Here is a 143,160-nt window from a genome sequence, read left to right on the forward strand (position 1 = left end):
GAAACAATGAGTTCAGAATGTTGGCTGATTTCAATCACTAAACAACCACATAAAGAATAATTATTTTAACACATACTACACATTTAAATATTCAAAGGGAAAACATGGCACTGGGTTTCTTAGGCACCAATTTAGTAAACTACCAAGAGATTATTTTTAAGGGCAAGGCAGCAATACACCCACCTCTGTCTAACTCTGCTGAAAAAGCAGCAACTGGTGATGCTGGAATGAAGGCTCAGATAAGAGGAAGTAGACCCTGAGAAGGCCCTTTAGTTTAACACTCACAAGAATGAGCTTGCTGCTTTGAAGCATTCCAAAAATGGGGACCAGATCCTACAGATCTATTTTTCAGCAGCTTCACGTAGCTTGAATTACATTTCTTCTTCATTTTTCAGTTTTAGAATTTCACCTGTGCAATGCTACGTGTACTTCTGGATTTCCAGTGCCATAACATTTTTGGCATAGGCAGTCCTACCTGATCCAGCATGTTTCACTGTTTCAGGAATTTTATTTTTAAAATTTATTAACATTTTTAAACTGCCCAATAGCTGAAGCTCTCTTGACCATTTATAATAAAACACAGTAAAAAATACAGTATGAAGAAAACCATATACAATCAAATCAAATCAAATGCAAAATAAGAACACCATATGATGTGCATTGATAAAGTACAGATGGCTGGTGAATGTCCATTTAGGAGCCAGAAGATTTAGTGATGCATGTTTAATCATATGTCATGCCCACTGTATTTACTCTCAGGTAAGTTGCACAGAGTTACAATGTGAGACTAGAATTCCACATGCTGAATTCATTACGTTTATGTACTGCTGGGCTCAGAAAATTACTCCTGGTGGTTGACATCATAAAAACACAATAAAAGCCTAAAAACCAGTAAAAGCATAAATGTACCATAGTACAACTGCTACTTGTTCTAGAATGACTCTGCCTTTAACAGTTTCCAGAACGGCAACAATGAGGAGGCCAACCTGTTCTCCCTGCAAGGGAAAAGGAAGATCAGCTGCATTTGAAAGCAGTGCATTTGCTTATAAGTAAATATGCATACATCATACTCCTAATTCTATTTTTTTGAAGCTCATATAATGCTGGTTTGTTTCATCACCTTACTCCAAAAGGATGCTGTAAGTGCACAGTCCAAAGCCATGGGTTGGGCTGGATTGTGTGGCCAATCAATTGACATCAAGATTAAACAGTTGTTTAAAGAAGGTAACATCCATATGTGAACTTCCCTCCATCTCTTTCGCTCTCTAAGCTGCAGCAGAACATAATGCATTTGCTTTCCATTTAGGTGAAATGCAGCCTGGGAATGAATATTGTCAGCTGCCCCTTTGCAGTATTCGAGATACTGCTTATTATTGCATATTATAGACTAGTGCTATTGAAGCCCTGTGAAAAGCAAGACGCTTTTACGTGTGAAAGAGGGAATGCCTTTAAATTGGTAAGTGCGTGTATTTGCCAGAAATGCCTTTACCTCCCAGATCTGTATTGGTTTCAATTCCCATAGTTCTCAGCCATTATGGCCACTGCTGGTGGGAATAATGGGAATGCTGAGACCAGCCATTGTCCCTTCCTCAGTGCAGTCATGGATGATGTCCTCCTCTCGCTCCCAGCCCATTGCAAATGCACTCCCACCTGGGCTTTCCAGTTTTGATTCACAGCTGCTGATTCCTGATCTGAGCTGCCTGAAGTGGATGGTCTCCAGCACTTCATTCAGTTCTAGTAGCAGCCCCAGTTCTGATTGGCTGCAGGGCCTGGCACACCCCCTCCCCACCCCTCCCCTCCCCTCCCGTGGCTGGTCATTGCCCGGACAAGCTATTTCATCCTTGGCTGCGATGTTCTCTATAGATCGACAGGTGCTGTTTTTTTAATAATTCTGTGATTGAGCCTGTTAAGTCACTAAGCTACCCTCAGCTGTAGAAGCTGACCATATTCCATTCAACTGTCCCAGTGGTACCTTTCCATGTCTGCTTCCTTTGCTTTCCCATCCCCTGCCCGTATCTCTGGAAAGCTCCCCTTCCTTTTCCTGCATTTTTAAAATACCTTTGAGTTGCAACATAGGACCATCACTACTTCGTTTCTCTGAAGCTGAATGATCAGTTCCTTCTTGTGGCAAATTTCCATGGACCTACAGAGGAGTGTAGAAAGAACAACTTGTTCCCTTTGCTTTGATTATTGTAGCATCACAGCAATGAGGGTATGATAAGAGGAAAAGAGAGAGAAAGGGTCTCTGCTAGTATCAAAATGGATGATGTGGGAAGGGAGGGTGAAGGTATCCACGTGTGTCAACATCTGGGAAAGCAAAGAAAAGGCACAGGGACCAAGGAGAAGGTGTCAGCCCTTTGAGGCAGGCCTGGTCAAGAAACAGGAATTCCAGGGAGGCGACTTTATTGTTCTTATCTAAAAGAACAACTATACTCAGGTTGCTATTTCTCATCCATATACAGCCAAGTTCTTGTTCTTCAGTCAAATAAGAATAGATGAAGGAAAGCATGATGCTTCTCAGAAAAACGTGCTGGTATTTTATTCATAAACTCAGATTCCTAGGATTAATGCCTTTGCATATTGTGCCAAGCCAGCCAATTGTAAATTTTTCAATACACCATGGTTAAATTTACTTGCTCATTTAGACCTGTTTAAAATTGTAAAAATGTAGGGTTGGCAGGCACTTGGCAAGTCACAGCACAAAGCAAGGCATTGCTTCATTGCTCCTGTGCAAATCAGAGATGTCCACAGGGTATGGTCAAAAAAGTCAAAATGGCAGCTGTGATCTTGTAGTTCTGCCTCGTTTTTATGTGTAACGCTCATCTTGACTTTTTTGACCATACTGTGAGGTTGTCCTTGGCAATACTGGAATGAGGGGAGAAATAATACTTTAACACTGATACAACTAAGGATGACTTAAACCTGTCTCCCTCACAGGCCAGGGATGAGATGAAGTCAGGGGAGCAAGATGGGGAGTCGGGGAAGAGGCCACCAAAGCATGTTTTTTTCCCATGATTTTTATCATAAATCAGTGACTTATGATCCTTGTAAAATCTTGTGTCTTTCTCACCCAGGGAGTTTCAACCTACCTGATGCTGTTTATTGTTTTGGAAATTGGTATTGTTTTGTCAACTTCGGCATTTGCCTGCAAAGTACTGTGTTGTAACACTGGCAAGGTAAATAATTAGAATATTACCAGGCTTTGGAGTGGGGTGGGGGACTTAAACTTGTATGTTTTTGTTTGTGAATCTCAGCTATGGGTGACTACATCTCGGGATTATCTGCATTTAATCTTTTCAAAGATAAAATGTTAGGATACCTTTACAATAACTAGTGCTAACAAGGGCTCTTCCCCACAGCACCATTAAAGTACCATCCATCAATCCTTCAAGTGGCAGAACATTATGCCAGCATATTTGCTGCCCCTCCTGTCAATCCCTAAAACCCTATCACAGGAAAGGTACTGCCAAATGTTGGTGTCCTTCTTTCCTGTCTATAGAGCAGTGTTTCTCAACCATGGCAACTTAAAGCTGTGTGGACTTCAACTCTCAGAATTCCCCAGCCAGCCATTCCCCAGCAAGTTTTGGAAAGGGGTTGATGGATTTCCTTGGCTTGGCTTCCCTCCCATCCTCCCTCCCTCCCATCCCACGAAACCCCATTCACTCTCCTTAATTGGAATGAGACACAGGCTGTGGCAGAAGTGAATTTGGACAAATAGCTAGATTCCCAGATTTAACCACCTGTCAAAACCCACTCCAGGTTTTGTACAAGCTCCTAGCAACTGATCACCAGGCTGGGAGAGGTGGCAACAGAATGGGAAGCTTTACCTGGAAGCTCTTAGATCCCAGAGAGCTGATCCATGGGGGGCTCTTCCTATTTCACCTGCTTTCTCTCCCAGCCTGGGCAACACTGGGTGGCCTCCCAGGGCCAGTCAACAAAGCCTCAAAATTAGTGTCGGTTGCTGGGAGCCTACAGAGTCAGCTGCTTTGGGGGCTACATGTAAACCCAGATTTAATCTTCTGAAAGAGCACTAAACCCATGTTCAGGCACCTTTGGAGCACTAGCTTAGCACTCTCTGAAAAGTGCTCAGTCAGTTTTTAGAACAGTTGACAGATTTGGGGTGGTAGTAGTGATGGTGGGGTTGCACAGTGCAGCAGGAGAGCTTCCTGGCATTTCACGATCTAACCTCCTCCCACGCTGTGCACCTGTTAGCTATTGCCAGGCTACTTTAAGCACAGTTTTAGCACAGGCTGAAACAAAGTAGATAATTTGCAATACCTTGCAGTGAAACATGTCTTAACCTGGTGATAAAAATATTTAAATCTTACTGCCAATTAAACCTGTAGGGAGATCATTCCACTACAAGATTCTGAAAAACTCTCTCCTGATATTGTCCCATTGGTGTACAAACACCTGTAACTTTTCAGAATGTTTACACTATAGACTAGTGTTTCTCATCCTTGGCAATTTTAAGATGTCTGGACTTCAACTCCCAGAATTCCCCAGCCAGCCATACTCAGATTGATTTATTAATCATCTCTTCTTTCCAGTAATCCTGGGAACATTTATTGTATGAGCAGGATGCAATCTTGGCATTCTTATCCAAATTTCCAGCATTTTTGTCAACTTACAATTCTTTGAAGGAAACCAAGGGAAATTAAATTAAGTCTTCCTTGAGTCAAGCTTCTGATGTCTACATGGATTTGTCCGTGTTGTTTTCTTGTCAACAGTGTGCAATAGTTTGCACTTGCTTTCTTCTCATATATTTTCCAATTGATTGATTGTATTTCTATGCCATTCTACTCCACCACAGTTGAGGTGCACTTTATCTTTAATTGCCACAGAATATTTAAAGTAACGTTAATGTGGGTGTATGTGTGAGCGTTTAGTGTTTTGTGTGAACCCAACTAATGTGTTTTATGCAGTAAACCAGAATTAAATAAACCATGGCTTAGTGTAATCCATGAACCCACCCTCCTGGTTATTCAACACACCCTACACATATACTTTATTCACAGTCTTGATCCTCCCCACGTTCTTCACCAAAGCAGTCAGGCTTTAAAATGTTTTGTGTTGAAAGTCCTGGGTGAAAGTAAGTCCCATTTCTCAGGACAGAGAGAGAAAAGGATGGGATTGTAAGATATGTATGAACAATGGTCAGTAGAGAAAGAGAAGGAAGATAGGATTGCGATCAATGAAAAATAATTTCACTGTGTTTTGCAGCCACCTGTTTCGTTGCCTCTGGAAGCAAGTCAAACAAATTCCTTAGCTATACTTTCTGAACAACCATATGAAGTTTTGACTTCTCCTCCTGCTGAATACAGTACGCTACAGTAAAACACAACAGAGGTTTTAAAGCAGTGTGATTTACATTATGGCTTAACTGCAATCCCAGGAAATACATTTACATCTCTCTTCCTGCACAGGCTGTAGAAGGCCCACACCGTGTAGCCTCATGTCTTCATCAAATCCTTTCAGCATGGTTCAGTTGTTGGTGACAATCATTCTGCATTGGCGTCTGCATTCTGTTTGCTCACAGATAATTCTAAAAGGAATCTAATGATAGGTGGGTTTGTTTCTGGACTTAAACCTCTCTATGACTGATGAGAAGGACTGAGAAACTGAGGACACGGAGCCTGGGGAAAATTTTCTCTGATGGGCCAGCTGAAGAAGAACCAACATGGAACCCTTTTATACAGGAAATTCCATGGGTTTGAAAAGGGAAGACCTCCTGCAGGTCAGGGTCTACCAACTCTGCTGGTGTTTTCTTCAACCAATACCTTTGAATATCAAGATGGATACCTTCCTAGATATTCAGAGTCCCTCCTCTGGGGGAAGATGGGCAGTGGCAAAATTTAATAAATAAATAAATAAATAAATAAATAAATAAATAAATAAATAAATTATCTCAGCTCCACCACCCCATCTTTACCACCATGCCAGTCCCAGAGGTGACAGCAAGTACAGGTGACAACAAATGCACCAGAAGAACTGCAGGGCTAACAAGAAATAAGAGATCTAATACCCAGCAATTAGATACAATATATGAACTATTTGTTTTGATAAGAAACAAAGATGTGCATAGGCACTGGCCTTCATACTTGATTTGGTGTTATAGAAGCTAAGGCAGAGCAATCCTAGTGATGACAATGGGAATGCAAATGGCAGATGTGCTGCTTGATTTAAAAGCTTTGCTCGACTTATGCTAGCAAGTTGAAAGGAGCAGGGACAGGGTAGTAAGTTTTCTCTCCAACTTTTCAGATGTTGATTTCTCTGTTGTAATGATCTTCCTTTCCACTAGCTGCAGGGCCGCAACTAGGGGGGGCAACTGGGGCATGTGCCCCGGGCGCCACGCTGGGGGGGGTGCCAAAATGAGTGCTGGGGGGGCGCCAAAATGGGCGTGGAATCCATGTTTGCCCCAGGTGACACAGACCCTAGTTGCAGCCCTGACTAGCTGCCCTAGATTTCTATTCCCCTTGGAAACAAAAATGATCCATAACCACCTCCTGATCTATCCCCGATATTTCCATAGAGGGTTTGCATTGATATCTGAAACATAAGGATTATTAGAAGTTTCTGTGGTAGCTTAGAAGTGATTTGAAGGAAAGCTGTTCTAGCTAAGTAAAAGCAATATCCATCCATGGCTGAGTCAGCAGAAAATAGTACCAGGTTGAAATTTGTTATTCTAATTGCTAATCCTCATCCTGCTTGTATTACCTCTATTCCCAGTCCCTGTCAGTCGTTGACTTCCTTAGAGGGTAATAGTTCACACAACATAGCAGATGTTGTGTCAGTCCACTAGGTAGACCAGACCAGGAAATCAACTCCACATAGACACTAAAACTGTGTGTTTGTATGTGTGTGTGTGTGTGTGTGTGTGTGTGTATACACACTTCAGCAAAGGATTGTTACCTTGTCGTGGTGCTGGAGCTTGAGCACCTCAATGATGCCATGAGCTAAACCGTGAAGGGCCACCCAAGACGGGAAGGTAATGGCAACCCACCCCAGTATTCTTGCCGTGAAAACTCAGTGGATCAGTACAACCAGAGATATGTCGGTATACCATTGGAAGATGAGACCCCCAGGTCAGAAGATGGTCAAAATGCTACTGGGGAGGAACAGAAGATGAGTTCAACTAGCCCCAGACGTGATGACGCAGCTAGCTCAAAGCCGAAAGGACAGCTAGAGGCCGACGGTGCTGGTGGTGAACGGCGAATCCGATGTTCTAAGGATCAACACACCGTTGGAACCTGGAATGTAAGATCTATGAGCCAGGGCAAATTGGACGTGGTTATTGGTGAGATGTCAAGATTAAAAATAGACCTTTTGGGCGTCAGTGAACTGAAATGGACTGGAATGGGCCACTTCACATCAAATGACCACCAGATCTACTACTGTGGACAAGAGGACCACAGAAGAAATGGAGTAGCCTTCATAATTAATAGTAAAGTGGCTAAAGCAGTGCTCGGATAGAGTCCAAAAAACGATAGAATGATCTCAATACGAATTCAAGGCAAGCCATCTAACATCACAGTGATCCAAATATCCGCCCCGACCACAGATGCTGAAGAAGCTGAAGTAGAGCAGTTCTATGAGGATCTGCAGCACCTACTGGACAAAACGCCTAAAAGAGATGTTATTTTCATCACGGGAGACTGGAATGCTAAAGTGGGCAGTCAAATGACACCTGGAATTACAGGTAAGCATGGCCTGGGAGAACAAAACGAAGCAGGACATAGGCTGATAGAATTTTGCCAAGACAACTCACTCTGCATAACGAACACTTTCTTCCAACAACCTAAGAGACGGCTTTATACATGGACTTCACCAGATGGACAACACCAAAATCAGATTGACTACATCCTTTGCAGCCAAAGGTGGCGGACATCTATACAGTGGGTAAAAACAAGACCTGGAACTGACTGTAGTTCAGATCACGAACTTCTTCTTGCACAATTTAGGATCAGACTAAAGAGATTAGGGAAGACCCACAGATCAGCTAGATATGAGCTCACTAATATTCCTAAGGAATATGCAGTGGAGGTGAAGAATCGATTGAAGGGACTGGACTTAGTAGATAGGGTCCCGGAAGAACTATGAACAGTAGTGCGCAACATTGTTCAGGAGGCGGCAACAAAATACATCCCAAAGAAAGAGAAAACCAAGAAGGCAAAATGGCTGTCTGCTGAGACGCTAGAAGTAGCCCAAGAAAGAAGAAAAGCAAAAGGCAACAGCAATAGTGGGCAGGCAGGCAGGCAGGCAGGCAGGCAGAAAGAGAAAAAGTTTTGAAAACAATAAAGAGCAAGGAAAAAGAAAAGGAAAAAAAATACAGTAGACTCTCAGTTAACCGGCACCCATGGGGATTGGTAGATGCCGGATAAATGTAGTTTCTGGCTGCTTGAGAGTTACTATTAAACCCTAATACCCACTAGATGGCAGCAGAGAGATAGAGATTTTTTTGCCAATTGCTTGAGAGTGCCAGTTGCTTGAGTTCCGGTTAACCGAGAGGCTGCTGTACTTAAAGAAGCGACTTCCGATCTTCTTTACAGCAGTTACAACATACTTGATACCATTTCCCCCCTTCAGAGTTACATAATGTAATTCCCTTCTTCCCATATACAGCCCCTTTTAACTGGTAAATCCAGAAATCACCAGTTTACTTGAAATGATGTTTGCTGAGATTGGCTGTAATAACAGAACTTTGCAAGTCTGATTGTGCTGTACTTCCTCCTCCTCCTCCTTATAGTTCAGTGAATTAGGGAGGCATCTGCCTGAGCCACTTCCAAATGTTATCTTGTTGTTTGGGATGTAAAAAGCGTTTCAGCCCCTTTTGCCTAGGTAACAGTTCCTTCATATTTCCATCAGGGTCATCTTCCTTACTTTCTACACCTTGTGGTTCTCCTTAGATGGTGGAGGAATAAAGAGATTAACAGTTCTTTATTTACTGGTTTAGCTAAATGATTTAAGGCTCTTTCTCTAATAGACGGAACTGGAGATTAGAACAATGCCATGGGAACAAAGAAGACAGTAAGTGTTGCCAGGCACATTTGTACCATGGTTAGATGCAAGTGGAGACATGACCTAAGGTGGATTCTTTCCTCTACCCTTGGAGAGCTGAAATCTCCTACGGACTTAGGAAAGCCATTCTGGGGAGTCTAGAATTGTGTCATTAAAGAGAGATTCGACTTAGACATTTTATCTGATCTGTCTGAAGTCTAGGACTTGAGTGCTAGATGCCATCAGACATTCCATAGTATAAAACATGGTTGCACAGTGTAGACAGTAATGCTGAAGTGATTAGTAAATTGCAGAGGATTTGGCGATTTGTCTGGGGGTCCATGCACATGTCACCCAAGACATGACAAGGCTGATGAGGCTCCACAGTCATCTCTGTGGATTGATAGATCCCACATCCCATCTCAGCTCCCTTGCTGATATGCATTTTTGATAGAGATCAGTAGTGATCAGTAACTTTTAAGGCTTCTAGTCTTCCATTTGTAATCTGTTCAGCCTGAAACCATCCTTGAGACCTGAGGTTTTCCATAGGACAGCTTGAAAACTACTGTTCCAGAATATAAAAGATAAGTTTCCACAATTTACATTTTTGAAGAAGACACTTGATATATCCTGCAGACGCCAGTTTTACTTATTTCTTTAGTTCATTTTGTCTACAAGTTTACAACCTTCTCCTCTTCCTCCTCCTCCTTTATCTTATTACTGCATGTCACTTTTCTAAATCTAGAAGCCTTGCTGAAGAGCCGAAAATGATGATGATGATGATGATGATGATGATGATGCCATGTGGTAATACATTGGATGGGTTGCTCTTCCTGCCCAGAATCCCCAGAAAAATTTGTGTGGGAAAGAGAGCCAGATTATTTTTCTGTGAATGGTTCTTTGGGTTCTCAGGAGCCCATCATCATCATCAACATCATCATCTCTTGCCTTTATTTTGTACAACTCAAGGCAACGTGCATAATATGCCTGCCTCCTATTTTTCCCACAATAACAGCGTTGATGTGTGGGTTGGGCTGAGAGAAAGTGACCTCAGCCAGCTTTCAGGCCTGAGGGAGGACTGGAATGCCTGGTCTCCGGGTCTCTAGTCCGGCACCTGAACCACTACACCGAACTGGCTCTCATTTCATGCACCTGTTGCAGGTTGCAATACCCTAAGTTAGCCTAAGCTCAGACTCTGGGAAAAGGCTGGAGCCACATTTCCTGTTTGTAGCTCTGTATGCTCTCATCCAATCCATCCTTTTGCTCAGAATATCACCACGTTCTTGGTGGTTTTTCCCCATTAACACCCGTTGACAACACTGTATTGGTTTGTTACAGCCCAGAATGCAGCTCACTATATGGATAACAATAACTGAAGAAACAGGAAGCAGGGAGGAGAATAAAAAAAAGGAGGGGAGAATGGAATGCTTTCAAACCTTGGGGATCCAGCTGTCAGCCACGCCTCAGTGGCTAGTGCTTTTTTTAGTTGCACTGATTCCATCTGTGCCTACTTATAGTTGTGCTTGTTTGCTTTCTACCTAGAGAAAAACTGCATGGGGATGAGTCAGTCTGCATTCTGAACCCTCATGTGTCTTTGTGGCTACAAGCAAGGCCTGAACTTGCCCACTTCCCTAATTTCTGCAACAAGCTCGGGGTTCTGCATTTTCTGCCAGGGTCCTCCATGACTTCTGCACACTGTCTCTCTCTCTCTTTCACCTTTTCTTCTCATTCCCTCACTATTGGAGCTCCGACAGTCTTGCCTTTCTTTCTGTGACCTCTACTCCCAGCAGACCATGGCTTCTTGCTGCTCCCCAGTATTCTCCTGTCCCAGAGTGATATAATGGCCACCTGTTTCCTATCTTTGTACTTCCAACCATCCAGATCTCTGCATTGATGTGATTATAGCACACCAGACTTTACTCTGCAATAAGTCTCATTCACCAACCCCTAGCTACTCTCCTTTGGAAGGTTGAAAGTGGCAATTCCTAGAATAAGTGAAGCATTTTTGTACAACAGAACCAATCCTTTCCATCAAAAGGGTAGTATCTGCACATTCAGTCTGGGTGAAGCCTATAGAAACAGCAGTTTCCTGCATTGACGCCCCATTGGCTCAATGTTAGATAGTGTTTCTTAAACACAGAACATCAGACAATATTTTTAAATGAGGTACACAGGTTACTTTTTAAAAAAATATAAAGGAAGATACATAAAAGGAATATTGAAATAAAACTTGTTTTAATAATGTTCACTATTAACCCTTACCTTTAATACATTAACTATTAAACTATTAAACAGCCCAGAGTCCCTCCCTTGGGGGGAGATGGGCGGTGGTAAAATTTGACAAATAAAATAAATAAACTTAATGGGTTGTCTGGATTAAGATTTGTTAAAGTCTTTTGAGGTATTTTACTCAACTCTATTTCAATATTTGCTCTTGGTTGTAGCGAGTGCTAAAATATGTTGAAGGAAAAGGCAGTAGGACCTTCAGTATTTCTGAAGGTGCTCACAGAAGCCTTTTAAGCTACTTGGGGGACATGGACATTGCAGACCTAGGCCACATCCTCACAGCCCAAAGACTTAGGCCACATCCTCACAGCCCAAAGACTTAGGCCACATCCTCACAGCCCAAAGACTTAGGCCACATCCTCACAGCCCAAAGACCTAGGCCACATCCTCACAGCCCAAAGACCTAGGCCACATCCTCACAGCCCAAAGACTTAGGCCACATCCTTACAGCCCAAAGACTTAGGCCACATCCTCACAGCCCAAAGACTTAGGCCACATCCTCACAGCATAACCTCTTCCAGAGAGTATATCTTTATGCAGCCCCTGAGGCAACCCAAAGACAGTTTTAAGTGCTCCATTTTGGAAGTGATGTTTTCCCTTTTCTGGCTCAAGATGTCCCATTTGGACAATCCATGTACATGGAAGAGAGGGTTTGAGGAAATGCAGCTGGGAGTGGTGATATCCTTGCTCCCAGTTGGTCTGTCAGATCTGCTGTGAGACTTAGTCCCTTTGGCCCATCCATCTGGCCTCAGTGACTGTTCTGAACCCTGGTGTCTGCAGCCATTTTTTTCCTTTTTTAAATGGACTGGCTGACCAGTCAGCCTAGAGGATATGAAATTCTGGAAATAACTAGCCCATCTTTGGTTCGTGCATGTAATTGAAAGTGTAACTGACATAACTCCAAGAGCAGAAGAAGGGAAGTGCCTCTGTAGACTGTGAGGTGGTGAATTCCCTTCCCACTGGCTGCTGTTCCCAGAGAAGCCCTGGTTCCTTTTCTCTTCTCCTTAGGTAATCTTCTTAGGTAAGTTAACAGCATCCACAACAATCCCCTTTCTTAAATTCCAGCTCTTTGGCAATGCTCACCCAGTGACTGGATTTTTTTTTGGGTCCCAGTGTTGATTCCTGGTAACTGCCTGGACAAGTCCCTGCAGTTTTCTTGGCAAGGTTTTTCAGGAGTGGTGTGCCACTGCCTTCTTCTTCCTAGGGCTGAGAGAGAGGGACTGGCCCAAAATCCCCCAGCTAACTTTCTGGCTAAGGTGGGACTAGAACTCACAGTCTCCCAGTTTCTAGGCTGATGCCTTAACTGCTACACCAAACTGACTCTATTACATTTTAGCCACACAAATGCAGACAGCTATTGCCTGGCAGCCAAGAGATTTAAAAAAAAAACCTCTAAGACTTTGCTTAGTGGTTGATTGAACTTTAAAAAATCCTTATACCTAACTGCTTGTCTGTATGAAGGGAAAGGAAAGAAAAATGCCTTGCACGGAGTGACCAGAGTGTTGTGCATGCCAATTGATAGAGGACTTTTGCATGGTACCCAATAGGTGGGGCTGAAATTTCAGCCACAGGAACCACAATCATGGCCCTTGGAATGTTGCACCTGAAAGCTGTATGTGTTGGAATTATCAAGGGTCAACTCAGCATTGTCTTACAAGCATAGTAAGAGTGTTTATCTGGTAGGTGTGTCTCTATTGTGCTTGTGGGATGCCACGTGGGTCACCTGATTTCCTCTTCCTCCTCCTTCTTGAGTCTGGGGGATTCAAAGTCTCCATTACCTCGTGAGCAGACATGCAAGCAGGAGGGCTGCAGGCTTGCAGCCCCTCCTTTACCATCTCGCTTGCACACAGACTTTCTATTCCACATAGAAAGTGTCTGCAAAGAAGCAGTGATGATTAAGTGCTTTCTGCTATGAACCTACCTGTATCCAGATCTACTGAATAAAAGTAAGCTATCTCTATTTTTTCTTCATCTAACTACTGTGTGAAGACTGAATTTATTTCTGAACATAATTAAGCTTGATTTGCAAGTTCTCTTTTTGGTTCACGCTTCTACTCTGCAAGATTGCTGTTAGCTGCTTGGAGTTGTTTTATTAGCATTTAAAAATTCCATCAGTATGAACGCCACTTTCTGGGTGTGCAGTAGGGGCACCCTGCAGGGCCAGCAAGGTTTAGGGTGGCATGAGCTCCTGCTGGCTGCAGGATTGGAGGCAAACCCAGCAAAGCGGTTGTGTGGGTGTGGTCAGAGAGAATCAGGAGTTCAGTGTAGGCAGGGTTGCTCACAAGGGATCAAGGCCTCAGGGGTTCTGGCTTCATGACCTACAGCTTAGCATCTTTGTTATTGCCAGAATAAATCCAGTGGTCTTCTCATGTGGTCGTAAATCCAGTTCAGGATTTCTGATACAACTCAGGGCATAGAGAAGCAGATTCATTGGGAGAGTTGTGTTCCAAGAGTAAATGAACCAGGAAAGTCAGAAGAGGAATGGAGTTGTATGCTAGGTTTGTTCAGGAAGCTACGCGGTTGCTCCTTGGGGGCCCCAGAGGCCTTCAAAAACCTAGCACCTATATGAGAGCTGAAGGTCAGACTACCCAAACTGAACTCAGTGACTTCAGAACTTGGCAAATTCAATTCAGAAGCAAAGTGGGAATGTAAGGAACAGAAAAGCAGTGTCCAAGAAAGCACTCAGCACAGCAGAACAGGAAAGGCCTGAGACCCATGGACACGACGCAATATCTACAAGCTAGAATTCACATCAGCCAGTCTCTTTCTGGTCTCTATTCAGTTATTAGGCAACATTTACACAGAGCTCTCACTGAGTTTATATCCTGGAATGACCCCTACTGTTGTATATTTTGAAGGTTCTAAGGTCAGTTCAGGTGCTTGCTTGCTTCTTGGGGGGATATCCTGTGATTACAATTCCAGCATGTCTTGTTTCCTCACTTTAAAATGGATCCATCTATCAGTCCAATCCTGGGTAAAAGTAAGCACTAAATCCAAGATACCCAGATGGGATTTGGAGGATACCATTTCATATCCCATTTCCTCCCACAAGCAAAAAGCTTTGTATAAAAGACCAATGGGTTTTAAAGATTGAGTTTTATGATAATGCTCCATAACATTTATTATATGTACAGCAAAACATGCATTTGTAATGATGCATATTTTTAGGAGTAATGTAGTACAACGTTACTTTTAAAAAGAAAAACTGATCAATTTTCCTCCCAAAGCAACTAAAAGAATTTCAAAATGCTTTACAGTACAGATTCTACTTTAATGACTGGGCACATTTGAGAAAATGAGCATTTATCTGCAGTCTATTTGCAAGTCCATTAGTTGAGAGCACTTTTTGCTTTTTCTCCTCTATTAAAGATTATGTATTTGAACTGAGAAAGGTAGAAAAATTATTTCCCACATTTTGGGGTGTGGGAGAAGTGATGGGAATTGGACTGCTTTAGTTTTAGTCAACAAGATGGCTGAGAATAGTGCTGTTCATTCTCTCTTTCTCTTTAAGAATAAGATGGAAATAACATTAAGTTTCGCATATGAGCCATTTTCATACACTATTGTTTCAACCGCTTAAATGCTGGAGGCACATTCAGTTTTGCTTTGCTTGAAGAGAGCTATACATATTTGGGTCCACTTTCCAGATATAGATCAGATATTACACCCAAATAGCCCTTTTCCTATCTGCACTTAACACCAATGCACATCTCCCCTGGATCTCATGAAAGCGTGCTGTACTCTTTTCCAGGGTGCCCACTCACTCTGTAAGTCTTTGCTATTTTCTTCCCCGTGGGGAGAGAAACATATTTGATCACTGAGGTTCTGTCAGCCGGATGTAAAACACTCAGCTCCACTCCAGTACATTGCATTATACATCACTGCTTTCCTGGGCTTGTGAACAATGCGGGTGAGTGTCTTTTGAGAAGAAGGCTTTGCAAGGATGACTATGATGCTGAAAGGCCTTAATGAGAGCAGGATCTCAGACACCACAGTGTTCTGGCTTCCATAAATACCTAAAGTCTCCCTCTGCCCACAGCATATGTTCAAGGGGAGAGGCTCTATAGTCCATAGGATGGAAATTGGTTGAGTGACTTAGCTTATACATTCCTGGAATCAAAGTAGGAATGAAGCTCTCAGTAAATTTACAGCTGGACCATAGGGAAGGCTGAGCGAAGGAAGATAGATGCTTTGGAACTGTGGTGTTGGAGGAAAATTCTGAGAGTGCCTTGGACTGCAAGAAGATCCAACCAGTCCATCCTCCAGGAAATAAAGCCAGACTGCTCACTTGTGGGAATGATATTAAAGGCAAAACTGAAATACTTTGGCCACATAATGAGAAGACAGGACACCCTGGAGAAGATGCTGATGCTAGGGAGAGTGGAAGGCAAAAGGAAGAGGGGCCGACCACGGGCAAGGTGGATGGATGATATTCTAGAGGTGACGGACTCATCCCTGGGGGAGCTGGGGGTGGCGATGAGCAACAGGAAGCTCTGGCGTGGGCTGGTCCATGAAGTCACAAAGAGTCGGAAGTGACTGAATGAATAAGCAACAAACAAAGTTACAGCCCAGCCCTGCATGTGGTTATTCAGGAATATGCTTTGTGATATGTGTGCATAGCATTTGTTTGTGCTATGCTAAGCATCAAATTCCTCAACCCCTAAATTTATTTCTTCCTCCTCCCCACTTTCAAGCATATAACTGACCTGGGCTATCTTGAAAACTAAGTAGGATCAGACTTGGTAGGTAGATCATTGGGAAATTGCAGGGCTGCAGGCTAGATCTGGAAACCCCCTCCCCTCCATAGAAGTCCTAGAGGAAGCCAGTTGAAAAAATTGTCAAAAAAACCTACATGGGCACATCCATGAAGGCACCAGAAGTTGAGTTCAACTCAAGGGAGCCTTTACTTTACACATTCATCATGGCCCATTAGCCAGATAATTAGGATACACTTCGAAACATCATCATATAACAGCAGCAAGTCTCTTATATGCCCAGAGATGGAAGGATACACAAATTCCCTCAATAGAGGACTGGATGATTAACTTAATGGAACTGGTGCAAATGGCTAAACTGACAGCATTGATAAGAGAAAATACTGTAACTGGATTTGTTTCTATCTGGAAACTGCTTTTGGACTATTTGCTCGTAACAAAAAAAAATGAACTTTTGATTTTGGGTTTTGATGATTAAAAATAATAATAATAAAAACAAAATAAAAACAACAAAAACAAAAACAAAAATAAAAGCCCTAATTCAAGGTTATGTTCATCACTGGAACTTTGTAGTCAAGGTCCTTGCTACTCAGCAGCTTCAGCTATTCAGTTTTCGTGAGCAATATTCTCTTGCCTTTTCCATGTGTGTATGCGGGGAGGGAGTTTCCAACTATTTTTGATGTTGCTATGGAAATATTGAATTCTGAAATATCATGAATCATATCTGTATCACTGATGTATGATCCTGATTTATATTATTATTTTATTTGATAAATTAATACACACATGCATCTCAGCAGCATTTGCAGCCATCTGTAATGATGCCAACCTGATGATATGCATTAGGTGACATCATTCTACCAATGATGCAGCACCATGTATTTGCATCCTGACATCTGATGCAGGTACTTAAGTCATGACATTTGCATCATAATGTTGCAACACCCATCATTTCCCCCCCACCCAATCACGTGCACATCCATGGCTCATCTGCAAATAAGGAAAACTATATGTCTGTCTTCCACCATTCTTCCAGAAACTCAGGGTGGTTTAATGGGAATCTCCATTTTATCCTCACAACAACATTCTGTGAGGTAGATTGCACTGAGAGAGAGTGGCCTAAACTTATCTAGTAGGTTCTACACCTTTAAACATCTTTCTCAGTTTAAAGCTAAATTAAAATGAGTAGAGTTCAAATGGCTCCTTGCAAAGCTTATTCAGAGGTAAAGATGTGAAAGGAGCTGAAGGCATTGACACCCCTGAAGATGCTTCCCTAATGCTGCTTACAGAATAATAGAGTCAAGTGAGCTGGTTTTCAATCTATCATCAAAAAGGAGACACCATTCACTGAATTTATAAAAAACTCCAGTAGTCATTGCTCCACAGGTCAAGTATAAAGCAATCTCTACAAGTAACACAAAAGTAAGATAAGCTCAGGAGTTCGAAGGTGCAGGTGATGCTTTCAAAAAGCAAATTGGAAATATTGCAAAGAAGCATAGTTCCATGGCAGAGGTTGCATGAACCTGACCTCCTCTGGTTTTAGTCCATCAGTAACCTGTGGATAAATGTAAGGGGTGGGCAGTGCAGGAAGGAGAAGGAGGAACATAGCATACCACCTACACTGATTTTAGTGTCCTGGAGGGAAATGTGTGCATAAACTCAAACCAATCAGCAGCATTTTCAAATGTATTAACACCACCATGGAGAAGATTCAGGGAACTTTTCTTTGCTCAATACACAAAAGGGTTTCCAGCCACTTCCTTGATAACTTGTGTTCTCCTCTGTCTGTGAAAGGGACATCTCTGTGAATGGCTGTTACAGCACAGACTATCAATGAGATTTCTTCAGCAGCTTTACCCCTGACTAAATCTCTTAATTGCTCAGAAATCCAATAGCTTTGGGTAAAAGGCACCTCTGGTGCTGCCTCTCTGCTTGCTGAGAAGGTAGTTTTGGAAGAAGGTGGCTTTACCTACCAGCCAGAACTTTTCCCTCCCCACCCCGTCAGTCTCTTGCAGCATCTCTGACTGCAAGTGACATCATCGCTGACAGAAGCCAATAAGACCACTTTCCCCCTTTCTCTGGAAGAGAACGTGTGCTGGAGCTGAGCAGCCAGGCCGAGCGAGCTGTTATCCATGTTTAGCCTGCCTGGCTGATGCAGCGGAGTGTTCAGTTGCTAGGGACCTGTAGGCTTGGGAGCACACACACCAGCCGGTTCCCATGCAGGGAATGGGGAACTTCCGGCTGGGGAGAAGGACTGTGATGTACACAGTGGAAACTATTCCCAAAGGGAAGAACCGAGTGCTGGGGGTGAGTGACAGAGGCTTGGGAGAACCCTCTGGGGAGGGAGCTGGGTTGGGCAAGGTTGGGGGTGGATAGAAGAGTTGAGGATGGGTTTCTCCAGCATGGTACCGGATCTCTTGATTTAGGCTAAGCAATGCGATTCTCTGGTGTATGTGCATATGTGTGAATGAGGGGTGTAGATGGGAAGAGATGGAATCAGAGAAATGCTTCAGAATGAATCCATGTAAAGAACCTGGGAATCAGTCATGTCCCCACTTAGGGGAAATAATGACTCATTTGGTTAGAACATCTTCCTGAGAATAGCTCGTTTTGTTCATTTTAAGAATGATCTTCTGCCAATATATGTGTGGGTTTGTGTGCATTCCTATACTAAATATTCCCAGGAGCAGGAACAAAATCTGCTGCTGGCAAGGAGAGTAAGAAGTCCTGCTGATCCACAATTTCAGAATGGTCCTTTCCTGTGGACACTGGATCCTAACTTCAGCATATGGTTTGGGACAGCAAAACGAGCTGTCCAAAATTAAACACTGAAGTCAGTGCCCTAAGTACATAGGAGAAGTGGGTAATGTTATTCTAGGAAGAAAATGTATTAAAATACAGTTGAAAGCTGTCAACAGAGACACTGTTCACAGCTGAGAATTACTGTATTGTTTAATGGAACCTCTATGTTCAGAGGTGGTTTAGCTGAATACCAGATATTAAGCCCAACCATTTAAGGAGGCCCATCATTTCTATGCCTGCTTATTAGCTTCCACAAGCATTCTTCTAATGGAAAAATTAGGTTACATGGGTCCTAATTTGGACAACATTTCCAGTAGTAGGTTGATCAAGGTCCTGGACTGTCCAGAAAGCTAATCCCAGATTCCCTATATCTGTGATTACTCTGCACATGCCCAGAGGGATAATTTTTATGTTTTTAATCCATATTGTCCAGCCAGTGCTCAGTCTACTTTTTAGAACAGGCTGCAGTCAGAACCTAGTAAATTCTAAATTAAAAAAAAACCCTGATCTTCAAAGCACAGAGACATGGCTTGTACAAATCTGCCATAGCTTGTATAAATTAAGTCAAAAGATGCTTGTGTGGTTTTTGCAGTTAGAGGGAAATAGCAGCACATTCCCTTAACCCTCCCCCGACCTGCCCTCCATTTTTCTCCATGCTCCCCCCTACAGTGATAAACAATTGGGGGAAATAAAAGCATTTAGAACTGTTCTCCGAGAGCACATCTTAAGTAGCCGTGTCCAATGCTGCGGCATTGTCTTCCATCGTGTAAATCAGAAGGTTTCTTCTTCTGTAGACAAAATATATTTAAAAACTGGAGCTTAAGCACAGACCCATGTCCATTTGGATCTGTATAGAAATTGCTATGCATGCATTAATGGATCAGCCATGCAGCAATTCTGAATAAACCAATGGCTACATTTACAAGGGAAATCCTACAACAGTCAGTGCTTTTGTGCTACTACAGAAGCACGTAAAGGGACTTTTCCTAAAAATAGGTGTGGTATTCTGCTGGGATTGCCCAGATCACAAACACTAAGTCCCTTCTTGAAGGCAACAGAGCCCCTAACTGGAATGATTGGGCTTGTGAAACATTAGATAGGCTGTATGACTGCTCTGGATCCAAATACAAAAAAAGCCTTGGGCTGGAAAAAATCAGTGACAGCACATCGCCCTGTTTTACAAAGCTGCACTCAGATGGAAGGAACTATATAGTCACTTTTTCTTCCCAGCTGATTGCAGAAGTAGACTTGTTCTCTCTTTCAGTGCATCAAAGCATTAAAATGAAGATGAGGTTCCCAAAGAAATAAGGGATACAGGTTCTTTAATTAACAAAAAGTAAAAGGAGACAATAAATATCATGGTCCTTTTAAAGAAAATGCAGAAATTTTTACCAGGGTTACCCTATTATTTTTCCCAGTAGGTTCAGTTATGCAGGTGGTCATCTGTTGATGGCAAATTCTACCTGTCTTTGAACTAGATACCTCTAAGGGAATGAAGAAAAATAATGTTCCACACACACAAAGGAGATAGATCTGCATAGGCAAAAGCGTATTATACAATCACATTTAGCAATAATCACTTCCAGAAAAACACCAGGCATAGTGGAGAAGATGCGAGCAGATGGCTTGTGTTCCTGCACAGTTGACGTTCCAGGTCCTCTCTGCTGATGAGCAATGTCAGGGCCTCAGCCTTGGCCCTCCTAGTGGTTCACTGTCTTTCAGCTTGCCCTGGACAAAGAAAGGCCTTCTTTAAAGACACCTGCATGGCATGTGACCACTTTAGATGTGTTCTGACTGATTTGTTTTGCCTGGCATTTGCTCTCCTAGGCAGCTGCCAACCTTATCGGATGCATCAGTATCCCTTAACTTTGAAAAATTAATCAAGCAATCCCAAAGGTGCCAGACTCATCGTCTGTCACTTGGTGACTCCAGTATCTTTTGCACATTTTACCATGAGGATAATGAGAAATTTTCCCATATCGAATCCGCCCAAACACTGTTGTCAGCCTGTCTGGCAACACAACAGTAACTATATAGCTTTTACCCAATCATTGGACTCTCTTCTGAGAATTCTGACCTCATCTTCCTCCTTTCTTTCTTTCTTTCTTTCTTTCTTTCTTTCTTTCTTTCTTTCTTTCTTTCTTTCTTTCTTTCTTTCTTACAGGGCATCAGCAAAGCACTGAAATTTTTTAAAAAGCACAATAAGCAAACAAAGAAACAAAAACCACAGCAGAACAAAACAAAATAGGAAAACAACCCATTTAATTTCCTATAAAAATTCATTTTTGACCTTAAGGAGAGAAATGGAATTTTAAACACCCATATTCAGTATTTCTATCCAAAAGGACACTTCTATAGATAGAGGTAATAAATTAGGAATTCCTTCACAAAGATAAGTAAAATATAGCAACCAAATATAAATACTGTAAATATTTCCTCTCCTTAGTACAATGCAACCTTGATTCAACTGAATAATCCAGAGTTTCTCAGTTTATGTAATTAACTTTGGATGCAACAGATAAAATTTCCATCCCATTATCCCCTGAAATAACAGGCAAGGCTGTTGCATCCAAAATAATCTGGTCATTTAAATTAATTTTACTTTAATTTGATGATATCCATGGCAATTTATATCCGTTGCATATTGATGTTTTTATGCAGATGACATAGATTGACACAAATGGTATACTTTGGGTTTTAACAGATATTTGAGAATACCGCACACTCCCTCCCCAATTATAGTAAATCAAGGTCTTACTATATTGTTCTTCGGTATTTGTCTACTCTGGATCTTTGATTATTGTCAACTGAGGCTGAAAGTAGAGAAAAGAGTGCTCAAATCAACCTAGGCCAGGTGACAGTAACAAGCTGCTCCTGAAAAGTCTTCTCCTTGAGCCTTCTCAGAAGCTCCAAGTAGTTACACCCATTGTTATGACTCCAATGTCTCCTCTGTTAGGTCTATATATACCACCAACTAAAATGGAAAGGCTACAGTTTTTTTCAGATATGACTGTATGATGGGAATGGGATCTGTTCCCATCCCTCATGTCCTGAAAATATGAATACTGTATTTGTGAAATCCAGGTTGAATTAAAATCTGGATTTTAACACAGTCCTTATATTCTCTATGGCAGGGTTTCTCAACCAGGGGTCTGTGGCACCCTAGGGTTCTGCAAGAGGTTACTAGGGGTTCCTTGGGAGATCACAATTTATTTAAAAAATTATTTCAAATTCGGGCAACTTCACCTTAAAGAAATAAGTTTCATTCTTTAATTTCAGTTTAAGAACACTCTTAGTGCAGATATACAGGCCTACTCATGAAACCAATATAATAATTTGGTAACTTCTGGCCTATATTTGAGCTTGAATGTGCAGGGGTTCCCTGAGGCCTGAAAAACATTTCAAACATTCTTCCAGGGTCAAAAAGTTGAGAAAGGCTGCTCTGTGGCAACCTTCTCCAACACAGAGAATTACCTTGCTTGGCTACTTGAGGAATAGTGATGACAGAAGCTGTAAACCAGGAGGGACCAGATTGGGACTGGTTAATCTATGGCAACAATGCCTCCAATAAAAAGGCCCAAGCTGCTCCCTGCGTGAAGAGGATCTATGCTTACCTGTCACAGTCCAGATCCTCATCCACAGCACTGGACAACTTGTGATGCATCTGAAGACAGTCCATCAGGCAGCTACTGCTGCTGGCTAGTTGCCAAACACTCCAAGCAGACAGCAACACCAGAATGCTCCCATAAATTCCTCCTGGACTTTCATACAGACTGGGTGACTCCAATATAACCTGTCAGGCACACATAATGCAAAACTGTTCTGTGACCTCTGGCTGACCCAGGTTGACCTGAGGACCATGCGAGGAGGAGACCAGAGCACTGGGAGCCTTAGAAACAGTTCAACTCATCTACAAACTGCTCTGGCCTAATGAGCATCTCCCTCCCCAACCTTAGATAGAGTCACTTGGATTTTTTTATTTTTTTACCAAATCTATATACTGTGACTGCCATCTCTCAAATGTGACTCTAGGTGGCATCCAATTAAAACAGTCTTAAGTAATCTTTAAAAAGAATTAAGCAGAAATATAAACAAGATTGTGGGAGAGTGGGTCAGAATCTCACACACAGTACAACCAACTTGTGGGTTCCCTGTTACCAAGGGATCCCCAGGCCTGCTGAAAAAGAAACTCATTTTAAGAGATTTCCAGAAGGTCAATAGGGTTGGAGTTAATTTTGGAGGTGGTATTGACTAATCTAGTTACTGGTCAAAATAAAGGATTAATTACAACAGATTTATAAACACCACTAGCAAACATACATTATTCTTTCCACTAGCAAACATACATTATTCTCATGAATATAGATTTCTTTCCACTAGCAAACATACATTATTCTCATGAATCTTTAGGAAGCTCTTAGAAGTTGAAGATCTGCAACATAAAACTGAGGGCAGCTGTGGGGAGAGAGAAGTACCTGATCTGTGGAAAGAGGCTCCAGAGCAACTTCCCCAACCTTTGGCTAAACTGGGTGGGAGATGAGGGGTGGGGAGATGAACTCCTACACAGCTGAAAATCTCCAGGATGGGAAAGGCTGCTCTAAGACAAAATATGTGGTAACCATACAGTAGATCCTCTAGTGCCAATGCTTTGAAGTCAGTATAATCATTAAGGGGTGTATGTGTGTGCATGCGTGAATTTAATCCATCAAGTGCCGAGCATTATTCCCCTGATTGTTCCCACAGACCATCCAGATCATGACTGGCTTCATACACATTAGCTTTGGGATCATTCTCAGCACCCTGACCAGTGTATATACCTCATTCTTTGTGTCTGGAGAGATCCCCTTCTTGGGAGGAGCATCTGTGAGTATCACACATGGGACTAGAGAATACCCCCTTTCCCTCCCGGATAGGTGGGGAGAGAGGTGGAAGAGCAGGCAGAAAAGAGGCAGAGAGATTATATGAAGAAGGAAGGATGGTGGGATGTCCTTGGTGAGAAGGAGACAGGGCATCAGCTGCTGAAGGACATAGTCCCTGGACTGCATGATTAGCAACATCTCCTCCTCAGTGAGTTCAGTGATGCTTCCTCCCAGCTAAACCAGGTTTAGCTGAGATGTCTGTCAGTGTTGTGGAACCAAACCTTCAGCTGTTGTTTGATTCCTTCAAAAGTGTGTGATCTGTTATGAGTCATCAATAGCTCTTTTGCCAAAAACTGTCCTGTCTGTTCAAAAAACATGTTATGAGGTTGGATGTCCTTCCTTCCCTCCTTCCTTTGTTTTGAAGTGTCCAGAATTTTGGTTTGTAATTTTTTAAATTATGTTCCTACCATGCTCATACTAAAATGAAGTACTTTCACTTTTCCCCAAATGTCTTTTTCCATTTTGTTAAAAGCATCTTTACTTTAAGGGGAAAATATTCTCCTTCTCCTAGGAAAGGGAAGAGGTATAAATTATAAATAGAATCACCATTGCTCTGAGATTCTAGACTGCTTCAGGTCAAAGATCATTCACATCAGTACAGTATTAGGATGTTGGTTCAGCCAAAGAAAATATATCCTATACTACATGCTTGCCATTTGCTTTTAAAATACAACTTCTACATGCTGCATGAATCAAAGAATCATACAATCATAGAGTTCAAAGGGACCTAAGAGATCATCAAGTCCAACCCCCTGCATACTGCAGGATTCACGACACCATCCCCAGTAGATGACTATCCAGCCCCCAACTGAAAACCTCCAGTGAAGGGGAAGAATCTTATCCCACTGACTGACAGGTTTTTACTGTCTAGCAGTTCTTGTAATATCTAATCTGTATCTAAGTCCTTGAAGTTTCATCCCATTAGTCCTAGTCTTTTCCTCTGGCACAGGTGAGAATAAGTCTGAATCCTCTGCAAGCTGACAGCCCATCAGGTATGTGAAGGCAGCCAACATGTCCCCTCTCAACCTTCTCTTCTACAAGCTAAACATACCTAGGTCTTTGAACCATTCCTCTTGGACTTGGTTTCCAGTCCTTTCACCAACTTGGTAGCCCTTCTCTGCACTTGCTCCAGTTTATCAATGTCCTTTTTAAACTGGGGTGAGTTTAAGAGGCAGGTCCCAAACTGCAAAATTACAATTCTTTTTCTTTAGGAAAGCTTATTTCACCTCCCAGAAGATTGTCACTTAAAATACTCTTCTACACACACCCACACACATTTGTATCAATTAGGCATCAGTTGTGGTTGTATACTGTCTTCTGGAGTGAGAAGACCTAACAAATCATCGCCATCATCACCATCACCTATTTTGGGAGCTGAATAAGTTTGCTCCATTTTATTGAGGATAGCAGCAAAGCTGGTGGAATCAGTGTGGCTCTGCAACCCTCATGGGCAGTCTGTTTCCGATTGGCAAGAATTCTCCTATCTTCCATCTTCTGGCGTCAAACCACCACCCATTGCATTTTCTCACACCTCCCATTCCCATAGCAGTACAGCATCCTCTTCCTGGAACTTGTCTCTATGCAGTGTTTATCGTTCTCCCACTTCTCCGACCCAGCCACCATAGCAACCTGCATAGCAACCATGGTCACTGCTATTGGGAAAAGTGCCCACTTGCCAAATTGCCAAACTGAAATCATTTCACACAGCAGAAGAATGGCAGTATGGCAGTTAAGAAACCTGGGGGGGATTTCAGTACTTTGTTTACATTTTTTGAAACTCAGATTCCCTTTGCATAGCTTCTGAGAACAACCTCTCTGGGTTTTTCCCCCAATTCACTTGACAAATGTGCACTGAAAGCCATTGGGGGAGAGGGTTGCAATTCATTTTATTTAAGTTCTGAGTGAAGTGAGAGATGAGAGCATGTTGTTATTCCACAATGTGTGATAGCTCAGGGGTGCAACACTGGCTGAATGAGATTCTCTGCATTCTTCTTTTGATCCGCTGGAAGGAGAGAAGATGAGCTGGGACTGGCTCATGCTATTCTCTGCATGTCGAGGTTGGCAGAGATCTGCTAATTGTGAAAATATTCTTGGGTCAATGTCAAATTGTGCTATGAGGGATTGGGGTAGAAATACCGGTGTGGTAGATTTGTCCTTTGTTCACACACAGAAATTCATGAACTGTCTGCAAACTTTATCCCTAACCTTCCTCAAAAGTGAACTATCTACTAAATGCATTTGCATTTCAAAAAGTATTGCTAGTTGGAGCTATTTGGGGGGAGGGAAAAAAGCAGCCCTGAAAGGCTATTTTTCAAGTCTATGTATGGCAGGAGATTGTAGGAGGAAAACCATGTTAGTCTAAGGTGGCAAAACTTCAGGAGTCTGGTAGCACCTTTTCTTTAATACTAAATACAAATTTCTTTAATAAAACAAATTGTATGAAAAGGCACAAGCTTTCATGAGCTGCAGTTCACATCATCAGATGCAGAAGTCTCTTTTCTCTTTGTCTTCTAAACACTTGTTTCGTGTTCAGAATTATCACTTCGTTTTGTTTTGTCTTACAACAGCCTTCCCCAAGTGTTAGACTTTAACTTCCACAACTCCTGGCCAACATACCTGTCATTTATCCTGGCTGGGAGTTTGGGGAGGTGTCATCTAGCCTGCATCTGGATGGCACTTAAGGCTGCCTTACACATGTCTAGGTAGAAGCAGACAATGGGAACCCACTTCAGCACCTTGTAGGAAAGGGGGAGCTTTTTAAAAAATTTTTAAAAAACCTTTGGCAAACAAGGATGGACTCACAGAATTTCCCCATCCCTGCACTCCAAATTAGTGCCTTCAGCAGCTCCTTTTCATTTAACAATTTGAAAACACCAGCTGGGGGTTTGTTACACACCATTGGGTGTAATGTGTAGTTTTCCCCCAGTTCAAACCTGAAATCTATTAGGAACAGATGCAATAAACAAACAAACAAACAAATGATCAGCAGCAGCAGATTTATCAGATATAGTGTAACTATTGGGAGATGCATTAAGGGGAGACAAAAGCTTTATTCCAGTCTAAAAAATTTATATTTCCAAACATTTTTGGCAAAGATATTCAGAGTCAGCTCAGAGGATATGAGATGGATTCATGCATTCAGCTGAATGCATAGAGGGCTTCAAACTGGGCAGAGGATAGGAATGTGTGCATTGGCTCATGTCTCACTTTCCCCAACATCCATGTATTTGGATGAAAATTTCAAGGGTACCCATATGTGCATTCATCTGAATGCAAGTTACACTTTTCCATGCGATACAGGGCACTAATAAAGCTGGATGCCAGACTATATGGAGAACTTTTGACCCGCTCAAACCAAAGCAAGTTTCACTCAATCTCCTGCTGATAGCACGAAGGTCAGGGAGAAGAAAGGGATGTAGCCAGCTTACACATTCCATTCTGTACTGAGTTTCAAACCTCCACACTTTCAGTTTAATTCCTAAATACTGTAGGACTTTCATGCTTCTCTAATTTGGATTTTAGATTTATCTGCGGTTTTGATGAACCCTGTGGAATCAAACTATCCTGAGGAAAATTGATGTATATTTGAAAGATACATAAAAATATACCATATGTAAAAATAGTAAAATGTGTAAAAAGCCAACAACTGGTCAGAATGACCTGCCATAATTAACTTTGAAGACAAACACACGTTCTTAGCAACTAATGCAGTGGTTATGACAGGGAGGCAACTGCCAGGCAGATGAAGATTTGGCTCTACCACTCTGCCACTCACTTAATTCTTCCAGGAACAGGAAAGGTATAATATTAAACATGCCACTGGGCTTCCACTTCCTGTAGCAAGCTCTCTTTCTCACAGCTGCAATGTTGATAGTGCTTTCATACATGGGGTTACGGCCAGACCAGATATGGTGCGCATGATCTCTGAAAGAAACAGCCACATGGCATCCATTCTTTCCTGTGTAAGCCGTTTGCTGATTCTAAGAGCCTTTCCCCATGTGCCTCTATGTGTGGTACAGACATTCCCTAGGGAATTCTTTTTTTCTGCCAGGTTCCCATGACATTGCCTTCATCTTGTCCCCAATCCATTTCTGAGGCACATTAAAGTCATCCTTAGCTGTTACAATATTAAATCTAGCATTTTCCTCTTAAACAGCCTACTTTGTGGCAATTCTACTATGAGTACAATCTGTACACTTCACCAAACAGTTGGTGCTGCAGTGGGGGACCTTGGGGATTGGAATCAGCCCAGCACTCATTCACTACTTGAGGTGTGGGATATATACATCTGGGTACTATTGCCCAGGATTATTCTGTTTGGGGCAGTGGGAGAGTCCAGATCTTACAAATTTGCCGCTCACCTGTCCCCACTGGGTCTCTGCACCAATCCTGCACTTGGAGACCTGGCTTTGAAAGAAGAATCACTCCAACTCACAGGAAGAGGGCCTTTGAAGGAAGGCTGTGCCATGAAATGGGAGAGAGACCTTAGCTGCATCAGACAACCCCCCTGCAAACCTGCTAGTCATTGCTTTGAGCTCGGCTTAGCAGTCTTAGCAAGTTTGAAGAGCTCATGTTGTCCTTGCTCTCTACAGGTAGCTGATGCCCAGGCTAGGAGAGGTAGCAAGAGGGAAGGAGCTCTAGATCTAGGGTCTCTGATCCTATGGAATGGTGTTCTGTGGGATCAGAGGCAGCTGACTCCCAACCTGGGATAGCTGGAAGGTGAAGGCAGGAGGGTGGCTAAATCCACAGATCTAATTGTTTAGTCATCCCAGTCATTCTCAGCTGGCTCACAGAGCGGTGGAGAGTACTGTCCTCACTTGTGCCAAATCTTAGCACAAACACACTCTGTTCCTATGACACTGCCTTTGCCTCATAATCAGCCCTGAGTGACAGATCTAACTCATCCTTAGCTGCCTTTTGTTCAGATAGTTTCCTCCCCCTTATTCCCACAGTATGTTCAGGGTGTGAATGTCTGTGAGGCTTTCTCACCCATTGTTCAGGAGGAATCAGGTGATGGCCGTGAACTGAAACAGAGGCAATAGAGGCAGGATAGTTATGAGCAATGGGGAGAGCAAATCTGAGGCCAGTATAGTTTTCTGCTGCCTCAAGGATGGGTGGAGAACACTTCAATTCAGTAGTGTGAAAAGGTCTTTGTCACATTTGGATCGCAAATGGTGCCAATCAGTTTGCAATACGAACAGAAAGTTCATTCATACTAGAAATGTTTCTGGGTCCCCAGTAGGAATATTAAGCATTAGCCTAAAATTAGCCTTCCCTAGCTAGCCACCTTGCTGATGTCTTGAGACTCCTGGCATTTGTAGTCAGCATGAATTTATTATTTGCCTATCTCCACTCACAACTGGGGAGAGTGTGGGATACTGAGAAGCCACAAGAAATACAGACATACAGAAAGGCCACAAGAAATACAGAAAGGACAAGCAGATGTTTACTTGATGAGCAATCTTCATTCCCCAAACAGTTGTTGGCTGATAACATACAGCACTTTCACACAGGGATAGTGCATCAGATTGGACTTCAATATTCCCAAGATGTCCCCAGTGTTGGAAAGCTGGCTTGATTGATTCCTGGTTCAGTTGAAACTACCACAACTCTCAGTTTCTGTACTCTGAGGCTCCATTTATTTACTGGAGGAAATCTTGCCTCATCTTCCTCCCAGTTCCTGAACCCCTGTTTTCAAGAAAAAAGGGGTACATGGCCAGTTTTGCAGCTCCCCGCTGAGAGGAAATGAACAGGGGGAAGGCTGGGAAGTTTCTCCCTCCTCTTCAGCATTGGACAAGTTGACTTGCTAAGTGTCAGGCTTTTTAAAGTTGGCAGAAGTGAGGACACCCAAAGATCACCTTTGAACAGCTTTAGAGGGTTCGGGGAATAGAAGTTATGGTGGTGCAGAAATGACCAGACATTTTTATTGCCATTCATTTTGTGTGTGTATGTGTGTGTGTGCGTGTGTTGGTTTGACTCATGTTTGTAACTCACAACAAGAATTCATTGGATTCCTGGATCCAATTCAAGGATCAAAAGAAGTGGACTGTAGTTCAAGAAAGTGTGTATGTCTTAATAAATGACCTTAAAGTCATTGGTGCTTACTGAAACAGGTTAACCTGGGTGCCCCTGTCAAAGCTGATGCAAAATCTGGCAAATTCTTACCTCTACCACCAATTTTTTGGCTTTCAGACAACAAAAATAACCCTGGAGAGAGCCCATTGGTGTATAAAACCAGACTGGTGAGGCAGAGGACAGGATGTTTTCAAGGAGCAAAGGGGAACTTCTTCTCTACTCCTTTTCTTCGGAAAGCCTAGACCCTAGACTATGGTTATCAATACTTGAGCTGCAAAAATCTGGAAAACCACTAAGTGGTCAGTAAAAGGGTAGTGATTTCTTCATTGTTTTGCCACCATCTAGTGGTCATCCAGATTTATCACCCAGACCATAGGCTCTCTTTTCCCTTTTGGAGAGGTCACGAGTCTTTTGAAGAGCTCACACTGCAATTTTCATGTGTTTTCTACTGGAAAATGAAAAATGAAACTGAAGGAAGACATTTTTTAACTTTGTGATTACAAAACAAAGATAATGGGGGGGGGGGGGGACAGTCTCTAGCTGTACAAGAGCCCTCTGTCAACCCACCTTTCCTGTTCTGCAAGAAAGCCATATCTGTTAAATGGGCAAAATAGGCCAAGGAACAAAAATGACCCAAAATGGCTCAAAGTGGCATAATTGCCTTTTCAAACTGCAGAAAGCCAGATGCTGACATCCTGGGTCACAAATCATTTCTGCGGTACTTGTCAGCCCAAAATCTACAATACAAAAATGTGCATAAACTGAAAAAAAATTAAATATAAATCGTTGGTTGGATTTTTGCTGCTGCAAGTCCATAACACACTATAAGAGGAAGGGAAAAAAATTTTCTTAAAGCATATGACAAGCCACTGCACATTAATGTTTATATACATGCACACACATACACACATTTTCCTGAGAATAAATCCTGTTGAGCACAGTAGAGCTTATTCCTAAGGACTGAGGAACAATGTACGGACCTACCTTTGGGGGTCTGTAATAAATCAATGAGAGCCAATTTGATGCAGTAGTTTATGGCACCAGGCTAGAAACCAGGTGTCTGTGAATTCTAGTCCTCCCTTGGTCACAAACCCAACTGGGTGACTTTAGACCAGTCACTCTCTCTCAGCCTTTGGAAGGAAGCAGGGGCAAACCACTTACAAAAATAGCTGCAGGGACTTCAGCAGGCAGTCATTAGGAATCAAGAATGATTTGAAGGCACATTTACTCTTCCATTTTTGTCTATTGTTGTATTTTTCCTTGTTTTTAATGTATTTATTTGTAACAACCCAAAGTTGTTAGGAGTCATGGCATACATATTTAAATAATAATAACAACAGCTGTAGTAGTAGTAAAATAAAATATTTTTTCTATAATCTATTTTTTTTTCTAATCATCAAAACAATATACCATAGGTTCATTTTTTTCTGTTTCATGCAAAAAGTCTATAAGGAGTTTCCAGTCAGCAATACACTGGAAAATTTTGGACTCAAATGCATATACTAATTCAGAAGATCTTAAAGACTAATATATAATTGAAACCAGAAGCTTTCCTTTTGGGACTGATTGATAAACAGTTAGGAAAAAGTCATGGAACTTTGTTTTTATATATGATAACTGCAATGAGATTATTATATGCACAAAGGTGGAAAGATTCAACATCACCCGCAATGGAGGAATGGATAGTGAAGATGATGGAACTTGCTGAAATAGCCAAATTGACGTCTTTGATAAGAGAAAAGACATTATTAAAGTAGTAAAATAAAACAAAACAAATCAATTGATTTAGTGACTATGCTTAGGATATATAGTTTCTCTTTCACATGCTTTCCTCTGCAACAAGATAACAAAAAATCATTTTAATCATCTTATTCAAAAAAGGGGTTAGCTCAGTGCTCACATGTGCTATTCTATTTTCTCCTATATTGTGCAGGGTAGGGAAGGAATCTGAGAGTGTATGATGGGGACATTCACAAAACAGCTGCCATAATGGCTTTCTGGACAATCACAAAGCCCCTACTTACCAGAATTAGCCCTAAAGGAAGCTGTCTACTATTCCAGTGAGACCTTTATGGGATCCAAGGGCATTCTTGCAAATAAATGGGATGCTAAAGTCTGGACTTTGCAGCATGCAGCTCTCTCTCTCTCTCTCTCTTATCTATCATCCATCCATCCATCCATCCATCCATCCATCTATCTTGGAATTTTTTTTAAAAAAGTCTGGTGGCACAGGGAGCCAGAACAGGAGGTTTCTGGAAGTACATTAGTGCTTACAAGCACCACATTTCCAATCCCTGGTTGTCTGACATGCAGGTGAGCCAAACATTCACTTCCTGTCCTTGCTCAGACTCTTTGCCAGGCTTTGACTAGTCAGTGGCCTGGCTCCCCCCAAACAGTTTGCCTAATAATGCCCTTGCCAATGCCCACTTCCAAGACAAAGTTTGAACTGCTGGGGTTTCCAGGTGTCGATAGGATCATCTGAACCAGAGCAGGATCATACATGTAGCTGGGCATGGAGTGTGAGGTGGGGATTCTTCACCCTACCTGGTCTGTTTCCTTGTGTTTTTTGCCAGCCAGATTTATCAGCTGCCTGTGATTCATGGTAGTGGTTTTATTCATGTGCAAACAGAGCACATACCTGGAAACTGCCAGAGAGAGAAAACATAGCTGCAAAAGTTTATATGGATGTATGAGAATCTAAGAGTTGCATTGGGGTCAAACTTCTATTTATTTAAAAAGAATCCATACGCTGCAGGGGTGTATATGTCCATCAGCTGTTACAATTCCATCTCTTTGTGAGAATATTAGAGTCCTTGTGTTAGAGACTGCAGGGCAGCTGGCCATTTATGGGATGGTGTTGCAGAGCAACGGATTCCAAACTGGAAATTCCTTTTGCTTGAAAGTTGCTTCAGCGGTGCAGACAATTAGAGTCTCATAGACTGAGCCCCCGAAAGCTGACTGGATTCTAGTCTGGCAGCACCTCAAGACTAATGAGTGTCCTTACATTTCCCTTGCTTGTTCCATTCCATGTAAGGAAGGAGTAAGGAAGGCAAGAGTTCACAGAGGCTTATTGTCAGATCTTGCTGCCATGGGAAAAGGAACTTGAGCACATTGTAGAGCGCATTACCGAAAATTGGGCTCAGTAGATAATTCCATAATGTGAGCATTGTCCTATATGAAGACAACAAGCACATCGTCTTATCCATACTGTCCCATGAGAACTCTCTGGGTGACTTTGGGCCAGTCATTCCTTAACCCAATCCAGCTCACAGGCTTGCTGGTGTGGGGATAAAATAAAGGGAAATCCCTATGTAAGCTGCCTTGAGCTCTTAGAGAAGAGGTGGGATATAAATCTAAGAAATAAATAATCATGATTTAGGGCTCACCTCTGGGATGCCCAAATCTGAGTGGTCACTGTTGTTGTTCAGTTGTTCCGTCACTCAGACTCTTTGTGACCCAATAGGATTGCCAGGATTGTCTGTTAATAATTGCTTGTTTGAGTTCTGGTAAGCTCTTGCTTGTGTCACCAGAGACCCTATCCAACCACCTTGTCTTCTGTCAACCAGCTTGTTTGAAGCATCAGGGTCTTCTCCAGGGACTCTTGCCTTTGGATTAGATGTCCAGCATAGCTAATCTTTAGCTTCATTATCATTGTTTCCAATCAGCAGTCTAGTTTAACTCCATCCAACACTGAATGGTTTGCTCTTCTTGCAGTCCAAAGTGTTCTCAATGATTTTCTCCAAATCACAATTCAGAAACATCCTTTTTCTTCATTCAGTCTTTCTGAGAATTCAGCTTTCATAGCATATGTTTCAGCTGAGAAAACCATGACAGTAGAAAATGAAGTTTGACAATTCATCCTTTTGTGGTATATGGGACATTTCTTCGCTTTCATGCCAACTAAGGTGATTATTGGAGGCCAGCAGAGAGATACAGAAATTGTTGACTCTTTGCTGCCATCTGCTTGTCTAAATTTTTGCAGCCCAGATATGGTAACTCTAGCACTGCCTTTTGGTTCTGCCACTGCAACTCTGGGACCAAACTGGCATGCCATTTGTCTTCTCTACAGTGAATGGGATGTCAGTATGCAACCATCCTGGAAAAGTGTCAACATACTGTTCTCCCCCTCTTTGGATTTTTTCTTTCTTTATTTGCTTTTCACTCATATAGAATACAAGATACTTTACTCTGCGTTAAGGGGCTGTGTACTCTCAGCATGTGAGGGCCTTCCAGTTATTTTGTTCAGAAAATGGCTCATTCATTTGGGGACAAAATCCAGTCAAGTCTGTAGGGCAGCAGGAAACAGAAAGCGGCAAAATGCCCTCTTACCAGATGCTTATTTGCCATACTGCTTGGGACTAGCTTGTTTTGCGGCACATACACACTCTCATATAAATATTCCCAATTCTTTTTTTAGTCTTAGGAGGCATCTAAACCAGAACTGTTGTCAGCATCCATTTCTTATTTCCTTTGGTTCCACACTGTTTCAGTATTTCCTCATTCCTGTTGTACCTTTTCATCCTAGAAATGTGAGTGCAGCATTTTGTTCTGTTTTATTAAATAGTGTACCCAAAAGCATTGGATGCAGGGAGAGGGTGAAAAAAATTGAGAAGGATCTGCCAGATAGTGTAACAGATATGTTGAGTATCCTCTAAACAATTACTGGAGAGAAAAAATGACCAGTGACCTCAGCAAAGTCTGCATGGGCATGGTGATGCACACCTCCCAATAGAAAGATATAAAAATACACTAACAAATATTGAATAGTATTGTGTGGACAATAGGTTATAAAAAGGGAAGATATACCATGGAAGATTTGTCCAAATCTTTTTGTGGATAAGTGTTTTTATAATGAAAACTATATGTTCATATCTTCATGCTTAACAGTCAAGGCAGTTTGCATATAATAAGACAAATCTGGAAAGTGCAACCTCTAGCAGATTATACATAAACCCAGAGGTTTCTCTGCTCTCTTTAGGAGAACTGCATCCAGCAAATTCAGTTTGTGTGTGAAGCAGCAGTGTGATGTACCATCAATGCCAAGTCTGACCCCTGTCCAGTTCTGTGACTGTCTTCTGAACAGTTTCACCATCTACTTCCTGTGTAGATGTCCATGTTCTAACACACCCATGTTTATGTAGCTGTCTCTGTTTACACAACTTCATTTCTCCATATGCCTCAAACCAATTACCAGTCTGATCACCCTAGCTCATTTTTCATTAGGATCCTCCCAGCATTCTTCTGTATTATTGTACACATTCATATATGAGGCTTAAAATGAGGTTTGCTCGTTTTAAGCCTCATATATTGATATGTGACGTGAGTCTGAAATCAAAACTGTGTTTCTCTCCTGCTTTCCAGCAACTAACAATAATGCTGGTCCCAGGTTTGATGGAAGCTGTACCAAATGCCCTGTCTTGGGCTCCCTCCTATTGTATGTCAACAGGACTCTAGCTGTTGGCTTACTTATAGACCTACAACTTCACACTTCATAATGGCAACTGTGATGGATATTAATTGGCCAAGGAGGCTGACACTGGATCTGATGATCACAACTGTGTATTTATGAAAAATAGCAAGGGAAGAACTCAAAGACTATTTAAGCCTCATATACAAAAATACTCAAAACTACGTACATCTGTAAAATCACTTCCCAAAGTTCATTTACTTCCCTTATCTGATTATGGCTGCAATGAATATTCTTTATATATCAGCACAAATTATTGATAAAAAGATTATTCTCACTGAATAATCACATTATTTTGTCCTCACTATCCATGTCCTCACTTGCTGAATGCCACTGAATTTTTGCTGTGATGGTCTATGTGCTCATGTTGAATAAATTGAATGAGATTTTTTTCTTCATGACAGTTTTGATAAAACTATCAGATTTACTACCACAGCCAGCAGAGTTAAAGAGCAGTGTTGGCAAATGAAGGCAACAGAGGTTAGGAAATTGGCTTATTTTAATATAAAATATAAAAATATGGCAAATACTTTCATCCCAGCGTTAAAATCAGTCATAGTTGAGCACAGACTGTACTGTTCTATGGCTCCAAAGCGAAGAATCCATAATTTGAAGGCATGAAAGGGCCTCATAACTTCTGCCTACTGTCATGTTTACTGTTTCAATGTACTTTATACATCGTAACGTTTCCCATGCCATGGCGCTGACGCGCGTTTCTGTTTGGGAAGGAGCTGCTGTGAGACCTTGTACCAAGCTCTGTCTGTGTAATCAGTGCGATGGAATGTGTTTGGGTTATGTTCTCTGTTCAAGGCCTTTTCCTGCAGACCATCAGAGACCGTTAGGAGCACCTGGGATTGTGAACTTGAGAAGATTCTATGGGGGGAGGGATTTCGTTTGCACCGAGGGTTTTTAGTTTGAATTTGGCGCACTTTCATCATTCTCAGCTTTCTCTGTGATCCTGCATACTATTCTTTAATAAATCAGATATCTTTGAATTCCTGCTCATGAGTCTGATGGTGTTTTAGAATAGGCAACCATTACACCTACCAAGAGACAGAGGAGAAACAGCCTTATTTTCAAGGCCTTAGGAAGATGGAAAATTGGGATGTTAATAGATAGATGTTAGACTGAAAGGGTAGACTTCTCAGATATCAGGGCTGGGCAATATCTTTTCATAATCCCTTAGAGATTTGCATATTAATGGAAAGTGAAGTTTAAGCAAATAATGGAGCCAAAAGTGAAAGATCCTCCCCACACCCATTCTTACTGATGTCCCCTCTCTCCACTCATTTTTTATGGGATCTATTCTTTTCTTTGTCTCTCTGTCTTTCCCTCCTCCTGTGCATCAGATTAGACCTGAGTGTTTTTGCTGTAGATTCAGATGGATTATTAGCAGAAGGTCCCATGTGTCCCTGTGGGTTGCCCATTGCTGATTAAATGCCTGATCTCTAGGACAGATATTGGGTTATATCCCATTGCTTAGTTTACTAATAGCCTTTCTTTCTTGACAAAGCCTTTTTAACGGTACCAATCTTCCTCTTCATTTCTATCACAACTTCATGAGATTGTCTAGTGAGGGCTGGAAGGGAAGCTCTCTTAACTGAGATGTAAATGTTTACTTGTTTCCTTCCTCCCACACAGTTCATTGTTTCTGGATGTCTCTCCATTGGTGCTGAGAAGAGCCCTACCGAATGTGCAGTGAGTCTGTCTCACATTCTTTCCTCTTTTGTGAACTGCAGTTTAATGCTTTGTCCCACCTAGAATTAACAGTGGACTTCATGCATGCCTGGAGAACAACCATACGCTGCTGTAGCACAATGACTGGAACAGCCTTCTACAACCTGGTGGTCTAACTTCAGTTCCCATCATCCTCAGGCCCATGTTGACATTGGAGGCAGTAATTTTAAGATATAACAATGCAAAGTGGAATAAAATGATTTTAATGGCCCTGGCTTAAATTTAAGCAAAAGAAGGGGCAGTCCAACTCTCTCACAGAGAAAGACTTACATAATGAGATGCCACTCTGAAAACCCTTTTCAGTTCTCCCACTATTTAACCCAATTTATAATGGGACGTATGGAAAAGAAATTATGGGCAGGTTCATGGGGAAGGGGGAAGTGGTCTGAAAGTGTACTAGCCCCAAACTGTGTCATTAGAGGAAAGGTAAACAAACAAACAAACAAACAAATTGGCAATCAGGGCAGTTGATGCAAGGTTAGTATACTGTAGTCATGCAATGTCCTGTAAAACAAAACAAAACAAAACCCCATTAGTTTGGCATTTGCTGCAGTTTCCAAATAATCTTCAAGGTTAGACCCGTGAAGAGCATGTTGCAGAAATATACAAAGGAGGTGATTAAGTTGTGGATTAATGTAGCTAGGTCAACCTCCCCTAGGAAGAGGGACAATTGATGCACCAGTCACAGCTACGAACAGATCCTGATCATGGGTGCCATTATATCCCATGCTGGTCACAACCCAGAAGGAAATTATGGACTAGCCAGGACTTGAATTATAGCAGAATCCACTAAGGCTTCAAACAACCCTTCAAAGCTTAAAGCTGCAAATGATGTACACACACCCTTCTAAAGAGCATGAGAAACTGCCGCCTTGCTTCCCTTCATGGGTCTCCTTTGGCACTTCCAGCAGTCAGGACAGGCTTCTGTGCATGTGCAGAAGCATCCTCCATCAAGTGGAAATAGTAGAAAAGACCTAAGAAGTGATTCAGTGCACCTTGACGACCCAAATCGCATTATCGCTGCACCTCAGTGAGACAACTGCACTTGCATCCATGGGGGAAAGGTGTGACCACATCATCCCACAAATGCTACAGCTTACTTCTGCTGGACATTGGGATACAGGCACATAAGTGTGGCATTTGTATGATGATCTCACTGCATACACATTATTATTTTGAAATCATAATGTACTGTACATAATCTACAGAAGCTGCTGATTGCCTCCAAGGTGCACAGTGCCTTAAACCAGATGCTTTAAGGAGGTTCAGGAGCCACTAAATGCATGTGTACCACTTAGAGGAGGATATTTGGGGAGGGGGGAAGGGGGGAGCGTCAACAGAGTACATAGGCACTGCTCATTTGTCCTATTAAAAACCCACTGCGTTTCTGGAGGAGATTTCTTTTTCCATTTGTGAAGGACTTTAACTGTCTTTCATACAATGTTTTCATATGACAACAGCTGTTGGAATCAGCAGCACTGTTCCCCAAAATTGCTTGTTCTGCCCAGGGCATTCCATTCCATCTAAACTGTATTGTAGATCTGTGACAACAATGTGGCAGTTCTATGCCTCTGCATTTATCCACACAGAACTCAGTGGGAATTACTTCTGAGTAATCCTCTATGGCAGTGTTTCTCAACCTTGGCCACTTTAAGATGCGTGGACTTCAACTCCCAGAATTCCCCAGCCAGCCTTGGGAGTTGAAGTCCACACATCTTAAAGTTGCCAAGGTTGAGAAACACTGCTCTATGGGATGGAGATGGAAAGTTTCTGAGTTGCTCTTAGTTGCCACTTTCTGGAAAGAACTAAGCAGGAAACATTTATAAGGAGATTTTGGACCAATGGGCTCACAAAGGGAGCTACAACTGAAAGGGGAAGAGATTCAGAGTGAGGGTACTCGCTGGTTCTTTGTTCTTGGGTTATCAAACTTTGGAGGCTGAGAATTGCTTTCTGAGAGACCAGAAGGTAGCATTCTTCCCAATATGCCAGCTCATCATACTGCTGATTTTGCAGCTCAGTGTATATATGTGTGGGGAGTATTCTACCTATTTCAAACAGAGGTGAGAGTAGGACAGAAGAAATTAGAGTGCATGCCACTGGAAATGGTGTCTCTATCATCACCTTCAACTTTCTAAAAAGTGTCTGTCTCCAGTCTAACCAACATCTGTAGGTGGCAACAGTGCTTGAAACTTCCCAATTTTCAATGCGAGGGTTGAATTCCCAAAGATATGAGATGCAGAATTAGAGTTTAAGCAGCTCTTCACATGTATTAATATTCTAAATCAACCTTTACTATCCTTGTGCTCTCCCAAATGTCGGATTACAACTCCCAAGTTCCCAGCCATGTGCTCTGGAGATTTTGAAACAAGTGTCCATCTAGTGATTTTGAACATCTTCTAGCATCGCCCATTCATTATTAAAGCTCTGTAAAGCCTATAGCTGTTATTATATCAGCGCTGCAATGGTTGATGACTCTAGAAGATGCTGTAAGTCACTAGGGGAGATTCTTCCTCAAAGCTGTCGTCCCAACCCATCAGGTGCCACCAGAATGGGTAAGACTGTTCTAAAGTTCTCAATAGAATTTCTTCTCCCAGGGATGACCTAACATTCAATATTTGTGCATTTTAGGTGAAAGGCTCACAAGCCATGAATATCATCAGTGCCATTTTTGCGTTCCTTGGAATATTGGCCTTTATAGTAGATCTGAGCATAAATGGGCCATTTCATTCAGATGATAACTACGTGTATTTGTTAGTGATGGTAAGTTTCAACAGTTTAGACACAGTGTAATTCTGTCTGAAAACTGTGTGAAACCAGCAAAGGAATTAGAAGGGTTGATGGTATAGTTACGGTATATCTGAGAAGGAAAACATCCACTTTCACAATATTAGGATGTATCCAGTTAAAGAACATTTCACATGGGCAGTCAAGTATGTATATCGAACATGCCTGAAACCCAGATGATAACTTTCTGAATCCAAACTGGCAACTCGGTTCAAGCTATGGACAGCCTGGTTCAGAGCCATCCTTCTGTAGCACCAAGCGGTGCTGTTGGGCATGATTTCCTGAGCATGACACCTGTACTGCTTCTGGATTGGCTCTCCAGTGTGAACTGGAGAAAGCTGCCCTTAGGGTTGCATGATAATTTAATCCCTTCACAACGGAGAAGAGAGTGGATGTGACCCACGATGCAGCATGTTTGCTGTCCAGCTCCTCTCCAGCCTGACTTAACCATGGTTATATGTTACATCAGCATTGTTTACTACCCAGACCATCCTCCTAACTAAGGTTCATTAACCACCTTCAAGTCCTAATTTGAAATCCTAGTTAAGAAGGGACCTAAGGCAACAGATATTGTAGCACTGCTTCTTAGCAATATATCTTGAAAGGTTCCTGCTGAGAAAGGAATGATTGTTCTAGGCAATTGTTTGCTCTCTTTCCTGCCTTTAACATTTTCCTCCCCCACTTCCATGCACACATCTTCTGCCTTCTCTCTTTCTGGCCCTCGTACGTATAGCCAAAGAGCTTCAAATAGCTTGTCTAAAACTGATTTCTCCAATGAAATAATTTGGGCTAAGAATACATACAACCTGATCCTATGTGCATTCATGGAGAAGTAAGTGTTCTGAACTCTATGAGACCCTAGTTTAGTACTGAGTTTTACAATGAGAGTCCCATCACTGGTCAGCAGTAAAAGCCTCAGACCTGATGCATCCCAGATTGGACATCTCCCCCAAATGATGGTCTGAAAGAAAGAAGCCTCCAGTGACACTTGTTTTCAGTTTGAAGAGGCTTTTGTTCACTCAGACTAGAGCAGGAATCCCCAACCTTTTACCTCTGAGGGGTACATTTGGTGTTTGGGGAACATTTTGTGGGTGCTCTTACAAAAGGCTGAATGGCAAAAGGGAAAATTTCCCAGTTCTTTTATCCAAATGTGATCTGCCAAGCCCTCTAGCATGCACGCATGCACACGTGCACACCCACCCACCCACACCCACCTTTCTACAGGACATCTCTTCTCCCCCAATTACTTTTTCCCTCTTTTGAGCAGCTCAGCTGCTTCTGGACTGCTGTTGCTGCTGCTCATCCCTTGATTCTCTAAGAAAGTTTGCAGGGCCATTTGGGGTACAGAAACATTCTTGGAAATGAAGATGCTGCTGCAAGCCCACAGTGTGCAAGACTCATACTATGCATTATAGCAACTCTTCTTCTTTTTAAATTAATTGGGTTTAGATGTAAACTGGTAGGACAAACAGCCAAACAGTTCTAATGGGAGAGTCCTGCAAGAGTACTGGAGTTCCAAGGCACTAAGTAGGGGACCCTGAGAATTATATGAATCTAGGCAGCCCCCAAGAGAAGATAAATGGATAGACTCCCATTTGTTAATTGGCTTGTATCATTATGTTTCTGTTTGGGAAAAGACAGGCAATAGGATCGCGATTGTGCTGTTGACATTCACCATTGTGGAATTCTGCATTGCATCTGCAACTGCATATTTTTGGTGCCGGGCAACCCGCTCTGACTCCAACGAGGTGAGATTTCTTACCAGAATTATAATTGGTGCTGCGTCTGTGAATTGGAGTTTGGTTATTATTTCTGATTTTGATTAAAGTATGTTAATCATTGCATTGCATATGCAAAAGGTTGTGACAAAAAAAATGGCATATAATATTGTAGCTAGGATGGACAGATAAATGGGTGTGGATTAAAAATAATCTGGGTTGGAATGAGATCAGAAAATGAAAATATTAAAGTTAAAAATGATCCAATCAGTGGAGTTTTGACCTTTGTGGGAAGAAGAACCAATTTCTCAGATGAATGTGGGAAAAGCTGGGAAGAGAAGCAAGTCTAATATTGTTTGTTTTCTAGGCCATATTGATTGACCCAAACACCATCAGGACAGATAATGAAATCCCTTCTGTAGAATCTTCAATACATTGTCCACCAAGCTCTAATGATGTAAGTTATGATCTAAAAGTTGAGGCTGTGTAGAAGATTAGACTGGAGGAATCTGTACGGAGAAGTCACATCAGCTGAACTTCTTTTGGGGCATAAAAGTTAGCCTTTTCCTGCATGACAGAGTTCCTTCATTTATTGCCAGTATTCTAGCTGGCAGGCCAATGAGGGCAAAGGGACTGTCTCTCTACTTTCTCCTGTACTGTCTCCATTTAAGCCTGGAATAAGAGATATGTGATGATATTCTTTGCCTTGGAGTAGAATGTAATGCTCCATTTTGCATGGGCTGTGTATGGAAATAACCATAATCTGACACGTGGATTGCTAAACTGTCAAAATGTGGTTAGAAGACAATCATGACACCTTGCTGGAAATGGTCACAAAATAGTTGATGACCCAGATTGAGAACATGGAACTGAAGCCAATAGATGTCCAATCTGGACATTAATGCATCTTTTCAGCTCTGACGGGCTCTGTTGCTGACCCAGTACACTTTGAAACAGAAACCAGTTCATGATGTTAATTTCTATTGGTCAAAGCCCTGTGTTGCAGCTGGTTCATCAAGACTGTACCATTTTTAGGTGTCCTGAAAGTGGCCACTATATGAGACTGTCTGGGCCTCAGTCTCTGTAATTGGTTGCCCCTTGTGTTTCCTTACGGAAGCATGAATTCAGAACAGAAAGCTGCACCTGGAGATTAATTTGAGCAAAGCTGGTTAGTTTTATATGAAGCATATCAGCAATGCTGGATGCTCTTCATACTGTCTGCCATTTATATTTGCATTTACTATATCCCATTAAGATATTCATAGAACAGCCTTGGGAAATGTTCCATCCTTTATTCTCTGGAAGAACCACCTGTTTGTGACGGTCTCACCTGCAGCTTTGCTGAACCAAAATTGCTATTTCAGTTTCTTTTCACTGGCCCTGACTTTGCTCGACCTGCTGGACCACATAAGAAGGCTCTCTCGGAAGAGAAAGAGCTCGCATCCGAGAACACAATATCCTAGTTTAGCTTTACTTATTCCAGAGTTGGACATGCGGTTTAATATCTCCCTGCCTTGTAAAAAACAACAACACATATTTTAATGGATTATCAGAAAACCTTTAGCAATGTTTTGTACTAATTATTTCTAATGCTGAACTACTTCAGTTTTTTATACCACTGAAGGTCAGCTATAGCAGGGCCAGAAATACTGGAAAAGACATGGGACTAATTTCTGGTGCTATGCTGATAACCAGATTGAATCAGTTCTGGGTTTAGCCTACCCTTCTCAAAATAGTTCCCTCCAAATGTTTAGGACTATAACTCTAATTAACTGCAGCTAGTATGACCAGTGTTCAGGGAGGATGTGGGGAGAGGCAAAATTAAAAGAGACCTAAGCTTGGAAAAGCTGGCTTAGAAGATATGTCTTTTCACTTAAAAGTGTCTGCTGCAAGAAGGAAAGCGTTTATATTGGAGCCTGACACTTAGCTATGTGTGCTTAGAATCTCAACAATCTAGGTGCAATTTCAGTGGGTGTCACTGAATGCAGGGCTGCTACCTAGTCCACCAGAAAATTCTCCTAGTCACACAGCATTGAAATGAGTGAGAGGTTCATAAAACATGTAGCACATGTCATGGAGTTTGCAAAAAAGAATTTTTGGTAGACCCTGGCCCTGGCCTCTCAGAATGCTGGGTTGGGAGGTTTATTTTCCCCTTTGTTTGTTTGTTTCTAGCTGCATATTATGTATTTTGTACTGTTTTTAGAGTTTGGAACTGTCTGGCTTGAGATCAGTTTCCTTGGCTTCTAAGCATCTTGACTAATGTTTCTTCAGAGCATGTTTCACGAGAAATTTCTACTATTTTAATGCCTGTCTGTGAAACAGGGATACCTAACTTGGGTGACCTCACTGAGGTCTGATTCTTGTAGCTGTTTATTTGATTTTAGAAAAAAATAGGTTTTGGATTTCTGCAGTGATTCACTATTTCTAAATTTGACCTTGTTTTTCATGAATATGTTTTTAAAAACTGTAATAAAACATGTATTTGAGACAACTCATGTCTGTCCTTTGATATTTCTTTGGTGTTTAATAAAATAACCCACCTTCATACAGTTGAATATGAAGCCAGCCAGTGTCCTGCTAGGACCACTGAATTGGAGCAGAGTTTAACACAGCACAGAACTGTGCACAGAAAAAGAATATATCTTAGATAGCTTTAAGCATGTCAGAGAAACACAGGTTATAGATCTTACAAATTCAGCCCTCCCCAGCATAAAGAATTATATGCTTAGACATAGTAAGTTCAAAAGTAAAGTAAAAGAAGTCTTACTGACTTTTACTCTTGGTTCTGTTACATCCATCTCTGGTGGGAAAGTGATGTTCCTTGTTTCTTCTGTTCTTTAACTATACTTAGTGATCTCTTAGCCCCAGAGTTGCTAAGAGCTGCATGGAAGAAAGGGCTAGGCACATGGCTTTAGGTCCAAGATGGAGACAGAGGAGAGCAGCATGCTTGCTACCTCCTCAGTAGGTGGAAGGAGGAGGAAGAGGGAGAGAGCAGGTGGTGGGTGTGGCAACAAACAGCTTCCTCTAACAAGTATGGGGAGAGCTGCATCCTGGGAAGAAACTCAATTTACATGCTAATGAGGCATGCTGGATTTGCCAGGACTTCCAATAGAATAGTCTTAGCTTCTCCAGAACATAATAAGCTAGGGGAACCAACCCCACTCCTGTTACTTTCCTCTGTAAGCGGTCCGACAGACAGATGTTAAGGGAATGTAAGAGGAAAATATATTGGTTACTTCATACACTTCTCTTAAATGTCACACACACACACACACATATCTCCATGACCACTTCCAAGTCTTACTTATGAAGAAGGGATGGAATGCTAAAATGTAGTCTCAAATTATTGAATAGGATTACACCTGAGCAGCCTCTCTTCTGTGCTGATCATGGTGGACTTACCGGTTTTTGGAGAAGTTCTGGGAAATGAAGCGTCAGGAGAGACACATCTTCAAGCACTGCTGGAGAAAGATGACGAACGAATCTGGTCACACACAAGTAGGAGCCCATATTAAGGCTTACACAGTGGTAAAAAGGGTAGCAAAGTTTAATTATTCCCCCCTTCCATATTATATGGGCAGAATATGCCCAGTGACCTGGTCTCTCATGGGGGCTGAGGGATAGGAAGAGCAACCAAAGGGCTGGTCTGAGAAATATTCCAGGCATCTGATGGAAAAAGTCATGGGTTCATTCAGAAGTGCACTCTGGCTGAAGCCAATAGTCCCACTTCATTCTCTAAAGACCTTTCCACACTACTGGATTAAAGTACTATACACCTGACCTTGAACCCACACAAAACAATGCCATTGTCTGCATAAAATGTGCTGCCCTGTTGCCAGTCCCTGTTGTGCCTCTCTTCCTCTCCTCTGCATCTGTTCTAAATCACTGCCAAACGGTGCCGCGCCTGTCCTTATAGGCAAGCTGAATGCCTTTCTTCACTAGCCTTGCTGCTTTTAGCACATCACTAACTAGCAGGGAAAACAGCTGGGCACTGCAGCATGACAAGGGGTGGGATCTGTCTTGGGACTCTACCTGGGCTTCTCCGCCCCGTCTCCCATACCCCATTTCGGCATCTCCCAAGTTAAAAATTGTGTGAAAGAAAGAATGTATGAGAAGATTCCAGGGGAGAAATAGATCCAAAAAAGGAGGAAGCCAAACCCTGTTGTGACTGTGCAACTAACTGGGTCCTGTAGAGTGGGAGAGCTAAAACTGATTAGTTGTTGGACATCCAGGGCTCTTCTGACACAAGGGGCGGGGAGGGGAAGTGATTGAAATGGATAGATATAGGGAAAGTTTCAGACATGATCTCTCTTTTCCTCTCAATGGAAACAGTAGAGATTTGCTTTTGTCTCCTTCACCTAACTGGAAGCCTGGAGAGAAGTTGGTCTCGAAGGTAGGAATATAAGAAATACAGTGCCAATGCAGAGGACAACTGTGAAAGGTGAAAGGTCCCCTTTGCAAGCACCGAGTCATGTCTGACCCTTTGGGGGGACACTGCTTTCATGACGTTTTCTTGGCAGACTATAGAGTGGGGTGGTTTGCCATTGCCTTCCCCAGTCGTCACCTTCCCCAGCAAGCTGGGTGTTCATTTCACCGACCTTGGAAGGATGGAAGGCTGAGTCAACCTGAGCCGGCTGCCCGAGAATCCAGCTTCCACTGAGATCGAACTCAGGTCGTGGGGAGACTTTCAGTCGCGATGCTGCTGCCTACCACTCTGCGCCACACGAGGCTCTTCTGCAGAGGACAACTACTGGGAGAGAACTGACTGAGAGGAAGTGACTTGAGGTCAGTGGTCAGTGACTTGGGGGGTGTCTGAGGGGTTCTGCCTGTACCTCCCAATGCTCCCCAAACATACCACTGATCATGTCCATGCCTGGTTACTTAACTCTACCTCCCATGTAACGGGTGGCAAATCTAACAGATTTTAGACGAATGAGGGCCCCCTACCATGTCAAAGGAGGGTACAGCAGCATGGTTTGTACTCCATAGGATGAAAGGCTGGAGGCCTCAAATCTCTTCTCCCAGAAACCCTCTGGGTCTTCATACCCTTGCCCCACCACCTATCTTAGGGTAGCACTGGTAATTCCCACAGTCACCACCAATCTTCCAAGGGTGCTGCATCTGGCATTCTCCCTCTAACCCTGGTGTGTAAGAGAAATAGAGCTTTCATCCCTTGTACTGACTTTCTGGGGATAAAAGGTTAAAAATGGAAATAGTACAGTAATTCCTGGCCTTGTAGTTCAGCCCTTCCTCCCTGCTTTTCTGGGGAAAAGACCAAACTCACAAACAAAGTAATTTTAAAACAGCAAATGCATATGAAACTCATCAGTAGTTGTATGTGACTTGAAGGAGATTTGGCTTGACTCGATTTTGAAAAAGTATGTGCACTTGCTTAAAATAGTGCTTATTTTAATTTTAATTAAACCTAACTCATAGAGGTGTCAATGTTTTCACTGGCTCCGTTCCTTTGTCTTTAACAGCAACCTGGTAAGCAGAAATTTCATCAGCATCATAGAACAATGAGTTGTGTGTATATTACAGGACCACTAAGAAACACAATAATTTCTCAGCAGAGAAAATCCTTCTGTGAATGTAAATATTCACTTAGCCGCAACCATTAAATACAGGACTTCTGACAAAGCAATGGATGTGCGTGATATTTAAGATAAAAACTTAACTGCATTTAATGGACATTGGGCTCTTGAACTGTGTTTCCCATTATCCACATGATACCCCAAGACCTTTAAGAGAAGAGGGGTCTGGATCCTGAACAGAGCAGCTCTTGTGAACTCAGACTGTAAGATCATCTCAGTGGCAGCTGTGCAGGTGATGCAACTGCATTTTAAGTCTTGTGCTTCGTGATTATTATCTAAATATTCTACTCACTGGCATGTCTGCTACCATATAGTCCACAAGGTGAAAAGGCACCTTTAAAGAAAAAATAGCTGACCTTCCATTTTCTAAGTGTGAAGATAATACTGGGCACCTGAACCAGTTTTACAATTAGGCTATGTGATTTATTGGTTTTGTCATCCTTTACTTTGAGAGAAGGTGGCTAACAATGATTAGGGTTAGATAGTGGCAATGGGCAGAACAAATTCTGTGCCAGTATAGTCTTCTGCTGACTCAAAAATGGAGAGGTGTCCCTTTAATTCAAAGGCAGGGAAAGACTTAACCCCATGCTAGCAGACAGAGGCAGGCTTTTTAATACACCATGTCTGTTCCTGTCTGTCCTCCGAACAGCAGAAACATTGATGCCCACTTTTGGCAGATTAGTTGAGGGGGGCTCTGGGAGTCTAAGAAGGGGGAGAGGTCAGAAAATATATGCAGCCCTGGCTGCTGCCTCGCTCCACATTATCAATTAAAGTTGATAATTGACATCAACAAGGTTTTAATTATGTGTCCATCTGTACTGCAAACTTTGTTTTAACTATGATGGTTTCATCTGCCTTAGACCGTGCCCAAGATTATTTATTCACAATACGATCCTTTGCGTGAACACTTATTTAACAATTGGCATTGGTGGTACAACAGATGGAAGCTTGGGTGTGCCATAGGCATTGCACTGGAATCCAATCCTTAGCACAGCAAACGGGCTGGAGGAGATGAAGTGTGACTTTCAGGGATGACAAGATATTAATAGATGAGAAACAATCCATGAGAGAGACACTTCTTAGAAGGTGGCTCCAGGCAGCTATGCAAATGGAAGGTTGTGCAGGGGTGGTAGGTGGTGGGGAGAGAATGCAGTCCATTTCATTGCATCCTGAATTCCCATGGTGTTCTGCATTAAGGGTATCTCTGAATTATACTGCTAATCATTCAGAGCATTTTGCCCAAAGTCTGTTCTGCGACAGGCTGATGCATAATGCAGAGCCCTCTGCTTATCCCATTCTGACTTGAAACAGCATCTGGCTTCCAGTCACAAAAACACTGTAAGGCGATAGTTTTCATTATGCCAGCTTCAGCTGGTAAATATACATAGTCTTTTCAAAAGGTCAAAATTCATTATTGGGCTTCTAGGGATTTATGGCTTTACAGCTATGCAAGATTCATTACGGGGTTTCTATGGCTGTAGTCTAACCTGAATGAGAAAATATATTATTCTTATTATTCCATCTCCCTGTGCTATTTTGAACAATCTAAAACTTAATACAAGATAAGGATGCATAAAATTTATTCAGTAGAACTAAAGACTAGAAAATACAAAGCAACTGCATTATAAAGGACAGGGGTGTTTTAGTGTTTGCTTTAAAAGGGTTTGATTTTACCATTATGCAAAAGACTCTCATCTTTGCTACCTCCTGAGGAGTATCAGATGATGATGTTATCCTTAATAGAGCCCTCCGGGGTAGTTTTAAAATGCTGCATTGCTTTTCTGACAATGGCTTCCAAGGGTTTTATGGTCAGTCTCCACCTTCACTATTTTCCCACAAACAAAATGATGGTATCTTGTACATCATGACATAATGGCTAAAACTTCTTTCTATTTGAGAGTAGTTCTGTTGTCTTGCTGAGCATATGCCACTGGGAACATACCTTGAAGTATTGCTGTTCCTGAGGTTGTAGCACTAGCATCTGCGAAACAGGAACCCTTTCATCAACATCATAGTACCTCAGAACTGAAGCTTTAGTTAACAAACCCTCAAGCTCTGCAAATGCCTTCCCATGTATATCCAACCATTGAAACTCAACATCCTGCAATAACAATTGTCACAAAGGTGTGCTGTGTCCATATTTCATATAAACGAAGCCAAATAAGTAACCATCCTTAAAAACCAGGTAATTCCAACATATTCTGTGGACCATGCATTCAGTAATAGCCTCCATTTTAATTTCATCAGGTTTTCACCATCTACGGTAAGAATATTTTATCCAATCCAGATCTACATTTTGCTGCATTTAGTTTCAGATGTCTTTTTCTTCATCTAGTCAACACTTGGGTTACTTTTTTATTACACTCTTGTTTATTCTTTTCCCAGATCAATATATCATTAATACAACGCATAACTTCTTCCATACCTTCAAATGCCTGTTATATCATTTTCTGATACACTTTAAGAGCAGGTGAAGTGCCAAATAGGAGTCTTTTAAAATCTGTATTTACAATATGTACGTACGTATGTGTGTATGTGTGTATGTATGTGTGTGTGTGTGTATATATATATATCTTCAAAGCTTTGAACTATTTTCATCCAGTTGTATTTCCCAAAACACATTGCTAGCAACCAATGCTCTAAATAGCTTTATATCTATGAGTAGAGTAGTAATTTCATTTACAGTAGGTAAATGAAATTATTCTCCCCAAATAGCCTTATTCATATTCTTTGAATCTAAACCAATTCTAATTTGTTCTCTTCCTGGGTTTTCCACTATTGCGATAGAATCAACACCTTCTGTTGGCTCTGCAACTTTAATTATCACACCCAACTCCTCCATCTGTTTAAGAACTAAGGTACCAACAGAGCTAAGGCATAAACAACATAGGGGGAAGCTGTCTATGAGCACAAATCACTGGATGGGTCTGTGGATTTAATTTAATGGAATAGTGGCCTGTAAGCTCTCCAAAAGTACTGTTGCTCTTGTTTGGCTAACTTTATACATTTCCCCAAGTTCATTTCTGTTACTGTTTGAAACCTAAAACACTTTTGCATCAGAATTCCAGTGTGAAACTTTTATTTCAGAGTCACAAATAAGCTCACATCTCTCTAATAGTCTTACTTTCTTTCCATAGCCATGCAGGCATCTGATTTTTTTTTTCACCTTTTGCTTGCAAGATTTTACAAACATTTATAGAGATTGCATTAACTTGTGATCCAGCATCTATTTTACAGGTTACCATCTTAAAAGCACTGCTATTTAAAGCAACATGCCCATTTTTTTTCCAAATGGATTTAAATTAAAGCCCCAATAAAACATCCCAAAGATGGCCTTTTCCTTCTTCCTATTCTTCTGTTTTCTCTTTCTTCAACCATGAAGCAATGTCTTTAATTTGCATCTTTTACTCTTAGTCTTACACATATTTGCAAAAAGATTAAGTACAGTATGCCACATTTTCTATAGTCTGTTCCATATTCTGGATAAGCCTAATCCATGGTAAATACTAATACCACAAGATTTCATAGCTTCTTTTCTTGACTATGCTACAGTATTTGAAGCTGTTTAATTCTCACTTTCCTTGGCTAACTTTTAAGATTTATAAAGTTATTTCTGTTAAGTCCCAGTCATTTCAACTGATTTCCTACTATTTCTTAATCAAGCATCTCTAGCTTTCTCCAAGATTAAATGTGCTGTCTCAGTAACTTTGGTCTTTCTTATTTTCTTCTAACTTAATTCCACAAACAATGCAGTCCTTGATACAAGTCTCTCTCAACTGTTCAGATTCACAAGTCTGTACTAATAATTGTAACTCAGTTATATAAGGAGCTGGATCTTATCTTTCCCATTGTATCCTTGGAAATACGTATGCCTTTTGTGAGTGTCCTTCTGATGTACAATAGGCTTCAATCAAACAATGTACCTTTTATCTGATTCCTCATCATGCTGGAAGAAGTTATAAGGGATAAAAGAAAAATAATGCCTCTGCTTCTATACCTTTAGTTTAAATTGGGACATTTAATAAATCGGGGTGTTTTAATACCCAGGGAAACAATCCTTGAAATGAGCTCTTTTGTTTCCTGTATTTACTTCTCAACATAATCACCCCCATTCACTGCATACTTCTGCCAACGATAGACAAGCTTCTTAATGACCATCACTTTGTGTCTTCAAAGTGTAGAGTTTTTGTCCTGACAGTCTTTTCCATCTGTTCATCTGAGCCAAGCGTGTGCCCATGAAAGTACTCCTTCAATTTGGGAAAAAGGTGGAAGTTGCATGGCACCAGGTCTGGCAGATGGGGTAAGACGATGAGATCCAAATTTGAAGTTGCCTCTTGTGAGATATGAAGATTACCACTGTCATGTTGCAGCAAAATTTCCTTCTTGCACTTCCAAACCCCTCTTAATCATTATTTCAAAGTTTTGAGTGTTGCAGTGTAGTGCTCTAATTTAATAGTGGTGCCAGGTTCAAGGAAATCCATATAAATAACAATACCTGTCCAAAAAGTCTGGAACTTTTCTTACCAAGGCCTACATTTGGATTTTTTTCCTTTTCTTTCCTTTTTTTGCAGGTAAAGCTTTGTGATTATATTCTGTGGATTGATGCCTTGTTTCTGGTCCTAATGATGAGCCCACATTTCATCCACTGTCACAATCATGTGAAGAAATTCCTCACCTTCATTCTCGTAGTGTGACGATTGCTGGCAAATTTCCACTCCTGAAGCTTTCATCTCTTCGGTCACCGTGCAAGGAAACACCTTGTGCAAATCTTCCAAGATTGGAGAATATCAGTAATATGACTCACATGTTCCTGTGCAATGCCAAATCTGACAGTGATTACTCTTTGAGTGATCCACCAATTGGCAGTTCATCAGCCTGTCTCATTTGCTGTGACAGGTCACCTACTTCATTCCTGATCACACAAATTAGATATTCCCAGTTCACCATCTTAACATGTTTTGACTCAGTGACACATAATATCCACATCAACACAGTCATCATAATAAACAGCCTGTATTCAGTGGTGGATTTCAGTTGGAGGGATTCCTCTGGCAATCAAAAATTCAGTCAGGGCACATTGCTTAAAGCACACTGTAGGTTTCCACATCATGAACCACAGCAATACAGTTTTTTCTCACAGCAACTTCCCACCAACTGAAGTGAGAGAACAGATGCTATGAAACATGTTGGAGCGTCTAGCATATACAGTAAGTACTGCCATCTGTTGGCAGATTGTAACACTGGAGCCATTATTTTTCATTTAACCTTTGTAAATACCTTGTCTCTCAGCAGCATGCGGGAACAAAACTGATAGAGGTTTTACAGTCTTCTTATCATCTTTATTAGGCACACAGTACAACTCAAAGCTTTGCTTCCACCTTCCCCAGATTTCTGCAACATTACTTCCAGACTCCAACTTATCTAGAGGTTTCAACTAATCTATCCCAACTCAGTCTGCTCCAAGCACCAAATACTATGTTTTTTCCTTAGACACTAAAAAAGCACATCCAAGCACAAACATCTGTAGCAAACCAAGATTACATCCAGATGAGGACACATTGATAGTGATGTCATGATGCAAATCCTGTCCTTACTTATATTCTGATCTCTGACACAAATAATAAGCTATAGGTTTTGCATTATGACGTTATGACACATTTTGTCTGTTGCCTTCCCTCTCCCCACCCCTGCCCGTGGATCCAAGAATAATATTTATTCTTTGATTGACAACGCCCCACTTCTTCGTTAATAATACACTGGTCTCCACTTATACATCTTGAGGTACACTGCTGCTAGTAACACAAATATCATCACATTGCTACAATAATTTACACATTACACTTGAGTAGTCCATTACTGAAAAGTAGTGTTATTTTTTGACATCCACTTTTTTATTTTGCTTTGATACTGTTTTTGCATTATTTCTTGTTATACATTATCTTGAAATTATATTGTGGGGCAACTAGAGTTGAAATGGAATTGGGTGGCTTATAAATCCAATAAACAAACAAACAAACAAATCCAAAGGTAAAACTGGAGCCAGTCTGGTGTAGTAGTTAAGGCACCAGGCTAGAAACCGGGAGACTGTGAGTTCTAGTCCTGCCTTAGGCACAAAGGCAACTGGGTGCCCTTGGGCCAGTCCCTCTCTCTCTAGCTAAGAGAACCAATAACTCATTGCAGAAGAAGATTGCATGGAGTATTGTAAATAGAATCCAAATCTGAACAAATTTCTCTATATCCCTGAAGGAAAATGGAACCCACAAGTTCAAAAAAGAGAAACAAGATGATTGCCACCACTGTGGGTAATTATTATCAGAACAATAATAATAATTACCCATACTGGTCATTGGTCATGTTAGGGAATATGGAGTCTGCTCAGTTGTCATGAGTGCCGTTGAGCTAAAGTCATCAGCGCAATGGCACTCATGACAATGACAAGGAAATAGGTGAAGGGGTACAAGTTAAGTAGCCATCAACCTACAACGACTAACGGCCAACAAACAATAGCCAAATGAATCATGGAGCCACCCAAACCATCAGCGGCAATACAACGGGGATCACCCAGCTGAAAGCAATCAGCAGAAGAATGGAAACCTGATGATGGGCGATCCCGGAACCCTCACCCACCGGCAGGGCAACGCATGGGACAAAGGGGGGTGACGTGACCGTGAGCGAGGGGGCGCTGACCGGCGCGGGGTATTTAAACCCCGCACCGGCGCGCTCCTGTCACTCTCAGCTTTTTTCTACCAACGCTGTACCTGCCCTGCAATAAACCAGAGCCTGATTCGCAAAACAGTGTCTGAATGTTATTCAGGGGGAGGCAGCGCATGACATAAAGCTGAGAGTCATAAACTCAGCCTCGCCGAGCCCCACCGGACGACAACGAGCCGCGGGAGGAGTAGACGGCGAGAAGACCAGCAAGATGAGGCCGGAACGGCGCGGGCAAGGAGGGCGAGCCGCGCGGCAAGAGACAGAGGAGGACCGACCAAGGCCAGAGGCACTGCGGACTCCCAGAGCCATGGACGCCCACCCCACCCGACCCGAGCCTCAGCTCCAACCCCAAGGGGAGATGGCGACGGAGGCAACCCGACCGCGGGAGGGAGCAGCACGACTTCCGAAACCAGCGGAGGACCCCGCGCCCCACATCGCACCCCAGCAACGGGCGTGGAGCGACAGCCCCACGGTGCTCGACACGGAGGAGGACGACGGAGACACCCATCAGACGGCGGAGGAAGCGGACCCGCGGCAGAGGGACGATGAACCCCGCCGGCAACCCACCCCCGAGGACGCGCCAACGGAACCGGCCCCAGCGGCGGCGCGGGCTGTGGACGAGGAGGCACGAGCTGAACTCGCGGCCATGCGGGCTCAGCTGACGGAACTCCGGACCATGCTCCAGGCACTTATGCCCCCCGCGCCACCCAACGACGTCCCCGCACAAGCCCACACCCCGAGCGAAGCATCGAACCCACACGGGCCAGCGGAGGGCCAGCAGACGGCACAGGCGGCCGACACCACACCCCGAGAAGCGAGAGGCGGGGCCGCACAAAATGCCCGGGCCCCAAAGGACTTCCCCATCTTCTTCGATGGGACCCCCACAAAACTCTCGTTTTTTGTGACCAACGCTAGGGAGTTCATGGGGAGGCACGGACACTCCTATGACTCCGAGGCCGACAAGATCGCCGCCGTGGCGATCAAACTCCAAGACAGGGCGGCGGACTGGTACGTCCAACTGTACGAGTCCAGCTCCCCCGCCCTCGCCACCTTCCCTGCTTTCATCAAAGAGATGAAAGACTACTTCGAAGACCCCCTAGCCAAAGTGCGGGCGAAAAGCGCACTCCAAAGACTTAAACAGGGCACCCGCACGGTCCCTGACTACGCCCTGGAGTTCAAAGCCCTCGCGGGGAAGGTCAGCGACTGGTCCGAGACCACCCTGCTGGAAATCTTCAAAAGGGGGCTCAACCGCGACGTTCTCCAATGGGCCCTCTACCGCGACGACCCAGAAACGTTACACGGGTGGATCCACCTCGCGGGGAAAGCCGAACACGCGCACCGCACCTTCCTCATGACAACCACGGAAGACACAAACGATGCCGGGAAAAAGGTACCCGCACCACACAGGGGGATGGCCGGCCCCATATACCCAAAAAAGAAGTTCAACCGGGAGCCCTGCGGGAGGTGTGGCAAATTAGGGCACAAGACGGCGGATTGCTTCGCCAACCGACCGCCGACCAGCGCGCCCAAGCCCACCCCGAAAATTAGCCCCAAACCACCCAACCCGGGGCCGCCGCCTCACCGCCGAATGACCGTGGCCACAGCGACACCGAAAGAGAGCTGGGACGCTTACTGGGGGGAAGAGGACAATACCGACCCCGACCAGCCGGCGGGAAATGCTCCCCGCCTGCTCTGAGACGCGTGGCGAGGCAGGCGGTGGGACAGCAACGCGGACCACCTCAACGAAACGACAAAAGCTCCGTAATATTGGCAGCAATTCAACTCTCTGCCGGCAACGGAGCCACCACGGCCGCGGCACTAGTGGACTCGGGGTGCTCAAAAAACCTCATCCACCCCGACCTAGTCGCCAAACTCGACCTCCGCTGCTTCCCCCTCCCCACGCCGCTGGCATTCCACCAGCTGGACGGCTCTACAGCGGGAGGGAAACCAGCCACGCTACAAACCGAGCCGGTCACCCTGCAAATGGGCACTCACACCGAGCGCACATCGTTCGTAGTCACGCCCATCGGACGGCCCATTGCAGTCCTGGGGATGCCATGGCTCGCGAAAAACAACCCGCGGATCAACTGGGCGACCCGCACCTTCACATTCGGCGACGGCGAGTATCGAGCACCAGTACCAGCTGGCAAAAGCAACCCCACGGTAGGACGAGCGGAGGCGACCACACAAGACAACGCCGCTACCACAGCAGACCTACCAGAACAATACGCCGACTTCTCCGAGGTCTTCGGAGAGGCAGAGGCAGACCAACTACCCCCCCACCGCAAGACGGATTGCCGAATCGACCTACTGCCCGACGTCCCCCTACCTAGACCAAAGATCTATTCGATGACCCCGAAGGAGATGGCAACCCTCCGGGAGTTCATCGATAAAAACCTAGACAGGGGATTCATAGAGCCAGCATGCTCACCGGTCGGAGCCCCCGTCTTATTCCGGGAGAAGAAAGACGGGACCCTACGGCTCTGCACCGACTACCGGGGCCTAAACGCGGCTTCCCTGTCCAACAAATACCCCTTACCCCTGGTGAAGGACATGCTCGCCCACCTGTCCACGGGCAAAGTCTTTTCCAAATTGGACCTTCGCGAGGCGTACTATCGCATCCGAATCAGGGAGGGGGACGAATGGAAGACGGCGTTTAACTGCCCCCTAGGCGCTTTCCAGTACAAGGTACTGCCCTTCGGACTCGCGGGGGCCCCTGGGGTGTTCATGCAGCTCATCAATGAGGTACTGCATGAACATCTGTTTAAAGGGGTCCTAGTCTACATCGACGACGTCCTCATTTACACAAAAACACACGAGGAACACGTAACCTTAGTCAGGCAAGTCCTCGACAAGCTCAGAAGGGCGCAGCTCTATGCAAAGCCTACAAAGTGCGAGTTTCACAAACAGCGCCTAGACTATTTGGGGTATCGAATTTCCGGGGACGGCATCGAAATGGACCCCGCAAAAGTCGAAGCGGTGCTAAACTGGGAGCGGCCCCGCAACAGACGGCAACTACAGAGCTTCCTGGGATTCGCGAATTTCTACAGGTCATTCGCCCGGGGGTTCGCTGAGATAGCCCTCCCCTTAACGGACCTCCTCAAAACCAAAGGGGTGGGGGACACCCGACGCGCCAAGAACCCAGGCACAGTGCTGAATTGGACTCCCGCGTGCCAGACCGCATTCGACAAGCTGAAAGCGCTGTTCACGACGGAGCCAATCCTCGCGCACCCGGACCCAGAACGGCCGTTCGTGGTCCAAGCCGACGCCTCAGACTTCTCCCTGGGAGCCATCCTGCTACAAAAAGACTCCACGGGGCTCCTGAAACCATGCGCCTACCTGTCAAGGAAGTTCTCCGAGACAGAGAGGCGATGGCACGTCTGGGAGAAAGAAGCCTTCGCGGTGAAATCGGCACTAGAGACATGGCGACACCTACTCGAGGGAGCCACCCAACCATTCGAGGTCTGGACGGACCACCGGAACCTCGAGGCCCTACGAACGCCTAGACGCCTTAGCCCAAAACAGGTCCGATGGGCCCAATTCTTCAGCCGCTTTGATTTCCAGCTGAAGTTCATGCCGGGCAAGAAGAACTTCCTGGCCGACGCCCTCTCCCGGCTGCCCCAAGACGAAGAGCCCGCCCCAGACACCATTGGGACGGTCCTATCCGCCTCGCAACTGGGGATGGCCGTGACCACCCGAAGCGGCGCACGGAGGCAGCTCGACGCTACGGCGCAGCCGACGGCGGGACAACCGGCGACGGAAAGAAGCCAACCGCAACTACCAGGGGGAATGCGCACGGACCTCGCCGCCGCCCTCAAAACTGACCCCTGGTTCCTGGCAAACCCCGACAAGGTAACGATGGCGCAAGACCTGGCATGGGGGGAAGGCAGAATCTACGTCCCGGACTCGCAACGCCAGGCGATCTTGCATAGGTCACACGACGCCAAGCAAGCGGGACACTTTGGGTTCCTCAAGACCCTACACCTAACACGGCGCCAATTCTGGTGGCCCGCGCTCAGGCGAGACGTAAAAACCTACGTGGCGTCCTGCCCAACGTGCGCTAGGGCCAAACGGGCACCAGGCAAACCCGCGGGGCTATTGCAACGGGTGGCAGAACCCTCCCGCCCATGGGAGGAAATCTCTATGGATTTTATAGTGGACCTCCCACCCAGCCAGAAGAAAACGGCCATTTGGGTGGTGAAGGACTACTTCTCAAAGCAGGCCCACTTCATCCCCTGCACGTCGGTCCCATCCTCACAACAACTAGCCAAACTCTTCCTCATCCACGTGTACAGGCTACACGGATGTCCCGCACGTGTGGTGACCGACAGGGGCACACAGTTCACCTCCAAATTCTGGCGGGCCTTCCTGAAGCTGACGGGGACCCAACAGGCCCTATCTACGGCTTGGCATCCGCAGACGGACGGAGCCACTGAGGTTCTTAATGCCACCTTAGAGCAATTTATACGATCATATACGAACTACCACCAAGACGACTGGGCTGAACTGCTCCCGTTCGCCGAAGTCGCATACAACAACGCCGTCCACACGAGCACGGGGAAAACCCCGTTCGAAGTAGTCTCGGGGCGCGACTTCGTCCCCATACCGGAGCTACCTCAACCCCCGGAACCCCAGGTGGACGCCAGCGACTGGGGACGGAAGATCGCGGAAGCATGGCCAGTAATCACGGCGGCGCTGAAGGAGGCACAGGCTGCTTACAAAGAGCAGGCCGACAAGCACCGGCGCCAACAACCGACGTTCCAGGCGGGGGATATGGCCTATCTCTCCACCAGGTTCCTAAAGTCAACCCAACCCTCGAAAAAACTGGGGCCTAAGTACATCGGGCCGTTCCGAGTCACGCAAATAGTGAACCCGGTAGCAATACGCCTGGACCTGCCACACAACCTCCGGAGGCTCCACCCGGTGTTCCACACCAGCCTCCTAAAACCGGCAACCACCTCCCGATGGCACCCAAGCACGCCACAGCCCGCACCGCTTATGATCGACGGGCAACACCACTTCGAGATAAGGGACATCCTCGACTCCCGCAAGCAACGAGGAACTCTACACTATCTGGTCAGGTGGAAACACTTCCCCCACCCGGAATGGGTGGCGGCGCACAACGTTAACGCGCCTGACCTGACCAGAGCATTTCACCGGGCATACCCCGACAAACCGCAACCAAGGTCAGCAAAACCAACCCCCCCCCCGCAGGCCTCCCCCCGCCTCCCGTGCCCCAAGGGAAAGGGCCCCCCCCAAGCCCGCGACTTGGGTGGACCTTCCCCCCCCCGGGACTCACTCCCCCCGCCCCGGGCCCACGGGGTGGTGACAAACGATCGCCAGCACCCTCCCCCCGCCCCCCGGCCGCGGGGGAGTGGCAAGCAAGTCAACAGGGCAACCTGGGGGCAACGCCCAGGAGACACAACAAAGGCGACGCACTCTAAATAAGAAAAGAAGGGCCCTACCTGGAGCTGAGAAGCACCCGACCAGCCACGCCTCTCGCCTCGCCGAACTGAGCCAAACAAACAGGGTGTGGTTGGAGCATGCGCACGCCAGGTCAGAACCCGAGCATGCGCACCATGGACACACCCTGGGAAGGCACGTGGTAGAGGGAGGAGCAAAGGGAGGGGCGACAACTACTCCGGCGGGAACTTTGAAAAAAAAAAAAAAAAAATGTGGCGTTTTGACAGCTCCACGGGGAAAACCCAGAAACCCGGGGGAGAACACTATTCGGAAAGGGGGCAGTATGTCATGAGTGCCGTTGAGCTAAAGTCATCAGCGCAATGGCACTCATGACAATGACAAGGAAATAGGTGAAGGGGTACAAGTTAAGTAGCCATCAACCTACAACGACTAACGGCCAACAAACAATAGCCAAATGAATCACGGAGCCACCCAAACCATCAGCGGCAATACAATGGGGATCGCCCAGCTGAAAGCAATCAGCAGAAGAATGGAAACCTGATGATGGGCGATCCCGGAAACCCTCACCCACCGGCAGGGCAACGCATGGGACAAAGGGGGGTGACGTGACCGTGAGCGAGGGGGCGCTGACCGGCGCGGGGTATTTAAACCCCGCACCGGCGCGCTCCTGTCACTCCCAGCTTTTTTCTACCAACGCTGTACCTGCCCTGCAATAAACCAGAGCCTGATTCGCAAAACAGTGTCTGAATGTTATTCAGGGGGAGGCAGCGCATGACATCAGTAGAGGAAGAGAAAGAGGGAGGAAGTCATCGAGTTCTTGCCTCCTGATTCTATGGCTGTCTTTTTCATGTAGGAGAAGTTGAGTGCTGTCATAAATACTACAAGAATAGAATAAAATGGCCAGGGCTGTGTATCCGTTTTGCCTTGAAGTTAGTGCAGATCAGTGTAGATTCCCTAAGTAAACACCTTTTCCATCCACACTGGAGAAGGCAGTATATTTGTACAAATTGCTGGTATTTATCAACTTACCATAACTATTTAGTTTGCTGGATTTTACTTGGAACTAGGGCTGGCATATTTATCTATATCTATCTATCTATCTATCTATCTATCTATCTATCTATCCATCCATCCATCCATCCATCCATCCATCCATCCATCCATCTATCATTCAAATTTAGTTACCGCCCATCTCCCCCAAAAGAGGAACTGTCATGATCACCGTTGCGATGTTTGCGACATCGCAACGGCTCACATGACAATACAGGGATATGGGTCCTGAGCTGATAAGGCAAGGGCAATAAAAAAACACAAAAAGAAGTAAGGGGTTTAAGGAAACTATGTAACGACTGAGTCGGCAGCCCAGGAAGCAACAATAAAAGGAAACTGACATGAAATTTAATAACAACTGAACAGGCGAGGTTCGGAAGGGCTTTCGAGGAATTAGGAGCCTGATCGCCCGGCAATGGATCATCACCACACAGGAAGGCGATCGAGGCGATGCCCGGGGCACAGGGGGCTGGACGACCTCTCACCTGGCAAGGACGAACTGTTGGGACTCGTGGGGCGCACCTGGGGTAAGGTGGGGTGGAGCGCTGACCGGCGCGGGCTATTTAAATCCCGTTCCGGTGCGCTCCCCTCACTCTCAGCTTTAGAAAATGAACCTCGCCGGTCTCCACCGGAAAAAAATTTTTTTCCGCGGGAGAGAACACCGGCAATGACAGAACCGGGGACGGCCATGGAGTCGGCACTTCAGACCAGAGGCGCGAAAGGCGCAACACACATGGGAGAGACGACCAGACAGCTTCTGGAGTCGGCACGCCCGAGAGGGGACACGGGCTCCCTCCCTGCCCACACCGCACCCCAATTCCAAACCTGGAGCTCCAGCCCGGAGTGGAGAGCCCCGATGGAAGAGGAAATCGGGAGCCAACAACTCTTCACTTGGGACGGCATAACGGGACCCCAGCCGGGGGCATCCTACACTACCTGGAGACTCCACTACCCCCAAACGCCTGAGAGGGAAGTCGCAGGACTGCCGATCGGGCAGCAACCGGCAGCACTGAGAATGGACGACCCTGTCGCACCCGACAGGTTCAGTGCCCTAGAAGCCAAGGTACAAGCCCTGGAACACATGCTCCAGTCCATGGCATCGGTGATGAGCGAGCTCACAAAGACTGCTACTGCACATGGGGTAGGGGGGGATCGTGGCACCCCACCCACCCTATCGACAACCCCGAGAGGAAGGGGCCAAGCATGGGACTCTTTCTCAGGGCCCCGTGGTCCCATTCCAGTGGTGGTCATCCCTAGCCACCCACAGGTGGGGGTCTCGCAACTTGGGGGGTTCACCAAGGACTTCCCCGTGAAATTTGACGGAGACTCCACGAACCTGTCGTTCTTCGTGATGAACGCCACAAACTACATGATCCAATATGGACATTGCTTTGCAACGGAAGGGGCCAAAACCTCGGCGGTGGCCACAAAACTCAAGGGCAGGGCTGCGGACTGGCGACGCCCCCAGGGTGAGTAGGGATTGTCCCATCCTGGCAGGGGAAATCGAACTGACCTACGGCCCCAAAGCCATCATGGTCGGAGCTTTGGTGGACTCTGGGTGCTCCAGAAACCTGATCCACCCGGACATTGCCGCCGCATTAAGCCTACCCTGCTTCCCCCTCCCAAAGCCACTGATCTTTCAGCAAGCCCTGTCAACCTCCTGGCATCCCCAGACGGACGGATCTACAGAGATCCTTAATGCCACACTGGAACAATTCCTCCGCTCCTATATAAATTGCCACCAGGATGATTGGGTGGACTTACTGTCCTAACAACCAGGAAACACACTGAGACATGGAACTGGTCTCTAATATTTATTGCTAGTACTTAACAGGAATCCTAACAAACTGAAGAAGCGTGGGAAAACCCAGACATATAACCCCCAAGGGTTAAGGCGGTCCCGATCTGTGTCTCTTTGAATGGCTGAACAATTCATCAGTGCTACGCATGCGCTTGACAGTCTGGATGGGAGCCCCCTGCTCGCCATCTTTACTCATGACACTTACTCCCGTTTGCAGAGGTCGCATACAATAACATGATACATCAAAGCACGGGACAAACCCCCTTTGGGGTGGTGTCGGGTTGGGAATTCATCCCCATCCCAGAGCTCCCTCAGCCCCCGTCCCCAGCAGTGGCCACCTGTGACTGGGGTTCAAAACTCGCAGACTCCTGGCCCGTCATCAAGGACGCACTTAAGGAGGCACAAGCCGCATACAAACTGCAGGCGGATAAACACTGGCGCCAACAACCAACTTTTCAGGTAGGGGACCTGGTTTACCTATCCACCAAATTCATTAAATCACCGCAACCATCTAAGAAACTGGCCCCCAAATTTATTGGGCCATTCCAGGTGACACAAATCGTGAACCCAGTCACGGTGTGCTTGGACCTGCCCCATAATTTAAAGCAGCTGCACCTGGTGTTCCACTGCAGCTTACTCAAGCCGGCAAGTGACTCCTCCTGGTGGCACCCACGCACTCCCCCCCCCACCAGTTATGATAGACGGACAGCAACATTTCGAGGTCAAGGAGGTACTCGACTCCCACAAACTGCGGGGCTCCCTCCAATACCTGGTAAAATGGAAACACTTTCCACACCCTGAGTGGGTCACTGCCCAAGACATCCAGGCTCCTGAGCTAATCCGCAACTTCCACACTGCATATCCCTCCAAACCCTTGGCTTGATTTTTCTCAAGGGGGGCAGTATGTCATGATCGCCGTTGCGATGTTTGCGACATTGCAACGGCTCGCATGACAATACAGGGATATGGGTCCTGAGCTGATAAGGCAAAGGCAATAAAAAAACACAAAAAGAAGTAAGGGGTTTAAGGAAACTATGTAACGACCGAATCCGGCAGCCCAGGAAGCAACAATAAAAGGAAACTGACATGAAATTGAATAACAACCGAACAGGCGAGGTTCGGAAGGGCGCGCCCAGGCTTTCGAGGAATTAGAAGCCTGATCACCCGGCAATGGATCATCATCGCACAGGAAGGCGATCGAGGCGATGCCCGGGGTGCAGGGGGCTGGACGACCTCTCACCTGGCAAGGACGAATTGTTGGGACTCGTGGGGTGCACCTGGCGTAAGGTGGGGTGGAGCGCTGACCGGCGCGGGCTATTTAAATCCCGTTCCGGCGCACTCCCCTCACTCTCAGCTTTCTAAGGGCATGCATTCTATTCCCAAATAAAACCAGAACCTAAGTCTACTCTAGCGTCTGTGTGTTTATTGGGTCTCAGGCAGAGCCTGACAGGGACTCTGGGCGGTTTACAATAAAATCAGGCTCTAAATATAAACATATGTATGTTATTCCCAAAGATGAAGCAGTTACAGCTGAGTACAAAGTCACACAGTCTGGTGACGTGCTGTGCTGATAACAGTGATAATGTTCTTGATAGTCTGAAGTCCACGTTGGTGAGAAATATTGGTATATAGTGTCTCAATCTCCTGTGGGCTAAAATGGTGTTGTTAAGGAGATTTCCCATACATTCCGATCTTAGAAAATGCATGGTGTCTCTTATGTAGCTGAGAGGGCTGGTGGCATCCAATCAGCTGAAGTATTGCACTGGTTTGGGACAGGGACAGTATTTTATTCCTGCATAGATCAAATGAGGATCTTAATGTCAGCAAAAGAGAGGCAAGGGGCCCCTTAATTTCCATTTCCATACAGTATGCTCACAAAAACTCTTATGAATGACACAGTGTTCTTCTGCATGATTGCAATAACCTATGTTCCACATGCATAGGTGACTTTTGCAATGCCATAAATATTGTGAATCAACTCTTTTTAGATGAGAAAAAAATCAGTTACAAATAACATAGCAAGGTTATGCTTAACCAATAAAAGACAATGGCTGTTATAGGAATGATAGAAGAAAGCAGTGGATGGAAGCTTTAGTTGTTCATTTGTATTAATTTTATATTTATCTTTCTCCTTTATTTGCTTGTTTTGCTTTGTTTTGAATAAGACGGTCTTTACAACAAATAAACTAACTTTGTGAAAATAATAGTTCTGCCTTGGTCATTTATGGCTCTTTTCAGTCTGCCTATATATGATCATAGTCTTAGGCTGTCTGATCCTGAACTCACCTTGAAATCCTAGGGAGCCATGTCTATGGAATGTAAAAGATGGGACACTTCCTTTTTTTTCATGATTGACTCTAAGCTCAAGTTTACACAGTATTTGTTTGATGGACAAGGTGGGAGACTGAGACATTGTGCTGAACTTTTCCTGGGTCTCAAGCAGACATACCCCTACCCTTTTCTTGTTTCTTCCCCTCAGTTTCCTTGTCTTATGATTTTCCAAGCACCATCTCCACTCCATATGTATTGAACTCTAATTTCCCTATCTCTGTTATTGCTACTGCTGGTGAATGCTGTAAGATTGCTTTATCAAGCACTATTTTTCACTATGTGTGGTTAAATAAAGCTCTATTATGTTTTCATAATTTTTGGCAGTGAGCTATTTCCCCCATTTTAGCTAAATAGAGCACATATCTGCTCTGTGAGTGCTCCTCCTAATTTTGGAGTTCATTGGACACACTTGTATATAAGCAAATTCACGTATACATGAACCAGCACTGGTGGTGACACAGGCTTCTTCCGCCAACACACCCAGAGCCTCTCCTCATCAAGGATTTTGGCCTATTTCAGCTCTTGTTGTTTCAGTATAGCATTTTAATAGGCTGTCCTGACTCCTGTCTTAATAATGCTCTCCTCCATTGGGGAGAAGGGTCTTTTGAGGAAGCTGATTGATATATTTCCTAGGAAACAGGTTCCTCCTTTGAAGTCTACCAGTGAACGATCAAGGCTGGACTGGTCACATGACAGAAACTCCAAAAAGAATCAAGAAGAAACACAATAAAGCTTACAGTGTTAAGAGACTGTTGTTAAAAGAAAAGGCAAATTGAAGGGACAAGGGTCAAACTCTGCTTTTATAATCCCTCCAGTTCTATTGCTTTCACTACTCATTATTACCTGGTGAGATAAAGTATATTCTGGGAGGCTGAAAACAAGCACATCTAGGAACATAATGTAAGTACTTTTGGAGAAAATTAATTTGTAATCCAGTTCAATTTGCTCCTGGAGCTAAGTAGGGTCAAAACTGGCCAGTGCTCGAATGGGAGATCACCAGGACCTTCCGGAACTCAATCGGGATCGATCCTGGAGGGAGGCAATGGTAAACCACTTCTGCATTGCTACCAAGAAAACTGCATGACCAGGTAGGCAAAAGGAGAGTACCTCAAGTCAAGGTAGACTTTCCCTGTATTTTAATGTGATCCAAAGCTCAGTTCCCAGAGGCTAGAATAGACAATGGTGCTTCTATGGATGAGCAGAGAGCTGGCCTCTCCACAATCCCAGGAGAGTCATTCTGGCTAGGGATTCTGGGGAGCTGGAGTGCCACACATGGGTACCCAGTTGGAATGGGTCATCTCAGTTTGGTTTGATTTGGTTTAGTTCCCAGGGCTCAATTTCTATGTTTGGAATACCTACATAAGGTTGCCAAGGGAGGTTATCTGAACTTTTGGACTGAGTCTCATCACTGTGATGGTGCTACTAGCTTTGTCTGTTCATTGCACTTTTATCCCACCATGCCAGAAATTTAAACAGTACACTAATTCTGAACCACTATCCCATATTATCCTTCTAATAACCCCAAGAAATAAATCAAGCTAGGAGATCATGAATGTCTCAAAGGCACACCTTCAGCCGCACAAGTAAGGATTTGAACCCAGATCTCCAAGACCCTATCCAACACTCTCTTAGGACTTCCACTACCACAAGGATGGGGCGTATTTAATCTTTGGTAAGGACCGAGGGCTGTAGGATGTGAAGCAGTGATACAAAGTGATGGAAGCAATATCTTCCATATTTTCTTAGTTTAGCAATGGGGGAGTGGAGGTGGAGGTTTTTATGAGTTATCTAAATTCTATGTAGCCTTTTTGAGAGCATACAGTATATGCATGCACTTATTTTTTTCAAAATGATGGGATATTGTAATACTGATTTTCAACAATTGTGATTGGAGGCAGCTCCATTGACCACAAAATGGGGTTCAGGGACTGTATTTATCCCTAGAACAGATTGTCCATTCCTGCACTACAGTTTTCTTCTTCTTTTGACATGTTTTAATTATATTGATATTAATATACTATTATATATTATATTATATTATATTATATTATATTATATTATATTATATTATATTATATTATATTATATATTATCTCTATGTTATATTAGAGTGGCAGTCTGCTGTCGACCCTTCCCCCACAGAGCCTATCCCTTTGTTATCTTGCTTCCCAATTCTGGCTGCCAGTTAGATGCCTTTGTTTTGTTTGTTTCTATGGTTCTCCCTTTGGGGTGAGAGCCTGAGGAGGGGTTGGTTGGGTTGGGTGTATGTGAAGGGAACCCTAACCAGTGGGTGAGAGCAGCTGGGAGGGGCTCCCTGTGGATGCTAGTGTGAGTGTGTATGTGTGTGTTTGTGTGTGTGTTTGTGGGGTGAGTGGGGGAGGTGGGGGTGCTGGGTACCCTGATGGCTCTGAGAGCCAATGGAGCTGAAGTGCCTTGGGGTGCCTGGCTTCCTTTCCCTGGGATGGATGTAATTAACTGCTATGGAAGGTCCTGGCACTTGGGAACTGGGGGGCCTGGAGGAGATGATGATGCAGCCTTCAGGGGGGAGGGGGTGGCCCACAGTATTAGGATAGCGATGGGCATGGGGAGATATGATGGGAGACAAGGAGCATGCCGGGACTGATATTTTATACAGGTCTCAGTTTCCAGCTCCTTGTATAGGTCTCAGCCCCTGCACCCAGACAGCTGACCTTCAGAGGTCCCAGCTTCCAGCTGCTGCTCTTAGATGCCAGGTTGGTATGTAACAAGGCCTCCTTCACCTGTGATTTGATCAAGAATGAAAGGCCTGACCTGGAATGTATTACCAAGACCTGGCTAGGACTGGAAGGGGTGGGTGGCCTTTCAGAGATATGCTCCACTGGGTTTCAGGTGTGGCACCAGCTGAGAACCTGGGGCAGGGGTGGTGGGGTGGTGATTGTCATCCTAGAATCACTTATGGCTTTCAGGGGCACTGGCCCACAGGTCATCGGATGTGAGACCCTGTTGGGATCTAGGGATCAGTTGGGATTATTGCTGTTGTGCCAGCCTCCCTGCTGCATAGCAACCTCCCTGCCTGAGCTCCTTGACTCCATTTCCAGGTTGGTGGTAGGGTTCCCCGGACTTATAGTCTTGGGGGACTTCAATCTGCTTTCCCTGGAAGTTCCTGTTGGAGCAGTGGCTATGTGATTTGCAACTGGGGGAGCTTTAGGTGTTCCCCTTGTCATGGTCAGATCACACCCTGATTACCATGGGATTCCCTGGCTCTGTAATCCACTGCAGGGAGGCTGGACCCATTAGATTGGTCTGCCCCTGGCAACTGATGGACCCCGATGGGTTCCAGAGGGAGCTGGGTGTTGTTCCTGCTGGTCTGTTGCATGGCCCATCCAAAGCCTTCGTTGACGCTTGGAATAAGGGGGTGGCTGAGGCCTTGGATTGGATTGTGCCTATGCGACCTCTCCTTCTCGAGGATCCCATCACTACCTATGGTTTACGGACAGCTGAGGGAGATGAAATGAGAGATGTGTAGAGCACCATTGGTGCTCAACTAAGGACGAATTTGACCGAACGTGGGTCAGAGCCACTATTAAGGCCTACCTTGTGGTGGTAAAGGCAGCAAAGCATCAGTACTTCTCCACCCTTATTGTGTCTGCAGATTGCCACCCCACAGCCCTGTTTTGGATGACACAAGCCCTCTTGGGTAAAGGGGGCCTGGGAACCTTTTGCAGGGATGTGCAGAGGAATTTGCTCAGCATCTGTTGGACAAAATCGCTCAGATTCACTCACAGTTAGATGCTGGCCTTGTTGCAGGTCTGAAGGAGATGCCTAGGGTAGAAGGAGATGCCTAGGATAGAGTCTTGCCCAGTTATCTGGGAATGAAACCTGTAGGACCTGAGGAAGTGGACAGGGTTCTTAGAACTGTGAGCTCACCCACCTGCTCTTTAGATCCATGCCCCTCCTGGCTTGTGAAAGCAGCTGGGGGAGGGGGGTTGTGTGCATGGGTTCCAGCAATGGTTAATTCTTCTTTGAGTGAGTGGATTGTTCCTTCACCTCTTAAGAAGGCTTTGGTTCACCCCCTCCTCAAGGAGCCATAACTAGACCCCAATATTTACTGAACAATATTTATACAGTATTGACTAAAGATTCTTAGCACTCTGTTTAAATAACTTAGACCATTAAAGATAGGAAAAAAGAAGGTATTTTACAGGTATTAACTATTATTTTAAATATCAGTGTTAATAGGCATGAGATTATTTAGCTTTGCATCCAGAACTGAATATAACACCACTGCAAATATATAAGGGTTTCTTTCCTAAGATGATTACTTAATATTAGGATCTGTATTGTATGGTTACTTAGTACTATTTATGCATGTTGGGTAAAAAAAGATAGACAAAGCAAATTTAACAACAATGACTAAAAGGAAAAAGGAAAAAAGGAAGAATGAAAAAAAAGAGAAGAAAAAAAGGCTATTCGGTTTCTAACTTCCCCCTTTTTGTGCTTCTGCTAATTTATGATATTTATTAGCATTTAGGCCCCCTTAGCAGCAAACTGTTTTTGTATTTGCAAACCATTCTTGCTTAAAGTTGGTTAAACTTCTGTTGTAAATATATATTGTTACTTTTGCCATTGCTGCATATTCTGCAAGTTTAAGTTTCCAATCAGATACTGTCAGAATTGTATCTTTCAGTGTTGGGCAAAATTTAAATAAAATGTTCCTGTAAGCATTTATCTTAATAAATTATGATGTTTCTTGTTGATTGTTTCTGGGATTATATCTAGTAAGAAAAATTGTGGTTTAATTTCAAATTTAAATTCCAAAACTTTCTGCACTGTACTATGTATACCTTTCCAGGGCTGCACTACAGTCTTCATGCAAGAGAAACTGCTGCTGTTGATTTTCTGGACATGGGAGTAGACAATGCTCTGGAAACCACAAAACAGGGTTCAAGGATTTCATGGAACCCTGGGGTCTCAATTCCAAACTGCCACTTCATTGGACAGAGAATGGGAAACTCTCAATTAATGACATACAGGAAATTATTTATTGCTCTGCCCCTACCTTACAATTGGAGATTTGTGTTGTAAGTTCTAAAGCAACCTTCTTCAGGTTAAGATGTATCTGCTTAGACAAACTATACTTCCTATACTTCATTGCTTGTATGCAAGGATTAAGAACACAGGATTGATTTTTTAATCTTTTTTCATCTGTCCGTGGGAGCTAACCCCCATCTTTAGAAACTAGAACAGGCTACTGAGAAAACTCAGCTTCATTTACATGAGTTTATTTCCTTCTGAGACAAAAAGCAACATGCCCTCCGTTGTCTTCTCTCTTCCAGCAGTTTCCTTGTTTGCAGCCTTTAGGTACAGAGCAGCCAGGGATTCTTAACCATGTTGTCCTACTGAATATGCACTTAAGGTGGCATCCATACTGGCAGGGAGCTGAGTTTCAGAAGTGTGTGTAGTTGTGGGGATTTGTAATCTTTGCTGAAATTTTCCTCTCTTTGCAGATCAATTAGCTGTGGCAATACAGCCAGCAAGAATGGCTAATATCTACCCACCCCAAGGGACAATACAGTACATTTATGGAAATTCCAGCCTTCAACCTCAGCTGAATCCTTGGCAGGGGCCACTGAATAAAATCCTCAAAGCAAACCTCAAGATTCTGGGCGTAAGCATATTTCATATCTGCTCATGCTGAGCTCCATGATGAAAACAGAGGTTTCTCTGCAGGAGCAGTGGAGAAGGATTTAATGTCACACTGACCAAGAGGTATCAGTTTCAAAAACAGTGCTGCAGAGGTCACCCAGAATATTCTGTGATCAGAGGGGGAATAGGTACAAGTCAGAGTCAGGCAGGAATTAAACATTTTAGGAGAAATTCCTAATGTGACCACAAAGCCTCAGACTGAGCATCTCTAGCTACAAGAGAATTTGAGAGTATTTCTCACTCCAAAATGTATATTCTCCCAATGATTGAGGCTGGAATCCTATGATCAGGTACATAGTACTAAACACCACTGATCTTTATGCATCGGTAAATAGGGACAAAGAGGTAGATTTAAGGTCTACCTACATACATACCCATCACCTATTCTCTTTCAAGCTAAGCAAGATTGTGCAAAACTCAGAAAAGAGTAAGTAAAAGAAATTGGCATCAGGAAATAAAAGAAAAGGAAATCTCATTAAATTAAATTTACATTAACATCATTTACTTTATCTCTCCATATCTTTCTATCTTTGCAAACCATCCTTGCTTCTATCACATCCATATGGGGCTTCCTATACTGCCTTTTCCTCTTTAATTTATTTCCTTTCTCAGTCTGAGGATTCTATCAACCCCACCGAATTATAATGTTCTTGTCCTGTCCCTTGCTATCTACCCATTCATCTTCCTCTATAAATCTGTTTTGCAATTTGATCATCATTCATTCTTTCTGTATTACCAAACCACCTCGCTATGCTTTTTCCATACTGGTCATTCATTTCTGTCTTCAATTCACATTCATATAGTACCCATTCATTCTCGACCCAAACTCCTAGACTTCCGCAAAAGATTAAAGACCTGGTTTTGTAGGCAGGTTTGGAATGGGAGGGCAAATAATTACACCATGAAGTGATCCGGAGGGACCTACCACACTGAAGATCTGATTAAGATCTCTTCGCTGTGTAGATTTTACTATATTTATATTTTTATTGTATTTTTAACTGTAATGGTTTTATATTTTAATTTTGTTTTACTGTAAGCCACCCAGAGTCCCCCCCATTGGGGAGAGATGGGCGGTGAATAAATTTATAAAATAATAATAATAATAAAAGGGTTCACTCAAAGGAAAGATTTAGACTTTGACAAGACTTTTACACCAGTTACTAAAGGTGAATCAGTTAGATTACTGTTAAAAATTGCTGCACTCAAAAGAATGTCAGTTCACCACTATGATATTCAAACTGCATTTCTCTATGGTGATTTAGACCACAAATTATACATGCAGCATCCCCCTGGCTATGAAAAAGGGGAGAATCTGGTCTGTGAACTGCAAAAATCAGTCTATGGGTTAAAACAGGCTGCTAGATCCTGGAACCAAAAATTAGATGAAAAACTGCAGAATTTTGGTTTTGAAAAAGGAAAAGCAGATCCATGTGTATATATGAAGAAAGACAAACAAGGCTGTATGTATCTATGCATTTATGTTGATGATTTGCTGCTGTTCACATCACCAGAAAAACAAAGGCTTGATTTTGAAGCCTGCATGAAAAGCCATTTCACATTAAAAAGCCTTGGAACAGTAACTAATTACCTAGGCTTGGAAATACACAGGGAGAAGAAAGGTAGCTTTCTGTTCAGCCAATGTAGTAAAATTCAAAAGCTCCTAGAGGATTTTAACATGCAAGACTGTAAACCAGTCTCTACTCCTATGATAGCAGATTTTCAGAAAGATATAGGAGAAACTCAAGTAACTGAGGCAGAGAAATATAGATCTGCAATTGGAAGTTTACTGTACTTTGCAAATCACTCTCGCCCAGATATCTTAAATTCTGTGGCCATTTTAAGTAGACAGGTAGAGAAGCCTACAGCTACTGGAAAAGCAGCATTGAAGAGGTTAATCAGGTATTTGCAAGGAACAAAGAATTATTGCCTGAAGCTAAATGCCTAAATGGAACCAAGAAATTGCAGGCTTTTGCTGATTCTGACTGGGGAGCAGATGTCAGTGACAGGAAATCCACTTCTGGGATTTTAATTCAATTTGCTGGGTCAAGCTTGGGCTGGCATTCTAGAAAGCAAACACTTGTTGCTCTTTCCACTGCAGAAGCAGAGTTTTATTCTCTAGCACAAACCTGTAACGAGGTTGTATGGTTTAAACAGTTGTTAAAAGACATAGGTATGGAAGTGAACCAGCCTATAACTGTTTATGAGGATAATCAAGCTTGCATTGCAATGGCAAAATCTGAAGCCTGCAAGAATAGGACAAAACATAGATATTAGATATCAATATATCAAAGATATGATAGCCAAAGGGGAAATAATGTTAAAATATTGTGAATCAAAAGACATGATTGCTGATATTTTAACCAAACCTCTTGCTCTACCAAGACATACAGAGTTGACAAAGAAAATTGGTCTGCATCTCATTCTGTAGCATAAAAAGGGGAGTGTTGGTATATTGTTTTCTGATACAGAAATTAATGTTATTGAGTACTTCCTTAAGTATCGACAGAGTGAAAAGGTCGAATTTAATTGTCCTCAGTTTGGGTGTTAATAGCTGCATTGCCTGGGGGAGGGCAGCTTGCTTGTTACTCGGTTAGTTTCCCTTCTGCAGCCGAGTAAGCAGCTCAGTGCTCTCTGAGCGCATCTGTGAATGCACAAGCCTGTAAATATGTTTTTTGTGCTTTCTGTAAATAAATTTATTTTTATAGAAATGCCTGGTGTGTGATTTTTCTGATCTCTCAGGCCAAACGCTTTCCAGCATTCTGCAAGAGATTTTATTTTATATCTTGACAATCTTACCTCAGTGGACTGGAATAGTGTCATACTAAAAAAGTGAAACAGGCAGGTTTACACTGATCTACACATCCCTACACAAGTTTTCAGATGCTGATAGTGAGCAAGTCCAGTAGCTGACAGAATACGCTCAGTAATTTTAGAGTAAAACAACTCTAATTACATGGTTTATAATTAAAATAACAAATCACTGAGAATGCCAAGGCATTGTGGAGAAAGCACTCATTGTAATGGCCAGTTCGACAGGCAAATGTTGTCATCAATTAAAAGATCTATAATTTATAGGTGGGACGAAGCCAGACTGGAGATCTTGAGTAATTATTTGCTGGTCTTTGGTTCCCATATGCAAAAGAGTGTGCTCTGTAATGTAAGAAGTTAATTCTAAGAATTAAGAGTAGGTAAAGTAGTTTCTAATTACTTAGAATAAATATGTTACATTTTCTCCCCACAGACAATACAGATCCTGATTGCATTAACACACTTTGGCTTTGGCACTATTTCATCTATGGTTTATAGTCCGCCATATATACCTGTTAGTACTTTTGGAGCCTATCCTTACTGGGGTGGATTATTTGTAAGTAGTACACTGTTGATGCTGTTACTGATAGAGAATCACTAGGTCTTCAGTGCAGGTGGTTTTGAATATAACGTCTACGTGCAAATACCTATTTTAATGTTGAGTTTTTGCATGCAGAAAACCAGTATTTCCATGGACCCAAGTTAGTAATCTTTCTAAAAATGGGAGGGGAAATTATTTTCAGCAGATTGTTTGGAGAGGAGAGGAGAGGAGAGGAGAGGAGAGGAGAGGAGAAGGATGAGAAAGAGATTTGCTAATTTCTACCACATTCAGAAGTTAGGGTAAGACTGTGAAGAGGAACAATGGCTGGATTCAAACATCAAATGATCACATGACCTGTTTGGTTTCTGCTTAGTGTCTTACTTGACACCAGTCATTATAATTTGTAAACCATGATTTATGTCTTAGTGTGATAGGTAGACATAGCAACCTATGAAGTTTTGGGGCCTTGGAGAACTGATTTCCTATTGAAAGAGAGAGGACGAGGAGGATATAAAGAATACTTATCTTCCTTTATCAATAAAGAATACTTATCATCTTTTAACAATGGCACTAATTAACAGTAAAGAAAGAAAACATGCTAGTATTATGTACTTTCACTTCTACCACATCCTGATTTCACTGAATAGAAAAAATATTTTTTATAAATTGTATGTAAACTGCAATTTTTTGAAACCCTTTTTCCTCTTCTGCATAGTTTATTATTTCTGGATCCCTCTCTGTGTCAGCTGAGAACCACCTAACTTCTTCCTTGGTAAGAAACATATAAAACACTCCTTTCTACAATGGTCAGTCTAACCACCTTTTTCTTTCTTATCCCTCCACACCATTTACTGTGTAATGGCTGCAGGCATCTTCCTCTGGACCTGCAAAATACCTGTCAGGGTCAGTCTCGCTTCGCAATAAGACACAGACTCACTTAATGGGTATTAAGGATTTCTGGTTTATTGGAATGATAGCTGACAGAACGAAAAACAGGAACGGGGGTGGTGGTGTGGAGGTGCCCCTTTCATACCCTCTTGTAGTGCCCCGGGCTTCCCCACCCTGCATTGTCCCGATCCCTCTTGATGGGACCCTTGATGGCTGCCTGGGCGTTTTCCCGGTGTCTTCCTTTGTCCCCCGGATTCGGTTGTGTCCTCCAGGGCACCAGGTGCGGCTTATCTCCGTTCTTCCGACGTCCTTCTTTTCAGCTGTCTATGGGTCCATGGGCGTGGGTGCTTTTGCGTGCTTGTGTTAATCCCTGGTTTAATTATCTCCTTCCTCTATTCCTTGATGATCATGATCTACGTTGTGAGGCTCTTTGTGCCTTGCAACGAGGTCATGACAATACCCTGCTGATTTATTAATCAACCTATTATTTTACGTATCTATTTATTCTGATAGTTTTGGGGAGAGATGGCCAATAGTTCTTCCAAGTCCTGCCTGCCACCTTTATTCTATGGAATGCTTTGAGGCTTTATGTACCGAGAAATATTGTTAGGAAATAAAGATTGTAGGTTCCTGGAGATTGTGTGGTTTGAAGCCCTCCTGGCTACCTGAAGGAGAGAAAGGGAAAAAAATGAAGCAAATACTTCCATGTTCAATGTGTCTGATTAGAGCTGAGGCTTCAGTTAAATGGCAGCAGAGCAACGGAGGAAGGCAGCAGAGCTGGGGTTAAGGTGGAGGAAAGTTGGTGGTAACCAGTGGGGGGCAGGGAGGGAGAGAAGGAAAGTGGGGCAATGGAGGCTAGGGCTAATCCAACAATGTAAGAGCAGGGAAACAAACTAGAGTAGATATGGAAGGTGTAGGGAGTGTGCAAGGCAACATGATGGGAGAAGGAAGTTGAGGTGACAGGCGTGTTTTGAGGCATGGATGAGTCATGGAGAGAATCCGTTCTAGAGGGAATTATCTTTTAAAAAGAGAGGGAACTGAATTTATGTAGTTAATGAATCCAGTCTGGGAATATGGGGGTAAGAGAGACTGAGAGTTCAATCTGGGAATATCGGGGTGGGGGCAGGCACGAGGCTGAGAATTCAAAGTAGAAGATTTGTATTTCTGGGCTTGACCCCTGTCTCTGTGTTCTGATCAGTTTCTTGGACAAATTATTTTTTTGTTTTAACACTCTACAGTTTGTGCATCTTTCCACAGCCCAGTCAGCTGTTTCTCAATTGTCTTTGGATTTACCTTTCCCCAAAAGAAAACCTCAGTAAAGGTTGGGACTTGAACCTGAGCTTCTTACCATCTGCATGTTCTGCTCCACATTCCATGGGTGTGATTCCTCTCCTTTGACAGTTTCATGGTGGGGAGAGTTGTGAATTCGTTCCCCAGGATTTGGGGTCCTGAATTGTTTTTCTCTTTCAGGTGAAATGCAGTGTGGGAATGAACATCACAAGTGCCGTGATGGCATCCTTTGGCATCATTCTATATAGTGTAGAGCTAGCTTTAAATTCAGTTACTTCTTATCCCCTCGACCCTATAAAATCCAGCTGAATATGAACAGAGAAAGGTAAAGAGAAGGGCAAGAGAACTTTTTTACACCTTCAGTTTTGTTTCCTAGTTTTCACAGCAGCAGTTTCCATTGGTTTCAACAGTGACTACTATCCAAATTGGAAAAGGAGCTTGACTTGAAGACTGTAGGAAATGCAGTGGAGAAAACAGAAAGCAAACCTTTTCATTTCATTTTTGATGACTGCAAGTTCTGGGTGGAGATGTTAAAAATGAAGGCTAAACATTCTCTCAGGAAAAAAAAATGGGTTGTGGAGTCCTTGGTGTTCTCTGAGCTTGGTTGCTTGATTGCAGACATTTCATTACCTGACTAGGTAACATCATCAGTGCAAAAAAATGGGTGTATATTTAAGTTACTTTTCAACGATGTATGTCAACTTTACTACCTTTTGATATTAACATGAAATTAATTAGGAATAATGTGATCCCTAGTACCTTCTCTTGAAACTCCCTTTGTGTTAAATGTAAAATTGCCACAAAATTATATTAAAAGCAAGGCTGGAGATTCTGCATGATGGAAATATTGGAAGAATTTGTGGGGTATTTAAGCTCATTTTAAATCAATAACCCATTTTAAGTTTTTGCTTTCATATATAAATTGTTACAACTGAACCTTTAAGAAAAAATTGGCTTCTCCTGCTTAAATTAAACATAGAAATGTCAGTGTGAAAAATTGGTGAGATTCATTTAATGGGCATGTTAATATGAATTAGCTTAATTCGCACTAAATGGGAATCAGAGTGCAGTTTTTACAAATGCGTATACAAAAGGAAACTGAATACCCAGTGTGCATATAAGAGGAGACAGAAATACAACTCATGAGAAAATTGTTACTCAACAAACCATGATTTAAAAAGCATGCTTTAGTGTAATGTGAGAATCTAGGCAATGTCAAACATGTGTGCAGAGTTTGATCTGCCTTGTTGCAAGACACAGAGAAAGCATTCCTGGTTGGGTTCTTACCAATTAATTTGTTTCCCCTTGTCATTTTTAAGGATGGTTACTGGGGCACTCTTTAATGCTGCAACCAAATTAATTTAGCCCTGCTGAGGGAAGTCTAATAAGTCTCTTTCTCCCTGCTTCTCTGTTCTAAAGTCTATAGGCACGGGCATCTCTGTTTTGCTCCTCTTGTTCACTTTGCTGGAGTGGGCCATCACCATTTCCTCAGCACATTCCGGATGCCAGGCTACCTGCTGTAATCCTGACCCAGTAAGCATTTGATCCTGTGCTCGGTGTTAATCTGAGTGAGAAGCATTTTTATTGGTTCTATTTGTATTGCCCGCCTTCCTTTCCAACTCACAACAACAAAGCTATAGCTACTTCTTTACTAGCGATTTATGGTGCTTTGAGCACCGTGCAACCATCAGGCTTAACAGAGTAAGAAGGGGAGGTGCTCTGTCTCCTCAGTGATGTCTGGGTGATGCTCGAAGATGCTGTAACACCAATGAAAGGATGGCCTCTAATTACAATAGGCTAAGAAATAGTGACTGGGACAACATTTCTCGTTAAACTTTATAACCCAGTAAACATTAAAGATGAGAGTGAATGAAGGACAACAGTTCCAGCGAACTGTTAGTGTGGAAGCAAGCCAGGAATGATCACTGACCAGCTTTAACAAGAAAGAATTCTGATATCAGCGTTGCACAGTCTGATATAGCCAACGATTATGGGAAAGACGACAAATAAGCAACTGCTGCATTGTTGGCTGGTCTCAAGCAACTGGAGAAAGGGCCTTGGGCAGTCTTCATACCAGCACTGTGGTTGGATGCGCACAGATTGCTTCCTGCTTCTTCCCTCTTTAGTTGGAGCAGCAGCAGCGGCTCCTGCAGGGGGAGGTTAAAAAAAAGAAAAGTAAGACACCATGGTGTGTGTATTGTGATGCCATGTCCTTTTTTTAGCCCCTCCCCTGCAGGTGTCTCTGAGAAGCAGAATATGAAGAAGAGGGTTTCTTGTTCTGTTTGTGTTTCATTAAAACTTTGTACAAACTGTAAAGCTTTGGTACAAGGATAGGCTGACAATATGTCCTGTTTGGAATGGGACAGTCCTGTTTTTTTAACATTTCCTGACCATCCCGTCATTTTAATATGTCAGTTTTGTCCCGTTTTTTAAAAACGTTGGAGCTGTTATTGGGAAAAGCGGGAAAAAATTGAAACTGAAATTGAAAAGGAGGCTGACTTACCCATTGGCAGTAGTTCTCAATCCAGCGGGAAACCTAGAGCGGGAACTGCAGGAACACCAGGAACATCCTGGTGAGCGAGAGGAAGAGTCGCTGCCGCCAATCAGTGCAGTGGAAGATGGCCGGAAAAGCGCGCCCATCAGAAAAGCCGCCGATTGGCTCTCAGGCCAAAATGGTGGGAAGAAAATAGAATAAAAGGGCGCGCCAGAGAGGAACAGGTTGTTGGGGACAACCATTCACTAGACTCCTCCATTCCTGTCCTCCCGTCCCAGCCCGCCGCCACCCTCAGCCCTCCTGCAACCTCTCCGCCCAACGCCACCCCTGCACCAGCCTCTCCAGACCCAACCATTGCCACACCTCCCCCTCCTGCACCTTCCCAGCTTACTGTCGATAACTTTTTTTATCATCTTTTTCATGAATACAGAATATTACATAAGTTTAACCCCATCCCATTTTGCCATCCCAATGTCCCATTTTTGCCTCAAGGAAATATGGTCAGCCTATTCAAAGATTTTAAGTTATGATACATTAAATCACTCTTTTAATTACAATTCTATAATTACACATAATGTAACATTATATATAGGATATCCAGCCCTCTACTCATTTACTCTCAAGGCAGTGGGGGGGGGGGGAAGCCCAGCACCTGTAAAGACATGGGAGACCTTATTCCTTATAAGGGAAATAAGGCTTGCATTGAAAGAACGTTGCTTCTGAGGAATTCAGACCCTTCATTTTCATGATGATCCCTAGAAGAGTGGGGTCACTGAATATCCTCACGATGACCCTGATAAAGGCAGTGAGGATATTATGTATCTTAAAGAATTGCTTTCTTGTTTTTAGGAGTCTGTGGGTTTTGTACTGTCTCAGATCACCAATGGTATGGCAGTTTCTATGGAAAGGAATCTTCCTCCTCCTCCAGATTATAATATGGTGATTTCTGCTCCAAGTCAGAGTGAAGAATCCACAACCAGAACTGTGCGAAGTGATGCACCAGAAATCCAGGGAAGCAGACAATATCATTTTGCACCACATCACAGATAGCACTAAGCAGATGTCAGGACATTAAAACATATCCATCCTTTCCTCAAATAAAATTCTTCCTCTGTAAGGGTGCTTGCTATTGCCACATGCCTGCATTCCCCTGAAGCAATCTTTGATCATAGCAGACAGCTTTGTCAATAAAATGTTGAAATGTTCCTTTACCAGCTGTGGGCCTGCATTAGCTAACCTGTTAATCTAAGATGTATAACCTATGGACAGCAAGATGAATCAATATCCAGCCTGTGATATTTCACATGTGTTTACCCATAGATCCATTCAGCTCTTTCTACATCCATCTGCATTTTTGAATCTTGCTTTTTAAAAAAATATTAAAATGTGTCTTTCCCCTCTTAAAGTACATGTGACTAAATTCATTTTTTTGTAAAAAAAAAAGTATGCCAAATGTATTTTGATAGATTTAATTGATGAGAACTCTCTTGCTCATTTCCAGTTGTCTTCTATTAGTATCACAGCAGTTTTTAAGTGAACAGGGGGACACTCTCCAAAACTTCACCTAAAAAGTGCTTCTCTTCCAAAGCTGAATTCAATTCTGAGTACAAATTAATGAAAAATCGGTTCCATTTGATTTTGTAAACATTTCCAGAATTCATATCTGCAGCTATAAGGTGATCCACAATGCTCACGTACAATGAACTTGCTCTTTTTTTAATGTTGCAGTGCAATTGCAACTAAAAACTGTATGCAGAATATGCACATTGGGTAAAATATATTCTGTATATATATATAACTTATATTCTGTAAAAGTATACATGGATTTCTACCAGGCTAATGGTACGTGGGCAAATGTAGCTATTAAGAGAATTGTACAAAAATGCCTACAAGATAGAAAATAGGCATGAAAATGTTATGACTTATACCAACCTGGTTTGGAGAAATCAGGAATAGCTGTGATTTAAAGCACTACTACAGCCAATGGGAACGTAATAGCTCTTTGCCCCCATGCTTTCCTCTGTTGCCCTAGGAGGGAGAAGGGTTTTCATTCACAACATGTGGTCTCAGAGACAAGGAGAAACTTCATTCAGCAGGCAATAGAAAACGTGCAGCCTTGTCTAACATGGTCCATAAGAGAATTACAGATTTTTCAGTCCTTAATAAATTGCATTTCTCCTACAATCAACTTTACCCAGTCCCACAGACTGCATTTCCCTTAAAGACACACACTTCACTCCTCTGTAAGGCTGATGTACAGTGGTGCTTAAAAGTGTGTAAACCCTTTTGAATTTTCAATATTTCTGCATAAATATGACTGAAAACATGATCTGTTTTCCACACAAGGCTTAAAACTAGATAAAGAGAACCCAATTAAACAAATGAGTCAAAAACATTATACCTGCTCATTTCCTTCTTGAGGACAATGATCCGAAGCCACATACTTGTGTGTGGCAAAAGGCTGGGAACCTCTAGGATTATCAGTTCATTTGAAGGGGAAATTAAAGTCAGGCGTTTCAATCAATGCTGGAGTCCAGACGCTTGGAAATGGTTTTGTCACCTTTCCTAGCCTGCTGAGCATCAACAACTATCCCCCCCGGCCAGGTCCTGAGAAATCTGCTTTGTTCCACCCTTAACACACCTCCACATTCCTGCACTAGGAAGATCAGAGAGTGAATACCCAGAATGCTGTTCTTTAAGTAAGCAGGACCTCCCACACTCACACCTGATTATCACCCCATTGATTGAAACACCTGACTGTAATTTTCCCTCCAAATGAACTGCTAGGGCTTGAATTAAAGACTGGAAAGCCTGTTACAATAGGGGATTATGAGAGGTAAAGATTTTAATGTGTAAATAAGTTCAAGCTAGTGAGCAAAAGCAACGTCATGTTAAATACTTCAACCAACACGAAGTCAGGAGGAGATAATGGGGAAAACTCATCAAATGATAAGGGCTAAACTCATCACTTATCATGGCAATGGCTAAACTCATCATCTGGTAATGGCTAAACTTATCAGGGCAACGGCTAAACACATCACCTAATATGATAATGGTTTAAAACAAAGGCAGCCGGAAGATTGTAAGTCTGAGAGTACCCAGCCAATGGGGAAATGGATAAAGAGGAGTGACGGGACAGGAAAATGTATAAAAATAAACTTGAAATATTGTATGGTGTGGCTTTTCTTTTGGACATGTTGCATCGTGCTCCTGGAAAGACCACCACGCTTTGCAAACCGTAGAAGCTCAGAGGGAGAGCGAAATAAAGTCTTTTTCTATTTCTAAACTCAAGGACTGTTGGAGTCTAATTTGTTTCGAGTTTTGTCGCTAACAGGAAGAAATGCAAAATATCCCTCTTAGGATTTGACTGAAGTTAATTCATCAGAAAATACTGTTTTGTGTTTACTGGATTCACCAGAAAATGTTCCAAAAGTATTTCATATTGGCTGATACACTAAATAAGATTTTACAGGACTTTATTCATGATGAACAATGTGGGTTTCTACCAAAAAGAAAACTAAAAGAAAATGTGAGAACTGTACTGGATATAATAGAGTACTTAAAACAACATAATGAGAAACAAGCAGCACTGATTTTTCTGGATGCAGAGAAAGCTTTTGATAATTTGAATTGGTCCTTTATGTTTAAAATTCTGGAAGATATGGACCCTGGGGAGAATTTTATTCACGAGATTAAGTCGATACATACATCTCAGAAGGCACACATTATCGTTAATGGTGATTTAACTAAACCATGTGAGATACAAAAGGAGACTAGACAAGGATGCCCTCTACCTCCTTTGCTTTTTATTTTGGTCTTGGAAGTGTGGAATAGAGACATTAAACAGGATGAGCAAATAATGGGTTTGAAAATTTAAAAAGCAACTTATAAATTGAGGGCCTTTGCTGATGATTTAGTTTTGATTCTACAAGAGCCTTTGAATGGTATTGAACACTTGATGAAGAAATTGAATGAGTTTGGTGCACTAGCTGGTTTTAAGGTAAACAAACAAAAAACAAAAGATATTGGTTAAAATATGAATGTACAAGATCAGGAGACTTTGATGAAAAAGACCGTTTTAAAATTGAGACAAAGGTTAAATAACTTGGGGTTACATTGACTAATATGAATTGCATGTCCTACCAGAATAATTATGTTAAGGTATGGAATGATATCAGGAGACTTATTGAGGTGGGATAAATTACAACTGTCACAGCTGGGAAGAATTTCAATAATTAAGATGAATGTTTTACCCAGGATGTTTCTATTCCAGACAATACTGATATTGATGACTGATAATACCATTTCAACAATGGCAAAAAAATACTTCTAAGTTTTTATGGCAAGGCAAAAAACCAAGAATTAAATATAAATTGTTGCAAGATGCTAAAGAAAGAGGTGGCTTAGGATTACCTGATTTAAAATTCTTTTGCTGCCTGTTGTTTGCTATGGATGAAAGATGGGGTGACTTTGAGAAATAGGAGGATATTGGAGTTGGAAGGACATGATTTAAGATTTGGGTGGCATGGTTATTTATGGTACAACAAACTTAAGGTCAATATAGATTTCAAAACTCACTTTATTAGGCGTGCCATATTGAGGATCTGGAATAAGTATAAAGCAAGACTGTCTCCCAAAATTCCTTTATGGTTGTCACCCAAAGCTTTTTTTAGAAGTGAAGTGGTAGTTAAACAAACATGGTTGACATATACCAGTTTATTCACTTTTTTTGGAGAACTAAACCGAAAATGAGAGAATTGGAAATGGAAGGTCATACTTGTCAATGGTTAATATATCTTATATTTGTATCTGTACCAAAGGAAGTTGGAAGCTATTCTTTTTCTATTTTTTTTTCTTTTCTGCACTCTTAATTTTGCTTTCTTTCTGATCTTTTCTCAATCCTTTTTTTCCTATTTTTTTATATTCTATCTCTCATTGAAATTTAATAAAGTTTTATGAAAAAAAGCATTTCAAAGAGTGTTTTGGGATCCATGCTAGGGATCATTATTAGAAGCCATTCTATGGATCACTAGGAAAGAGGTTACAAATAAAAGTGCCAATCTTGTAATGTTTTTTATAAAAATCTATGCTAGGTCTACAGCTGGAATACTATATACCATTCTAGTAATCACATTTGATAAAAAAAGACACAACTGTTGCCAAACACAATGCAGAAGAGGGCCATCAACATGATCAGAGGGCTTCTAGAACACCTTTCTTTTGAGAAGAGGACTATATCTGAAACCTTTTAGCTTAGCAAAACGGTACGGAGGGAAGGTACGGAGGGGAACATAATCCAGGTGGCTCGAATCGTGCAGGGCACTGAGAGGGTGGAAAGTTTGTCCCCACCCCCAAGACCCAGGAATTCCTGGTCTGTGCTGTTAAGATGTGCAAGGAAGTGTTTCAATCCCCTGAAGAGACTTTACTCAGGAGGGGGGCAGTTCATCCCCGCTGCGGTCACACCCATTGCGGCCAAAGGCTTCGCTCTGCTCGTAGCTGTGATGACCTGCATAGTTCAGTCCATTCTTCAAATAAATGCCTTCTCAGTGGCAAGTGATGTTCCTAATCGAGCTGTACATTGAGAAAGCAGTGATGGGTGGAGAGGTCAGGTTTGGTTCGCAGGGATTAAGTTCTAGCTGAAATTGTACTTCCTGCTTGCAGGCCTAGCCTCTTTCATTCCGCAGTAGGTGGCTGAGGCAAGAATAAGAGAAGCCATCACCAGACATCTGCCCCCACGTTTCTTCTCTCACCTGTGCCCTTTCTACTGGGTGGCCCCTGGGGACACAGTACACTGGACAAAGATGGCCTAATCTTGGTATAATCCAGCCAGGACGTTCTTACGTTCCGAAGGGCAGGATTTAAGAGGCTCACTGAACCGGCCCGCAGTGTAAAAGTGAGTCTTTACGTGGAAGGTTCCCATAAAAGGAGGAAAGAAACATCAAACTAAAAAGTTTCGCACTTCCTTCGCTGCTCTTAAAGGCCAGTCGGGCCACGTGCAGCACCCCGAGAGTAAAATGCGAGTGGGAGGCAAGCGCGTGCACGCGAGCGCTGCCTCCGATGTCCCGGTGCCGCCGTGCGCGTCTTTCGGAAGCCACTTCTGCGCCTTCCCGCCGGCCGTTCCCGCTAAACGCGGGAGAGTTTCCCACGGAGCGCGATCGGACGCGGGGCTCTACCCCCTCCCGCCTCCCCTTCGCGCCGCGCGAGTTCGCCTGGTCAGGGGCCGAAAAGAGCGAGGCGACGGCTGTAGAGAGCGCGGGGGGGGGTCATCTCAATGGGACGCGGTCTAGATGAACAGCACGGCGGGGAAAAAGCAGGGAGGGGGTGATCGCAAGGCGCGTCCTGCTGCTTTTATTACTGGTTATTTCCTGCAAAGGTCGTAGAAGACTCCAAGAGGCTGAAATGAGCCCCTCCAGGCAAGCGGCCTACGTACTTTGGGGGATAGGAAATAGATGCCGAGGGATGCGTTTGATTTCAAGGCTTCGCTTTAGCCTGGGAATAGCAGGACTTGGGCAGGCAGCTTTGCTCTCATTTCTGAATACGCAGCAGGTTACTGGCTCCAAACTGTTACTTGCTGCAAAAGTTGCAGGGGCAATAAGGAAGTTTGCTCTGGAGTCCTCGAATATGGTAGGATTAAAGTCCTTTTATTAGGCATGGGAATCCTGCCCTCCACTTGTTCCTGTAACTTACTTTCTGTAATGGTATGTGAGAAAGACCTTGAAAGTCCAGGCACAAGATACTGTCTAGGGAACAGTCAGATAAGAGACTGCATGGCCAAGGGTTGCATATTGGGTGGGGCAAAAGGCTCAGAAGAGACCCTCCCTAGTTTCTCAGGCTGTAAAAGGAGAGGGGAGGAGAAATGTACTTTCAGACATGCAAGGTTCAATTTAGCTTTACAATAAAGTAGAATTAGCTCATCTGGTCCTGTTTCCTGTCTGGTCCACCTAGTAAAGCTGACACTTAACACTTTCCCAGGTGCTTCAGTGTGCCTCACCTTCAGCAGTTGTTGTGAGTAGATTTTTTCTGAAGTCCTCAAATATAGTATGATTAAAGTCCTCCGATTATTAGGTGGAGAAGCCCGCCCTCCGCTTGTTCCTGTAAGTGACTTTCATTTCCCCAGCGCTTCGGTGTCATCGTCAGCAGTTGTTGTGAGTAGATTCTGATTACTTGTTAAAAATTAAATATGGAATTTGCATGTAGACCATCCCATGCCTGCCGGTTCTCCCCTGCAACTATCCATCTGGGGCTTGTCCAGTGAAGGTCTTCTAGAAGGGAGCATTTTAGGGGAGAATTAGCGGGCAGGGAAGTGTTTGCCGTTAGGCTTTCCATGATGGGAGTGCCCCGTACACCCACAGCCGCCATGTAGCCTTACAAGGATACAGTAATTGGAGTTCGCCGTTCCAAAGTGGGGGGCGGGGGGGGCTTCCTCTTAAGTTTACATTCCAGTTTCTACAGCTGAAGAAGGGAAGCAGCCTTCCTCTTCAGAGGTCTACGGATCCGAAACGTGTGTGTAACTCGGGCTGCTGGGTGGGCGTTTGTTAGGAAAGCCAGGTCTGGTAGCTCCAGCTGAGTTTGGATGAGAAACCTCAGGACATCAGTGAAGCCAAGCTGGGATGCCGATCCCTACGCCTGAGTCTTTCCAATCGCCTGTTCTGTCCAAATGAGTAAGAGCCTGCTGGAACATGGCAATAAACACGATCATCCAAGCTTGGTACCATTAAATCGAGCTGCCACTAAGAGGACAGGAGGGCGATCACAGTGAAACTTTGCCAAAATGAGAGATGCCATTCAGCCTGTGGGGATCTGAGGTGAGGCTAAGATTAAGAAGACACTTTTTGTATTGGAAATCGGAATGTAAACGAGAAGACACACACACACACACCCCGTGCATGCTTAACTTTTTCCTGCTGAGAAGGTTTTGTGCGCTTACTCACTGCTTCTTGAAACCTGCTGGCAATTTTCTGCAGTTCTACTGGAGGGAAATGGTGTCGTGTAAACTGAGAGTTAGGAGAAGGACCAGACAGTGCCTCCTTGATGTTAAGACATGAACATTTCCTCACTTGATATTTTGCAGGTAACTTAGCTTGGCAATACATCCAGCAAGAATGGCCAGTGAGACATCTAATGGAGCTAACCTAACCCAGACAGCCCAGGGGTTTCCCAGTGCTGTTGTTCAGTCACCTGGGGCAATACAGTATGGTCAGCAACTTGGAATTTCCAACTGTGCTCCTCAACAGGTGCCACAAAAGGGTGCTTTGGAGAAATTTGTGAACGCACAGGCCAGAGTGCTTGGGGTAAGCATGTTTGCTGTGTTCTTGTTTGAAATCCATGAAGGGTATCAGTATTTCTAGAGCTGTTTGGAGGCTTGTGACCCACTTCAGGGGTGGGATCTGAAGTTCTAAATCTGGGCTTGGGCATTGTCTGGCTCCGGACTATAATCCAGAAAGCTCCGTTCTTGCTGGTTGTTTCTTTTGTGTTTCTAGAAAAACTCTGACTCAGATACGCATTCCTTTCCTTTGCTCTTTAACTGAGAAAATGGAGCACAGCCTAGTTTCAGCCCAATCTCTTTTCATCCATTCCCTCCGGGAAGTGCAACTCTTGGGAATTTCTCCAGAAGAACTCTGTCATAGGTTGGCTCCAGCCCAAATGGGTTGAAGTCACTTTGTGCTCATGACCATGCTTAACCTCCTCCTGTAAATCTGTAGAAAGAGGAGTGACATGCCTCTCAGAAATTCCTGTTTTGGTCTTCTTTCCTCCCAGAAAGGCCATTCTTCCTGGCAATAGCAGTCCTGCTTGTTGTCAAGGTAGATCATAATCTGGAGTCGTTGTCCAGCACATACTGTCATGGGTGTCTCAAACTGTCCCTTCTCCCCTATTTGGCTTTTTCACCACCACTGCAAGCCAGGCCTCGGGTAAACTCCTGCACTGGAAGCTCAGAAGTCCCAGGACCGATTAAAGAGGGAAGGATCTTTCAAAGGTGGATAGAAAGCGGTCCTTTTCCAGGGGTGCTAACAAATTAGGATGTGTGTCTTTCTCAGATTCAGAGAGATTCAGAGAGCTAATTTCTCTTATGTTGTACATTTTCCTTCCGTAGGCCATCCAGATCATGGTTGGGTTGATCCACATTGGCTTTGGGGCTGTCTCACTTTGTCTTCTTCCTTCTGGGTACGTTACCTTGACGGCAGTTGTAGGCAACCCCTTTTGGGGAGGGATATGTGTAAGTATGGACACATTTCTGTTTAGTTGTGCACTATTTCTGTTCTTTTTCAAAGATGTTATTAAAGTTTTAGAAATATAAATACAAAGTATAGAAAAGCTTGAGGAAAGAACTAAAAGAACAAACTAAAAAAGTGCAGAAATATTTAGAAAGAAATACAGAGAAAGTGACTTCTGACCTTCTTGAACACAGATATGGATACAAATATATAATACCTTAATCTCTTACTCTTAACTCATCCTTAATAAACATTATTTCTATCAGAAATGATAATCAAAACCCAAAATCAAAACTTTGTTTTTTTCAGTTACAAGCAAATCATCCAGAAATGGTTTCCATGTAGAAATCCAGTCACAGTATTTTCTCTTATCAGTGCTGTCAATTTTGCCATCTCCACCAATTCCAATAATTTCACCATCCATTGTGGGAATCCATTGTTGTCACATACAGAAACAAAGGCACATACAGTACAGGCACTTTATGTCGGTATTAATGGCTGAGGGATGCCTGTAAAAGTGCTGTCTGCCCTGCAGCCTCCCTGGCTTCTCATATTTCAGTTAAAACCCAAGGGGAAACATTATGAGGGATGGTCCATGGGGAGGGAAAAAGGGCATCCCAGTAATAGATGAGGATTCCGGACTCGGTGCCACATTGCAACAAGAGAGTAGGCTCCCAGACGCCACCTAAAGAAATTAGGGAAACATTCCAGTGAATCTGAGGAATGCCGTAGAAAAGAAGAAGCCTCTTTCGTAGGGAAGGGAAGGGAAGGGAAGGGAAGGGAAGAAAGAATAATTGGAAGCCAGGTTTTGGGAAAGTAGCACTTGGATTTATTTTCCAAAATAATCTTCAGAACCACTAATGTCTCTTCTAGTCTCTCAGGAGCCCCACTCGAGTTCTCAACGGGCATGTCTGAGTGGAAGCGGAAACAGCTTTCCCTTGCGTGGAATCCTAGCAACCAGCTCCAGGAAGCTCCTCCGCTTTGCCTCAGTCCAGCATTCCCTAACGATTGATCACGCTCACCTCCGTTGGACTGTTTTGGATTTTTCTCTCCTCGCTCTAGGCTGCCAAATCCAAAAGCATTCTGGGTGGCTCCACATAATCAAAAGAAAACAACATGAAAGAACAACTATTGTATATTGTTATATGAGACTATTCTCACAGGTCCCAGATTTTCTGAGATTTTTTTCTCCTTTACATTTCCAGAGGACTACAATCAAATCTTTTCTTTTCCCTTTTCTTTTTCCATAGTTCATTGCTTCTGGATCACTATGTATAGCAGCTGAGAAGCGTCGAAACCATAATTTGGTGAGAAAGCTACATGGCGTTTGAATTTCTTTTATACTGTTTCTTCTTAAGCACTCAGACCCTTCACACTGTCTGTTGCATTCAGCTACTGCTCAGTCTTAAGTCCACATTTGGGAAGGGAACGCAACCACAAAAGCCCCACCGACTCCACTTCCTGCCTTGATCAACCTTTGAACCTTCCACGGCTTGCTTCCAGTTGAAAGTTCTGCCCCAAGAGTGGAGAATGTGGAACCATCCAGAATTAGAGCCTGCCCCGGTCCCCATTTTGCAAGGAGGGTCTTCTCAGGTTCCCTTCATGACGTGCAATCTGCAGCACTGCAGGTCCAGTCAGTACCATGAAAGAAATGAGGAAAGCCCGAAATGGCCAATGACCATGACGTGGCTACTTGTTTGTGTGTGTTCGTGCATCCTCTAATCTTGAGCCAGACTCCGACATTCCTCCTCCTCCTCTGGCTTGGCGGAGAGCCCTGTTGCAGAAGTGTTCCCACATGAGAGCAACCTTAGGAAGAAGCCCAGTGCACTAGGAGTAAGAGGACAAGTGTGGGAATCATCCTGGGAATCCGAGGGAAGAAAGAGTTGCTGATAGGCCACCTACAAGTAGCTTGCTTGCTTCTCCCCTGTCCCTCTTTGGTGTAAAGTGTGTTACTGGCAACATAGAAATGTTTTTGTCTTGTGAAGGGACACGGTATGGATTCAACAGAAGAACATCATTAGCCACCTTAATGGAAGAAATAGCTGTATTCCCGAAAGGGGAGAACTGAAAACATTATGGCACTTTTTAAATTGTCAGTATTCTTACTGCTGGCTCCCAGGGTTTCTCTATTCACATCTGTCTTGTGGCCTCTCTGTAATGTTGTATAGCTAAAAGGGCATTTAACACTACAATATAACGCTTAGAGTAACGGATGACAACTCAGAGTTCTAGAATAAACTGTGTGGGATTTCTTTCACCAAAATGTTTGGGGATGAAGAAATCTTACCAGTTTTCCTGTCACTTTTCACCACCTGGCCTTCGGATGGGGACTGACATCCAGAAACAAAAAGAGGGAAATTGACAGTTTTATAAAACCCTTCCAATGAGTTGTGGAATTTGGATGTCCATTGTGGGCAACCCCAGTGCAGCTGTTTGATACCTGGGCTCTTTTTGAATGTTTTCTGTGTTCACCATTGATTGGTTATGTGCCATTAATCACCCACATAGGTAGACTTTTCCTCTTCCTGGTTTCACCAAGGTTGGGTGTAATTGTCCTTATGGTTTGCATTTATTAAGACGTATGCTGTCTTTGTCTTCTCTCCCCCCCGCGCCTGGTTATTGCTGTTTCTTTTCAGGTGAAATGCAGCCTAGGAATGAACATCACAAGTACGATAATGGCATTAGTTGGTATCCTGCTGTATATATCAGAGCTGGCCATGAATACTACTTCTCTATATAACCGTCCATATAAGACCAACTTTGCAGGGGTAAGTAAACCAACCTGCTCTAGCTGTTCTGCAGAATCCCTGAAGCTAATGATCAAACTGCTTTTTTTCTTTGGGAAGTTTTTCCTTGTGATCAGCTGAAAACTTCTGTGTTGTAAATTATGCCAAATATTCATTGCAATTACAAGCTGTTACATGCTGGTCATGCTGAACACAAAGAGATTGTGTTAAAAATTCTAAATCCTTACAATGTTTCCCCAGCTATTGGGAAACAGTTGATCAATCCCCTTGACTCATAGCTTTTGTTGCCCTGGTGAAAGCTTAGTTAGCGTGTCCCCAGTTATGGCATGTTTTGGGGGGTATTTGGGGAATCAAAGGTAATAAGGCCAATGATCCCTCAGGTGCCAATGTAGAATATCCCTTAGCCATGTTGTCAGGGTCAGTCTCGCTTCTCAATAAGACACAGACTCACTTAATGGGTATTAAGGATTTCTGGTTTATTGGAATGATGGCTGACAGAACGAAAAATGGGAACGGGGGTGGTGGTGTGGAGGTGCCCCTTTCATACCCTCTTGTAGTGCCCCGGGCTTCCCCACCCTGCATTGTCCCGATCCCTCTTGATCGGACCCTTGATGGCTGCCTGGGCATTTTCCCGGTGTCTTCCTTTGTCCCCCGGATTCGGTTGTGTCCCCCAGGGCACCAGGTGCGGCTTATCTCCGTTCTTCCGATGTCCTTCTTTTCAGCTATGGGTCCATGGGTGTGGGTGCTTTTGGGTGCTTGTGTTAATCCCTGGTTTAATTATCTCCTTCTTCTATTTCTTAATGATCATGATCTACGTTGTGAGGCTCTTTGTGCCTTGCAACGAGGTCATGACATGCTGCCCCCCAAAGATGTTCTTATGGTGCTGGGTATGCCTCGTGGAACTGTCTAGCTAGTTGTCTTGCCATGACATGTTGTGCCTGGACCCACTCTGGGTGTGGGAAATGTTTCCATTTAACGAGGTATTGCAGCTTACCTCTTTGCTTTCTTGAATCCAGTATCTCTTTTACTTCAAAATGTTGTTGGTTGTCTATCATTATGGGTGGGGGCGGAGGTTCTTCCGTATGCCATTTGGATGTGCTTGTTGGTTTCAGTAGTGCACAGTGAAATACTGGGTGGACCCGTCTCAAGTTGTGGGGCAGTTCCAGTTTGAAAGTAACTGGGTTGATTACCTGTGTGATTTTGAAGGGTCCCATGAATTTCGGTGCCAGTTTCTTTGAGGGTTGTGAGGTCTTTATGAACTTAGTGGAGAGGTAGACCCTATCTCCCACTTTGTAGTTCGGTGCCTCCGCCCTGTGGTTGTCCGCATATTTTTTGTACGTGGTTTGTGCGTCTGCTAGGGCCATTTGGATGATTGGCCAGGTTGTTGCCAGCTGTGCCACCCAGTCGTCTGGTGAGCAGGGCGGGGTTTCAGGTTGCGGCAATTCTGGTATCGGTACAAAGTCCCTTCCGTAGACCACCTTAAATGGGGTGTGGCCAGTGCTCTGGTGTACCGCGTTATTATAGGCTACCTCTGCAAAAGGTAGTAGGTCTACCCAGTTGTCCTGTTGGTAATTTATGAATGCCCTCAGTTCAAGTGTTGAGTTTAGGATCTCTGTAGATCCGTCCGTGTGTGGATGCCACGCAGTGGACAGTGCTTGCTTGGTTCCGATTAGTTTTAAAAATTCCCGCTAAAACTTTGACGTGAACTGTGTGCCTCTGTCAGTCACCAACCTGTAGGGGCGCCGTGGATCCTGTATATGTGTGTTAGGAACAAGCATGCCAGTTGTTGTGTGGAGGGGATAGTTGCGCACGGGATGAAGTGTGCCTGCTTTGAGAAATAGTCTTTTACCACCCATATCACTGTTTTTCTTTGGCTGGGTGGGAGGTCCACAATGAAATCCATGGAAATTTCTTCCCATGGGCGGGAGGGGCTGGCTACTGCCTGTAGCAGTCCTTGGGGTTTCCCCCCTTTCCGTTTGGTGGTAGCACATGTGGGGCAGTTGCCCACGTAGTCTTTCACGTCTTTTCTGAGGTTAGGCCACCAAAATTGCCTCCTCGTTAGGTGCAGGGTTTTTACGAACCCAAAATGTCCCGCAGTTTTGTCATCGTGCGATCTGTGTAGGATTTCCCCCCGCAGTGATTCTGGCATGTACAAGGCTTTCTCTTTCCAGGCAATGCTGTCCTTGAAAGATACATGGTGTCAGTTGTTTTGCAACCATGTATCTGTTTGTAGTGCTTGTGTGAGTCTTTGTTGCCAGTTTGGTGAAATTGATCGGCGGCTCCGATCGTTCCCTGTCGTTCGTGCTGGCGTGCGCTGATTCCTTGTCTGGCTGCGTGTGACAGCTGGGCAGCCCAGCTGTTTCTCGGTCCATACTGTCCCCACGATGTCGGAGGCTTGCGTGTCATCCTGTGGCCGTCGGGAGAGCGCATCTGCCAAGAAGTTCTTCTTGCCCGGTATGAATTTCAGCGTGAAATTGAACCGGCTGAAGAACTGAGCCCAGCGCACCTGCTTCGGGCTGAGCCGTTTTGGCGTGCTGAGTGCCTCCAGGTTCTTGTGGTCTGTCCAAACCTCGAAGGGGCAAGTGGCCCCTTCCAGCAGGTGCCTCCACGTTTCCAGAGCTGTCTTTACTGCAAACGCCTCCTTTTCCCATACATGCCATCTCCGCTCTGTTTCGGAGAATTTGCGGGAAAGGTAGTCGCAGGGTTTTAGGTGGTTGTCGGAGTCCCTTTGTAGCAGGATGGCTCCGATGGAAAAGTCGGAGGCATCTGCCTGCACCACAAAAGGTTTGGTGGGGTCTGGGTGTTGTAGCACTGGCTCAGCTGTAAAGAGGTTTTTTAGTCTCTCGAATGCCGTTTGACAATCAGCTGTCCAGTTTAGTAGCGGCCCCGGGTTTCTTGATTTGCGCGTGTCCCCCAAGCCCTTAGTCTTAAGCAGGTTAGTTAGGGGCAAAATAGTCTCTGCCAGCCTTGGCGTGAACCCCCTGTAGAAATTAGTGAATCCAAGGAGGCTTTGAAGTTGTCTCCTCGTGCGTGGGCGCTCCCACGCCAGTATGGCTTGGACCTTGCTTGGGTCCATTTCTATTCCTTTAGCTGAAATCCTATACCCTAGATAGTCAATTTGTTTCTTATGAAACTCGCACTTGGAGAGCTTAACAAACAGCTCTGCCTTGCGGAGTTTCCTGAGCACTTCTTTTACCAAGCGTTCGTGCTCACGTTCTGTTTCCGTGTAGATCAATACATCGTCGAGGTAAACCAAAACCCCCTTAAAAAGGTGGTCACGCAGGACCTCATTAATTAACTGCATGAATACCCCCGGTGCTCCTGCCAGTCCGAATGGGAGCACCTTATATTGAAACGCCCCCAATGGGCAGTTGAAAGCAGTTTTCCACTCATCCCCCTCCCGTATCCATATGCGGTAATAGGCTTCCCTTATGTCCAGTTTAGAGAATACCCTACCCTTTGTCAGGTGGGACAAGATGTCCTTTATTAAGGGTAGGGGGTATTTATTTGAAATGCTTGCTGCGTTTAATCCGCGGTAATCTGTACAGAGCTGCAGTGACCCGTCCTTTTTCTCCCGAAAGAGGACTGGCGCTCCTACTGGAGAGTTTGCAGGCTCGATAAAACCTCTCGCCAAGTTTTTGTCCACAAAGTCCCTTAATGCTGCCAGCTCCCGCTGGGTCATGGCATATATTTTGAGTTTGGGTAGGGGTACCCCCGGGACCAGTTCAATGGTACAGTCCGTTTTCCTGTGGGGGGGGGAGTTTGTCCGCCTCTTTCTCGCCGAAAACGTCGGCGAAATCCGCGTATTTGGTTGGCAGTTCCTCTGGCAGTGCCATCTCTCTGTGCTCCGCAGTCGTCGTTGCCCCCCCCATGGCCGCTCGGGGGACCCTGTTCCCTGAAGGTGCTTGGTAACGCCCGTCAGCAAACTTAATCTCTCTGGTTCTCCAATTGATGACTCGGTTTTGCTGCACGAGCCATGGGATCCCCAGTATGAGTAGGGGTTGCCCCACCGGTGCCACGATGAAAGCCAATTTTTCCTCGTGGCTGCCGAGCCTTAGCGCGGTTTCTCCGGTGTGTTGGGTGACTGGGCCCCCTCCCGCTGCAGATCCATCGAGCTGCGTGAACGCCAATTGGTGCTGAAGTGGATAGCAGCGGAGGTTGAGCGCGGCTGCCAGGTCTGGGTGTATTAGGCTTTTAGAGCAGCCCAAGTCAATTAATGCCCAGACCTTTTCGGTTTTATCCCCATGGGTGAGGGTGACACGGATGTAGAGGGTGGGGCATTCCTCACTCACCCCTTTGTCGTTGCGCCTGTCACTGTCCTCCACCTGTCCTTCGGCGCCCCTTAGGCCAGGTGGCTGTCGTTTCCCGTCGGCTCGTCGGGGTTGCTTCCCTCTTCCTCTGAGCTGTAGGGGAAGTGTCTGCGTCGGTACTCCCCCTTTGCTGCTGGTCGCTTTCTAGGCGCTGGGGTTGGTGCGGTTTGTGCCCTCCTCGGGCTCTCTCTGGGTGTCGATTTGGGGCATGCTGCTGCTTTGTGGTCTTCCTTTCCGCACGTGAAGCACTGCCCTTTAGCGAAGCGCCGGTCCCGTTCCTCCTTCCACGGTTGGGGTCTCACCTTCCCCTGCCTTGCAGCTGTGCATGGGGGCCTCGCTGCCTCCGTCTGCTGCGTTTCCCTCTTGGCGTGGAGGAACGTGTCGTGGGCGTCCTCTGCTTCCCCCGCCAGCCAGATCCATTCCGTCAGGGAGTTGGGGTTGTCGCGGCAGAGTGCCCACCGGAGAACGTTTAAGTTGAGTCCGTGTTTGAATTTCTTAATCAGAGTCGATTGAGACCAGGTGTCCACTTTTCCGGCTAGGGCTTGAAACTCCATGGCATACTCTGCCACGGAGCGCTGGCTTTGTCTAAGTGTTTTCAGCGCCCTTTTCGCTTTTTCTTGCTCCAGGGGGTCCCTGAAGTGCCGCTCCAGTGCCTGCAGGAATTCCGTGCTGTCCTGCAGCGCCCGGGCCCCCGATTGGCACAACTGTACGTACCAATCGGCGGCCCGACCTTTCAGCTTTATGGCCAGGGCATTGACTTTGACCCTTTCCGTTCTGAAACAGGGACCCCATTCCTCGAGGTAGTACCTCGCGTTTGTCAGGAAAAAGGAGAGTTTAGAGGGGTCCCCATCAAACTTTATGCCAAAGTCCTTGGCAGCTGTTCTGGTTTGGCTCCCGGTGCCCTCTGTGCCATGCAGCGGGCTCTGCGGGGGCTGATGCGGGTCGGATTGTCTCCAGTCTTCTTGCGGTGTTTGTGTCTCTCTCTGGGTCTCCTCGCAAGTCCGTCGACCCGTCGTCCGGGGGGGGGCGTTCTCCCTCGGTTGGGCTCCTGGATCCAGGCTCCGCTGTCGCCGCCACCGTACGCCGGGTCGTCCCTCCACCTCTCGTCCTGGTGCGTCTCCAGTCGTCGGGTGGGTTCCTGGGACCGAGCTCCGCTGCCGCCGCCGCCAAAGTTGTCCCACCGTCTCATGTCCGGGCGCGCCTCCGATCGGTGGGTGGGCTCCTGGGGTCGGGCTCTGCTGTAGTCGCCACTGTCTGCTGGGTATCCGCTCCGTCTCTCGTCCCGGTGTGCCTCCGGTCGTCGGGTGGGCTCCTTGGGCCGGGTTCTGCCGTCGCCGCCGCCACGCTCGCCCCGCCGCTGCTCGTCTGGTGGTGCCTCTGCGCTGTTTCCGCCGCGGGGTCCCTGCGCTGCCGTCAGCTGTTGTAGCATCGCCTGCATCACCTGCATCCCTTCCTCCAGCGCGTCGAGCCTCGCCGCCGTCCGCGGACTCCTGCTGGGGTGCTCGCCATTCCGCTCGCCCTCGCCATTGGCCGTTGTGGAGGACAGACCTTCCTTTGGTCCCTCTGCGGTGCCAGGCGTGCCCTCGCCTCCGTGTGCCCTGGGTGGCGGTTCGTCTCGCGCTTCCTCCGGGGTTGCCTGCGAGCCTGGAGAGGGTCCCCTCACCTCGCCCCCGGTGGCCCGCGGGCTTCGGGGTGCCGGGGTGGGTCCCTCCCCCACCGCTTCCCCCCAGCTGGGTACCATACTTACCGGGGCATTACATCACCCGGACCTCAGCTGCATCCCGCCCGAAGGGAGCGGGGCTTCGTCGCCGGGTGCCGAAGGGTTGCACTGCCTCGCTTCGTGGGTTTCCATACCTAGCTGGGTCCCTCACAAGCTTGTTGGATGGGTGCTAGGTAAAAAATTTTGGGGGGTTCCCGTTTTTATGTCAGGGTCAGGCTCGCTTTGCAATAAGACACAGACTCACTTAATGGGTATTAAGGATTTCTGGTTTATTGGAATGATGGCTGACAGAACAAAAAACGGGAACGGGGGTGGTGGTGTGGAGGTGCCCCTTTCATACCCTCTTGTAGTGCCCTGGGCTCCTCCACCCTGCATTGTCCCGATCCCTCTTGATGGGACCCTTGATGGCTGCCTGGGCGTTTTCCCGGTGTCTTCCTTTGTCCCCCGGATTCGGTTGTGTCCTCCAGGGCACCAGGTGCGGCTTATCTCCGTTCTTCCGATGTCCTTCTTTTCAGCTGTCTATGGGTCCATGGGTGTGGGTGCTTTTGGGTGTTTGTGTTAATCCCTGGTTTAATTATCTCCTTCTTCTATTTCTTAATGATCATGATCTACGTTGTGAGGCTCTTTGTGCCTTGCAACGAGGTCATGACACATGTGGCTGGGGGCTGCATCTTGGTTTTGGAAAGATTTGGCACCTCTACCTTTAAGGTAAGTAATTTAGCCTTTCACATGTTTTTTTCCTTTTCCTTCTTTCTTTTGTTGGTCTCATCTGACTTGGACTTGTTATTTCAGGAGAAACCACAATCAGTCCCGTATGTTTTGTAACACTTATTCTGGTCTAGTGGTTAAGCAATGGGCTAGAAACCAGGGGGCTGTGAGTTCTAGTCCTGCCTTAGGCATGAAAGCCAGCGGGGGACCTTGGGTCAGTCAGTCTCTCTCAGCCCAACTCACCTAACAGGGTTGTTGTTGTGGGGAAAATAGGTGGAGGCAGGAGCATTAGGTATCAATCGAAGCTAATATTTGTAGCTCAGGGTTGAACTGTGCAGTCCCTGGTGCTCTCTGAGCCTTGTTGTTTTCTTGCAGATGTTTCCTTGCCAGACTAGGCAACATCTTCAGTGTAAAAAGTGGATAGAGCTTTTTGCACTGAAGATGTTGCCTAGTCTGGCAAGGAAACATCTGCAAGAAAACAACAAGGCTCAGAGAGCACCAAGGACTCCACAGTATTAGGTATGTTCGTCACCTTGAGTTATTTATAAAAATAATAAAGGGGGATAGAAAATAAATAAATCAGATGGGCAAGCCATTTTTGTTGTTTATTCGTTTAGTCGCTTCCGATGCTTCGTGACTTCATGGACCAGCCCACGCCAGAGCTTCCTGTCGGTCGTCAACACCCCCAGCTCCCCCAGGGACGAGTCCGTCACCTCTAGAATATCATCCATCCACCTTGCCCTTGGTCGGCCCCTCTTCCTTTTGCCCTCCACTCTCCCTAGCATCAGCATCTTCTCCAGGCTGTCCTGTCTTCTCATTATGTGGCCAAAGTATTTCAGTTTTGCCTTTAATATCATTCCCTCAAGTGAGCAGCCTGGCTTTATTTCCTGGAGGATGGACTGGTTTGATCTTCTTGCAGTCCAAGGCACTCTCAGAATTTTCCTCCAACACCATAGTTCAAAGGCATCGATCTTCCTTCTCTCAGCCTTCCTTATGGTCCAGCTCTCGCAGCCATATGTTACTACGGGGAACACCATTGCTTTAACTATGCGGGCCTTTGTTGTCAGTGTGATGTCTCTGCTCTTAACTATTTTATCGAGATTTGTCATTGCTCTTCTCCCAAGGATTAAGCGTCTTCTGATTTCCTGACTGCAGTCAGCATCTGCAGTAATCTTTGCACCTAGAAATACAAAGTCTCTAGGTAGTCTGCTTCTACATTTTCTCCCTCTATTTGCCAGTTATCAATCAAGCTGGTGGCCATAATCTTGGTCTTTTTGAGGTTTAGCTGCAAGCCAGCTTTTGCACTTTCTTCTTTCACCTTCATCATAAGGCTCCTCAGTTCCTCTTCACTTTCAGCCATCAGAGTGGTATCATCTGCATATCTGAGATTGTTAATGTTTCTTCCAGCGATTTTAACTCCAGCCTTGGATTCCTCAAGCCCAGCACGTCGCATGATGTGTTCTGCGTACAAGTTGAATAGGTAGGGTGAGAGTATACAGCCCTGCCGTACTCCTTTCCCAATCTTAAACCAGTCCGTTGTTCCGTGGTCTGTTCTTACTGTTGCTACTTGGTCATTATACAGATTCCTCAGGAGGCAGACAAGATGACTTGGTATCCCCATACCACTAAGAACTTGCCACAATTTGTTATGGTCCACACAGTCAAAGGCTTTAGAATAGTCAATAAGACAGAAATAGATGTTTTTCTGAAACTCCCTGGCTTTTTCCATTATCCAGTGGATATTGGCAATTTGGTCCCTCGTTCCTCTGCCTTTTCTAAACCCAGCTTGTACATCTAGCAATTCTCTCTCCATGAATTGCTGAAGTCTACCTTGCAGGATCTTGAGCATTACCTTACTGGCATGTGAAATGAGTGCCACTGTTCGATAATTTGAACATTCTTTAGTGTTCCCCTTTTTTGGTATGGGGATATAAGTTGATTTTTTCCAATCTGATGGCCATTCTTGTGTTTTCCAAATTTGCTGGCATATAGCATGCATTGCCTTGACAGCATCATCTTGCAAGATTTTGAACAGTTCAGCTGGGATGCCGTCGTCTCCTGCTGCCTTGTTATTAGCAATGCTTCTTAAGGCCCACTCATTCTCACTCTTCAGGATGTCTGGATGTCTGGCTCACTGACCACACTGTCAAAGCTATCCCCGATATTGTTATCCTTCCTATACAGGTCTTCTGTATATTCTTGCCACCTTTTCTTGATCGCTTTGTCTTCTGTTAGGTCCTTGCCATCTTTGTTATTGATCATACCCATTTTTGCCTGGAATTTACCTCCAATGTTTCTAATTTTCTGGAAGAGGTCTCTTGTCCTTCCTATTCTATTGTCTTCTTCCACTTCCGTGCATTGCTTGTTTAAAAATAATTCCTTATCTCTTCTGGCTTATGTCAGGGCAGCCACGCTCCAAGTAAATCACAGACTCACTTAGATAGTCTAAGGATTTCAGGATTTATTAGAACGGATTGCATGCAAGAAAAAAGACGGGAATACTTGTGCGTTGACAGGTTGCCCTGTTTATACTTCGTTGGCGGACGTTGTGCTTCTTCACCCTCGAGCTAGGACTCGATGGGTGCTTGAGGCTGTAATGAGTTGGTTGATGGGCGATGCCGGTGCTTTCCTTTGTTTTTCTGCCTTCGTCCGGATCGGATGTGTTCAGTGAGGAAAGTTGGAGATGTTTCCCTAATCTTTTGTTAAGTGTTTAAGTCCTGTCTAATGGGTGCCCCCATTATGTGAGATGTGTGACTGTGTTCCCTGTGAAATGATGTGTTGGTTCCCTTGTCCCTTTTTAATGGTTGTTAATATGATCTGAGGGTCTTCCCTTTTGTCTCGTGATTTCCTTCCAGACATGGGTGCTTCAGGGATTATGCTGTTCTCTTCCTATTATGCATGTTTCCCGTTGTGATGCCCATAGGCCTTGCAACGGGGAGCATGACATGCCGCCCCCCAAAGAAATCCTATGGGGCTGGTTTCGATGGGTATGCCATATGGAAGTTTCTTACTAATTGTGTAGCTGAGACATGTTGGGCTTGGACCCACTCTGGGTGTGGGAAGTGTTTCCATTTGACCAGATATTGTAGGGTTCCCCTTTGCCTCCTAGAATCAAGTATTTCTTGGATTTCAAAGTGTTGCTGTCCGTCTATCATGATGGGTGGGGGTGGGGGGGTCTATGGGTGCCACTTTGAAAGGTTTGCTGGTTTTAGGAGGGCACAATGGAAAACTGGGTGTATGCGTTTGAGATTGTGGGGTAAGTCCAGTTTAAAGGTGACTGGAGTAATAATTTCTGTGATGGGGAATGGTCCAATAAATTTGGGTGCCAGTTTCTTGGAGGGCTGTGGGGATTTGATGAACTTAGTGGAGAGGTAGACCCTATCTCCCACTTTGTAGTTCGGTTGTGCCGCCCTGTGATTATCTGCATATTTCTTATATGTTGCTTGTGCATCAGCTAGCGCTAGCTGAATGATGGGCCAAACTGTCCCTAGTTGATTTGCCCAGTCGTCTGGAGAACAGGGTGAGGGTGAGGTGTCTGGTTGAGGCAGTTCCGGGATTGGTACAAAGTCCCTGCCATAAATCACCTTGAATGGGGTGTGACCTGTGCTCTGGTGTACCGCGTTGTTGTAGGCCACCTCTGCAAAAGGAAGTAAGTCCACCCAATTGTCTTGTTGGTAATAAATGCTCTCAGGAACTGCTCCAGGGTAGAATTGAGGATCTCCATAGAACCATCTGTGTGGGGGTGCCAAGCAGTTGATAGTGCTTGTTTCGTGCCAATGAGTTTTAAAAATTCTTTCCAGAACCTGGAGGTGAACTGTGTGCCCCTATCTGTCACCAAACGGTAGGGGGCACCGTGGATTTTGTAAATGTGGGTGAGGAACATGCGTGCCAGCTGCTGCGCAGAGGGGATGGATGCGCAGGGTATGAAGTGTGCCTGTTTTGAAAAATAGTCTTTTACTACCCAGATTACTGTTTTCCTCTGGCTGGGTGGTAAGTCTACTATAAAGTCCATAGAAATCTCCTCCCAGGGGCGGGAGGGGCTTGCTACTTTCTGTAGCAGTCCTTGGGGTTTTCCTACCTTTCGTTTTGACCTTGCACATGTGGGGCAGGTTTTGACATAGTCCTTGACGTCTTTTCTTAGGGTAGGCCACCAGAATTGCCTCCTAACTAAATGTAGGGTTTTAAGGAACCCAAAATGTCCAGCTGTTTTAGCATCATGGGAGCGGTTTAGGACCTCTGCTCTCAATACTTCTGGTGCGTATAAGGCGTTTCGTTTCCAGGCAAGCCTGTTCGTAAGAGATACATGGTGTTGATTGCTTTGCAACCATGTATCTCTTCCGAGGGCTAGAGTGAGTTTTTGTTGCCAGTCTGGTGAGATTGACCTGCGCCTCCCCCCCTTCCCCGGTGGTTTTTCTGAGGCGCGTTTTTTGACTGGTTGCGTGTGACCGCAGGACAGCCCAGCTGCGTGTCTGTCCACACTGTCCCCAAGATGTCCGGTGCCTGCCCCTCATCCTGGGGGCGCCGGGAAAGGGCATCTGCTAAGAAATTCTTTTTCCCCGGAATAAATTTAAGTTTGAAATTGAATCTGCTAAAGTATTGTGCCCACCCTACCTGCTTAGGGCTGAGGCGTTTCGGGGTACTGAATGCCTCCAGGTTTTTGTGGTCAGTCCAGACCTCGAAAGGACAGGGGGCCCCTTCCAGGAGGTGCCTCCAAGTTTCTAGGGCTGCCTTGACCGCAAAAGCCTCCTTCTCCCACACGTGCCATCTCCTTTCCGTTTCAGAAAACTTCTGGGAGAGGTACGCGCAGGGTTTCAGCTGATTGTCAGAATCGCGCTGAAGGAGGAGCGCTCCTATAGAAAAATCTGATGCGTCTACTTGCACAACAAAGGGTTTGGTGGGGTCAGGATGCTGTAGCACAGGTTCTGACGTAAAAATGCTTTTCAAGCGCTTGAATGCTGTTTGACACTCAGCTGTCCATTTTAACAGCGTTCCCAGGTTTCGTGATCTACGGGTGTCTCCCATCCCTTTTGTTTTGAGGAGGTTGGTTAGTGGGAGCATGATTTCCGCCACCCCTTGTAAAAACCCCCTATAATAATTCGTGAATCCGATAAAACTTTGGAGTTGTCTCCTCGTGCGTGGGCGTTCCCATGCCAGTATAGCCTGAACTTTGTTTGGGTCCATCTCTATGCCCTTTGCAGAGATGCGATAGCCCAGGTAGTCAATTTGCTCCTTGTGAAACTCACACTTGGAGAGCTTAGCGTATAGCTCTGCCCTACGGAGCTTCATTAGCACCTCCCTTACAAGGTTTTCATGTTCCGTTTTAGTCTCGGAATAGATTAACACATCATCCAGGTAAACAAGCACCCCCTTGTACAAGTGGTCGTGCAAGACCTCATTGATTAGCTGCATGAATACACCCGGTGCCCCAGCCAACCCAAAAGGCAGAACCCGGTATTGGAATGACCCCAGCGAGCAATTAAAAGCCGTCTTCCATTCATCCCCCTCCCTTATTCTAATCCGGTAGTAGGCTTCTCTGAGGTCTAACTTTGTGAATATTTTGCCCTTTGAGAGGTGGGCTAGGAACTCTTTGACCAGGGGGAGGGGATATTTGTTGGAGAGGGACGCTGCATTGATCCCGCGGTAATCTGTACAGAGCCGGAGGGACCCGTCTTTCTTTTCCCTAAAGAGCACTGGGGCCCCTACTGGCGAGTTTGCTGGTTCAATAAACCCCCTTTCCAAATTTTTATCAATAAAGTCCCTTAGTGTCGCCATCTCCCTCTGAGTCATAGCATAGATTTTTGGTGTTGGAAGCTTTGGCCCTGGGATTATGTTGATGGACCAGTCGGTTTTTCTGTGGGGGGGGAGTCTGTCAGCCTCCTTTTCGCCAAAGACGTCAGCAAATTCTGCGTATCTGGCTGGAATTTTGCATTTAATTAGGCGTATCTCCCACTATCGCTGTTGCCTTTTGCTTTCCTTCTTTCTTGGGCTACTTCTAGTGTCTCAGCAGACAGCCATTTTGCCTTCTTGGTTTTCTCTTTCTTTGGGAGGTATTTTGTTGCCGCCTCCTGAACAATGTTGCCAACTTCTGTCCATAGTTCTTCTGGGACCCTATCTACTAAGTCCAATCCCTTAAATCTATTCTTTGCCTCCATTGCATATTCCTTAGGAATATTAGTGAGCTCATAACTAGCTGATCTGTGGGTCTTCCCTAATCTCTTTAGTCTGATCCTAAATTGTGCAAGAAGAAGTTCGTGATCTGAACTACAGTCAGCTCCAGGTCTTGTTTTTACCGACTGTACAGATGTCCGCCACCTTTGGCTGCAAAGGATGTAGTCAATCTGATTTCGGTGTTGTCCATCTGGTGAAGTCCATGTATAAAGCCGTCTCTTAGGTTGTTGGAAGAGAGTGTTTGTTATGCAGAGTGAGTTGTCTTGGCAAAATTCTATCAGCCTATGTCCTGCTTCATTTTGTTCTCCCAGGCCATGCTTACCTGTAATTCCAGGTGTCATTTGACTGCCCACCTTAGCATTCCAGTCTCCTGTGATGAAAATAACATCTTTTAGGCGTGTTGTCCAGTAGGTGCTGCAGATCCTCGTAGAACTGCTCTACTTCATCTTCTTCAGCATCTGTGGTTGGGGCATATATTTGGATCACTGTGATGTTAGATGGCTTGCCCTGAATTCGAATTGAGATCATTCTGTCGTTTTTTGGATTGTATCCAAGCACTGCTTTAGCCACTTTACTATTAATTATGAGGGCTACTCCATTTGTTTTGTGGTCCTCTTGTCCACAGTAGTAGATCTGGTGGTCATTTGATGTGAAGTGGCCCATTCCAGTCCATTTCAGTTCACTGATGCCCAAAAGGTCTATCTTTAACCTTGACATCTCACCAATAACCACATCCAATTTGCCCTGGCTCATAGATCTTACATTCCAGGTTCCAATGGTGTGTTGATCCTTAGAACATCGGATTCGCCGTTCACCACCAGCACCGTCGGCTGCTAGCCGTCCTTTCGGCTTTGAGCTAGCTGCATCATCACGTCTGGGGCTAGTTGAACTCATCCTCTGTTCCTCCCCAGTAGCATTTTGACCATCTTCCGACCTGGGGGTCTCATCTTCCGATGGTATACCGACATATCTCTGGTTGTACTGATCCATTTAGTTTTCACGGCAAGAATACTGGGGTGGGTTGCCATTACCTTCCCCAGGGATCGCATTTAGTCTGACCTCTGTGTCATGACCTTCCCGTCTTGGGTGGCCCTTCACGGTTTAGCTCATGGAATCACTGAGGTGCTCAAGCTCCAGCACCACGACAAGGTAACGATCCTTTGCTGAAGGGACAAGCCATACTAATACCTTATAGGCAGGACATGAATCGATTACAAGTAGGCCATCCATAAGAGCACAAAGATACCATTATCCAATGAAAAGGTAAACCAATATTCAATATTCAAATTATTTTAATTTGCAGATCCAGGGAAAATGCAAGTTAGCTTGTTTAAGGCTATGAAACAGCAAGAAGAATTAAATCAGTTTTCTTGTTCACAAGTCAGTTGGTGGCCTAAGTGTCTGAATGAGGAGATCAAATCCAAGGAATTAAGACCGCAACAAAGCATGGCTCAGAAATAAAACAGATGTAGGGATTCAGAGCAAAAAAAAATGTTTTCTAACGGTGTCCTTTGGGATTACAGAATAGATTTACTCACTAGACTTAACATAGGAAGCCTATTGTATTTTGTGTATTATCCTAAGCAACCAAACATAAATTTCCTTTGTACTGGGAGCTAATATTACAACTAATGTCTTTGGAAAAGAGACATTTAAAAAGTACAACTGTAGGAAAAAGCAAAATGCATAGATTTGCCTTTCCAAGCAGAGATTTTCTCCTTAAAACCTGGCTCTGAATCCTTATGCACCCAGCCTGTGTTGTGGAGCTCAATTTGATCCCCCCACCCCATTCATTGTTCTGATGGATGCCTCAGATTTCAGAGCTACATGGCAGGCAAAATTATCCTGGTTCTTGGCATGTTAGATAAAGCTCCTGACATTGGGGAGACCCAATGGGTGAGTTGTGTTTGGTTTCCTTGTTTTTATAAAGACTTGCCAAATTCACATATTTCCTGTGAGTGGAAAGAGAATTTATACCCCCAAAATTCCAGTGTGGGAGTCAGTTTTGATCACCCCTAACCGAGGATTAGACTTTTCTGATTGTCTGTTAAACATCGTCTTCCATAGAGGAAGCTCCTTGATTCTCTACATATCTGGGCAAGTGGCCTAGGAGAGCTGAGAAATTCTGCATCTGTAGAACTAGAGATTTAGAATGTATGTTGGATTGTTCTTCTCTGCTCTATCCACCTGACCAGCTTTTTACGGTGAATAAAAGGAGAGAGAGGGCTCGAGTGAAATGTGTGCTATTGTGCAAATATTTATATGTAGCTTTGAAATATGACCGATCCCCGTTTGAGTCTCTGTGATATCTGGAATTTCCCTTTGGGATACTGCAATACAGAAAGATGCCCTGATGTTCCCTGATCTGGTTTTCTCCGAATGACACAGGCTGTACACTGTCCCTATTTTTTCCTGATACAATTGTTCCTCCCAGTGTCTACAAGGAAGCAGCGGGGAGTCCTTTTACTGGGGTAGCACATAGCTGGACTAATTTCTCACGAAATCACAACTATCTTTCCACATGTCTCCATCTCTACAGAGCGTCGGTATTGGCCTTTCCAGTGTGCTGTTCTTGTTCTACTTGCTGGAGTTTTGTATCACTGTTTCATTTGCGCATTTTGGGTGCCAGGCAACTTGCTGTGCTGATGACCAGGTAAGTATTTGATACCTTAATTGTTTTAGCAGCTCTTATTGAGAAGTTACAGCAGAAGATTACCCATTTTTCTTCTTTATATTTACTCCCACCCTACCTTACCTTTTGCTTGTTTCTTTACGATAACCCTGAGCAATAGGTTAAGCAGTTTTTCTCAACCTCAATAACTAAGCTGGGTGGAATTCAACTCCCAGAATTCCCCAGCCACCATTTTGGGTGATGAATTTTGGGAGTTGAAGTGCACAAAGGTTAAAAGTTGCTGAGGTGGAGAAGCACCAGGTTACAGTAAGAGACTGGCTAATCTGAGTTTACCCAATAAGCTTGATAACTAAGAGGGGCTTGAATTTTGATCCACCACCTCTGATTACTTGCTGCTGCCTATGAATAACTTGCTGCTGCAAATTTTTCCCAGTTCCTGTTTTGTTAGAGAAAGTATATCACGAATACAACACAGCCTGTTTTCTCTGACTTTTTAATTCAGTGATGCAGAAGCAGATTTCCTCATTTCAGTGGGCTCAGTCCTAAATGCGTATATTTACTGTAGTAGTGAGGACAGCCAGTGGAAGATTCACCACATTAATTTAAAGTATCTGTCACTTGATCACCGTTTGTCACAATATTAATCATTTTTTTAAAAAGTACTTAGACAAAAAATAGGGTGTTTTTTATTATTTTTAAAAAAATAATGGATTACTTTTAATTCACAGACAAGTAAGACAGAGAACACTCACCTTTGGGGGCCTTCCTTTCACACCTCCTGGTAGGTGGGGGACTGTGAGCAGATGTTCTCTGACTTTCTGGATCAGGCAGGCAGATTTCATCAGGGAAAGGTGTCTAAACGCCCAGGCCCTGAGTCATTTGGAGGTTACCTTATAGCTTTCAAGAATTCTCCGTCAGGGCTTTGAGCTCTCAAGGGTTTCAGCCTCCTTATTCTAGGCAAGCACAGCACCGCGGTTAAAAACACACAGCTGGAGCAGCTGTTCCTCATGCCTGGAGCAACAGATGCCCCCACAGGCAGTCAGTATTCTTTGTATTTAGGCATTCTTTTCTGTTACAGACGACCATGGTTTTTGTGCCTTACCAAGTCATCGGAGATGCAGCTACCGTTGCTACTGAACCCAGTCCGTCGTCTTCTCCACCAACCTATGACAATGTGGTTACCAAGTCACAGTAAAAACAGAAAAACACCAGAAGGAATTGTGAGAAGCGTTGCACCAGAGGTGTCTTACCTCGTTTTGTTTTGTTTTCCAGCTTGTTTCTCTTTCAGTCACAGCCTTTCAGCACCAAGTTAAACGGTGACCAGTTTTTAAAGAGCTTCTTTTTACCTGCTAGTTATACTGCTTCTCCAGAAGCAGGAATTTGTGCTGCAGGTCAGCAGCATCTTTGTGAGGGGGTACACTCTCTGCAGTGGATGGTGTGAGCAGTTTATTAGTCCTTTGTTTGTATTCTGGATGGCATTTGCTTTTTATGACAACTGTTCTACGATGCTACAGAAAAGAAAAAGCAGCTAGCAAAATTAAAACACGAATTATTGGTCAAACAGGTCTCATTGGCGCAATAGTAGCGGTTGCATAATCCCTCTCATGCCAAAACAGATCAGTAGAAGTTTGCATTTAACTAGAGTCAACTCTATAGACCTTGTGATACTGTTATTTCCTGTATATGTACAATAAATCTGAATTAGCAGTGCTGATGGAGAGTCTGTATGAGATTGCCTACGAACCAGTTCACGTACTGCCCCAGCTGCCTGTTCAAGTCTCCTTCCTCCCCAGGGAGATGAATTTAGGGGGCAAACTATGGAGAAGGAGGGTCAGAAACGATAAGGAAACGTGTGTCGTCTCCTTCCTGATGCCTCCTCACTAGCCTTAACTGAGACACTGACCCATTTATGGCAGCGTCTGTGGTTCTGCTCTTCGGAAGTGGGAGGAGAGCTGGTGTTTCTTCTTGAAGGTGTCACTTCTTTAAGCCTTTCAGAGCTGGCCCTGGCATTACGAGAAAGGCTGCCTCCAACCCCCCCCCCCCAAAAAGTTCTTATTCCTCCAGAAACGCCCAGGTCATGGGCCTAGAGCCGCTTGCAAATTAGCGGCAAAATCCAAATGTATTCTGGACAAATGGAGAGCCCTCTGTCCAAAATCTCCAAAAAGAGACTGGCAAGGATTCAGAGTATTGCAAAGCACAAGAAGATTCTGAATCAAAAAAGTATCTTTCATGGACATAGCCTGAACTGTGGATGAAAGAATTAAGCACTCAATTCCATAACCTGTACAGAGAAAAAGAAACAGGGAATTGGCATAATTCAGAAAACAAGTAAAAGAAACTACCACAAAATCCCAGGCAGCATGTTTTCCCTGCTTCTAACATCCAAGAGGGGCTACTAGGGAAAAGGGAGGGCCCATTCCTTGCCTGAGCTTTCTGTATAGAAATCTCCCTTTGTTTCAGTAGATTTTTCCCCATATTCAGCAGGTGGAACAGGCTTAAAACTAGATAAAGAGAACCCAATTAAACAAATGAGTCAAAAACATTATACCTGCTCATTTCCTTCTTGAGGACAATGATCCGAAGCCACATACTTGTGTGTGGCAAAAGGCTGGGAACCTCTAGGATTATCAGTTCATTTGAAGGGGAAATTAAAGTCAGGCGTTTCAATCAATGCTGGAGTCCAGACGCTTGGAAATGGTTTTGTCACCTTTCCTAGGCTGCTGAGCATCAACAACTATCCCCCCCGGCCAGGTCCTGAGAAATCTGCTTTGTTCCACCCTTAACACACCTCCACATTCCTGCACTAGGAAGATCAGAGAGTGAATACCCAGAATGCTGTTCTTTAAGTAAGCAGGACCTCCCACACTCACACCTGATTATCACCCCATTGATTGAAACACCTGACTGTAATTTTCCCTCCAAATGAACTGCTAGGGCTTGAATTGAAGACTGGAAAGCCTGTTACAATATGGGCAAGCAGTGGGATGAAGGTTAGCGTTAGCAATATATATGACATGCAGAATGAGAAATTGCAATATCCAGTTCCAGATCTACTCCCTCCGGTCTCCTCTTCACAGAGCCTCATTTTGCCTGTTCAAGCATGGAAAAGAACAAGCTGTAGGCTATGGAGAGCTCAGGGAGGGGACGGGAAGGGAAATAATCTCAGCACTGAGGGGGAAAAGAAAAAGGTAGAACTGTGTTGCCAAACACAATGCAGAAGAGGGCGATGTAAGGTATAGAAAAATACAATTTGTAAATAAGGAAGATCTATATATATATCCATATAAAGCAATATCATATAGATCTTGGTTGGGGGAGGTTTTTAGGTGCAAATACTAATACTAGTTAATAGCAAGGGGGGGAAGCAATATATGTAAAAAGTTTAAACTAGTGAGCAACACAATGTTACACATTTAAACTAACAACAAGTCAGGAAGAGATAGTGGGAAACTCATCAAATGATAATAGCTAACCCAATTAAAGCTTTCAATGTGTGAAGGCCTTGGAATGTCCGGGATGTCTCAAGATAAGAATGTCTATTAACACATGTAAAATAAGGGTGAGGGTCCAGGGGATGAGGCGGTCGGAAGATTGTGCGTCTGAGACCCCAATCAATGGGAGATCAGGCCAGGGAAAAGGTGACGGGCAAAGGGACCTATAGATTGTGAACCCACCTATCCCGGGGCAGGAAAGAGCAACCAAAGAATGTATATAAGGGTCCGAACAAAGGAAAAGGGTGTGGCATCTCTCCTTTCGATCAGACTCTGCGTAGCCTGGTCGAGGTGCCCACCGCGCTTTGCAAACCGCTCAATAAAGTAAGTTCCTTTTCAGAACTCTCTGGTCCAGTTTTCGTGATTTTTATATCCAACAGCCATCAACATGATCAGAGGGCTTCTAGAACACCTTTCTTTTGAGAAGAGGACTATATCTGAAACCTTTTAGCTTAGCAAAAAGGTACGGAGGGAAGGTACGGAGGGGCACATAATCCAGGTGGCTCGAATCTTGCAGGGCACTGAGAGGGTGGAAAGTTTGTCCCCACCCCCAAGACCCAGGAATTCCTGGTCTGTGCTGTTAAGATGTGCAAGGAAGTGTTTCAATCCCCTGAAGAGACTTTACTCAGGAGGGGGGCAGTTCATCCCCGCTGCAGTCACACCCATTGTGGCCAAAGGCTTCGCTCTGCTCGTAGCTGTGATGACCTGCATAGTTCAGTCCATTCTTCAAATAAATGCCTTCTCAGTGGCAAGTGATGTTCCTAATCACTGAGAAAACAGTGATGGGTGGAGAGGTCAGGGCTTGGTTCGCAGGGATTAAGTTCTAGCTGAAATTGTACTTCCTGCTTGCAGGCCTAGCCTCTTTCATTCCGCAGTAGGCAGCTGAGGCAAGAGGAAGAGAAGCCATCACCAGACATCTGCCCCCACTTTTCTTCTCTCCCCTTGGGGCACAGTGGTGCCCTTTCTACTGGGTGGCCCCTGGGGACACAGTACACTGGACAAAGATGGCCTAACCTTGGTATAATCCAGCCAGGCCGTTCTTATGTTCCGAAGGGCAGGATTTAAGAGGCTCATGAACCGACCCGCAGTGTAAAAGTGAGTCTTTACGTGGAAGGTTCCCATAAAAAGAGGAAAGAAACATCAAACTAAAAAGTTTCGCACTTCCTTCGCTGCTCTTAAAGGCCAGTCGGGCCACGTGCAGCACCCCGAGAGTAAAACGCGAGTGGGAGGCAAGCGCGTGCACGCGAGCGCTGCCTCCGATGTCCCGGTGCCGCCGTGCGCGTCTTTCGGAAGCGACTTCTGCGCCTTCCCGCCGGCCGTTCCCGCTAAACGCGGGAGAGTTTCCCACGGAGCGCGATCGGACGCGGGGCTCTACCCCCTCCCGCCTCCCCTTCGCGCCGCGCGAGTTCGCCTGGTCAGGGGCCGAAAAGAGCGAGGCGACGGCTGTAGATAGCGGCGGGGGGGGGGGGTGTCATCTCGGCGACGCGGTCTAGATGAACAGCACGGAGGGGAAAAAGCGGGGAGGGGGTGATCGTAAGGCGCGTCCTGCTGCTTTTATTTCTGGTTATTTCCTGCAAACGTCGTAGAAGACTCCGAGAGGCTGAAACAAGCCCCTCCAAGCGAGCGGCCTACGTACTTTGGGGGAGAGGAAATAGATGCCGAGGGATGCGTTTGATTTCAAGGCTTCGCTTTAGCCTGGGAATAGCAGGACTTGGGCAGGCAGCTTTGCTCTCATTTCTGAATACGCAGCAGGTTACTGGCTCCAAACTGTTACTTGCTGCAAAACTTGCAGGGGCAGGAAGGAAGTTTGCTCTGGAGTCCTCGAATATGGTAGGATTAAAATCCTCCGATTATTAGGCGGAGAACCCCGCCCTCCGCTTGTTCCCGTCAGTTACTTTCGTTTCCCCAGCGCTTCGGAGTGCCTCATCGTCAGCGGTTGTTGTGAGTAGATTCTGATTACTCGTTAAAAATTAAATATGGAATTTGCATGTAGACCATCCCGTGCCTGCCGGTTCTCCCCTGCAACCGTCCATCCGCGGCCTGCCCAGCGAAGGTCTCCTAGAAGGGAGCATTTTATGGGAGAATTAGCGGGCAGGGAAGTGTTTGCCGTTAGGCTTTCCATGATGGGAGTGCCCCGTACACCCGCAGCCGCCATGTAGCCTTACAAGGACACAGTAGTTGGAGTTCGCCGTTCCGAAGTGGGGGGCGGGGGGGGGCTTCCTCTTACCTTTACATTCCAGTTTCTACAGCTGAAGAAGGGAAGCAGCCTTCCTCTTCAGAGGTCTACGGATCCGAAACGTGTGTGTAACTCGGGCTGCTGGGTGGGCGTTCGTTAGGAAAGCCAGGTCTGGTAGCTCCAGCTGAGTTTGGATGAGAAACCTCAGGACATCAGTGAAGCCAAGCTGGGATACCGATCCCTACGCCTGAGTCTTTCCAATCGCCTGTTCTGTCCAAATGAGTAAGAGCCTGCTGGAACATGGCAATAAACACGATCACCCAAGCTCGGTACCATTAAATCGAGCTGCCAGGAGAAAGACCAGACAGTGCCTTCTTGAAATTAAGACATGAACGTTTCCTCGTTTCCTGTTTGTTTGCAGGTAGCTTAGCAGTGGCAATACATCCAGCAAGAATGGCCAGTGGAACAGTAGTCTTCATCCCATCTAATGGAGCTACATTAATCCAAACAGCCCAGGGGTTTCCCAGTGCTGTTGTTCAGTCACCTGGGGCAATACAGTATGGTCAGCAACTTGGAATTTCCAACAGTGCTCCTCAACAGGTCCCGCAAAGGGGTGCTTTGGAGAAATTCTTCAGTGCAGATACAAAAGTGCTTGGGGTAAGCATGTTTGCTGTGTGCTTGTTTGAAATCCGTTAAGGTATCAGTATTTCTAGAGCTGTGTGGAGACCTGTGACCTGCATCAGGGGTGGGATCTGAAGTTCTAGATCTGGGCTTTGGCATTGTCTGGCTCTGGAGTATGATCCAGGAAGCTCCATAGTTTCTTTTGTGTTTCTAGAAAACCTCTGACTCAAATATGCATTCCTTTCCTTTGCTCTTTAACTGAGAACATGGAGCTCAGATGTCATGAGCACAGATGGTGAGCAGGAGGGGGCCCCTATCCAGGGGGGACAACGCATGCGTAGTAGTGAGGAGTTGAGCAGCCATTCAAAGAGACACAGAACAGACCCGCCTTGACTTTTGGGGTTGATCTGTATGGGTGTAATGGTTGCCTATTCTAAAACACTGTCAGGCTCATGAACAGGAATTCAAAGATACCTGATTTATTAAAGAATAGTATGCAGGATCACAGAGAAAGCTGAGAATGATGAAAGCGCGCCAAATTCAAACTAAAAACGCTCACTGCGAATGAAATCCCACCCCCCGTAGAATCTTCTCAAGTTCACAATCCCAGGTGCTCCTAATGGTTTCTGATGGTCTGCGGGAAAAGGCCTTGAACAGAGAACATAACCCAAACACATTCCATTGTAATGAATTCAGATACAGAGCTTGGTACAAGGTTTCACAGCAGCTCCCTCCCAAACAGAAACGCGCGTCAGCACCATGGCATGTGAAACGTTACGATGTATAAAGTACATTGAAACAGTGAACATGTTTTCTCACGCTTCCTCAGTTTGTTAGGATTTTCTATCTAATGTAGCAGTAATAAAAGACTAGAGACATATTCCTCGTCTCAGCGTGGTTCCTGACTGTTAGGACATCAGCCATAGTTTCAGCCAGATCTCTTTTTATCCCTTCCCTTCGGGAAGTGCAGCTGTTGGGAATTTCTCTGGAAGAACTCTGTCATAGGTTGGCTCCAGCCGAAACTGGCTGAGGTCACTTCGTGCTTATGACCCTGCTTAACCTCCTCCTGTAAGTCTGTAGAAAGAGGGGTGACATGCCTCTCAGGAAGACCCGTTTTGGTCTTCTTTCCTCCCAGAAAGGCCATTCTTCCTGGCAATAGCAGTCCTGCTTGTTGTCAAGGTAGATCATAATCTGGAGTCGTTGTCCAGCACATACTGTCATGGGTGTCTCAAACTGTCCCTTCTCCCCTATTTGGCTTTTTCACCACCACTGCAAACCAGGCCTTGGGTAAACACCTGCACTGGAAGCTCAGAAGTCCCAGGACCGATTAAAGAGGGAAGGATCTTTCAAAGGTGGATGGAAAGGGGTGCTAGGGGGGTGCTAACAACTTAGGGGTGCTAACAAATTAGGATGTGTGTCTTTCTCAGATTCAGGGAGATTCAGAGAGCTAATTTCTCTTACATTGTACATTTTCCTTCCGTAGGCCGTCCAGATCATGGTTGGGTTGATCCACATTGGCTTTGGGGCTGTCTCACTTTGTCTTCTTCTTTCTGGGTACGTTACCTTGACGGCAGTTGTAGGCAACCCCTTTTGGGGAGGGATATGTGTAAGTATGGACACATTTCTGTTAGTTGTGCACTCTTTCTTTTCTTTTTCAAAGACGTTATTAAAGTTTTAGAAATATAAATACGAAGTATAGAAAAGCTTGAGGAAAGAACTAAAAGAACAAACTAAAAAAGTGCAGAAATATTTAGAAAGAAATACAGAGAAAGTGACTTCTGACCTTCTTCAACACAGATATGGATACAAATATATAATACCTTAATCTCTTACTCTTAACTAATCCTTAATAAACTTTATTTCTATCAGAAATGATAATCAAAACCCAAAATCAAAACTTTGTTTTTTTCAGTTACAAGCAAATCATCCAGAAATGGTTTCCATGTAGAAATCCAGTCACAGTATTTTCTCTTATCTGTGCTGTCAATTTTGCCATCTCCACCAATTCCAATAATTTCACCATCCATTGTGGGAATCCATTGTTGTCACATACAGAAACAAAGGCACATACAGTACAGGCACTTTATGTCGGTATTAATGGCTGAGGGATGCCTGTAAAAGTGCTGTCTGCCCTGCAGCCTCCCTGGCTTCTCATATTTCAGTTAAAACCCAAGGGGAAACATTATGAGGGATGGTCCATGGGGAGGGAAAAAGGGCATCCCAGTAATAGATGAGGATTCCGGACTCGGTGCCACATTGCAACAAGAGAGTAGGCTCCCAGACGCCACCTAAAGAAATTAGGGAAACATTCCAGTGAATCTGAGGAATGCCGTAGAAAAGAAGAAGCCTCTTTCGTAGGGAAGGGAAGGGAAGAAAAGAATATTAAGCAGAGCTTAAAATTTGTCAGATGATGACCGGTGCCATAAACTAGTCTTAATGAGCATCTAATTCATCTTTAGTAAGATGAATTAGAGTGCTTTGTAAATTGATAGATAGAGCGTGTCACGTACTAACGTTTATGCTCCCCTACACCCACCTGATGCTCCTACCTCTCCTTTTAGATGTCTTTTATCCCTTTGTTTTAATATTATTTTTTAGACTTTAAAGTATTTTCTATGTTTTCACTGACAGTACCCCACCCTCCTTATGCTGACTTTGGGCGTAATAATGATTTGATTGATTGAAACTTCTTTTGAAGGGAAGGGAAGAAAGAATAATTGGAAGCCAGATTTTGGAAAAGTAGCACTTAGATTTATTTTTTAAAATAATCTGCAGAACCACTAATGTCTCTTCTCGTCTCTCAGGAGCCCCACTTGAGTTCTCTCTCTTTTTTAATTAAACTTTCTTAAGATTTCAAGAAAAGGATAAAAACTAACCAGAAACAAAAAAGTAAAGCAAGAAAACAAAACAGAGAAGAAAGCAAAGTCAAAAGTGCAGAAGAATAAAAAGAAAAAGAAAACCAAAATACAGAAAAAGAATGACTTCTGACTTTTTTTGCTACAGATATAAGTGTGCATTTGCATTAATGTTTGTAACACAGCTTTCGTTAATTCTATTGTCCATTATTATTTCTAATGGGCAAATCCAGATATGATGATTTTTCCCCGTTTTTTGCAAAAAGTCCAAAAGGGGTTTCCAAGTAACATTAAAATTAGTCAATGTCTTTTCTCTAATCAAAGCTGTCAGTTTTGCCATCTCAGCCAACTCCATCAATTCCACCATCCATTCTTCCATTGTAGGTAACGTTGAATCTTTCTACCTTTGGGCATATAAAAGTCTCGCTGCTGTTACCATATGTAAGGAGACTGTGAGTTCTAGTCCCAGCTGAGGCCTGAAAGCCGGCGGGGTGACCTTGGGCCAGTCACTCCCTCTCAGCCCAACTCGCCTCACAGGGTTGTTGTTGTGGGGAAAATAGGAGGAGGGGGGAGTATTAGGTATGTTTGCCGCCTTGAGTTATTTATAAAAATAATAACAACAAAGGCCGGATAAAAATAAATAAAAACAAAATCTCTTTAAGATTATGGCACAGTGTAAATTTCAGTCTTTTCATCCACATATTCTCCCATTGTTCCACTTGTATATTATGCCCAGAGCTTTTAGCCCATTGTATCATGCAGTCTTTAACTTGTTCATGCTCTGTTTCTAATTTCAATAAAAGGTTATATATCTTAGCAGTAACATGTTCATCATTTGTACAGAGTTCAGCTCTAAATTCAGTTTTACCATGTTCAAAATCAAAAATCCTTTTACCTGCTTTAAATCTTTCTAGTAATTGAACATATGAAAACCATTGACAGGTAACCTTCAGATATCAAATCCTCTCTTGATTTTAGCTTTAAATCCCCCTGCGAAAAAACCAATATGTCACCATAGGTTAACCATTTATGCTTAGTTATCATTTTTTTCCTATCAAATGCTACTTGTGATGACAACCATAAAGGAATTTTTGGAGACCACCTAGCTTTGTATCTATTCGACAATATGGCATGTCTGATAAAATGATTCTTGAAATCTACATTAACTTTGACTTTATCATACCATAAATAGCCATGCCATCTAAATCTCAAATCATGCCCTTCTAATTCCAGGAACCTCTGTTTCTCAAAGTCACCCAATCTTTTATCCATATTACACAACAAGCTGCAAAGTACAGTTTCAAATCTGGTAAACCTAAACCTCCTCTTCCTTTAGCATCCTCTAGCGCTTTGTCCTTAATTGGTGGGTTTTTGCCTTGACACACAAATTTTGAAATAGCTTTCTGCCATTGTTTAAATGGTACATCCATTGTCAGAACAGGTATTGTATAAAACAGAAATAACATTCTAGGTAGAACATTATCTTAATCGCAGAAAATCTTCCCAACAATGACAACTGCAATTTTTCCAATCTTAGCACATTTTTTTAACTTCATCCCATGTCTTAACATAATTATTTTGAAACAACATACAATTCATGCTAGTCAAAGTGACGCCCAAATATTTAGCCTTTTTCTCAGTTTTAAAAACCATTTTGTTCATCAGTTTCTCTTGATCTCATTCGTTCCTATTTTTTACTAACATCTTTGTCTTTGGTTTGTTGATCTTAAAACCAGCCAATGCACCAAATTGTTTTAGTTTACTCATTAGTACTTCAATCCCTTTCAAGGGATCTTCCAACACCAACATCAAGTCATCTCCAAAGGCTTTTAACTTGTCTTTTTAAAAAAAAATTTACTCCCACTATCTTCTCATCTTCCCTTATATCTCTGTTATTGGAGTATTGGAGGTAAGACAGGCCCCCGCTCTCCTGGCCTTCAGGAAGGAGATTAAAACCTGCTTATGCCACCTTGCTTGGGGTGGGAGCGGAGATAGCCATTCATGGAGGTGGTTGGCACCATGATGGTGCCAACAGTAAGATCTTGATTTGCCATCTTGTATTTATGTTTTATATTTTTATATTTATATTACATTTACATTTATTGATATGTATATGTATATTGTATCTTTTTAGTTATATGTAGTTTTTTTTTATTTATAAACTGCCCAGAGTCATTGTATACGAGTTGGGCAGTGGAGAAGTTTGATGAATAAATAAAAAGATAAACAGGAGAGGTGATCGTGGGCAGCCTTGTCTAGTTCCTTTTTGTATCTCACATGGTTTTATTAAATCACCACTAATGATAATTTGTGCCTTTTGAGAGGTATAAATTGATTTTACCCCCTTTATAAAATTCTCTCCAAAGTCCATATTCTCCAGAACTTTAAACAAAAAGAACCAGTTCAGACTGTCAAACACTTTCTCTGCATTCAAGAAAATTAATGCCGCCTGTTTTTCATTATGCTGTTCCAAATATTCTGTAATGTCCTGTACTATTCTGACGTTATCCGTTAATTGTCTTTTAGGTGGAAATCGACATTGGTCTTCATGAATAAACTCTTGTAGAATTCTTTTTAATCTGTCTGCTAAAATCACTGTAAATAGCTTGTGGTTGTTATTCAATAGTGATATTGGTCTATAATTTTTAGTGAAATTTAGATTTTGTCCCTCCTTAGGTAGTAACGCTACTTCCACTGTTGTTATAAGACTATTCATCATTTTTTTTTTTATTTATCAAATTTGTCACCACCCATCTCCTCCCACCAATTTGTCTTTGATGTTCTGTAAGCCTTGGCAAATTCTGTTTTTTTAAAGAAATCATCAATTTTTTCAAGAGAAATATCCTGTCCTTTATAGTAAAGTAAAGGTAAAGGTTTCCCTTGACGTAAAGTCCAGTCGTGTCCGACTCTAGGGGGCGGTGCTCATCTCCGTTTCTAAGCCTTAGAGCCGGCGTTGTCCGTAGGACACTTTCCGGGTCATGTGGCCAGCATGACTCACGGAACGCCGTTACCTTCCCGCCGAAGCGGTACCAATTAATCTACTCACATTTGCATGTTTTCAAACTGCTTGGTGTGCAGGAGCTGGGACTAGCAACGGGAGCTCACCCCGCCGCGCAGTTTCGAACCGCCGACCTTCCGATCGGCAGCTCAGCGGTTTAACCCGCAGCGCCACCGCGTCCCTTTCCCTGTCCTTTCTACAGGTTAGAATAATAGTGATGGAAAGTTTTTTATATAGTCCCATTGTCAATTTGTACAGTATCACCTTCCTGAAGTTTCAAAATCATCATCTTTTCTTTCTGCTTTCTTAATGTATACGCTAACCATTCCCCTGGTTTATTTGCAAACTCACAGTTCTTTTGCTCAGCATACTTCATTTTAGTCTCCAGTTCTCTCACTGTTAACATTGATAACTGCTGCTGTAAAAGTTTAATTTGATGCGAGATACTTAACTTTTCTGAAGTTCTTTCATTCCTCCTCTTTCCTTTTTATTTCATCCAGAATGGTTTACATCTTCTCTTGAGTCTTTTTTTTCAATTGAATATTATGCTGAATAAAATACCCCTTCATGAAAGCATTACTTGTATTCCAAACCGTTCTTAAACCACTGCCTTTGTTTAAATTCTCAAAAAAATTCAGTTAACTTCTTTTTACGGTCTTTCACTATCCGTTCCTTTTCATTTAATTTCCATCTAGAGGAAGTAGATTTTCTCTTAGGAATCAGAGCAACTGGGTTATGGTCAGAATGAGTCTTTGGTGAAGTCTCAAATTTAGAAATCTTAGCCAAATTCTGTGAAATCCAAATCATACCTATTCTTGAGAATGATCTATGCCTTTCCGAAAAGTAAGTATATTCTTTGGAATTACCATTTTTCTGTTTCCATATGCCCACTAAGGCTAAATTATACATCAGATCAAAAAGGGTTTTTAGTGGTTTACCTTGAGTGGTTTTAATTTCCTTTTCCAATGTTCTGTCTAACTGTGGGGAGACCACTCCATTCCAATCTCCCATCGAGCACCAGTTTTCATATGAAAGACTTCCAATTGTTCCGTAAGATACTTTAAAAAATGTCTTTTATCTTCATGTGGCGCATACAGTCCCAAAACTATAGATTTAATTCCTCCTAATAACTTCCACTCCAACAAATCTACCATGATCATCTGCCAATATCAGTTTTGGCTTAAATGCGGATTAATATATAAAATAACTCCATTGGTGTTTTTTAGACCTACTGAAATAAATTATTCTCCTAAATTCTTACAGGTCAAGTATTTTAAGTCCTTTTCCTCTAATATGAGTCTCATGTAGACAAACTATATCTTGTTTTAACTTCCTGAAATAACGAAACAACTTTTTTCTTTTCTGGGGAGCATTTGCTCCCTTTATATTCCATGTTAGACATTTGTAATCCGTATCCAAGCAAATAATTTGGAAGAGGCCGTACCTGTCGCACCTAATTCAGAATCCTCTTTTTCAGAGTCTTTTGGCCTCTGTTGCACCTTTGAAACTGTCCTCTCTGCCACATCCACTTGAACCTCCTGCAAGTCTCCTTTGAATTTTTCCAGGAATTTTCTGGCTTTTTGAACACAGGTCAATCAAAATCTTTTCTGTTGAAAGGTAAAAATTATTCCCTCCAATTTGTCCCAACAAAATGGAATCTTCTTCTGCTTCAGTATCTAAATTAAAAACAACAAAACTTTCTCTTGTGTAGAACTCGGATAGGAACCTCCTTTGAAATAGTTATATCCCCGTTGTCAATCTTCAGTCTTGTATTAAAACGGCATCGCAGAACTTGATCTCATGTTCTTTTTCTCACAGAATGTACTAGCACATCGCTTGGAACATGCCTTGCTACAGCATAACGTGAATTAATCTGGTGCCCCTTATCGATTTCTTGTTCAGTTTTTTTCTTCTTCCCAATCTAAAAAATCTGACAATGTCTGAACAACCATCCTTTTCACATCTTCATCCGGACTCTCCGGAAGAGCTCTAAACCTCAGGCAGAATTCCTTTTCCGTAAGTGCCATCAAAGCCACGTTATCCATTCCTCCTCCTAATTCCACATCCCTAGCTTCTGACTTAATCTCCAAAGTGTGCCTTCCGTCATTGACTGGTTTTCTTTCTCCAGACGTCTGTTGTATGTTTCCAGACACTTGTTTTACAAATCTCTAGGATAGATGATAGATGAAAGAATGGATAAGACGGATGAAAAGATGGATGAAAAATACTCATCTATCTTTTCTTCAAGGATCATAAATTTAGCTTCAAGTGATTGAGCCAGTTTAGATCCCAAGTCATCAAGCATTGGTTTAAGTACACTTAAAGGAATGGTTTTACCTTCTTTCTCTTTCTCTTCTTTCTCTATCTGCTGCTCTGTGGAGCTCCTCTAGCTTGGTTGGTGTGTTGCCATGGCACAAAACCAAAATACTTAGAGCTAAAAGTACTGTCTCCGTTGCCTTTCTGGCTGCAATTACAGGCACAGGCCTCCTCTGAGTACACAGCTTAGGTGACTGCAGTCTTTTGTTTTGTAAATCCAGCCAATTCGCAGGCATACGGGAGGGAAATGAAAAACATTCGCATGAAGTTAGCCAGCCCAATTAATATAATTAAGTTTTAATAATGCACATCCATAAACAATTAAACTTAAAAAACATCTTCCCTTTCTCCATTATTCATTTCTTACATTCTCTTTATGATCCAACTTCTTGCGAAGGATCCAAGTCGCTGTACATTTCTAAATCTTCTTTTAAAGTAATAATCCCAGAACGAATGAAAAACCACCAGAGAAGTACTTATCTGTAGCAAAAGAAGGTCTCTCTCTAACGTCCGTAATTAGGCTGCACCACGGCTGTGAACAAAGCTGGAATCCCTCGCCTCCCAGCCACATACCAGACTGGAAGGGGAAACAGCTTTCCCTTGCGTGGAATCCTAGCAACCAGCTCCAGGAAGCTCCTCCGCTGTGCCTCAGTCCAGCATTCCCTAACGATGGATCATGCTCACCTCCGTTGGACTGTTTTGGATTTTTCTCTCCTCCCTCTTTTTTTCCCCTTCAACCTTTTTACACTTCCTCAAGCATTTGGTTTCCCTGCCAAACCTGTTGAGCATGGCTGGTGCATTTAGACAAAGACGGGCTTTTTTTTGGCTACTGGTCTGCTACAAGTCCCTGATATCCAAGCTGCCTCTAGTACAAGTCTTTACCTCTTTGAAGGGTAGGGCAAGTTTCCTCTGCAGGGGGAGGGGGATATTTATTAGTGTTCTCGGCTGCCCAGTCCAAAACACTTCTGGGTGGCTTCACAAAATCGAAAGAAAGCAACACACACAACAACCATTGTATACTGTAAGGCTATTCTCACAGGTCCCAGATTTCCTGAGATTTTTTTCCCCTTTACATTTCCAGTGCACTACAATGAAATGGGTTTTTTTTCCCTTTTCTTTTTCCATAGTTCATTGCTTCTGGATCACTATGTGTAGCAGCTGAGAAGCATCGAAATCGTACTTTGGTGAGAAAGCTACATGGCGTTTGAATTTCTTTTATACTGTTTCTTCTTAAGCACTCAGACCCTTCACACTGTCTGTTGCATTCAGCTACCGCTCGGTCATAACTCAACATTTGGGAAGGGAACGCAACCACAAAAGCCCCACCGACTCCACTTCCTGCCTTGATCAACCTTTGAACCTTCCACGGCTTGCTTCCAGTTGAAAGTTCTGCCCCAAGAGTGGAGAATGTGGAACCATCCAGAATTAGAGCCTGCCCCGGTCCCCGTTTTGCAAGGGGGGTCTTCTCAGGTTCCCTTCATGACGTGCAATCTGCAGCACTGCAGGTCCAGTCAGTACCATGAAAGAAATGAGGAAAGCCCGAAATGGCCAATGACCATGACGTGGCTACTTGTTCTGCCAGGGCTTCCTTAGTTGCAACCAGAAATGGTACTAGCGAGGGGCGGAGAGGTGTGTTCGTGCATCCTCTAATCTTGAGCCAGACTCCGACATTCCTCCTCCTCCTCTGGCTTGGCGGAGAGCCCTGTTGCAGAAGTGTTCCCACATGAGAGCAACCTTAGGAAGAAGCCCAGTGCACTAGGAGTAAAAGGACAAGTGTGGGAATCATCCTGGGAATCCGAGGGAAGAAAGAGTTGCTGATAGGCCACCTACAAGTAGCTTGCTTGCTTCTCCCCTGTCCCTCTTTGGTGTAAAGTGTGTTACTGGCAACGCAGAAATGTTTTTGTCTTGTGAAGGGACACGGTATGGATTCAACAGAAGAACATCATTAGCCACCTTAATGGAAGAAATAGCTGTATTCCCGAAAGGGGAGAACTGAAAACATTATGGCACTTTTTAAATTGTCAGTATTCTTACTGCTGGCTCCCAGGGTTTCTCTATTCACATCTGTCTTGTGGCCTCTCTGTAATGTTGTATAGCTAAAAGGGCATTTAACAGTACAATATAACGCTTAGAGTAACGGATGACAACTCAGGGTTCTAGAATAAACTGTGTGGGATTTCTTTAACCAAAATGTTTGGGGGTGAAGAAATCTTACGAGTTTTCCTGTCACTTTTCACCACCTGGCCTTCGGATGGGGACTGACATCCAGAAACAAAAAAAGGGAATTTGACAGTTTTATAAAACCCAATGAGTTGTGAGATTTGCATTTCCACTGTGGGCAACCCCAGTGCAGCTGTTTGATACCTGGGCTCTTTTTGAATGTTTTCTGTGTTCACCATTGATTGGTCATGTGCCATTAATCACCCACATAGGTAGACCTTTCCTCTTCCTGGTTTCACCAAGGTTGGGTGTAATTGTCCTTATGGTTTGCATTTATTAAGACGTATGCTGTCTTTGTCATCTCTCCCCCCCCCCCCCCCCGGTTATTGCTGTTTCTTTTCAGGTGAAATGCAGTCTAGGAATGAACATCACAAGTGCGATAATGGCATTAGTTGGTATCCTGCTGTATATATCAGAGCTGGCCATTAATCGTATCGTTTTTCAATATGACCGTCCATATGAGACCTACTGGGTAAGGGTAATCTTCTCTAGAATTTTGGCTTCATGTGCAGAATCGGGAAGGAGATTATGTACACAGGGGAGCTATCCCAGACCCCTTGAGTTTTGTCTGAAATCCTCCCTCGAATAGGTCTCAGTCCCAAAGACATGAATGCTATTTCATTGGAATGCTGGCTTATATTTTTGTTACGTTAAGGGCAAGCCGCCGTCTGGTGCTTGAGGCACAAAGTGAGTAGGACAGTATCATACAACAGACAAGGTAGATTTCCCTCCCCCCCCCATTTCTTTTTTTGGCAGGGAGTGGGGTACCTTTGTAGATGCATTTTGACTGGGTAGACTGTAAACATTTGGTTGTCTTTCAGTAGGGCCTGGGAGCTGTAATATCCTAATATCTCGCCCTCTTACTACTTCTCCTCTACCAGAGGGCTGCTTGAAGTATTTCCTTATTTCTTGTTGTCATGTTTTCATACCATTTGAAGCTTAATTGATTAGGCAAGCCATGCTAATACATTACAGGCAGGCAATGAATTGATTACAAGTAGGCCATTCATAAGAGCACAAAGATACCATTATCCATTGAAAAGGCAAACTAATATTCAATGTTTAAATTACTGCTGCAGCAAGACCAGGCACAGCCTTATCGCTATGATATTAAAAGTCTAAGCTGTAAATGAGTTCAAGTTACTACATAAGGTGTAGGCTTTCTTGTGATGTGGAGCAGTAGCTTGCCCCCCAAAGTCATTTGGTCTCTGTCTTATCTAACACGGAATGCCACCTAGAAATTGCTGAGCTTGTACTAGGAGCTAGGACTACAAATAAAGTCTTTCAAAAATGGATGAAAAGTAAATGACATTTGGAAACAACAAATGTCGGAGAAAACAACATGAATAGATTTGCCTTTCCAAGCAGGCAAAATTATCCTGGTTCTTGGCATGTTTGATATTGCTACTGACATTGGGAAGACCCAATGGGTGAGTTATGTTTGGTTTGCTTGTTTCTATAAAAACTTGCCAAAATTCACATATTTCCTGTGGGTGGAAAGAAAGAAAGAAAGAAAGAAAGAAAGAAAGAAAGAAAGAAAGAAAGAAAGAAAATCCCCAAAATTCAAATGTGGGAGTCAGATTGGATCACCCCTAAATGAGGATTAGAGTTTTCTGATTGTCTGTTGAACATCGTCTTTCATAGAAGAAGCTCCTTGATTCTCTACATACCTGGTCAAAGGGCCTAGGAAATCTGAGAAATTCTGCATCTGTAGAACTATTTAGAATGTATGTTGGATTGTTCTTCTCTGCTCTATCCACCTGACCAGCTTTTTACGGTGAATAAAAGGAGAGAGAGGGCTCAGGTGAAATGTGTGCTATTGTGCAAATATTTAACTTTAACTGTGGCTTTGAAATACGACCGATCCCCGTTTGAGTCTCTGTGATATCTGGAATTTCCCTTTGGGATACTGCAATACAGAAAGATGCCCTGATGTTCCCTGATCTGGTTTTCTCCGAATGACACAGGCTGTACACTGTCCCTATTTTTTCCTGATACAATTGTTCCTCCCAGTGTCTACAAGGAAGCAGCGGGGAGTCCTTTTACTGGGGTAGCACATAGCTGGACTAATTTCTCAGCAAATCACAACTATCTTTCCACATGTCTCCATTCTCTACAGAGCGTCGGTATTGGCTTCACCAGCATCCTGCTCTTGTTCAGCTTGCTGGAATTTTGTATCACTGTTTCACTTGCACATTTTGGGTGCCAGGCAGCTTGCTGTGCTAATGACCAGGTAAGTATTTGATACTTTGAAAATAGTTTTAGCAGCTCTTACTGAGAAGTTACAGCAGAAGATTACCTGTATCAGTTCACAGTAAGTTGAAGCCATTTTAGGAAACCAAAAAAAATAGCCTCCCCTGGAGGGAGATGCATACGCTCCAGGCCTTTATTTTGCTAGAATAAGTTAATAATTTCCTAACAGTTTTTGTGAATAAACGGTGAGAATATTTATTTACCTATTTCTGCACTGCCTCAATTCAACTGGATCCTATGAGGTTTACAACAACACAATGATAACAATACTAAAACAGAAGAACTCTAAAAATATGGTAAGCAGCTAAATCAGGGTACAGCGATACCTCTATGAGTTCACAGTAAGTTGAAGCCATTTCAGGAGAGCAAAAACATAGCCTCCCCTGGAGGGAGATGCGTCTGCTTCAGGCCTTTATTTTGCTAGAATAACTTAATAATTTCCTAACGGTTTTTGTGAATAAATGGTGAGGATATTCATTTATTTATGCCTCAATTCAGCTGGACCCTAGGTGGTTTACAACAACACAACAGGAACAATACTAATACAGGAATGTAAACTATAAGCAATATATAACTGCAATAAAAACTAAGGTACAAAATAATATCAGTCCCCAAAGGCCCTCAGGAAATGCCGGGTTTTACCGCTTTCCAGAGGACCCTCAGAGCGGGTGCCATCTTCGTTTCAGAAGGCCAGCTATTCCAGACAGAGAACACTCACCTTTGGGGCCCTCCTGTCACACCTCCTGGTAGGTGAGGGACTCTGAGCAGATATTCTCTGTCTGGATCAAGTGGGCAGATTTCATCAGGGAGAATTCCTGAAGTGCCCAGGCCCCGAGTCATTTGGAGGTTACCTTATAGCTTTCAAGAATTCTCTGTCAGGGCTTTGAGCTCTCAAGGGTTTCAGCCTCCTTATTCTAGGCAAGCACAGCACCGCGGTTAAAAACACACGGCTGGAGCAGCTGTTCCTCATGCCTGGAGCAACAGATGCCCCCACAGGCAGTCAGTATTCTTTGTATTTAGGCATTCTTTTCTGTTACAGACGACCATGGTTTTTGTGCCTTACCAAGTCATCGGAGATGCAGCTACCGTTGCTACTGAACCCAGTCCGTCGTCTTCTCCACCAACCTATGACAATGTGGTTACCAAGTCACAGTAAAAACAGAAAAACACCAGAAGGAATTGTGAGAAGCGTTGCACCAGAGGTGTCTTACCTCGTTTTGTTTTGTTTTCCAGCTTGTTTCTCTTTCAGTCACAGCCTTTCAGCACCAAGTTAAACGGTGACCAGTTTTTAAAGAGCTTCTTTTTACCTGCTAGTTATACTGCTTCTCCAGAAGCAGGAATTTGTGCTGCAGGTCAGCAGCATCTTTGTGAGGGGGTACACTCTCTGCAGTGGATGGTGTGAGCAGTTTATTAGTCCTTTGTTTGTATTCTGGATGGCATTTGCTTTTTATGACAACTGTTCTACGATGCTACAGAAAAGAAAAAGCAGCTAGCAAAATTAAAACACGAATTATTGGTCAAACAGGTCTCATTGGCGCAATAGTAGCGGTTGCATAATCCCTCTCATGCCAAAACAGATCAGTAGAAGTTTGCATTTAACTAGAGTCAACTCTATAGACCTTGTGATACTGTTATTTCCTGTATATGTACAATAAATCTGAATTAGCAGTGCTGATGGAGAGTCTGTATGAGATTGCCTACGAACCAGTTCACATACTGCCCCAGCTGCCTGTTCAAGTCTCCTTCCTCCCCAGGGAGATGAATTTAGGGGGCAAACTATGGAGAAGGAGGGTCAGAAACGATAAGGAAACGTGTGTCGTCTCCTTCCTGATGCCTCCTCACTAGCCTTAACTGAGACACTGACCCATTTATGGCAGCGTCTGTGGTTCTGCTCTTCGGAAGTGGGAGGAGAGCTGGTGTTTCTTCTTGAAGGTGTCACTTCTTTAAGCCTTTCAGAGCTGGCCCTGGCATTACGAGAAAGGCTGCCTCCAACCCCCCCCCCCAAAAGTTCTTGTTCCTCTTTGATTTTTTTCCCCTTGAGCCTCATTCCTTAAGTAATGGGAATTGAAAGCAGCATTGGGGGTGGGCGGGCGGCATGATCATGGCTTCCTGTGATTGGAGGTACTTCCTTGTGCTATGACACTCGATCCTTTTCCTTCAGATATTCAGCATTTTGCCAAGGGGACTTGCTTGTGTTTTGTGTGTCCTGCTCATATCGTGAGTCCTGGCTTCGCACTGGTTTTTTTCGAGCAGTGAAAGAAAGGGTAGGGGCTGTTTTATTTAACCCAGTGGGTTTTTAGTATTTTTCCATTCCAATCACAGGATCTTTTCATTCAACCACTTCTTTACAACTGTGGTATTGAGGGTGCCTCAAGCATCTGTTCTATATGAGTCTTTTCTTAGCAGTTTACATTTAGTGGATCAGAATCCTAAAATAAAACCCCGATATTCAAGAGAAGTTTCATTTTAAAATTAATTCTCAAGTATACTTTTGATATCAGTTGATCAGGCAGTTTTTCTGAATGGAGCAGGCGGCAGTGGGATGAAGTAGATTTTGGAATGTTAGTGACATCACTTACACATTGGCCCATTCATAGGCTACCGGTCTCTGATAGCAAATGCACTTTTGAGATAATGCACTTCAAAGATTTATTGAGGTTTATTGAGAAAGCTGCTTGAACAGGGAATGAGTTTGGGAGTCACCCTATTAAATCATTCAGAGTAAATATGACAGGATTGATTTGCATATAATCAGTTGAAGGAAAACAGTGTTTTCAGGAAATTTTACACATTTTTTTTAGGATTCTCCCTATTTCTCCTTTAAATGAACTGCTAGGACTTGAATTACAGGCTGAAAAGCCAGTTATAATATGGGCAAGTTATCTTGGCATCTAGAAGAGAGAAAGATAACCCACTTTTTAAAAATGGAAGCTGGGAATAGCATAGCTCACCTAAGGGAGGACAACTGTCTCCCCTTCCCTCCCCTTGCAACTACCATGGATGTGACCTTTCTTCTGCTCCACCATGAGGTCCCCCCCACCCCATAGAGGTACGTGGAACAGGCCAATACAAGGGAGCAATAGGAGGATCAGGACTCTAGAGGCGCTCTTGAGTAATATACAAACTGAAAGAGCTGGGACTCTGATACAGCAGGAATTTCTCTTTGAAGCAGGCAGTAGTCAATTCAAGTTAATTCATCAGAAAAGACCATTTTGAGTTTACTGGGCTTCCCCCAAACTGTTCAGAAAGCATGCCAAGGAGTATTCTGGGAACCACGCTAGGGATCATCATTAGAATCCACTATATGGATCACTAGGGAAGAGGCTAAAAATAAAAGTGCCAATCTTGTGAAGTTTTTTATAAAAACCTATGCTATGTCTACAGCTAGAATACCGTATACGATTCTAGTAATCACATTTGATAAAAAAAGACACAACTGTTGCCAAACAATGCAGAAGAGGGCCATCAACATGATCAGAGGGCTTCTAGAACACCTTTCTTTTGAGAAGAGGACTATATCTGAAACCTTTTAGCTTAGCAAAACGGTACGGAGGGGCACATAATCCAGGTGGCTCGAATCGTGCAGGGCACTGAGAGGGTGGAAAGTTTGTCCCCACCCCCTGCCCCCAAGACCCAGGAATTCCTGGTCTCTGCTGTTAAGATGTGCAAGGAAGTGTTGCAATCCCCTGAAGAGACTTTACTCAGGAGGGGGGCAGTTCATCCCCGCTGCGGTCACACCCATTGCGGCCAAAGGCTTCGCTCTGCTCGTAGCTGTGATGAACTGCATAGTTCAGTCCATTCTTCAAATAAATGCCTTCTCAGTGGCAAGTGATGTTCCTAATCAAGCTGTACATTGAGAAAGCAGCGATGGGTGAAGAGGTCAGGGCTTGGTTCGCATGCATTAAGTTCTAGCTGAAATTGTACTTCCTGCTTGCAGGCATTGTTGTTGTTTATTCGTTTAATCGCTTCCGACACTTCGTGACTTCATGGACCAGCCCACGCCAGAGCTTCCTGTCAGTCGTCAACACCCCCAGCTCCCCCAGGGACAAATCCATCACCTCTAGAATATCATCCATCCATCTTGCCCTTGGTTGGCCCCTCTTCCTTTTCCCTTCCACTCTCCCTAGCATCAACATCTTTTCCAGGCTGTCCTGTCGTCTCATTATGTGGCCAAAGTATTTCAGTTTTGCCTTTAATATCATTCCCACAAGTGATCAGTCTGGCTTTATTTCTTGGAGGATGGACTGGTTTGATCATCTTGCAGTCCAAGGCACTCTCAGAATTTTCCTCCAACACCACAGTTCAAAGGCATCGATCTTCCTTCTCTCAGCCTTCCTTATGGTCCAGCTCTCGCAGCCATATGTTACTACGGGGAACACCATTGCTTTAACTATGCGGACCTTTGTTGTCAGTGTGATGTCTCTGCTCTGGACTATTTCATCGAGATTTGTCATTGCTCTTCTCCCAAGGATTAAACGTCTTCTGATTTTCTGACTGCAGTCAGCATCTGCAGTAATCTTCGCACCTAGAAATGCAAAGTCTCTAGGTAGTCTGCTTCTACATTTTCTCCCTCTATTTGCCAGTTATCAATCAAGCTGGTTGCCATAATCTTGGTTTTTTTGAGGTTTAGCTGCAAGCCAGCTTTTGCACTTTCTTCTTTCACTTCATCATTAGGCTCCTCAGTTCCTCTTCGCTTTCAGCCATCAAAGTGGTATCATCTGCATATCTGAGATTGTTAATGTTTCTTCCAGCGATTTTAACTCCAGCCTTGGATTCCTCAAGCCCAGCACGTTGCATGATGTGTTCTGCATAAAAGTTGAATAGGTAGGGTGAGAGTATACAGCCCTGCCGTACTCCTTTCCCAATCATAAACCAGTCCGTTGTTCCGTGGTCTGTTCTTGCTACTGGGTCATTATACAGATTCTTCAGGAGGCAGACAAGATGACTTGGTATCCCCATACCACTAAGAACTTGCCACAATTTGTTATGGTCCACACAGTCAAAGGCTTTAGAATAGTCAATAAAACAGAAATAGATGTTTTTTCTGAAACTCCCTGCCTTTTTCCATTATCCAGTGGATATTGGCAATTTGGTCCCTCATTCCTCTGCCTTTTCTAAACCCAGCTTGTACATCTGGCAATTCTTGCTCCATGAACTGCTGAAGTCTACCTTGCAGGATCTTGAGCATTACCTTACTGGCATGTGAAATGAATGCCACTGTTCGATAGTTTGAACATTCTTTATTGTTCCCGTTTTTTGGTATGGGGATATAAGTTGATTTTTTCCAATCTGATGGCCATTCTTGTGTTTTCCAAATTTGCTGGCATATAGCATGCATTACCTTGACAGCATCATCTTGCAAGATTTTGAACAGTTCAGCTGGGATGTCGTCGTCTCCTGCTGCCTTGTTATTAGCAATGCTTCTTAAGGCCCACTCAACCTCACTCTTCAGGATGTCTGGATGTCTGGCTCACTGACCACACTGTCAAAGCTATCCCCGATATTGTTATCCTTCATATACAGGTCTACTGTATATTCTTGCCACCTTTTCTTGATCTCTTCTTCTTCTGTTAGGTCCTTGCCATCTTTGTTTTTGATCATACCCATTTTTGCCTGGAATTTACTTCCGATGTTTCTAATTTTCTGGAAGAGGTCCCTTGTCCTTCCTATTCTATTGTCTTCTTCCACTTCCGTGCATTGCTTGTTTAAAAATAATTCCTTATCTCTTCTGGCTAACCTCTGGACTTTTGCATTTAATTGGGCATATCTCCCCCCGACACTGTTGCCTTTTGCTTTCCTTCTTTCTTGGGCTACTTCTTCTAGTGTCTCAGCAGACAGCCATTTTGCCTTCTTGGTTTTCTCTTTCTTTGGGAGGTATTTTGTTGCCGCCTCCTGAACAACGTTGCGAACTTCTGTCCAGAGTTCTTCCAGGACCCTGTCTACTAAGTCCAGTCGCTTCAATCTGTTTTTCACCTCCATTGCATATTCCTTAGGAATATTAGTGAGCTCATATCTAGCTGATCTGTGGGTTTTCCCTAATCTCTTTAGTCTGATTTTAAATTGTGCAAGAAGAAGTTCATGATCTGAACTACAGTCAGCTCCAGGTCTTGTTTTTACCAACTGTACAGATGTCCGCCACCTTTGGCTGCAAAGGATGTAGTCAAGCTGATTTCAGTGTTGTCCATCTGGGGAAGTCCATGTATAAAGCCGTCTCTTAGGTTGTTGGAAGAGAGTGTTTGTTATGCAGAGTGAATTGTCTCGGCAAAATTCTATCAGCCTATGTCCTGCTTCATTTTGTTCTCCCAGGCCATACTTACCTGTAATTCCAGGTGTCATTCCACTGCCCACCTTAGCATTCCAGTCTCCTGTGATGAAAATAACATCTCTTTTAGGCGTGTTGTCCAGTAGGTGCTGCAGATCCTCACAGAACTGCTCTACTTCAGCTTCTTCAGCATCTGTGGTTGGGGCGTATATTTGGATCACTGTGATGTTAGATGGCTTGCCCTGAATTTGAATTGAGATCATTCTGTTGTTTTTTGGATTGTATCCAAGCACTGCTTTAGCCACTTTACTATTAATTATGAAGGCCACTCCATTTATTCTGTGGTCCTCTTGTCCGCAGTAGTAGATCTGGTGGTCATTTGATGTGAAGTGGCCCATTCCAGTCCATTTCAGTTCACTGACACCCAAAAGGTCTATCTTTAATCTTGATATCTCACCAATAACTACATCCAATTTGCCCTGGCTCATAGATCTTACATTCCAGGTTCCAATGGTGTGTTGTTCCTAAGAACATCGGATTCGCCGTTCACCACCAGCACCATCAGCTGCTAGCCATCATTTCGGCTTTGAGCTAGCTGCGTCATCACGTCTGGGGCTAGTTGAACTCATCCTCTGTTCCTCCCCAGTAGCATTTTGACCATCTTCCGACCTGGGGGTCTCATCTTCCGATGGTATACCGACATATCTCTGGTTGTACTGATCCATTTAGTTTTCACGGCAAGAATACTGGGGTGGGATCGCATTTAGTCTGACATCTGTGTCATGACCTTCCTGTCTTGGGTGGCCCTTCACAGTTTAGCTCATGGCATCATTGAGGTGCTCAAGCTCCAGCACCAGAACAAGGTAATGATCCTTTGCAGGCCTAGCCTCTCTCATTCCGCAGTAGGTGGCTGAGGCAAGAGGAAGAGAAGCCATCACCAGACATCTGCCCCCACTTTTCTTCTCTCCCCTTGGGGCACAGTGGTGCCCTTTCTACTGGGTGGCCCCTGGGTACACAGTATACTGGACAAAGATGGCCTAACCTTGGTATAATCCAGCCAGGCCGTTCTTATGTTCCGAAGGGCAGGATTTAAGAGGCTCACTGAACCGAACCGTAGTGTAAAAGTGAGTCTTTACGTGGAAGGTTCCCATAAAAGGAGGAAAGAAACATCAAACTAAAAAGTTTCGCACTTCCTTCGCTGCTCTTAAAGGCCAGTCGGGCCACGTGCAGCACCCGAGAGTAAAACGCGAGTGGGAGGCAAGCACGTGCACGCGAGCGCTGCCTCCGATGTCCCGGTGCCGCCGTGCGCGTCTTTCGGAAGCGATTTCTGCGCCTTTCGACTCGAAGGTTCCCTGAGGACTCCCGCCGGCCGTTCCCGCTAAACGCGGGAGAGTTTCCCACGGAGCGCGATCGGACGCAGGGATCTACCCCCTCCCGCCTCCCCTTCGCGCCGCGCGAGTTCGCCTGGTCGGGGGCCGAAAAGACCGAGGCGACGGCTGTAGAGAGCCGGGGGGGGGGGGGTCATCTCAGCGGGACGCGGTCTAGATGAACAGCACGGATGGGAAAAAGCGGGGAGGGGGTGATCGCAAGGCGCGTCCTATTGCTTTTATTTCTGGCGATTTCCTGCAAACGTCGTAGAAGACTCCGAGAGGCTGAAACGAGCCCCTCCAAGCGAGCGGCCTACGTACGTCGGGAGGGAGGAAATAGATGCCGAGGGATGCGTTTGATTTCAAGGCTTCGCTTTAGCCTGGGAATAGCAGGACTTGGGCAGGCAGCTTTGCTCTCATTTCTGAATACGCAGCAGGTTACTGGCTCCAAACTGTTACTTGCTGCAAAACTTGCAGGGGCAGGAAGGAAGTTTGCTCTGGAGTTCTCGAATATGGTAGGATTAAAATCCTCCGATTATTAGGCGGAGAACCCCGCCCTCCGCTTGTTCCCGTCGGTTACTTTCGTTTCCCCAGCGCTTCGGAGTGCCTCATCGTCAGCGGTTGTTGTGAGTAGATTCTGATTACTCGTTAAAAATTAAATATGGAATTTGCATGTAGACCATCCCGTGCCTGCCGGTTCTCCCCTGCAACCGTCCATCCGCGGCCTGCCCAGCGAAGGTCTCCTAGAAGGGAGCATTTTATGGGAGAATTAGCGGGCAGGGAAGTGTTTGCCGTTAGGCTTTCCATGATGGGAGTGCCCCGTACACCCACAGCCGCCATGTAGCCTTACAAGGATACATTAGTTGGAGTTCGCCGTTCCGAAGTGGGGGGCGGGGGGGGGCTTCCTCTTAAGTTTACATTCCAGTTTCTACAGCTGAAGAAGGGAAGCAGCCTTCCTCTTCAGAGGTCTACGGATCCGAAACGTGTGTGTAACTCGGGCTGCTGGGTGGGCGTTCGTTAGGAAAGCCAGGTCTGGTAGCTCCAGCTGAGTTTGGATGAGAAACCTCAGGACATCAGTGAAGCCAAGCTGGGATACCGATCCCTACGCCTGAGTCTTTCCAATCGCCTGTTCTGTCCAAATGAGTAAGAGCCTGCTGGAACATGGCAATAAACACGATCATCCAAGCTCGGTACCATTAAATCGAGCTGCCACTAAGAGGACAGGAGGGCAATCACAGTGAAACTTTGCCAAAATGAGAGATGCCATTCAGCCTGTGGGGATCTGAGGTGGGGCTAAGATTAAGAAGACACTTTTTGCATTGGAAATTGGAATGTAAACGAGAAGACACACACATCCCTGTGCATGCTTAACTTTTTCTTGCTGAGAAGGTTTTGTGCGCTTACTCACTGCTTCTTGAAACCTGCTGGCAACTTTCTGCAGTTCTACTGGAGGGAAATGGTGTCGTGTAAACTGAGAGTTAGGAGAAGGACCAGACAGTGCCTCCTTGATGTTAAGACATGAACATTTCCTCACTTGATTTTTTGCAGGTAACTTAGCTTGGCAATACATCCAGCAAGAATGGCCAGTGAGACATCTAATGGAGCTAACCTAACCCAGACAGCCCAGGGGTTTCCCAGTGCTGTTGTTCAGTCACCTGGGGCAATACAGTATGGTCAGCAACTTGGAATTTCCAACTGTGCTCCTCAACAGGTGCCACAAAAGGGTGCTTTGGAGAAATTTGTGAACGCACAGGCCAGAGTGCTTGGGGTAAGCATGTTTGCTGTGTTCTTGTTTGAAATCCATGAAGGGTATCAGTATTTCTAGAGCTGTTTGGAGGCTTGTGACCCACTTCAGGGGTGGGATCTGAAGTTCTAAATCTGGGCTTGGGCATTGTCTGGCTCCGGACTATAATCCAGAAAGTTCCGTTCTTGCTGGTTGTTTCTTTTGTGTTTCTAGAAAATCTCTGACTCAGATACGCATTCCTTTCCTTTGCTCTTTAACTGAGAAAATGGAGCACAGCCTAGTTTCAGCCCAATCTCTTTTTATCCCTTCCCTCCGGGAAGTGCAACTGTTGGGAATTTCTCCGGAAGAACTCTGTGATAGGTTGGCTCCAGCCCAAATGGGTTGAAGTCACTTTGTGCTCATGACCATGCTTAACCTCCTCCTGTAAATCTGTAGAAAGAGGAGTGACATGCCTCTCAGAAATTCCTGTTTTGGTCTTCTTTCCTCCCAGAAAGGCCATTCTTCCTGGCAATAGCAGTCCTGCTTGTTGTCAAGGTAGATCATAATCTGGAGTCGTTGTCCAGCACATACTGTCATGGGTGTCTCAAACTGTCCCTTCTCCCCTATTTGGCTTTTTCACCACCACTGCAAGCCAGGCCTCGGGTAAACTCCTGCACTGGAAGCTCAGAAGTCCCAGGACCGATTAAAGAGGGAAGGATCTTTCAAAGGTGGATGGAAAGCGGTCCTTTTCCAGGGGTGCTAACAAATTAGGATGTGTGTCTTTCTCAGATTCAGAGAGCTAATTTCTCTTATGTTGTACGTTTTCCTTCCGTAGGCTGTCCAGATCATGGTTGGGTTGATCCACATTGGCTTTGGGGCTGTCTCACTTTGTCTTCTTCCTTCTGGGTACGTTACCTTGTCTGCAATGGGAGGCAACCCCTTTTGGGGAGGGATATGTGTAAGTATGGACACATTTCTGTTAGTTGTGCACTCTTTCTTTTCTTTTTCAAAGACGTTATTAAAGTTTTAGAAATATAAATACAAAGTATAGAAAAGCTTGAGGAAAGAACTAAAAGAACAAACTAAAAAAGTGCAGAAATATTTAGAAAGAAATACAGAGAAAGTGACTTCTGACCTTCTTCAACACAGATATGGATACAAATATATAATACCTTAATCTCTTACTCTTAACTAATCCTTAATAAACATTATTTCTATCAAAATGATAATTTAATAATCAAAACCCAAAATCAAAACTTTGTTTTTTTCAGTTACAAGCAAATCATCCAGAAATGGTTTCCATGTAGAAATCCAGTCACAGTATTTTCTCTTATCAGTGCTGTCAATTTTGCCATCTCCACCAATTCCAATAATTTCACCATCCATTGTGGGAATCCATTGTTGTCACATACAGAAACAAAGGCACATACAGTACAGGCACTTTATGTCGGTATTAATGGCTGAGGGATGCCTGTAAAAGTGCTGTCTGCCCTGCAGCCTCCCTGGCTTCTCATATTTCAGTTAAAACCCAAGGGGAAACATTATGAGGGATGGTCCATGGGGAGGGAAAAAGGGCATCCCAGTAATAGATGAGGATTCCGGACTCGGTGCCACATTGCAACAAGAGAGTAGGCTCCCAGACGCCACCTAAAGAAATTAGGGAAACATTCCAGTGAATCTGAGGAATGCCGTAGAAAAGAAGAAGCCTCTTTCGTAGGGAAGGGAAGGGAAGGGAAGAAAGAATAATTGGAAGCCAGGTTTTGGGAAAGTAGCACTTAGATTTATTTTCCAAAATAATCTTCAGAACCACTAATGTCTCTTCTAGTCTCTCAGGAGCCCCACTCGAGTTCTCAACGGGCATGTCTGAGTGGAAGCGGAAACAGCTTTCCCTTGCGTGGAATCCTAGCAACCAGCTCCAGGAAGCTCCTCCGCTTTGCCTCAGTCCAGCATTCCCTAACGATTGATCACGCTCACCTCCGTTGGACTGTTTTGGATTTTTCTCTCCTCGCTCTAGGCTGCCAAATCCAAAAGCATTCTGGGTGGCTCCACATAATCAAAAGAAAACAACATGAAAGAACAACTATTGTATATTGTTATATGAGACTATTCTCACAGGTCCCAGATTTTCTGAGATTTTTTTCTCCTTTACATTTCCAGAGGACTACAATCAAATCTTTTCTTTTCCCTTTTCTTTTTCCATAGTTCATTGCTTCTGGATCACTATGTGTAGCAGCTGAGAAGCGTCGAAACCATAATTTGGTGAGAAAGCTACATGGCGTTTGAATTTCTTTTATACTGTTTCTTCTTAAGCACTCAGACCCTTCACACTGTCTGTTGCATTCAGCTACCGCTCGGTTATAACTCAACATTTGGGAAGGGAACGCAACCACAAAAGCCCCACCGACTCCACTTCCTGCCTTGATCAACCTTTGAACCTTCCACGGCTTGCTTCCAGTTGAAAGTTCTGCCCCAAGAGTGGAGAATGTGGAACCATCCAGAATTAGAGCCTGCCCCGGTCCCCGTTTTGCAAGGGGGGTCTTCTCAGGTTCCCTTCATGACGTGCAATCTGCAGCACTGCAGGTCCAGTCAGTACCATGAAAGAAATGAGGAAAGCCCGAAATGGCCAATGACCATGACGTGGCTACTTGTTTGTGTGTGTTCGTGCATTCTCTAATCTTGAGCCAGACTCCGACATTCCTCCTCCTCCTCTGGCTTGGCGGAGAGCCCTGTTGCAGAAGTGTTCCCACATGAGAGCAACCTTAGGAAGAAGCCCAGTGCACTAGGAGTAAGAGGACAAGTGTGGGAATCATCCTGGGAATCCGAGGGAAGAAAGAGTTGCTGATAGGCCACCTACAAGTAGCTTGCTTGCTTCTCCCCTGTCCCTCTTTGGTGTAAAGTGTGTTACTGGCAACATAGAAATGTTTTTGTCTTGTGAAGGGACACGGTATGGATTCAACAGAAGAACATCATTAGCCACCTTAATGGAAGAAATAGCTGTATTCCCAAAAGGGGAGAACTGAAAACATTATGGCACTTTTTAAATTGTCAATATTCTTACTGCTGGCTCCCAGGGTTTCTCTATTCACATCTGTCTTGTGGCCTCTCTGTAATATTGTATAGCTAAAAGGGCATTTAACACTACAATATAACGCTTAGAGTAACGGATGACAACTCAGAGTTCTAGAATAAACTGTGTGGGATTTCTTTCACCAAAATGTTTGGGGGTGAAGAAATCTTACGAGTTTTCCTGTCACTTTTCACCACCTGGCCTTCGGATGGGGACTGACATCCAGAAACAAAAAGAGGGAATTTGGCAGTTTTATAAAACCCTTCCAATGAGTTGTGGGATTTGCATTTCCACTGTGGGCAACCCTAGTGCAGCTGTTTGATACCTGGGCTCTTTTTGAATGTTTTCTGTGTTCACCATTGATTGGTCATGTGCCATTAATCACCTACATAGGTAGACCTTTTCTCTTCCTGGTTTCACCAAGGTTGGGTGTAATTGTCCTTATGGTTTGCATTTATTAAGACGTATGCTGTCTTTGTCTTCTCTCCCCCCCGCGCCTGGTTATTGCTGTTTCTTTTCAGGTGAAATGCAGTCTAGGAATGAACATCACAAGTGCGATAATGGCATTAGTTGGTATCCTGCTGTATATATTAGAACTGGCCATGAATACTACTTCTCTATATAACAGTCCATATAAGACCAACTTTGCAAGGGTAAGTAAACCAATCTGCTCTAGCTGTTCTGCAGAATCCCTGAAGCTAATGATCAAACTGCTTTTTTTCTTTGGGAAGTTTTTCCTTGTGATCAGCTGAAAACTTCTGTGTTGTAAATTATGCCAAATATTCATTGCAATTACCAGCTGTTACATGCTGGTCATGCTGAACACAAAGAGATTGTGTTAAAAATTCTAAATCCTTACAATGTTTCCCCAGCTATTGGGAAACAGTTGATCAACCCCCTTGACTCATAGCTTTTGTTGCCCTGGTGAAAGCTTAGTTAGCGTGTCCCCAGTTATGGCATGTTTTTGGGGGTATTTGGGGAATCAAAGGTAATAAGGCCAATGATCCCTCAGGTGCCAATGTTGAATATCCCTTAGCCATGTGGCTGGGGGCTGCATCTCGGTTTTGGAAAGATTTGGCACCTCTACCTTTAAGGTAAGTAATTTAGCCTTTCACATGTTTTTTTCCTTTTCCTTCTTTCTTTTGTTGGTCTCATCTGACTTGGACTTGTTATTTCAGGAGAAACCACAATCAGTCCCGTATGTTTTGTAACACTTATTCTGGTCTAGTGGTTAAGCAATGGGCTAGAAACCAGGGGGCTGTGAGTTCTAGTCCTGCCTTAGGCATGAAAGCCAGCGGGGGACCTTGGGTCAGTCAGTCTCTCTCAGCCCAACTCACCTAACAGGGTTGTTGTTGTGGGGAAAATAGGTGGAGGCAGGAGCATTAGGTATCAATCGAAGCTAATATTTGTAGCTCAGGGTTGAACTGTGCAGTCCCTGGTGCTCACTGAGCCTTGTTGTTTTCTTGCAGACGTTTCCTTGCCAGACTAGGCAACATCTTCAGTGTAAAAAGTGGATAGAGCTTTTTGCACTGAAGATGTTGCCTAGTCTGGCAAGGAAACATCTGCAAGAAAACAACAAGGCTCAGAGAGCACCAAGGACTCCACAGTATTAGGTATGTTCGTCACCTTCAGTTATTTATAAAAATAATAAAGGCGGGATAGAAAATAAATCAGATGGGCAAGCCATTTTTGTTGTTTATTCGTTTAGTCGCTTCCGATTCTTCGTGACTTCATGGACCAGCCCACGCCAGAGCTTCCTGTCGGTCGTCAACACCCCCAGCTCCCCCAGGGACAAATCCATCACCTCTAGAATATCATCCATCCATCTTGCCCTTGGTCGGCCCCTCTTCCTTTTGCCCTCCACTCTCCCTAGCATCAGCATCTTCTCCAGGCTGTCCTGTCTTCTCATTATGTGGCCAAAGTATTTCAGTTTTGCCTTTAATATCATTCCCTCAAGTGAGCAGTCTGGCTTTATTTCTTGGAGGATGGACTGGTTTGATCTTCTGGCAGTCCAAGGCACTCTCAGAATTTTCCCCCAACACCATAGTTCAAAGGCATCGATCTTCCTTCTCTCAGCCTTCCTTATGGTCCAGCTCTCGCAGCCATATGTTACTGCAGGGAACACCATTGCTTTAACTATGTGGGCCTTTGTTGTCACTGTGATGTCTCTGCTCTTGACTATTTCATCGAGATTTGTCATTGCTCTTCTCCCAAGGATTAAGCGTCTTCTGATTTCCTGACTGCAGTCAGCATCTGCAGTAATCTTCGCACCTAGAAATGCAAAATCTCTAGGTAGTCTGCTTCTACATTTTCTCCCTCTATTTGCCAGTTATCAAACAAGCTGGTTGCCATAATCTTGGTCTTTTTGAGGTTTAGCTGCAAGCCAGCTTTTGCACTTTCTTCTTTCACCTTCATCATAAGGCTCCTCAGTTCTTCTTCGCTTTCAGCCATCAAGGTGGTATCGTCTGCATATCTGAGATTGTTAATGTTTCTTCCAGCGATTTTAACTCCAGCCTTGGATTCCTCAAGCCCAGCATGTCGCATGATGTGTTCTGCGTACAAGTTGAATAGGTAGGGTGAGAGTATACAGCCCTGCCATACTCCTTTCCCAATCTTAAACCAGTCCATTGCTCCGTGGTCTGTTCTTACCGTTGCTACTTGGTCGTTATACAGATTCTTCAGGAGGCAGACAAGATGACTTGGTATCCACATACCACTAAGAACTTGCCACAGTTTCTTATGGTCCACACAGTCAAAGGCTTTAGAATAGTCAATAAAACAGAAATAGATGTTTTTCTGGAACTCCCTGGCTTTTTCCATTATCCAGCGGATATTGGCAATTTGGTCCCTCGTTCCTCTGCCTTTTCTAAACCCAGCTTGTACATCTGGCAATTCTCTGCATGAATTGCTGAAGTCTACCTTGCAGGATCTTGAGCATTACCTTACTGGCATGTGAAATGAGTGCCACTGTTTGATAGTTTGAGCATTCTTTAGTGTTTCCCTTTTTTGGTATGGGGATATAAGTTGATTTTTTCCAATCTGATGGCCATTCTTGTGTTTTCCAAATTTGCTAGCGTATAGCATGCATTACCTTGACAGCATCATCTTGCAAGATTTTGGACAGTTCAGCTGGGATGCCGTCGTCTCCTGCTGCCTTGTTATTAGCAATGCTTCTTAAGGCACATTCAACCTCACTCTTCAGGATGTCTGGCTCGAGCTCACTGACCACAGCATCAAAGCTATCCCTGATATTGTTATCCTTCCTATACAGGTCTTCTGTATAGTCCATGTATAAAGCCGTCTCTTAGGTTGTTGGAAGAGAGTGTTTGTTATGCAGAGTGAATTGTCTTGGCAAAATTCTATCAGCCTATGTCCTGCTTCATTTTGTTCTCCCAGGCCATACTTACCTGTAATTCGAGGTGTCATTTGACTGCCCACCTTAGCATTCCAGTCTCCCGTGATGAAAATAACATCTCTTTTAGGCGTGTTGTCCAGTAGGTGCTGCAGATCCTCGTACAACTGCTCTACTTCATCTTCTTCAGCATCTGTGGTTGGGGCATATATTTGGATCACTGTGATGTTAGATGGCTTGCCCTGAATTCGAATTGAGATCATTCTATCGTTTTTTGGATTGTATCCAAGCACTGCTTTAGCCACTTTACTATTAATTATGAGGGCTACTCCATTTGTTTTGTGGTCCTCTTGTCCACAGTAGTAGATCTGGTGGTCATTTGATGTGAAGTGGCCCATTCCAGTCCATTTCAGTTCACTGATGCCCAAAAGGTCTATCTTTAACCTTGACATCTCACCAATAACCACATCCAATTTGCCCTGGCTCATAGATCTTACATTCCAGGTTCCAATGGTGTGTTGATCCTTAGAACATCGGATTCGCCGTTCACCACCAGCACCGTCGGCTGCTAGCCGTCCTTTCGGCTTTGAGCTAGCTGCGTCATCACGTCTGGGGCTAGTTGAACTCATCCTCTGTTCCTCCCCAGTAGCATTTTGACCATCTTCCGACCTGGGGGTCTCATCTTCCGATGGTATACCGACATATCTCTGGTTGTACTGATCCATTTAGTTTTCACGGCAAGAATACTGGGGTGGGTTGCCATTACCTTCCCCAGGGATCGCATTTAGTCTGACCTCTGTGTCATGACCTTCCCGTCTTGGGTGGCCCTTCACGGTTTAGCTCATGGAATCACTGAGGTGCTCAAGCTCCAGCACCACGACAAGGTAACGATCCTTTGCTGAAGGGACAAGCCATACTAATACCTTATAGGCAGGACATGAATCGATTACAAGTAGGCCATCCATAAGAGCACAAAGATACCATTATCCAATGAAAAGGTAAACCAATATTCAATATTCAAATTATTTTAATTTGCAGATCCAGGGAAAATGCAAGTTAGCTTGTTTAAGGCTATGAAACAGCAAGAAGAATTAAATCAGTTTTCTTGTTCACAAGTCAGTTGGTGGCCTAAGTGTCTGAATGAGGAGACCAAATCCAAGGAATTAAGACCGCAACAAAGCATGGCTCAGAAATAAAACAGATGTAGGGATTCAGAGCAAAAAAAAATGTTTTCTAACGGTGTCCTTTGGGATTACAGAATAGATTTACTCACTAGACTTAACATAGGAAGCCTATTGTATTTTGTGTATTATCCTAAGCAACCAAACATAAATTTCCTTTGTACTGGGAGCTAATATTACAACTAATGTCTTTGGAAAAGAGAGACATTTAAAAAGTACAACTGTAGGAAAAAGCAAAATGCATAGATTTGCCTTTCCAAGCAGAGATTTTCTCCTTAAAACCTGGCTCTGAATCCTTATGCACCCAGCCTGTGTTGTGGAGCTCAATTTGATCCCCCCACCCCATTCATTGTTCTGATGGATGCCTCAGATTTCAGAGCTACATGGCAGGCAAAATTATCCTGGTTCTTGGCATGTTAGATAAAGCTCCTGACATTGGGGAGACCCAATGGGTGAGTTGTGTTTGGTTTGCTTGTTTTTATAAAGACTTGCCAAATTCACATATTTCCTGTGAGTGGAAAGAGAATTTATACCCCCAAAATTCCAGTGTGGGAGTCAGTTTTGATCACCCCTAACCGAGGATTAGACTTTTCTGATTGTCTGTTAAACATCGTCTTTCATAGAGGAAGCTCCTTGATTCTCTACATATCTGGGCAAGTGGCCTAGGAGAGCTGAGAAATTCTGCATCTGTAGAACTATTTAGAATGTATGTTGGATTGTTCTTCTCTGCTCTATCCACCTGACCAGCTTTTTACGGTGAATAAAAGGAGAGAGAGGGCTCGAGTGAAATGTGTGCTATTGTGCAAATATTTATATGTAGCTTTGAAATACGACCGATCCCCGTTTGAGTCTCTGTGATATCTGGAATTTCCCTTTGGGATACTGCAATACAGAAAGATGCCCTGATGTTCCCTGATCTGGTTTTCTCCGAATGACACAGGCTGTACACTGTCCCTATTTTTTCCTGATACAATTGTTCCTCCCAGTGTCTACAAGGAAGCAGCGGGGAGTCCTTTTACTGGGGTAGCACATAGCTGGACTAATTTCTCAGGAAATCACAACTATCTTTCCACATGTCTCCATCTCTACAGAGCGTCGGTATTGGCCTTTCCAGTGTGCTGTTCTTGTTCTACTTGCTGGAGTTTTGTATCACTGTTTCCTTTGCACATTTTGGGTGCCAGGCAACTTGCTGTGCTGATGACCAGGTAAGTATTTGATACCTTAATTGTTTTAGCAGCTCTTATTGAGAAGTTACAGCAGAAGATTACCCATTTTTCTTCTTTATATTTACTCCCACCCTACCTTACCTTTTGCTTGTTTCTTTACGATAACCCTGAGCAATAGGTTAAGCAGTTTTCCTCAACCTCAATAACTAAGCTGTGTGAACTTCAACTCCCAGAATTCCCCAGCCACCATTTTGGGTGATGAATTTTGGGAGTTGAAGTCCACAAAGGTTAAAAGTTGCTGAGGTGGAGAAACACCAGGTTACAGTAAGAGACTGGCTAATCTGAGTTTACCCAATAAGCTTGATAACTAAGAGGGGCTTGAATTTTGACCCAACACCTCTGATTACTTGCTGCTGCCTATGAATAACTTGCTGCTGCAAATTTTTCCCAGTTCCTGTTTTGTTAGAGAAAGTATATCACGAATACAACACAGCCTGT

The 143,160-nt window shown here is 44.2% G+C and overlaps 5 protein-coding genes and 1 long non-coding RNA gene across 7 annotated transcripts in view; all 6 read left to right on the forward strand.

The window, feature by feature from the left end:
• Positions 1-18,124: 18,124 nt before the first annotated feature.
• LOC134489896 (membrane-spanning 4-domains subfamily A member 12-like) lies at positions 18,125-43,003 on the forward strand. Of its 2 annotated transcripts, XM_063292771.1 has the most exons (6): positions 18,125-18,305; positions 23,544-23,663; positions 36,903-36,959; positions 39,627-39,758; positions 41,420-41,530; positions 41,868-43,003. In XM_063292771.1, exons 1-6 carry the CDS (start codon positions 18,216-18,218, stop codon positions 41,988-41,990), a joined length of 633 nt encoding a protein of 210 aa, XP_063148841.1. In that variant the 5' UTR covers positions 18,125-18,215; the 3' UTR covers positions 41,991-43,003. The 2 variants fall into 2 exon arrangements, with proteins under 2 accessions (XP_063148841.1, XP_063148849.1); XM_063292779.1 differs by lacking the exon at positions 23,544-23,663.
• Positions 43,004-69,778: 26,775 nt separating this feature from the next.
• Positions 69,779-75,932, forward strand: LOC134506118 (membrane-spanning 4-domains subfamily A member 8-like). The gene is made up of 4 exons (XM_063316195.1): positions 69,779-70,058; positions 73,338-73,460; positions 74,161-74,217; positions 75,804-75,932. Exons 1-4 carry the CDS (start codon positions 69,930-69,932, stop codon positions 75,930-75,932), a joined length of 438 nt encoding a protein of 145 aa, XP_063172265.1. The 5' UTR covers positions 69,779-69,929.
• A 563-nt stretch (positions 75,933-76,495) lies between these two features.
• LOC134489914 (uncharacterized) lies at positions 76,496-79,234 on the forward strand. The gene is made up of 2 exons (XR_010067174.1): positions 76,496-77,156; positions 78,967-79,234. It is a non-coding gene; the product is annotated as an uncharacterized LOC134489914 (long non-coding RNA).
• A 6,971-nt stretch (positions 79,235-86,205) lies between these two features.
• On the forward strand, positions 86,206-107,326 carry LOC134487384 (membrane-spanning 4-domains subfamily A member 15-like). Its single transcript, XM_063289157.1, has 6 exons — positions 86,206-86,408; positions 87,209-87,331; positions 88,580-88,636; positions 89,966-90,097; positions 105,522-105,635; positions 106,693-107,326. The coding sequence occupies exons 1-6, from the start codon at positions 86,220-86,222 to the stop codon at positions 106,807-106,809; spliced, it is 732 nt and encodes a 243-aa protein (XP_063145227.1). The 5' UTR covers positions 86,206-86,219; the 3' UTR covers positions 106,810-107,326.
• Positions 107,327-110,820: 3,494 nt separating this feature from the next.
• On the forward strand, positions 110,821-126,217 carry LOC134487383 (membrane-spanning 4-domains subfamily A member 15-like). The gene is made up of 7 exons (XM_063289155.1): positions 110,821-111,046; positions 111,703-111,938; positions 113,386-113,508; positions 121,199-121,255; positions 122,635-122,769; positions 124,411-124,524; positions 125,584-126,217. The coding sequence occupies exons 2-7, from the start codon at positions 111,735-111,737 to the stop codon at positions 125,698-125,700; spliced, it is 750 nt and encodes a 249-aa protein (XP_063145225.1). The 5' UTR covers positions 110,821-111,046; positions 111,703-111,734; the 3' UTR covers positions 125,701-126,217.
• A 7,510-nt stretch (positions 126,218-133,727) lies between these two features.
• LOC134506205 (membrane-spanning 4-domains subfamily A member 15-like) overlaps positions 133,728-143,160 on the forward strand; it is a 10,665-nt gene continuing 1,232 nt past the window's right edge. The window contains exons 1-5 of the mRNA XM_063316319.1: positions 133,728-133,941; positions 134,732-134,854; positions 136,099-136,155; positions 137,485-137,616; positions 142,543-142,701. Of these exons, the coding sequence (XP_063172389.1) occupies positions 133,753-133,941; positions 134,732-134,854; positions 136,099-136,155; positions 137,485-137,616; positions 142,543-142,701 (660 nt within the window). The 5' untranslated portion in view covers positions 133,728-133,752. The remainder of the gene's footprint in view (positions 133,942-134,731; positions 134,855-136,098; positions 136,156-137,484; positions 137,617-142,542; positions 142,702-143,160) is intronic.

The sequence above is a fragment of the Candoia aspera genome, chromosome 1, assembly GCF_035149785.1.
Source record: "Candoia aspera isolate rCanAsp1 chromosome 1, rCanAsp1.hap2, whole genome shotgun sequence".
NCBI classification, from domain to species: domain Eukaryota; kingdom Metazoa; phylum Chordata; class Lepidosauria; order Squamata; family Boidae; genus Candoia; species Candoia aspera.

Excerpts from the sequence above, each read along its gene's own strand:
- LOC134489896 (XM_063292771.1), top strand. The coding sequence starts at position 18,216 with ATGCAGGGAATGGGGAACTTCCGGCTGGGGAGAAGGACTGTGATGTAC. Across the intron at positions 23,664-36,902 it reads CCTTCTTGGGAGGAGCATCT|TTCATTGTTTCTGGATGTCT; the intron begins GTGAGTATCACA and ends CCTCCCACACAG. Across the intron at positions 39,759-41,419 it reads ACGTGTATTTGTTAGTGATG|ACAGGCAATAGGATCGCGAT; the intron begins GTAAGTTTCAAC and ends GTTTGGGAAAAG.
- LOC134506118 (XM_063316195.1), top strand. The coding sequence starts at position 69,930 with ATGGCTAATATCTACCCACCCCAAGGGACAATACAGTACATTTATGGA. Across the intron at positions 73,461-74,160 it reads CTTACTGGGGTGGATTATTT|TTTATTATTTCTGGATCCCT; the intron begins GTAAGTAGTACA and ends TCTTCTGCATAG. Across the intron at positions 74,218-75,803 it reads ACCACCTAACTTCTTCCTTG|GTGAAATGCAGTGTGGGAAT; the intron begins GTAAGAAACATA and ends TTTCTCTTTCAG.
- LOC134487384 (XM_063289157.1), top strand. The coding sequence starts at position 86,220 with ATGGCCAGTGAGACATCTAATGGAGCTAACCTAACCCAGACAGCCCAG. Across the intron at positions 87,332-88,579 it reads CCTTTTGGGGAGGGATATGT|TTCATTGCTTCTGGATCACT; the intron begins GTAAGTATGGAC and ends CTTTTTCCATAG. Across the intron at positions 105,636-106,692 it reads CTTGCTGTGCTGATGACCAG|ACGACCATGGTTTTTGTGCC; the intron begins GTAAGTATTTGA and ends TTTCTGTTACAG.
- LOC134487383 (XM_063289155.1), top strand. The coding sequence starts at position 111,735 with ATGGCCAGTGGAACAGTAGTCTTCATCCCATCTAATGGAGCTACATTA. Across the intron at positions 111,939-113,385 it reads CAGATACAAAAGTGCTTGGG|GCCGTCCAGATCATGGTTGG; the intron begins GTAAGCATGTTT and ends TTCCTTCCGTAG. Across the intron at positions 113,509-121,198 it reads CCTTTTGGGGAGGGATATGT|TTCATTGCTTCTGGATCACT; the intron begins GTAAGTATGGAC and ends CTTTTTCCATAG.